Genomic DNA, 144,179 nt, shown 5'->3' on the forward strand with positions numbered 1-144,179 from the left:
TGAAGGAAAAAAATCATGTGTCAATAAATACGGCTGGAATAATACTCTTAATTCTTTATCCTCTATTATGAAGATAGAAAATAATCAGTTTCTCTTCAAATACAGACTAAACTTTGCACACACAAAAATCTTTGTAGTTTCTCATTGCACTTGTCCACTCCTGGGTCACTCAGAGCCTAAAAACAACATTCAGTTTCCTTTAATTGAAAAGTAACACTTTGTAGCTAAAAAATTGTTCAAATTTAAGCTACGTTTCTTCTAAGAAATATTTTCTTTTTTTTTCTTTAAAAAAAAAATTTTTTTTTTTAATGTTTATTTATTTTTGAGACGGAGACAGAGTGTGAACAGGGGAGGGGCAGAGAGAGAGGGAGACACAGAATCTGAAACAGGCTCCAGGCTCTGAGCTGTCAGCACAGAGCCCGATGCAGGGCTTGAACCCACAATCCATGAAATCATGACCTGAGCCGAAGTCGGACGCTTAACCGACTGAGCCACCCAAGTGCCCCTCTAACAAGTATTTTCAATCACAGTGAGAATACAGTTCTTGTAAAATGACTTGTAATTTGACTTTAGAGCCTCTTCAGAACAACAATTCTACACTGTTATTAAATTTCAGTATGGTGAAAACTGATGGCCTGACCATTTGCACTGGGTAACTGAGGATTAGGCCTCTTTTTAAATTGTATAACAGCATTTCAATCAAATAAATCTAATATTGGAATCACTTATAAAAATCACAGCTCATTTTTATAAGTTTTAAAATGTTTTCTAATAAAGAACATGATCTCCTTAAGAGAGTATCAATTTATCATAGTAACCAAGTGTTTATTAACCACATGCTAATTGAATTTTTAAAATCTTGTGTCAATGTATGTTTAACTAGAACTAACATGCTCTGTTGACTCCTTCATGAATCCACCAGGCATTTCTGATCATCTCCTATACGCAAGGAATGATGATTGGTGTTCAGAGTTTATAATAAAGTATGAAAGCAGAGACAGCTAAAATGTGCACAAGGTTCTAGGAATGGAGATACACAAGCCAGGAAATAACTATAAAGGGAATAAAACGCGAGCTGGGACTAAAAGGGTTAACAAAAATTGGTCTGTGATTTTAAAGCAGTTCAACTGCCAAGTAGTTCCGCCTCTTGTCATGGGGGAAGGAGGAAAGAGCCTGGAGGGTAAAGAGGGCACTGACTACTAGGACAAGATCCTGGAGGATGGCACACTGTGGCAGGGTGGTTGTGCAATGGGAGAGTCTTCATTATTCTCTTGTACTTGCTGATGTACCCTGGACAGTCCTTCCTGCCAGTGCAAGAGTCCAGACATTAGCCTCCCATCAACTTCTAGGGAATACCTGAAGACGTTTTCCTTTCCTCCATATTTGGATATTAAGACATGGGAGGTATGGCTTCTGTAAAGTCCTGACTTTGATCCCAGTGATCCTATAACTGGTCTGAGAAATTCTTTTCTACCATCCTATTTTGTAGGCTACTTGTGGACAAGACCTGGTTTCTTTTCTACCATAGTTTGCCAATATTTTTGTTTTCCTCAAATGAAACAATGGATTTGTGAGTAACTCTGGGTCATGTAATTACAAATGTATGCACATTAGGGAGAACATTGGATCCCAACAGTTGCCAATTGAATCCTTAGTAGGAAGGAACTGCCACCATCAAGGAAAAGACCTTGTTGAGCTATTTAGGGTAGAAAGGGATATTCAGCAGGGGCCAAGTCGACACAAAGAGAAGGCTCAATACTCTGCGTAAGAGAAAGAGAGGACATTTTTTTCCCTATGCTTGCAAGTAAAACAAAAACAAAAACAAAAACAAAAACAGAAGGAAAGGCCAAAGACTAGAACAAAAGGTGGCAATGAGAGCGTGGAAGACTGAATTCTGTGTAGTGTATACATTGATGAATAAGCAAACCTTAGTGGTATGGGTGGCTCTAGAAATGTCCAAGAACAAGTATGTCCAATTAAAGGTTCTTATTTACTATATGCACTGTCATTGTTGAGCAAAATTTCTGTTCCTTGCAAATCTTGCATTATTGGTTTAGTTGGAGAGGGAGAGAGAAATAGTGCAATTATTGGGTAAATGCCATGTGTACAGGAAGGAATGACCTGTACAAGAGCAACAACAATTCCACTCTTCCTCTAGGAATTTGCCCAGATTATATGACATTGGTTTGAATTGATATGTGCATCTCAAGGAACTGAGACACACTAACTGACCTAGAGCTTATACAGAGTTATGATGACATTTGCTTTGAAACTGAATATTCTGTGTTCCCTAAGTTAAAGAATATTTCATGCTAATTCTTACAGAATACTAACATTTAATATCTTTTTTAATATAATGTATTAAATTCATGTTTAATAAATGTTTAAAAATAAAAGGTAAATAAGTGTTAATTTTGTATTGTGCCCCTTAGATTGTTGTGAGTAATAAATTTTGGTTGTTACCTTAATTTAGTGCACATTTAGGTGTTTGAACAATGATTAGTTCTAGTGTTAGATTTAACAACATTTATTATTTAGCTTTGGGCACTAATTAACTTTTTTTCTTACATAATTTCATGTAACTCTGAAGATCTTTCTATGGTTTGTAGAGAAAAATCATATTGTAATAAAAATAATACTATAATTAAAGAGTAGTAAATATTTCATAATCTTTGCTGTGCCAGTATTTATTTCACCCCATAAATTTGATATGTAAAATACCTCATTCTTTGTTTGGGATACCTCATTCTTTATCTGTGACTAGAAGTGCTCCTGGGTCTACTATTAAATATCCAAATTGAGACAAGTTTTAAATAATTTTGAATCTGGGTGCATTCATAGAAAATGAGATCCTGTCATATTAGATATGTATCATGTATAAAAAATTATTCTGAATTTGTTATCTTTATTTGCCTTTTTCCTATTTATCTTTTACATTTATTTTATATATAGTGTACATATATATGATAACATTAAATATTTACTATGCACTACATAAGGTACATATAATATTGACTATATTTACCTTTATTAATCTGTGTTTAGTTCAATCAAGAAATTCCTTATTTCTATTCCTCAGTATAACTGTAATTCCAATGATCAAAGTAGTATATCTCTTTATTTAATTTTTTATTGAGATATAATTGACATATTAGTTTCAGAGGTACAACATAATGACTCCATATTTATATATGTTGCAAAATAATCACCACAATAAAGCAGTTTATTGATACATCAATTTAAGACTTGTGTTTATTTAAATTCTAAAAGCCCATTTTGAGATAACATAAAAGGATCTTGGAAAAGTTTTTTCTAAATTTAGTTCATTAATGTTTCTTAATCTGTGAACTTAGCTTTATACCAAATTTTTGAGATTTTTGGTATAAGCCTAAGAGTATTTTTTGACAAATTGCTTTGCCTGTTTGAGAAGTTCTTACATATTGCCTTTCAAGGAACAAGGAACATCCAGACATTAGGAGACTAAATGATACTGGAAAAGTTGCTTTTTTCTTACGATCAACATAAAAATAGGTCAAAAATATATCATGCGTGGGAGATAGAATGTTCCTTTTAGTTTTATTTTATTTTGAGGTCCTTATTAAATATATACTTTAACTACACTGATTTTGATTTAGCTTGGAATTATTTAGTGAAATTTTGATGAAAATTGCCTTTTTAAAAAATGTTAATTTATTTATTTTTGAGAGAGAGAGAGCACACACGAGCAAGCAAGGGAGGGGCAGAGAGAAAGGGAGACAGAGAATACCAAGCAGGCTATGCACTGTCAGCACAGAGCCCGAACATCAGGCTTGAACTCAGAACAGTGAAATCATGACCTGAGCCTAAATCAAGAGAAGGCCGCTTGCCAACTGAGCCACCCAGGTGCTCCTGATTAAAATTGCTTTTAATAATGATGCTGAAAGATTAGGTTTTATTTTTTCCGCCTGACTTACATGCATAATTATACATGTATATTCATCATTTACTCAGCTCACTGTGATATTTAATTCATATTTATATATGGTTTTTTGCATTTATTAATTGAATATAATCAGAAAGAAACTACTAAAACTTCCAACCATAGTAATAATCGATGGAAACAAAAAGTAAAAATAAAACTATTAACACATTTAAATTTTTTTCTTTTAATTGAGAGAGAGAGAGTAAGTGTGAGCAGGGGAGATGGGCAGAGGAGAGAGAGAGAATTAAAAAAAAATTTTTTTTTTAATGTTTTTATTTATCTTTGAGACAGAGAGAAAGAGCATGAACAGGGGAGGGTCAGAGAGAAGGGGAGACACAATCTGAAGCAGGCTCCAGGCTCCGAGCTGTCAGCACATAGCCCAACGTGGGGCTCTAACTCACAGAGTGTGAGATCATGACCTGAAGCCGGACGCTTAACTGACTGAGCCACCCAGGCGCCTCGGAGAGAAAATCTTAAGCAGGCTCCGTACTCAGCACAGAGCCCAATGTGGGGCTTGATCCTGATCCCATGACCCTAGGATCATGACCTGAACTGAAATCAAGAGTTGGACACTCAACCCTGAACCACCCAGGCGCCCTCCTATTAACACATCTTAAAGCTGAATATTCAGGTTACAGTTTTTAACATAAAGATGCTGTTTTGAAATGTAAAACTATACTGATTGATAAAATGTGATAAAACTTTCAAAGCTCAATACAACAACAAAAAAAAATGACAAAATTTCTTTTTAAATTAGAAAACAAAATGTAGAGTCAAAGAAAAAAAAGTTTCTGAAACTTATTAGGACTTTGAAACCTAACTCATCAGATAGGGCTTATAAATACAGAATTTTGATTGTGAAGTAGAAATTTTTCCTGTAAATGGAAGGAACATCTGGGCAGACTCAGATGAAAACAGAATGCCACAATCAGCTTATAATACAAGCCAATTCAAATGGAAAGAGATGATTCTCAAAAAAGAAAAACCATTTTGAGAATAAAGGAAACATATTCAAAACCTACAATTTATTCTTAATGATGCTTCTTTTTTCATTTGCTTTATGGCAGCCTTCTAACCAAAGGGCAAAGATTGGCAGACTATTCCTTAGTCCCTTAATTTTAGCTGTCCCCTTAACTATGACTTTGGGGCTGGAATGCACAAAGAGGACAATAAATCAGAAGGAACAAAGAACCTTTAAAACTATATGGCAGAGGGGAGAAGAAACGTATGCTGAATAATTCCTTTTATATGTATCCTTAATAATTGATAAACAGTACTGAGTTTGCAGAGTTCAGTTATATATTTTTCAAGACAGGTACATTTTTTCATATTTTTCCCCATCTAACTTGAAGCAACACAGAGTGCTGTTTCACATTTCTTCCTTGATGTCATTCTCTAGTCAATTTGTTTAAAATTAGAATAAATTCTAGGTTTGGCTTTAGAAATATTCATACTTGCCCTGTCCTCAGCTCTTTCAAAACACCCATTGTATGCCTTCCTTGATTTGAAGCAAATCTCCATTTAAGTGTCATATTATCAAAGGTAGTACACTGTTGCATTAGTCAATAATACTCTGCATTTAAGGTTTCTGTTTAGATAAATCTAGCGTTTCTGAAACAAGCTTAATTTGCCAACTCTAAAACAAGAATACTAGTACTTTCTAAACTTCTTTGTCATGGAGCAGATCTCAATAGATTTTTTTCTTTCCTGATTTAAATGTTTTATAATTTAATAATTGAATTGTTATTATATGTTGAACATCGTACATGTGCTGAAATATTACAGGTAATTTTCTTTATGTAAGTAATAAGACATCTTTGACCTAACAACTAAAAACATGCCTATCAAGGTCAACAGCTGTCACACTAGATTTCATTACTATGTTACTTCTGTCATTGTATGGTGGTTAAAAGCACAGGTAGGTCAAAAGGAAAGTTCAAGGATGGAGGGCTGGTTAGAGGGGCTTTGGACAAACTGAATTGGTTTTTTCTGGTCTCAAGGACTTTGGCGACATTATTACAGGTAAGGATTTGTAAGATGATCATTGGGCAGGACAGGGGAGTTGGTTAAGCTTTCCAGCTACTAACTCAAACTAGGAGTGTGGAGAGAGTAAAGAAGTTCTGGAGATGATGTACACATGCTTCAGTTTTACTGAGTTTGGAGGGAAACTAAAAATGAGCCTGGACTATGGCCATGCCTGTTCTCACACTTATTAAATTTAGATGGTCAGGGAAAGTTTGTAAAATAGATATGGGGGGATGAAGTTTTGTGCTGATGCAGCAGTTTCCTTTACAGTATATAATTAGTTTCTTCAATTTTTAAAATTCTGTTGTTTCATGGGGCACCTGGGTGGCTCAGTCGGTTGGGCATCCGACTTCGGCTCAGGTCATGATCTCACGGTCTGTGAGTTCGAGCCCCGCGTCGGGCTCTGTGCTGACAGCTCAGAGCCTGGAGCCTGTTTCAGAATCTGTGTCTCCCTCTCTCTCTGCCCCTCCCCTGTTCATGCTGTGTCTCTCTCTGTCTCAAAAATAAATAAATGTTAAAAAAATAAATAAATAAAATAAAATTCTGTTGTTTCTTAAATCTAAAAGTTAACTTACAGTCTTTCTACCTTACATGTGTCCTTAATATTGCAGTAACTGCCTGCAAATAAGTCATAGAACTATATAGAAAAGTAGCAAAGTATTTTTATCATTAGCATCTGCTTTTTATGTCAGCAAGGAAAAAAAACATTTCAGCTTAGAAATTCACTTTTCAGCAGTCTTTATTTGTTCCTTTCCTAAACCTTTTGGATCCATTATGCCAAATCTCTAAGCATTTAAATTTTTTTTTTTTTTAATCATATTCCCTGTCTTCATTCAACAATGCCTATTCTGTTACCAGATGTGCTACATCTAAAGAGAATTGCTCTGCTTCTCTAATTTGGAGTGGAAAAGGATCTGCTTATTTATCTTTAACATTGTTGAAGTAATCTCACATAAAACACCCAGTGATGATGGGCATGGCAATATTCAGGTGAAGCAAAAATGTTTTGTTTTTCCTGGTTTATTTGGGAGTCGGTCATGATTCTGAAGAATTCAATTCACTCTTGTTTGAGGAAAAACAGCCTTTGCGTTTTTGTGTCTTTCGTATATCAAAGAATAAATCCCAGCTTCAGAAAGAAGTAAAATATAAACCCCATTAAAATGTGAGTGTTATGATAACACGGGGGGCGGGGGGGGGCAGTTTGCGGAGACTGAGTACCCTGAGGTCTCTTTCCTCCTAATGTTAGACGTACTGCTTCCAACTTCCACTGTCCTGGCCCCATCAGAAGCTACAGGGCAGGGAGCCAAGGTGAGGCAATCTAAAGATCAATAACAGGGCACACAGTCAGGCAGATAATGACTAAGCACCAGAACAGATGGGTTAAAAGTCAGATTAGATAAAATTTAAAAGATAAGTAGTGATTTAGTGATAGGTTGGTAGAATTATCTGCTAGCACAGAGAGATAAGGATTTGGAAAATAAGAAATATTAGGTAATTGACATGAGGAATGTAATAGACAAATGTCTTATATTTCTAATGGGTATTCTAGAGGAAAGAATACAAATAATGGGGGGAGACAATATTAAAGGAGATGATAATAAAAGTAGTCATTTTCCAGTACTAATAGAAAACACACATATAGCATTTTCTCTGTGCTGGGCATTTGGCATTCATGTGTTAACTAATTTAATCATTGTAACAATCTTCTGAGTAGGTACAGCATGAATCCATAGACAGGGGAAACAATATTATCAATCAGTATAAATAAAAAATAAGCTGACATTCTGACACCTTGTAGTCAGACTACTGAATACCAACTAAAAAGAGAAAAAAAGGGAAAAGAGCCACAATAAAATAAAGTAACAACAATTAGATCAATAACAAATTTTAAGAACATTGGAATCCTAGTTCAATGTATAGAAAGAAAATAACTATGAACGTAGAATAAAGTATCCAGAAAAATTATTTTCAAGTATGAGGGAATCACAATAGTACTTTGAGATAAAAACAATGTTTACCATCAAGACTGTCACTAAAAGAGCTTCAAAGTGAATGTACTTCAGGAGGAAGAAAATTGATTGCAAAAAGAAGGTCACGAGGCAAGACAGAATAGCGAGTAAATTGATAAACATTTAACTAAATTTAAGCAAATAACTGTCTTTATAAAGTAACAGTAATAACTTCTAATTTAGGATATAAAAGAGGATAACATTAAAATACAACAATAACATGTAACTTGGAATAAGAAAAAGTCTCTTATGTTTTTTGAAATGAGAGTGAAGAGTGATTTTTATTTTGTTCATCAATTGAGAATTTCAAAGGCAATAATCAAAAGGATCAAAATATAACATATATTACTCCCAAGCCAGTTGAAGGGAAAAGATGAACCAAGAATCAAATAAATATAATATCTCAGTCAATTTAAAATAAAAAAAGAAAGGGGGGGAATAGTAAAAATGGGACAACTAGCAAAAAACAAAATGATAGAAATGTCAGAGTACTTCTTTCCAGTTGAAAGACTAACTGTATTTTAAAAAAGAAATCCAGCTACACATTGAATTCAATTAGGCATAAAACCTAAGGAGAAAGAAAGGTTGAAAATATAGTAGAAAAAGATTAATCAGGAGGACCCCCCCCCCACCCCCCCAGGAACATCCTTCTTTTAAAAAAATATAGAGTAGCTATCAAAATAACATATAAGTAACCTTTAATAACCATTAAGCAAAAAGCATTATTAGGAATAAAGAAGTCAGAACATTTACTGTGTGTCAACTTCTGTTATGGGCTTATAAGTATTCACTTATTTAAACCTCATTTCAATCCTGCCATGTAGGCATTATTTCTATTTCCATTTTTCAAGTGAGGAAATTAAGGGATACAGGTTAAGTCATTTGTTCAAGGTCACTCAGCTAATAAGAAGTAAGGTTAGGATTCAAATCCAGAGGGCAGTATGTCTCCAGAGTCCATGCACTTACCACCATAACATGCTGCCTGATCAAAGGCTTACTATACTAGAACCTTCTAAGCATCTAGAATATAAAGTCGAATTGATAAAGTTACAGGGAGAAAGAGACAACTACAAAAATGATAAAAAGAAATTTCAGTACTTTTCTAAATTAGAAAATTAAGCAGCTAAAAAACTTGTAAGGTGAAGACCTGAACAACACAAATTAAGAGTTTGCTTGAGCAGAAATTAATATACTTTGTGCTCTTTATTAAAACTTTATACAAGGCAAGAATAATATACGGGTTCTTTACTGCTGACTAACAAATCACTCTAAAGCATAGTATCTCAAAATAGCACACATTTATTATATTTTATTTCCTGTGGGTCAGGAATTTGAGTTTCGTTTACCTGAGTGCCTGTGTCTCTGGGTCTCTCTGAGGTTGCAATCAGGGTGATGCCTGGGGCTGTGGTCTCATCTCAAGGCTTGACTTGGGGATGATCCACTTCAAAATCACAGGTGATTGTCTGGGTTGTTGGACTGAAGGACTCCGTGCTGCCTGGCCTTTCTCATTCTTTACTACCTTTTCATAGGTAAACTGACCGCATGGCAATTGGCTTTCCTCAGAGCAAGCCACAGAACAAGGGGGGTGGGGTGGGTGAGAGGAGAGGGGGAAAGGGGAGAGAAAAGGAGGTAGGGAGAGAAGAGAAGCTATAGTTATTCTATAACCTAAGAAGTGACAGCCATTACTTCTCTCATATTGTGTTTGTAAAAAAGTGAATCATTAAGTGTAGCCCACCCTCAAAAGAAGGGGATTACATGAGGGTATGAATACGAGAAAGTGGTAGCTACTGGCAGGCATCTTACAGGCTGCCTGGTACAGATAACAAATGAAATTCAGGAGAGTAGTTTGGGGCGGGGAGGAAGCAGGGTCACAAGAGGAGCATAGAAGTAGTTGCAATCATATTGACGTTGCATATTTCTGGACTGGATGACTGAGTTGTAGGTGTCCATTTTGGAACGTTTTATAACTTTAGACATATAATACTGTTTTCTTTTGCATGCATGAAATATAACATTTTTTTCAAAAAGAAAGGTACTGGTCATCTTTTGAAACAAAACAAATCTCTGCCTAGCTTATAGACTGACCTCTGACAACTTTAGTTTCTACTGAAAAGTAACTATTGTGTTTCATTTGATTTATCAGTCTTTGGGAAGGTTGCTCCATCTCTGCCTGCCTCATACTATATATATAAAATAAAAGAGCATTTTAATTCTACCTGTAAAGCAAAATGTTCATGAATTCATTTTAAAGTATCATTAAGTCATTCCTTTGAAGGTTCTAAAATTTTTACATGATAGGCACTCTACAACTTATAGGTATAAAACATTATTTTGTGGTGTATTTGCTCCCATAAACTTAGGCAAATGGGAGCTCTTTGGTTGCATTATTCAGGTAATAAGCTCAACTCTTAGCTGTAAATGTGACCTCTAAATATTAGAACTAATGCAAACAAAAGAACTTGGTTTCATCATTTTGATATGTAGCATATTTCTCTCCTGCCTACCCCTTGCCTGATAGTATTAGAAATACAGTTTGATACATGAATCAAGCTAATAACATTAGCCTGTGACTGATTACCTGTCCAGTTTGGCCTCATATGAAAATTCTGAGCAATTAATTTTAATCTTATGATAAGACTCCTGGGACTGTAAACCATTCTCCCTAATTTAAATACAATGGTTTCCAAGTTAAATACATACACAATAATGAATTAGCAAAATCTTTTCTCTGAAAAGAGTATAAGTACTACGGCTAAAATTTTATAGAAAAAAACATTACATTTTTAATTAATTTTTATTTACCCTTTTCAATTGAAGAAAACTATATATTGGTTCTTTGATTTTCAATTCCTATTTCAAGAAAGCTGCATTGTTTGGGGCTAACTGGAGATTCTACAAAAATATAAATTACAAAAATAAGATCACTTATTTAATACGATCACAAATAAGATAAAAATTTGGAGCAGTATAAATATATATGAAATAGTAAGTAAAATCTCACCCTCAAGCTTCTAATCCTATCTAAGAGGCAGCCAATTTTAAACATTTAATATTTGTCTTTTTAGAAATTTTCTGTTATTAAAAATATACATGTGTGTTTACACAGATGCAAACATATATGCAACTTAAATAAGAATGTACTATAATCACTGCCTGGAAATTTGCCTCCTCACCTTTTTCACTTAATATAACATAGCCACAAAATACAAGACACAGTTCTTCATGAATCAGTTTCATTGGGTGTATAGAAATTGTATAGATGAGTGTGTAATAATTTAACTTTTCATATTGATAGTCACTTAAAATAATATTTATTAATTTTTATTTTTTCATATTGGGAACTGTCCCACAATAAACATTTGGCAGTAGAATTATACTAATAATTAAAATAAATTATCAGAAGAGTAAAATATCAGAGGGTATTATTTTAAACCTCCATGCAGTTTCTTAAATGGCCGTATTTCTCAAAATTTTCACTGACTGTTCCCCATTTCATAGGACTACTCTTAAAATAGATGTGATAATCCTTAAATTTGATCCTCAACGAAAAGTTCACATCTTGATTTTAATTTTCATTTGTTAATTGTTATGATACATTAGCTAAGGTATCCATGATAGCACGCCAATTTCAACTACATGCACAGCTTAACAATAATAAAGCTAGTCTTAAATATTTTATCTGCTTTCGCATAAGAACTATAATATGGTAGTATAAGACTGTTTGCTCTTTTCTGACAGTTTTATGCCTATAATAAAGAACTTACTTTGCTTTTTAAAAAAATAATGAGTAGCAATCATCTTAATTGCAATGCGGCTTTTACAAAAAGCTTGGAGCCTCATTAGTTAAAATCTCTCATGTATTATTTCCGGCATGAGTATTCTATCAGAAGTTACAAGCTGATTATTCATTTTGGTTTCAACCACTCTTGTCTTCTTAATATTCCCTAAGGGGTGGGGAGCCTACCAATTTGCTCTTTCTAGCAAGTTGTATCACTGGCGCTTAGTAATGGGGACTGACCACGCCTGTAATCTGCCTGCCTGCATGTGTTGGTAAAGGATTTGTCAGTTTTAGTGGAAACTCAATATTTATTCACTTGGAAGAATATAATGGTGTTCAAAACAATTAGAAATAGGAATTTTCTCCTAATTGCTTGGCTTAACAGTGATAGGAAGGTTAGGTCATCTAAAGAAAGCTCACAGGTAATGTTCTGTTTGGGATCTTTGTTTTCTCAATTCAGGTGGAAAAAAACACCAACGTATTCCTTGGCAGGCTCCCCCTTTTTAATGTGAATCTGACGTTGGAAGCTTTTTAGAATACATTATGCATCAGGACTTTATCATTGACTGTAAACTGCCTTCTGTCCGCTCTAGCCCGCTGCCCTTCTTTTCTTTTTTTTTTTTTTTTTTTTTTTATTTTTTTTTTTTTTTTTAAATTTTTTTTTAATGTTTATTTTTGAGACAGAGAGAGGCAGAGCATGAACGGGGGAGGGCCAGAGAGAGGGGGAGACACAGAATCCGAAGCAGGCTCCAGGCTGTGAGCTGTCAGCACAGAGCCCGACGCGGGGCTCGAACTCACGGACTATGAGATCATGACCTGAGCTGAAGTCGGACGCTTAACCGACCGAGCCACCCAGGCGCCCCCCGCTGCCCTTCTTGATTCAACCATATGGCTCTAGAAAAATCCCACTCTTGCTCGGCAGAGCCAGGCACACAGCCATATGCCAACCCTCAAAATGAGCAATTCAGGCTTTATGTTCTGGTAATGCAAATTTCCATTTCCTATAGCTATTTCTTCTTTTATGGGGAGACAGATGAAACTAAAATATTCTTTCAAAATACTTGTCTGTGACTCATGTGACACATGATGGATTTTCTCTATAAAGGTGCCCACATTTTCCACCAAGCTCTGCTGCTGTCTTGTGACTTTTTTTTCCCCTGGATTGAACCATTCTATTCTTCTATGTAGGCCACTGTGTAGGAAATGAAGTGGTCAGACTAAATATATCATCATTAATGCTTTATTCATTTCACTTGTAACGCTGCAGCAGGATACGTTTGTGACATGGCTTCACTCTGATATGGAGAGATAAGTCAACTCCAAAGAAAGAGTTGACAATTACCACAAGAAGGGATTTGAAATAAAATCCTGTCCCCTTTTACAGTGCTCAGAAATTGTCAATCAACAGTAAGAATGTATCAGCACTGAACACTGATATGACAAAAAGCAGTCAGCGTAGAGGGATGAGGCATCCTTCAGCTGCCAACTCTATTAACCAACATCAAGGCAGCCTCAAGGCCTTCTCTAGAAATGAGTGACAGGTCTTGATAGCTAAAAATACAACTTGGGGCCATAGAATATGCAAACCCTACGAATCTCCTTTGGTTTGTAATCAGAGCCCTCAACCAAAAAAGGAACATCTCAGTTTAGGTAGCACTGAGCCAAAGCAGTCAAGGAACACAGATGACGATCGCGGGAACCTAGAATGAGAATTGAAATTAGATAATAACAGTATTTCTTGGCCACATTAACAAGGATTACCACCAATTCCATGCTGAGGAAGATTGAAGTCTGATATCCGAAGCCACTCTATATATTTTGAGTATATATCTGAGGGAACTGAAAAATAAATTGGGATTATTCTCACTACAATATTTGCATACAGTAAGGCTTATTACTTTTCTCAGATTCATAGTATGTCAGCTCAAAGATTCTTCAGGTGTTGTCATGTACAAGACACATAGCTGTGGGGACCCTACTGAATTCAGGCAAAATGATGATGCCAAGTAGGAGCCTTTTCAGCAAAGCACGCTTTACAAAGATTATTTTTTTTCTCTCAGGGTGTGCTATATATTGACTTATGATTCTTTGTTAATGACAAGGGGAAAAGGGGATAATTTTTAAATACTTGAAATCTGAATTGCTAGAATTTTCCAACTTCAATGTATATATGAAAATAAAAGGTTCTCTTCTTACACTAATACTACTCACAACCATTTTAATTCTAGTATAGATTGGGTAAACCACCAAGTCTTTGGATGAATTGTTAACTGCACTCAGGCAAGGGGCTATTATTATTGATTACCCACCAGGTGTAATGAAGACTTCAAGGCTCACATGAAAGGCTGATGTTGTGTTACTAAAAAATTTCCATTTTGGAGAATGCCATGTTTACATTAAATATTTAATGTGCTCTCTTACTGAAGTGGTCCTTCTGCATGTCTGGTGTGTTTCCTGGGAACTGAGGATCTGGCACCACCTGCAGGCAAAAATCTACGAAAGTTTTACAAAAGCCTTCTAACTGAGGCTCAAAGTGTTTCTCCAATGAAGAAGGTGGTCCTTACAGTAAAAATGTAAAGTGAAAATTCCATCTAGTTTGTCTTCCTTTTCTTTTATTCGCCCAGAGCATCCGCAGTGGTTATTTTAGAAGTACTCTGGTCTCAGACTTGGTATGCCACAGGCGACCACACCGTGGCAGGCAGGGCCACATTTCTGATCAGGCACAAGAGGCACAGTGATAGCGTTCACAGTACTTTTAAAGGCTCAAGAAAATGTTTTAATTTCTTTTAAAATCAGAAGAAAAAATAAACTTCTAGGTCAAAGAAAATGTTTTAAAAAATAACATTAATATATTGGCCTTTTTAGCAACCCACCTGTAGAATATCATTTTAAATATATTTAAGTGGAGGAAGGGGCCGGGAAGACATAAGGGCTTAGGGCCCACAGAGGTTTCCCTGGAAGACTGTTGCTCAGGGCTGGAGAACTGTTGAGTGAGGAGTAACTGCTCACAGACGAGCCAGCAGGAGCAATCAACTGAACCCTTGTCCACCACTTAGAACAGAGCCTGGCTCACACATGGCTCACAAATTTTAGTCATTATGTGCCTGATTTTAAAAACTTGTTAGTCTGGTTCTTACTAATTGTATGCCAGACTTGATTTAAAAATTCACAGGCTCTTATTGTATCTTGTGTGCAACACACATACTGTTCCATCAATGCTTTTTTTTTTTTTTTTTTTTTTTATTTTTTTTTTTCAACCTTTTTTTTTTTTAAATTTATTTTGGGACAGAGAGAGACAGAGCATGAACGGGGGAGGGTCAGAGAGAGGGAGACACAGAATCGGAAACAGGCTCCAGGCTCCGAGCCATCAGCCAAGAGCCTGACGCGGGGCTCGAACTCACGGACCGCGAGATTGTGACCTGGCTGAAGTCGGAGGCTTAACCGACTGCGCCACCCAGGCGCCCCAATGCTTTTTTTTTTAAAGTAAATTCTTTAATGAGGGAACAAGAAACACTAATATACAGTAATCCCTAGAAAACCGAAAACCTAAATAACGGAGTCTACCTATCATCCTTTTCTCAGCTGGTTCCGCTGATTTATTTTTAGCAACAAAAATAATAAATAAGAAATATGAATAGAAGAAATATAAATAAAAATAATAAAACCCATATATTTGCCATTTAGTAGATGAGAGTCATTGTGAAAAATCATTTCTAAAAATTTTACTTTTGATTTAAAATCCCATGAAATAAATATTATTTACCTCTTATAAATGAAAGAATTAAATATAGAAGGAGGTGAGGCTCTCTGTGCAAGTCCATATCACTGGGGAGAGGTGGAGTGAGGATTTGGGGCTGAAGTTAAAGTCAGTCTCCCCCAATTCGAAAGTCTCAGCTCAATGTCCTGTGGCTTCTCTGCCTTTAGTCTTATCTCTGCAAAGAGCTCTTTCTTTTCAGACACCTTTCTAGATAAGGATGCATATTCCACAGCTAAAATAAAACAGGCTGCTAATTTAGAAAGTCTTCTTGAAATATGTTCCTTTCAAAAATATTTTTGCTAGATGGGGCACCTGGGTGGCTCAGTTGGTTGAGTGTACAACTTTGGCTCAGGTCATGATCTCACAGTTTGTGGGTTTGAGCCCCACATCAGGCTCCCTACTGTCAGTACAAAGCCATAGAGCCCATTTCAGATCCTCTGTCCCCTTCTCTCTCTGCCCCTCCCCCTCTCGTGCACTCTCTCTCTCAAAAATAAATAACCATTAAAAAAATATATACCTATTTTTGGTGGATAAGTGAATAAATTAAAACGTCTCATTTTAACATGCACAGTTTTCTGTTATCAGACCATACTGTGAATTGAAAAGATACAGGGAAAGAGACGCCCAAATAGACTCCTTTATTGAAATTATCAGGTGGTCTTGGGCCATTAGAAGCCATTGAAAAATCTTGTTGTTGTTGTTGTTGTTGTTTTTTAAATAAGTGGTACTATGAAGTTAAATAATAGGCCTTGGTTTCGGATAGATATGCATTCGAATAAAATCACTGCAATATGTGAGCAGCAAGATCATGGACTATTCTGGTCTTTAGGATCTTCATCTGTAAAATGGGAAGAATCTTCCTATCTCAAAAGCTTTGTGAGGTCTAAATAATTAATATGGGTTAAAATCCCGTTAAAAACACGTTAAAATTGATGTGTTCAATACATTTTAGGTTTTTTTTCTCTTCATTTGCCTGATAATTTGATAATCACATAATTGATCTACTTCAAATCAAGAAAACACTTCTAATTCTCATAGTGTGCTACTGAATAATTTACGAAAATAAAGTGGATGTTGACTGGAGATAATATCATACACAGCACTGTCCTTTAGCAGATATATTTGTTCACACGGGCTTTAGTTTATCTGCCTTAAATACATGAATTAAAAAAAAACAGAAACAAATATAAGAAATCTTCCTTGACAACAATTTTTTGCCTAGAATTACCATAACTTCTCAAGAATAGGGGCCTATTCTGTCCTATTTACCTCAATTAATTTCAGCATCACAAAGATCAAATTCTGAAAACTCTGGCATACTGGGATCTTCCTGTACTCAGAAGTTATATGTCCACCTCAGAACATGAACTTCCTCATAGCCTAAACACAGGCAGCTCCACCCACAATATGACTTTTCTGGCTGTAATCATGCCTGTTTGCCCAGGGATGGACACTGGCTCAAGCCCACCCAATCCTCTGACTGTTCATTACTTTCTGAGGTCTTTCTCACTCAAGATTTTTGAACTAAACAACGTGGTTTCTAACCAATGGGTGGCTGCTATGGGAACTGAAAGATTGTCATGTAGATTTGGTGGCCATGTTGGATCCTGAGGTGGATCAATAAAGGACAGACAGCAATGGGTAGAGAGAAGTAGAGGTTGACAAAAAAGCCAAGAGGAGATAATCTATACAGCTTCAGTAAAAGAGTGGATCTCTTTTCTTAATTGCTTTCTGGTTCCCATTAAATCCAACTTCATGTCTTGCCTCACAGAAAGCTCTGTGAGATTTCTCTATATCCTTTTACTAAGTCACCATTTTCATTGAGTTCAATCAAACTTAAACCTCAACTTGATGATTCATACCTTAGAGAGGAGAGGCAGTTTTCACCAAAGTGAGACAAGATAGAAAATGAAGGAAACTGAAAGCCGTTGTCCAATTTTCAACACCAGGGGTGGGTGGCAGTCCAGCATACTTGTCCACAGCAAACTCCAGAGCATTCCAGGCCATTGTGAACAGATGATTAGAAGACGCAGTGTCAATGATGCAGTCCATTGTTTTCAACATCAAGAAAGAGTTATATGAGGAGGTCCTTGGGAGGCAAATTGAAAGCTAGGAGAAAAAACTGACAAAGTAATCAACAGGGTCAGTTCTTGCAGCCCATTTTCAGGATTAAAGGGCTGAGTTTTATGAAAAATGGAAGGTATTTAGGAAAAGGCTTTATGTTTCTTTTCTTTTTACATTTTTTGGTAATGTTTATTTATTTTTGAGAGAAAGAGAGTGAGAGCGGGGCAGGACAGGGAGAGAGGAAGATACAGAATCTGAATCAAGTTCCAGGCTCTGAGCTGTCAGGACAGCGCCAATGAGGGGCTTGAACCCATGAACCGTGAGATCATGACCTGAGCTGAAGTCAGATGCTTAACCGATTGAGCCACCCAGGCGTCCCATGTTTCTTATTCAGTATTAAATATTAGTGGCTTTGGCACAACTCTATTTTGCTGCTGTTTACAAATATACCATTTCATCCACTTCATCAGATGAATAAAAGTGTTGAGGATTTATGCAATGTTAAGACTGTCAGGCTTTTCTTTTTCTAAAAACAAGAATTGACTTGATGTTTTCTGTATCATTGGCAAACAGCGACTGAGAAAATATCAGCTACAGGGCTATTCAAAGTCAATTACAGAAGAATTAATTAACACATTCCACGGAGATCATCTACTAAGCTTTATATGAACAAATGGCTATTCCTCTTTTTTTAAAAAATACAATCTTATAACTGCCTAGTATTTACTTCTTATAGTTTATAACATTGTAGATACAATACAGTGTTTCTTTTTTAAGTTTTTTGTATTTATTTATTTTTCCCTATTTAACATGTTTATTAATTTAGGTCACTCGATCTCATTTTAGAAATAACTGGCATACATACCCTAAGGAATGAATTATTAAAGTTGCACAAAGAAAAGCAAAATATTACATTCACTTAACTAATATAAATATACCTGGTTTAAACTCTAACACATAAATATTTTAAAAACAATTACATAGTTTCAATGATATTTGTAAAATGTGTGTAATATATATATGTTCCATTATAGGCTCCAAATATTTCCAAATAGTTTGTCCTTGAAATCTAAAATTTTATTATCTATGCTGCAATTTGGATAAATGTTATAATTTGTGAATGTGAAAAATAAGATGTATTTAAAATTCTACCAAAAAGATTATGATACTTTAATATTTTAGAATAAAGGGCTGGTAGACATATTTTAAACTTTAGACAGAGAAGTTCATATTTTAAATACTGGACCAAAGAAAGGATAAGAATACTGGACAACTCAAAAATTTCATTTAAATGTTAACATGAATAAACACAAAAAAGCCGAGCATATTAAATAAGGTCTACAATCTGAATTCTTTTTGGAGAATGATTTATAAGGCAAAAATTGAAAGGTACACATTTTAAAGTACTTTTGCTTAAATTGTCTAACAGTCATTATCTTCAAAGTATTATCCAAATGGATTTTGAATGAAACACTTTAAAGTTAATAAATGTGAAAATATCAACAAAAAGTAAGGAAAAATTAAATGTCTTCTCCATAAATTTATCAAATTACTTGCTTTTCTAAACTCAGATTATATTTCTAAAACATTACTTTCATTTGCATGAGTCATTAGCTTTCATAAGAAGTGCTCTTATATAAAATCTGTAAACCATAACATTTCTTCATTATTAGCATGTACAGGCCCATTAAATCTATTATAAATGGATAGTCTACTGATTAATATTGTAATTGTAGCATGGGGTTCTTGGTGTGGATCTAGAAAATATTTATGAAAGATTTAAAAGTGTTAGTTTAGACATTTCAGAATAGATCCTTGAGTGATTATAACTTCTAGCCTTAAAAAGTATACACTGAAATTTAATTTAATAAGGCTATTGATAAAGTTGCTATGCTGTTACAGAGCAAAGGTGACAAAGAGACAAATATTAAAATTATATCTATTTTTATTACATCTATTTTTGTAGGAATTTCAATTCTAATTATTAAATTTTAAAAAGTATTTTTATCTAGAGTGCATTTTTCTTTATATATATATGTATATATATATATATGTATATATATATTTAATGTTTCTTTTGAGAGAGAGACAGACAGACAGACAGCATGGGCAGGGGAGGGGCAGAGAGAAACAGAATCTGAAGCAGGCTCTAGGCTCTGAGCTGTCTGCACAAAGCCCGATGCCGGGCTCGAACTCACAAACTCTGAGATCACGACCTGAGTGGAAGTTAGATGCTTAACCGACTGACTGAGCCACCCAGGACCCCTTCTAGTACTTACATTTTCATAAGAGTGTAAACATATAAGTACACACTAAGTGTCAAAGGTTTATTTTGCATTTATAATCATCTGTATTTTTAGTAATGAAATAAAATATAGTGAAACATTGTTTTCTTCAATAATTCTTTAAACTACCTTTCAGCAAATATGAAATAAATTAAAATCTCTTTAATTCTGACATTGGATGCTATTACTTAAAAGGTTCTTCTCAACATTAGCATAATTTTATCCTAATAATGTCTTACTTGGTCTTATAGTTTAAACATGGCTTAGGAACACTCAGTATTTCCACTTAAAATAACAAAATGAGTTCTGTAAACTTGTATGATTTAAAATAAATATGTTCAAAGTAAAATAAAAGTATTTTTGGAAAAGATAGTATGAGGTCAAATCTGAGATAGGAAAGATTTATAACTGTAGATAACCTATAATTATTTTTATCTCAAAGACAAATGTTTCAATTATATGTATATACCTTGTTGACTTTACCCACTTCCCCAACAGTTAATGCCATTAAATTTTGCTTTCATCAAGGATTCACTTCTTTTTTTTTTAACATTTATTTATTATTGAGAGACAGAGAGAGAGACAGAGCATGAGCATGGGAGGGGCAGAGAGAGGGGGAGACAGAATCTGAACCAGGCTCCAGGCTCTGAGCTGTCAGCACAGACCCTGGCGTAGGGCTTGAACCCATGAACCGTGAGATCATGATCTGAGCTGAAGTTGGAGGCTTAATTGACTGAGCCACCCAGGGACCCCTCTTTCATTATTTATAGAAAGACTTGATTTTGTGATCTTTTGTCTCTTGCTTCTACACCCAAATAGATCATGGTACCAAAAGAATGGAAAGTGAAACAGACATCTTCATGTCCTTTTTACATCTAAACACAATGAGCAAGTAAATCTTCTAAAACCAGGATTTCATTATTCCTTTCAACTTGTCCAGAAATGGTACAGGTCAGAGAAGTAGAAAGACTGGAGGGGGAAAATAGGCAAAACTAAATACGGTGTTTTTATCACAGAAAAATGATGGCTTGATCTCTGGAATATGGTCCAAAGCCACAAGATGCAGGGTATATCTTTTGTTAGCTCACTGTGGTCTCCCTGGTACTACTGTCAGTTACTTCTAAGGCTAGGACTACATTTTCCAGAACCCCCCTCTCTGTGTGTTTCTGGGTTAGGGTTTGCCAGTGAGAAAAGCTTTCCAGAGAGAGAGAAGATGGAAGTGGGAAGTCATTTTTTTCAGAGGTGTTTGCAGCTAGATATTTGGATAGATAAAAGATTCACAGTGGCTTCCCAGCAAATTTTCTGTAATGACAGCTTGAGACAGCCAGTGGAGTTTCTGAAGATTGTCAAGTATTGCAGCAGCTCCAAGAAAGCTGAAATCTGCTTGGTGCTTTAGGCTAACATCTTCAAGAACAACCTCTCTGACCTTCAGCAGTTGCTTTCCCGACCTCTACCTCCTCCTGTCCCCACCCTTACCACCAACCCTTCCAACATTCCTGAGATTTCCTAATTCTGCTTTAAATACTTTATATCTGGGTACATCACATGGTTTCTGTTATGCTGACTGATCCCTAATGATAAAGACACCAACCATCACGGTAAGAATTGGGAGATATTCAGTTTATTAGATAATGTGAATGTCTTGAATATCAGATGCATCATCTCAATATGTAAATATCAAATCACATTTCAAAGTCAATTCAAATGACCTGGATTTCTTCTTTGCTTTTCTCTAACAATGACCAGATAACAGCATTCTACATTTGATTAGTTTCTTCAGTCTTCAAAATAATTTTAAAAATGATGTTCAAATAAACTTCAAGTAGTTATCTTCAACTTTTTCTGAATAAAATTTCCATTCTTAAGACAGGCTTGTGATATACTTGATATTAATGGCGTTTTGTCTGTAGTAAGAAGTGGGAAACCAAGTTTGAATGAATACAGGAAAACCACTTGACCCTTATTCATTGTTTGCTACCTCTTCCTCTCTGACGTGATACATAAAGCTTTTGGTTCTACATTTGCTACTAGAGACTAAATACTGCTTTCATAAAACTGAGGTCTAATCCAGATCTTACTTATTTATTTAATTCTTTTAATGTTTATTTATTTTTGAGAAAGAGAAAGAACACAAGCAGGGGAGGGGCAGAGAGGGAGACACACAATCCACAGCAGGCTCCAAGCTCTGAGCTGACAGCACAGAGCCTGACACAGAGCTCAAACCCACGAACCGTGAGATTATGACCTGAGCCGAAGTTGGACACTTAACCGACTGAGCCACCCAGGTGTGCCCAGATTATATTTAAGTATCAAAATAGTTGTGACTAAATGGAGCTTGGATATTACATGACTCCACCTTGAAGAAAAATTACATTCAAGAAACATCCCTGCTCAATAAAACCAAGCACGTTTTTTCCTGATATCCTTCAGGAAAAGACTGTTTTCAATGCGTTGCAACATTTCTCTCCAGTCTTTTTCCTCATCCTTTTCCTTCTCCATGGCTCTCTATTCCTCTATTCAATGTAATAACCAGTAACAAACTGACATAGTGTTTTCTACACACCAGGCACATATGTTAACATAGTCCTTTAACAACCCTATGATTAGGTGTTATTAGCACCATATGACAGATGAAGAAGCTGAGACTTAGAGGGGTTCAATATCTTGCTGAAGGTCACAGAGTGAACAAGTGGCAGGTCCAATGCTAAATGTAATTAGCAGCTGGGCAGCAAGTTCTGAGGCCTCTCAAAGCCACCTACCCCTCTTTAGCCCTCTTTTGCCCATTTCTCCTTTCTTTGTATTCTTTGTTTCTGGCTAGTAATTCTCTGCTGTTGTTTTCATTGAAATTCTAGCAACCCAACCTAATCACTATCTTCCATTTCTTTTTTCCCCTCACTACCTCAGGATGCTTGAAGAAGGGCCAGGAAAGTAAGCCTGAAGGGAGCTGGGAGGAGCCAGGGAGGGTTCTGAATACCCAAAACAGTAGTTGTTTTATTACTTTTTTCCTGCCTAAAAATTTGTTTTTTACCTTATGTTTTGGAGCCCAAGGAAAAATAAATAAGTAAGTAAGTAAGTAAGTAAATTAAATAAAAGCAATGACACCAATGAACAACAGAATAAAGCTCAAGTGAGAAGTGAAGTCAAGAATTTGGACGAACAGGTTATAGTATTCAGGACATGTGGTCCCTGAGCTAGTCTCATTTTGTTTTCCTATTCCTTCTCCATGACTCTCTGTTCTTTTCTTCCTTAAAATGGCTCCAGGTGCAGTCTGAGAAGCGTCCCCATTAGAGGAAATGATTATCTGAGGAAGGATTCAGGTAGTAAAGAAATAGATAAAAATATATTACAGAGAAATCACCTAATTTAGTATGTCAAAGTGGAGTTGAAAGCTTTTGAGCTCATGGAACTTTCTGTGCCATAAAAATCTCAAATAAAATGAAATAATACATGTGTAAAAGCTGCCTTTGAACCAGGGAATTCACATTTTTATTGTTTTTATTGTTCTCAACAACAGCTGATCAAACAGGCACTCAATAGCTTTCAAACCACAGTACTGTTATGAACTTGTTTTTGTTTTTGTTTGTGTTTTCAAAATGGAGGCCATATCCAACCAGGATGGATACCAGTGCAAAGAGAAACACATGTGCACGTCCACTTTGCCTCTAAGCTAGACTGATCCAGTATCACACTTCAAAAAGAAAATTCCTTATCATTTTTCAAATTACAGTACTCCAGGATACGTTGATACTCACAACCCTTGGGCTTTCTGAAGTGCTAAATAGCATATAATTGCTTTTAAAATTAAAACCAATACAGATTAGGGGCGCCTGGGTGGCTCAGTCGGTTAAGCATCTGGCTCTGGATTTTGGCCCCATGTCAGGACTGTGCTGACAGCGTGGAGTCTGCTTAGGATTCTCTCTTTCCCTCTCTCTCTCTGCCTCTCTTTTTCTCAAAATAAATAAATAAACATTAAACAAAAACCTAATACAGATTAACATTAAGAGATTTTTGAGAGCTCTGCTGCATTTGTGTGTATGTGTGTGTGTGTGTGTGTGAGAGGGAGAGAGAGAGAGAGAGATTAGCACTACCCTTGTACATGTAGGAATTAGGACTGAAAAATTCCTTGGCTGTTGATATTTAGAAATTTAAGATTGGAGACAAAATAAAATACAGTTTAATCTTAGCACAGATTTGATCACAGAAACTTTTAAAAAAGATGTTTATGTAGCACTAGCCTTCTAAGGAAGTGTGGGGCAATTTCAGGAACTCTAAGAAAGTGTCTATTTTTCCTTTGCTTTCTTGATTTCTTAAGTAAAAATAAATCCTAATCCTAATGATATGAAGAGTTTTTTTATTGCTTTCCCTGAAACAGATTTTAACAGGGAGCAAATAAAGAGCAAGAACTACTATCTAGGAAAAGAGTGAGGACAGATAAGGCTCTTGTGGCACACAACACATCCTCAAATCAGTGAAGCAGTGGATTTAAAAGTGGTGGATTTAAATAAACTAGAGGGAGGGGTGAGGGTAGTCTTTTTATCTAGTATTTGACCAAATTTGTGGTGTCAAATACTGTGGTGTCAAATATTTGTGGTGTCTTCTTTCCTAAAGAAGACATCCAGATGGCCAACAAGCACATGAAAAGATGCTCAACGTCGCTCCTCATCAGGGAAATACAAATCAAAACCACACTCAGATACCATCTCACGCCAGTCAGAGTGGCCAAAATGAACAAATCAGGAGACTATAGCTGCTGGAGAGGATGTGGAGAAACGGGAACCCTCTTGCACTGTTGGTGGGAATGCAAATTGGTGCAGCCGCTCTGGAAAGCAGTGTGGAGGTTCCTCAAAAAATTAAAAATAGACCTACCCTATGACCCAGCAATAGCACTGCTAGAAATTTACCCAAGGGATACAGGAGTACTGATGCATAGCAGCACTTTCAACAATAGCCAAGTTATGGAAAGAGCCTAAATGTCCATCAACTGACGAATGGATAAAGAAGATATGGTTTATATATACAATGGAATACTACTTGGCAATGAGAAAGAATGAAATATGGCCCTTTGTAGCAACATGGATGGAGCCGGAGAATGTTATGCTAAGTGAAATAAGTCACACAGAGAAAGACAGATACCATATGTTTTCACTCATATGTAGATCTTGAGAAACTTAACAGAAGATCAGGGGGGAAGGGAAGGGGGAAAAAAAACAAGTTACAGAGAGGGAAGGAGGCAAACCATAAGAGACTCTTAAATACTGAGAACAAACTGAGGGTTGATGGGGGTCGGGGGGAGGGGAAAGTGGGTGATGGGCATTGAGGAGGGCACCTGTTCGGATGAGCACTGGGTATTGTATGGAACCAATGTGACAATATATTATATATAAAAAAATATTTGTGGTGTCTTAAGTCCATTTTGAGGAATATTATTCTCTTTCAGTTCCAGTGCCATAAAATAGAATAGTATTACACTTGAAAGTCATATCTACACATTGAAATCCTTTAAGTGAACATCAGAATTTTGAATAATAAGGTAACTCTACAATGACACAAAAACGATACTGTTTTTAGTTTCAGAGGCAAATAGTAAATCTGTGCATGTTTTTTATTTGGAAATCAATGAAAATCAAACAATAACACATAGATGTCAATTGCTAAGCAAAATATCTGAGTAGATAGCAGATAGCAATATCTAATATTTATTTTCCATTTAAAATTTAAAATACCTGTACTTTCTTTTCACATTTGGGTCCAGAATATCCATTGCGACAAGAACACACATTAGGAAATACACATCTGCCTCCATAAAGACACTTTTGTTTGCAAATTGCTGGAATATAAAAAAAATTACAATGACCATTCTTTGACACAAATGCTTGTGACATATTCTCTTCTGGTGGTCTGAAGCATGGTCATTAAGATTTTATGAATGACCAATGGCACTCCCATTCTCGTGCAGCCAAAACACACAGACACACATACTCATACACATCAAAAAACAAAACACCCAAAACTCAACACAACAGTTTCACAATTCTATAAAGATATTATTAAAGCAAACAAAATTTTCATTGGCTACCTTTTAAACAGTGGCTATATGTTTTTGTTTTCTTTAGAGAGGAGATTCAAATCAGTAATATAAGCATTCATAATTTGCTTAATAATTTAGCAAAGATTTAAAAGACACAATGCAGTACTGGCCAGTGTATAGAAAACTGACAATTTAATATGCTATCATTGGAAGTTTAATGTGAAACAACTGTATTAGAAACTTCCTAAAGATTTTTACACCAGCAATTTCTTCCTCAGAATCTCTCATGAAATTTAAAAATACTTATCTCTATCTCAATATAATTCAGTATCAATCTAGTTATCTATCATCTACCTAATGTATCCACCTATGTCATCATCTATCTTATAGAAAGAAAATGCTTATTATAGTAATAACTTGTAAATGACTACAATGTTCAACATAAGGGAAAAAGTCAAGTGAATTATCTATCTATATATTATATATATAGAATAGATATACATACAGTGGCATAGATTACATAATATTTCGTTCAAAGTTATGTGCTGAAGGACACAGAAAATGCTTTTAAGACATATTAAGTGAAAATACGTATAATATAAAATTACATACAATACAGTTATTTTTCATGAGAGAGGTATCTGCTTCCAGAGTTCATATGGAAAGCTTGCAAAATTCAAGAACAATATTCTCTTTGGTGGAAGTGCAGCATTAAAAGATTACGTTTTTATCAGTGATGCCATGTGTAGCTGGGCAGGCTGTGCAATACACAAAGCCCCACAGCTGAGGGAGTACTTTTCACACCACAGACATCATAGATTTGCATACTTGTTACAATAGCTCTCCAGCAGACGGCAGTCAGACATCTTGGTCAAATAATGTCAATATATAGAGTTTCTGGAAGTTGGAAATTAAGTATTTTGAGGAAAAGGACTTTGAAAAATTCACACAGAAGTGCTGCAAGGTGCAAAAATAAAGTGCACATCTTCAGGCTGTACTCAGAGTACCTCAATCCACACTTACTGGAGCACGTTTCCACATTAACGTGCTTCTAATATCTCATCATTCTCTTTCATGGTCCACAAAGACCTCTCTCCAGAATAAGCAGCCCAAATTAAGGGTGATGGCTCTTTTTTCTACCATTTTATCGCATATAACTCCCAATGAGAATTAGTGATTTTTGAGAACATATGTCTTAAGTAAGTACTAGAAGTGAATTCTTTGATAATATTTTCCTAAGATGAAAAATGTATAAATTGTAATAGCACTTACTAATAAAATACACTCTAAAAGTCATGAAAATTATATGCGAAATCTGTGATATATGGAAACAAGTGTGGTTCATAAGACATCAAAAAGCAGGGCAGGTATTTTTTGTAAAAACACATGGTCATTTTGCAACTATATAATTTCAGTTTACAATACACTTGGATCACCAGTTTTAAGATGATATAATTATTGATCAATTGAAAATATTTGGAGGGGGAGACTTCCAGTTTTTCTCATGAAGCTAATCTTTGTTAATATTTTAACATGTTATTTCAAGTTTTCATAAATTTCAATATTAGATCATTGATCTTCCTCAATACCCTGAGGCCCCATGAATGTAAAATTTTTAACTAAAACAAAAGGGAAATATATTAAAATACTAAAATCACAACAGGAATTTCTTTTGGATGGTAGAATGTGGGACAATTTAGTTTTTGGAACTTTTTCATATTTTCCATGATTTTCATGAGTGGTATGTATTTTTCTCATAATCTGAAAAAATATTTAAAGTTTATGCTAAAAACCTTCTTCACACCTGAGAGAACTTCCAAGGCAGCCCAGAGACCATAATTTGGAGTTATCTGTGTCACACAAAATATTAACATATTTTACCAAATTGTCTTCTTTTAAATGGATATAACAATGAATGAAGATTTCCTTTTATTTCCAAAACGCTTTTTTTTTAATGTATAAGCATTATGGGATTTTTTTTTTTCTTTATGATTTCTCCTCACATTACACTTTGTTTAATAACTGTAACAGATTCAGGTTCAGAACATAGAGTAAAAAACAAATTTTGTAGGCTTACGTATTTGACACTGCACTCCTTCCCATGCGGTAGGACAGTGGCATATACTGGGAGCTATACATTCACCACCATTTTTACATTTCTGAAAGCAGATAGCTGCAAATAGAAATACAAACAAGTTAACAATTTAATTTGCCAGTCAAGTACTCACATAAAACACAAAACATTTCACTGAAGAAAAAAAAGAGAAACAGTTAAAAGTTAATGACTGAAAGGAATTTTTCCCTTAACATTTTATCAAGAACATTTTCCAATGTCACTGCTGATTCTTGAATAAGGTGATTTTAATGGTTGTATAATGTTCCACTGATCGAATGCATCATGATTTAACTTTTCCTCAATTTGTGGGACATTGGTGTTAGGTCTTATTTTTCACCTTGACCAGCACATTATAATAGCTGCTAATTTTATAGAGTAATTTATAAAAAGGGGAAAAAACGAAACATTTGAATGAGGAGAGCTGTTACCAACTCTAAAACTAGCCAGAGTTGAAAGTAGTGTGACCCACCTTGGAAGGTTCTGAACTGGTTGGTCTGAGATGCAGTCATGGAATCTGTAATTTTTTTTTTAACGATTTATTTTTATTTTTGAGAGAGAGCACGTGAGTGGGGGAGGGGCAGAGAGAGAGAGGGGAACAGAAGATCTGAAGTTGGCCCTGTGCTGACAGTGGAGAGCCCGAGGTAGGGCTCGAACTCACAAACCGTGAGATCATGACCTCAGTCAAAGCTGGACGCTCAACCCAGCCACCCAGGTGCCCCGGAATCAGGAATTTTTTACACCTTCCCCTGACCCTTCCTTAGAGAGGGAGACAGGACTTAAAGAACTTGTCATTTATCGTGGCAATCACAGTGGACAGACTGGAAAATACAGCATATCCTCTTTCTCTGCTAGCCTGAAGAAATGAATTCAGAGCAGTTGGCATTTCACTCCAGTTCACAAAAAAATCCCCTAAAGTAGGAACAAAGAATCAAAAATAAAAACAAAACAAAACAAAACAAAAAAAAAACAAAGAAAATGCCCTGTGTAGTAAATTCTGCTTGATGTTCTCATGTGGCTGTAGCATTTAAGAGTATTCCTCTTGGGGCTCCCGGGTGGCTCAGATGGTTAAGTGTCCGACTTCGGCTCAGGTCATGATCTCACGGGTTCGTGAAGTTTGGGTTCCGTTTTGGGCTCTGTGCTGACAGCTCAGAGCCTGGAGCCTACTTCAGATTCTATGTGTCCCTCTCTCTCTGCACCTCCCCCCACTTATACTCTGTCTCTCTCTTTAATGTTCAAAGCAAATAAACATAAAAAAATTTTTTTTAAGAGTATTCTTCTTACGTGTGTTGCATTGTTTCCCTCTCCAACCAGAAGGACAAGAGCAAATGTTTGGTCCTACACATTTTCCTCCATTCATGCACATGGGATCACAGATACCTTAAGGTAAAAGCATGAAATATCAGCCCTCAAATGGCAATAGTTTAGCTATTTAATGTGTTTGCTTTACCTGTAGTTAAAAAAACATTTAGTGGTATCTTACTTTTTTGGCATCTCCTACCAGTGTATCCTTCACGACAGGCGCACACATTATTTCTCATGCAGCGGCCACCATTCTTACAGGGAGGGTGACAGATAGCTAAAAGAACACATGGCAACAATCTGAGAATACTCCATATTCAATTATTATATATTACATATTGCATCATGTGCTTGTTATCTATGGGGCCATAAGGCAGAGAAATGTGCTATTAAAATAAAAGATCACATCTGCAAGTCATTAACACTATCCTTTCTAAATCATAAAATCCAATGCTTATAGCTTTAAGCAGCTAGTGGATTAGCACAATTTGAAAGGTATTGATGAAGTATTCATAACAAATGGCATCTTTGATATTATAGTGCTTAAATCACAAACCTTATCTTATGATTCACCTTTCTTAGAAGTAAAGAGTAAAATGATCCAGGCAGAACCAAGAAAGTGAGTCATAACCTAGCTCAAGATAAGAAATGTACCTATTCCTGCGGAAAATAGAAAAATCCCAACAATATATCATATGATTTTTAGAAAATAATTTTTAGTTGACTTTTGAATACCTAACTGAGGTCATAAAGGCAGAGTTTAGTATGTGACTTACTCCTATAAAAAGTTAGTGAAAAATCCTTTTAACAATAAATCCCTGGCTTTGTTAGGAATATTTATCAGATAACCTTGATTACATTGTACTAGTATCTTCTATGTATGTGCTTCTGCTTCATGGAATTCAGAAGTTAATATTTATCATCTTTTATGAGAAGATTTACATTGCTTCATGTTTCCTGCAGATATGACAATAAATGCCTTTATTTAAAAAAATAATACATAGGCAAACCCGCCTAAATAGAAATTTAGAATAGAAATAGAATAGAAATTTTCTCTAAATGATAATTAAATGGATTTTAGTTTGTATTTTAAAAACAAATGTCAAATTAACTGATTTTGGTAACAAGGCTATCGTAGACTAATTCCCAGTTTTGAATTAGATCCATCTTTAATAGCTACTTTATTTCCAGTCTAAGAAAAGAAATCAACTAATTTCAAATGGATTCAAAACTGAAAATAATTTAGTACTTTATGTATAAAAACAAAATAACTGAATGATTTTAGCAAATGGATAATTTCCACTCTTTTAGTTTGAACCTTTTCTGATTAATGCTTCAGTCTACTTTCTCTGGTGTTTATTTGGTACTTTTTATAAAAAGTACATTTTCTGCTTCCTACAACTTACGATCATTTCTAGTATTAGAAAAAAAATGTATTTGTTCTATTCCAAAAACACAGTAGGAAATACTTATGGTTAGAAATTTAAAACTAAAACAAAGAAAAAAGCCAATATATAATGGGTAACCTTGCTATAATCAATACTCATCCATACCACAAAACTTGAGTGTAGAGATAAATACTACATTTACACAACAAAACATATGTAAATAAAGTAATATAAAGAGATTATATATTAATATAAAGGTTTGATCTTCTCCACATCTAGTCCCATTTTAGGAAAAGGAAGTTTAGGAGAAAATCCACCTACATATATACCTATATATTCTCTAGGCCTCACACAGATATTCCATGAGACTCCAAAGGGAGCTAAGTAACCCAGCCTCACCTACCATGTGGAATGGACTCATGACATTCAAGGATTTGAAGGATATAAAATGTATTTAAACAACTCTCCAGTGACACATTATAAGCCTTGATTATGAATGGAGTAGTTTAACTCTTTCGTTATGTCTCTAGTTCAATTTTTATCTTCCTCATTTGAAATCCTATAGAACACACAATATCTTGTGTGGATAAATATTTTATCCATTTTCTGCCTATTTTTATTCAGTGACTTTGAATGTGTATACCATTTTCCCTTCCCACCATTTGGGCTCACAGAGGCTCATGAGAGGATGTGATCTGATAAGAATAAAGCTAATGTTTTTTTATTTCTTCTGCATCTCCTGTAGCATTTCTTAAAAACAATTGTACTATTATTCATGGTAGCCAGCCATGCACTTACAGTATGTACGTCTCGCTCCTTATGGCAACTGTGTGGTTCAAATCTAAAAAGTCAGGAAGGCTGATGCTGGAGACTTTGATTTCAAAATCCATGCCAGCTAGGAGGTTTTAGAGGCTAGCTAATTCCAAAACCTTTTAACATATGTTCAACAGATACTTTTTAGTTCAATACTTAATAATTTAGAGATTTCCTCCTTTCTCAGTAATAATGCTGGCACATAAGTTTTAGAGAAATTTTCTCACTATATCTTACATCTACTGCAAGGAGCATGAGAGATACCAGCTTTTATATCCCTCTTAAATTCTGAGTCAAAACTATACCTATAACTCAGAAATATGGGGTTAGACATAGTCACTTGGTTTTCAAGGTTTGCTTTAACGTGGTTTTTACATCTTCCCATTTCACAAAGTGGTTCCTTGAAGGAAATCTTAACTAGAGGAACTCATTTGCTATGCCTGTACTTCAGTGGTAGTTTGTTCTCTACCTCGTCTGCAACCTAAGAATCCCAGTCAACCTCCAAATAAAAGAAATTAAATCACTTCAAAGTATAACATGCCCAAAAAAGAATACGTTTTAGGAATTAAATTAGGACAGCCTCTGACACATTTTACTAAAAAATCTATTCTGCATTTTGCAAAAGTTCAAAGATACGAAGATGTGGAAAATACATTTTAAATTTCATTTATTGACATTAACTCATACCTACACTGTCAGCCTCAGGACATGCTCATTATTCTGAAAAAATCCATCACATTTCTATATCAGCGAAAGTATTGAAATAGCAGGCCATGAAGGGGGGAAACGATGCATCTGTATGACCTTATATCACCTTGCCCAATGCTGTGCATAGCTAACTTTTCACAAGTGTTTAATAAAACTAATGTTGAGAGATCGTGAGGTAATAGTGAGCATTAGTGGACCATAAATCAAACATTTTTGCTGTGAGGGCAGAAAAAATGACACCATTGCATGCAATAGACTCCAAGAGAATTTTGCTTATTTGGTTCACACCTTGATCCTACAAAACTGCATGGACAAGTGCCAAAATTGGGAGCCTAATGTATAGTGAATAAATGTAAGTATTTTATTTAAATATTTTTTAATGATTATTTATTTTTGAAAGAGACAGAGACAGAATGAGAGTGGGTTGGGGCAGAGGGAGAGGGAGGCACAGATTCTGAAGCAGGCTCCAGGCTCTGAGCTGTCAGCACAGAGCCTGAGGCGGGGCTCGAACTCACAAGCTGCGAGGTCATGACCTGAGCTGAAGTCGGATGCTCAACCGACTGAGACACCCAGGCACCCCAAATATAAATATTTTATATAATAACTCAAACATTTTCAGGATCTGGTCATTAAGCAGCCACAACTGTAACATCACAAGAGAGAAAAAAATAGCACTGTCCCCTTTGAGACTTGTCTTGTGTTTACTCAGAGTTCTGTTTATGCCTTTCTCTTTGTATTCATAAAGAAAGAATAATTACCATTCTGACACTGCGCACCAAAGAATCCATTTGGACAGAAGCAAGTGTTTGGCTTATCACAGGAACCACCATTTAGGCAAACAGGGTCACACAAAGCTAATGAACAGCAGGGGGAAGAGAGACCATAAAAGTTTTATTTAAAAAATGAAAGCTGCACTGAAGTACAAAATGGTGCCTAATGAAATATTTTATTTTTACTGCAAGGAAAAGCCATAACCTATAATTAATTTGACTTTGCCAAACATAAGAGGAATAAAATAAGTGGATAATAGCTTTGAAAGTGTGTTCATTAAGTTTACAAACACTACCAAGCTAAGAATATGGAGGTTATGATTAGAATTCAGAATGCCCTCTGCAAGCTGAAAACAATGATGGGAAATTAGAAGACATTTCAGCAGCACTAACTGGACAGTCTGTAATCCACTCACATACACTTCTTTAGGCCTCCATCTCAATTCAAATAGGAACACTGTGCTCAAGTCCTAGCACACTCAAAAGCATTCTGCTTAGCTTCTTTACCTTTGTTCCCCTTTGAGAGGCACCCCTAATTCCATTTTCCAACTCAGACTTTACCCATTCTCCAAAGTCTACCTCAATACTATCTTCTTCCAAACTGCACTTGCCAGAATGAATTTGTCTTCTCTGCTTCCAAGGAACTGTGCACTAATTACATTACTTACTATAATCCAACTTGTACCACAGTCATTTAAAATTATTGTATCCTGTGTCTTCTTCACTAATGACATGCTACTTGAAGTCAAAGCAAAAATCAAATTGATCTTTGTTTCCCCTTGGATCATGCTTCACACATAGTTCGCAAGCTATAAACATTAAGTTAAACTTACGTTGAGAAAAGTCATTAGATCACAATGGATTAAATTAAACACAGATAACTGCAAACATTGCTGGCAAAAAATTAAGCCTGATACTCTGATAAAGAAATGGAATAGAGTGATGGTGTCGTTTAACTCAACTGCTTGAATGTTTCTTGAAACAGAATGTCTGTGTTGTGATAAAAAAAAAAAAAACTTGAAAGAGATTGAAGATTGAGATGTAACACATATTTGTTTCTCTCCATTATAAGGCAAGTGGATGATGAGAATATAAAGGCATAAAAAACAAAAAAAGAAGTACTGGTTGCGCTAGATAACACTAAAGCTGAAATATACTCTATGGCCTGATACAGGAAGAAAAAGAATAAAAATAAAAGATACTTTTATTAAAACTTCATACTAATCTTGTCAGATTAGTTTAATGCTTTTGGGTGCTGGTTTAGGACATTGGTGCATTTAACATTTTTTTTTAACTGACTTATTCATTGAAAAAAATTCTCATTTTACCTGTACCACAAGTAGGTCCCGACCAGCCAGGCTTGCACTGGCAAATATCTGGTGTAAGACATTCACCTCCATTTTCACAGTGCCTGTTACAAATCACTAAGATCACAGAATAAAAATAAAAGCAAGCTAAATTAGGCTTGGAATTGGTCATGTTATTGGGTATTATCTAGGTAGCTCATAACTGCCAATCATATCCTCTAATAAATAAATTCAGAGAGAAAAATAAAAGTAACCTATTCTTTGGCTTTAAACGGTCTCCAATTGTCACATTCAGTTACTTTTTGGTAATAGAGTTGGGGAAAGAAGAAAATCATTGAGCTGAATGGTAAATAAGAGTTGGCTATTTAAGAAAATTATTAGTTACTAATGAAAATAGTTTTAGATATAAATAAACAAGATTAACTTATAGGCAAATCAACAAACTGGAATTCTTATTATCTCAAAGAAATGGTCATGGATAGGGTAAGGAGAGAGTTGTTTACAAGAACAAACTTCTTTATCTTAGTACTGGAATCCACTGTTCCCAGTGGCATACAGAATAACAACTGTCATAATAAATCATGAATGTATGTTTGTTTGTTTTTTTAATGTTTATTTATTTTTGAGAGAGAGACAGAACGTGAGTGGTGGAGGGGCAGAGAAAGAGGGAGACACAGAATCCAAAGCAGGCTCCAGGCTCGGAGCTGTGAGCACGGAGCCTGACACGAGGCTTGAACTCATGAACTACAAGATCATGACCTGAGCTGAAGTTGAATGCTTAATCGACTGAGCCACCCAGGTGCCCCAGGAATGTATATTTTTTAGTGTTTGGGTTTATCTTAGTATTAAAGGCATCAACTATTAAAGGGAGCAGTTTCATTACATTAGGCTGCAAGAGAGTTTTGCTTACTTGTTTCACACCTTGCTCCTACAAAACCATAAGGACAAGTGCAGAGATTTCCAGCCAAGCAGGTGCCACCATGTCGACAAGGTGGACTACAATGTTCTACAGACAAAAATTATGTTATTAAGTCAGATCCTAATTAAGAATATGTCTGTTTATATTTATGAATCATAGCCACAATAAACTGTGTTGTAAAAGCAATTTATGATAAACTCGGCTTGCTTTTACTATGAAATTTAGTTCTGTGGGATTGACTATACAAGTTGATACTCTCAAAACACCAACAAATCATCATCATGTTTTGGTTTATAAAACTGTTGGTTAGCTGAATGGAAATATACCATCTTAGGTTTCTTCTGCAAAGTGAGACACACACTCCTCCCCTAAAAACAGAATACTTCTATATTTCCATAATTATTTTCCTATGTCATCGATATTACGTGTTTCTATTAGTTCACTCTGGATTTACTTTAATTTGTTATTTTGTACCTTGCCTTGCCATGGAAGTATTTAGTGTGGATCTTAGATTATTAATAATTATTTGTACTGTCTATCAAAGTATATTCTTTAAAATATTAAAAATAACAAATGTGTTTCTTTAAAATATTTTAAAAATGTCATTTAATAAACTCCCCTCTTAAGATTTCAACCAAAGTAATAACATTATGTGCCTATAGACATGCTTTTAAAAACCACTTTTTAGGATTCTTTTTACTATCTAATATCTTCTAATTATTTGGTATTTAGCACTTTCTTGGAGTCATGTTTGACAAGTCATTAAAAAATCAGGTGTCCTTTACTTGAAGCTAAAATATATGTAGGGATATGGCACCTTAAAACCAAATATCCAAGATATTTCCGAAGACAATTTTACCAAGGACAAATAAGCTATTACTCTTTGGATTTCTAATGAAATTGAAGTTTTTAAAATCTTCAAATAAATTATTTTTAGAAAACATTAAAAATCTTAGACATCCTCCCCAACATTAATGAATATATATCAGTAAAGACACAGTAAAACGGAATTATCTTTTTAAAAAAGCTTTAAAAAAGTGTTTTATCTTGGCTCTATTATTTGATTTTTAATTTGAATTATCACCTTCATCACAGGTTGCTCCAGCACGCCCTGGGGGACATTCACAAATGTTAGGCTTAATACATTTTCCGTGGTTTTTGCAATCAGGATGACATAGAGCTGTATAAAATAAAGCTCAGGTTTTAGAAATATCAATTATCAATTAAATTCATTATGCAAACTAACGAGTTCTATACCTACCAGTTTGGCAGTTAGAGCCAGCATAACCAGGTTTACATTTGCATATGTTTGGGGCAACACACTCCCTGCTTTTCCCACATGGGTGTCTACAAATGGCTGCAAAAATCAAAGGAAAAAGGATGAATTGTTGATACATGTTGCCCATAGACTTACTTGTAAGAAAAGTAAAAATCTCTGAAATTTGAAAATTTTGATGCTGCTTATTAAAGCAATAACCATTGCATTTATCCATAAAGTTATTTTCCCCCTTATATTTGTTTTACTATTAGAATGACTGAAGAACATGATTAATATGGTCAGAAATAAGTGTCATAGGTGGTAATTACTCCCTTTGCGAGGCCTGATGTTGAAGATGGCTGCTAACCAGAAATGGGATTCCAGTCCTTTCACAGAGGTCAATAAAGTTCCAGATATTGATCAGATAAATGCTGGTAAATGTCAGAAATAATCAGAATTTCAAAGAGCAAGATACTAGGACCACATCTTAAGTTTACAGGTTTGTATTCCTTAAGCTTCTTTAAGTGCTTGATATATTCTAACTATTAGGCATTTAATGTTTTTCTGAGGTGACCAAAAAGTATGTGGTTGTTAATATGGAGTTTTATATTACGAACATATAAGTCCTGAAAGTCATTATTATCACTATTCCTACAAACAAACAAACAAACAAACATACCTCTCAGTAATACTGACAACAAGGGGATATCCCAACAGCTCTATTGCTTAAGTTGGTCTCAAACAAATCAAAACACAAGCAACACAAAACAATAATAACAAAATAACAACACAAAATAGCTTCAACAGTGTTAAAGCTAAAAATTTGAGTTGCATCTAGGAAAACAATACTGATAATTATGAAAAGAAGTAAACGCTCCTTTCAAAATTAAAGTGATGCCCAACTTGTTTTTTCCTCAAGAGCTGGAAGAAATACAGAGAAACATAGTTTATGCAAATAAGCAAATATGCCAGAATTAGTAATTTAAAGTACTAAATGCCCACTGTGAGATGAAAAGAACCCAGACAACAATGTTATTCACATCCTTATTTTATCTCTTTAGCTGCTTAATGCTAGGAAAGTCAGTTAGCCCTCTAAGGCTCTGTGTTCTCATCTGGATGATAGGAAAAATAACACTCCGTACATGGAGTCTTTATGGATTATATGACATAATTGATACAGAATGTTTCTATAGACCTTGGAACACAGTAGATACCCAAAAACATATTTATACTATATTATATAGTTTATAGTACTATATAATAGAAACTTTCTTTCTAAAAATAATGCAGGAACACCCATGTTAATTTTTTTGAAATGTGAAGAGGGGATACACAAACAATAAATAAATAAATAGAAATTGGTGAAATAAATGGAGTAAATAGAAATTAATACATAAAAAAGAATCTCTTCTTAATTACTTAAATGTGAACTAATTAGTCTTCTTTCTATCTTCTAAAGAATTTTCATACTACCTCTGCAATTGATACCATCTCCGTAATATCCAAAGGGGCATCGTCCACATCGGAAACGACCATCTGCGGTTGGCACACAGGAAACACCAAGAAAACAAGGTGATTCAGCACAAGTTGATATTTTGGTCCATCCAGGCTTTTCCGGCAAAACAGTGATGGCTCTAGTAACTGATGATGTAAACTCATCCTTAAATTGCATGTAACCTTGAGCAGACCTGTTGATTTGAGAATTATGCCCCCCTGCCTCTGTTTGGATGGTACTCTGTATAACATCCTTTGCTTTACCATGGGAACTGTTTGGGTTAATGCTTAAGGAACTTGGGTGTTTCACAGAAACTACCAGTTCCTCCAGACTGAGATTTGTAGTGATAGTATGATCCGCATGTTCAAAACCTGATATCTGATGGGAAATAACTTTCTCTGAATTATTCATCTGAGAGGTAACTGATTTTAATGAGAAGCGTGAGATGTCACTGGTTGTGTCCAAGAACTTTTTGACAGTAGGAGGACCGTGGGTAAAGTTCACACCAATCAGTGAATGATCTGTTGATGGTGGCGGAAATTTTATACCTAACAACCAAAAAAGAAAAGGAAATGTAAGTAACATTTATTAATGTTCTGCCCTTCCCACTATATTTAACGTTAAGTAATTCATTCCTTCACATAATGTCTGGTGCATGTATACCATTACACTAGGAGCAATGTGGTAATAAGAAGTCATCATACAGACCCTGCCTTCAAGGGATTTGTAATCTTTTTGGATACACAAGGAACATAGAATATTAAACATTATAAAAGTTAAAGAACAATAAATAATAATTTTATTTAAGAGTTAGAAATAGCCAACAAACATTATTGACCACTTCATACACTGAGGCTCACAGCAAAGAAAGCATAGCGTTGTCAATAACGGACATGTGAGCAACTCATAATGATAATCTGAAGAAAATTTTTATTATATTTTACTTATTTATTTTATGTTAGTAGGCTTCATGCCCAGCATGGAGTCCAATGCGGGGCTTGAACTCATGACCCTGAGATTAAGACCTGAGCTGAGATCAAGAGTTAGATGCTTAACTAACTGAGCCACTCAGGTGTCCCAGAAAAATTTAACTTACACAAACATACTATGTATAATTTTAAACTAAGAAGTCTGAGATCTTGATGAGATAAACAAATTTTTTTTTTTTTTTGCAAAATACAAATGATTAAACTGGTGGAAGAAAAAATAGAGGAGTTGATAGAACAATTACCATGAAAGGAAAAAAAATAATCCAAAGTCGCCCTCAAAAATGATGCCAGGAAGGATGATCTAATGGAAAAAAATTACCAAATAATCCAGGAAAGACTGTTTTACAAAACTCTTGCAATGCAGAGAAAGAGATGAAAGTTTTAAAAACATTTGATGAAGTGGCATAATCGCCGAGTCAATATTATTTATTAAAATACATAAGCATTTAATGAAATACTAGCAAATCAAATGCAGCAGTGTGGTTACAGATTACTACATCAGGATAAATAAACTTGTATCTCTACTAATTGAATTATATTACATAATTATATGATTACATTACATAATAAAGAATGCAGTGTAAAATAATGTTAAAAAATGATCTGATCCCATTTTCTGTTGAAAACATTCTAAAAAAGTTAGCCTAAGGAAACATTAACAGAAACTGCAGCAAGTAATAAATGCTGAAAAACTGATAAAATTTAAAAACTACTTCTAATTTAAAACTAAAGAGAATTCTGAGAAATCAACAAATAAAAGGAAAATTCTTCAACTGGATGAAGGATTTCTAGCAGAAATCTACTGTGGTATCATACTTAATGGTGAAACATGAAAAGAATTTCCATTAAAACCTTTAAGAAATAATTCCCTGCCTAAACACTCTGCACTGGAGGTCCCAGCCATTACAATGAGGACCCAAGTTTGAGAACTGAGACTCTATAGTCAGACTGCTCAGGTTCAAATCTCTCTTCTTTTACAACGTCTATCAGCCTGAACAGATAACCCATCTATGGCTCTGTACAGATTAGTAACTTCCGCAAAATGGAAATAAGAACAGTTACTGTCTATAGCTATTGAAAGGACTGAATAATATATAAATAATATTTGTCTAGAGCTGATATGTTGTAAATACAGGCTAACTTGTAAATACTATTATAATGAGAAAGTAAGAGGAAGAGACAAATTGGCAAGAAGTATTGTCTATTTATAAAACCAATAAAGAGACCCAACTATAAAAATAGCATAATATGAGTGTTTAGTAAGGCAATTGGATGTATGAATAAATTAAAATCAAGACAGCTATCCTATGTTGCAGTAATCTACAATGATATTCTGCAAAATAAACAAGGGCAATGATATCTCACAAGATGAATAGCTAATGTTACATAAGGCAAAGGCATAAAGAAAGCTAATGTAAAATCTGTAAGGCCTTTATAAAGACAATCAGAATATTAATCAAATAAAACAAGACTTATAAAGACAGCAGAATGGAAAAGGAAAGGCTGTATGAAATAATGAGCTTCTTAATATATTTAGAGTTTGAGCAGATGTTGGACGACCAGGGAGTTATAAAATGTAACTTTAAAATGGTCACTTCCAACCATAAGCTTCTCTGAGATCACCTTAAATATCATTTGTTCATTATACAACATGAATCATTTTTCTAGAATATAAACCAAAGAAGTCAATGGATTAGCAAGAAAAAGAATAATTTGTAAACCACATTATATAATCTTAGGTGACCTTTATAAAAAAAAGTTCCTGAAATAAATAATGTTAGTGTTCTGGAAAATGAATGGGAGGTATTACTTGTCATTAGCTTTTAACTAAGACCATTACTTACTAGAGGCATTTCTGCTTGTTGACTTAACACGCCTCTCTCTCTGCATGGCATTTTTATCATTCTCCTTAGTTTCACTTTCATCAGAACTTGTAAGAACCACAATATGTGTTGTAGATTTGTGTAAAAGCTGTGTTTCAACTGTAAATGTATGCGTGAAAAACAGATCAAACTATTGTAAAACCGAAACACTGTGAATGAGAACATACGATAAAAATGTCACTTGGGGGGAGCACCTGGGTAGTTCAGTTGGTTGAACATCCAACTCTTGATTTCCACTCAGGTCATTATCCGAAGTCCCGCATAAGGCTCTGTGTTGAGTGTGGGGCCTGCTTAAGATTCTCTCTCTCTCTCTCTCTCTCTCTCTTCGTCTGCCCCCTCCCCTCTTTGAGCTCTCCCTCTTTCTCTCTCTCTCAAAAAAAAAAAAAAAAAAAAAAAAGTCACCTGGATTGAACTCTTAGCAAATTAGATTACAGAACTAGCTTAAATTTCACCTCTTCAGCAAATCCTTGGGTTATAGATTGAATTGGGTACCCCCAAATTTATTTATGTTAAAGCCCTAACTCTAAATGTGACTATATTACCTTAAAGGAGGTAATTAAGCTTAAATGAAGTCATGAATGGGGCCCTAATCCACTAGGACTGGTGTCCTTTTAAGAAGAGCAGGAGCCACAAGGGGCATTGCACCTGTGAGGACACAGTGAGAAGGTGGCCATATCTCAGCCAAGGAGAAAAGTCAGAAACCAACCTGATCTTGAATTTCCAGCCTCCAGAACACTGAGGAAACAAATTTCTGTTGTTGATGTCACCCTGCCTGTGCTATTCTGTTATGGCAGCCCGATCTGACTAACAGATGTTCCTATAGTACCACACTCACCCAACCACCCAACTTCATCTATCTGTGTTCTCCCACAGAGCTTTGTCCTTCACGCTATTGATTTTTATGTGTCTCCTTCCTCTTCTCGTTAGCAACCTCAAGAATAAGAACTGTGCTGCATTTACTTTAATGGTCAGTGACTCTGTTGCCTACTTTAAAACTAAGTAAAAAATACCAACAATAAAAGAAATATTTTGCATTAACAAGCATCTTCCTAAAATACACAAATGCTTCTGACAGAGTTAAGAAACTTACTAGTCACTCATGTGTAATGGGATTTGGTTCAACTTGCTTTCCTCTTAAATTCCACTTGATACAGGTTTTATTCAGGGAATGAGTCTTTGTTTGCAAAAGGCAGATGTTAGATCACTTTAGTGTATGGAGTGAACGGTGTGATATGGTTGAGTATTTGGAACTGGATATTGAGGGGGAAATGTGAGTGGCTGAGCTACTAATGAATTCCCCTTACCATCCAGCACTATGCTCCTCAAGTCTGTTAGCTCCAGGGCTAGATAGTCCCACCTCCATCTGAAGCACAAAGTAACATTACATCACTAATATATGTTTTTCATCAAAATGGGGTCTTATTCACTGGTGCAGCCACTCTAGAAAACAGAGTGGAGGTTAGTAAAAAAGTTAAAAGTAGAACTACCCTATGATCCAGCAATTGCATTACTAGGTATTTACCCAAAGGATACAAACATACAGATTCAAAGGGGGTACATGCACCCCAAGGTTCACAGAAGCATTGTCAACAATAGCCAAACTATGGAAAGAGCCCAAATGTCCATCAACTGATGAATGGATAAAGAAGATGTGGTGTATAAACACACACACACACACACACACACCACACACACACACTGGAATATTATGCAGCCATCAAAACGAATAAAATATTGCCATTTGCAACAACATGGATGGAGCTATAGTATGTTATGCTAAGCGAAATAACTCAGAGAAAGATAAATACCATATGATTTCACTCATAAATGGAATTTAAGAAAAAAACAGATGAAAATAGGCGAGTGGGGAAGAAAAGAATAAAGAGAGAGGGAAACAAACCATAAGAGACTCTTAAAGATAGAGAACAAACTGAGGGTGGATGGAGGGATGTGGGTGGAGTATGGGCTAGATGGGTGATGGGTATAAGGAAGGCATTTGTTATGATGAGTACTGGGTGTTGTATGTTAAGTGATGAATCACTGAATTCTACTCCTGAAATGAATATTGCACTGTATGTTAACTAATTAGAATTTAAATAAAATTTTGAAAAAAAAAAGAAAATAAAGAAAAAATTATGTGGAAAAAAATGGCGTCTTCTTCACTTAATGATACCAAAATATAGTTCTTTCATACTGTCTTCTATAATTTGCTTTTCTCTTTTAAGCTTTTAAAATGTTGATATCCACCAATTTTTTGTCCTTCTTTCTCTTAGTGTTATCTTTGGGCAATTTTATCCATGACTGATGACCCTAAGACCTGTATCTTTAACTTAATCCTCCCTCCTAAACTCCACTTGGATATTCCATAGTCTTCTCAATCTCTATGTATCCATACTGAACTCATTATCTTTCCCCTTGCAAATCACTTCTTCATGTGTGTGTCTTAACTCAGCTGAGGCTGCCATTACAAAATACCATAGACTGGATGTCCTAAACAACAGGAATTTATTTTCTTACTATTCTGCAGGTAGCAAGTTCAAGATCAAGGTGAAGGGCCATTCAGTTCTTGGTGAGAGCTCTCTTCCTGGCTCCCAGACAGTCACTTTTTCCCTGTGTCCTCATAGGGCAGAGAGAGAGAGTGAGAGAGAGAGAGAGAGAGAGAGAGAGAGAGAGAGAGAGAGAGAATAAGCTCTCTGGTGTCTCCTCTTATGAGGATACTAATGCTATCGGATCCTAATCCTCCCTTATGACCTCATTATGACCTCAATTAATTCCTTACTTCAAATACAGCCACAGTGGGGGTTTGGAACACAACCTATGAATTCTGAGGCCACACAATTCAGCGCATAGCAAAGTGAATGCCAATTCTACATACTCATTCATGTAAACTGAGCTTTTGGAATTTAGTAACTCTTTACCTCGCCATGCTAATCCCAATCATTGACCGTGGACAATCAGCTTGCTTCTTTGGTGTTTCTTTCAACCATGACCTCCTCACCCAAAGTCAGAGTATCTTCCCATCTTTCCTATTTTTTTTTCTTTTTTCTTTTGGTGGGGGGGAAGAGGAGCAGAGAGAGAGAGAAAGAGAAAGAGAGAGAGAGAGAGAGAGAGAGAGAGAGAGAGACGGATAGATAGACAGAGATTAAGAATCCCAAGCAGTCTCCACACTCAGCGCAGAGCCCAATGTGGGGCATGATCCCAGGACTCTGGGATTGTGATCCAAGGCAAAATCAAGAGTCAGATGCTCAACTGACTGAGCCACCCAGGTGCCCTACATCTTTCCTATTTATTCGTAATATTCTCTTAGCTTTTCTTCCCACCTTCAGGCTTGCATAGTCTCTTACCCATAAGTGGTCCATCCACCATTATGCTTGAGTAGACTTCTCCGATATAAATCTTATTAAATTTCTCATAGTTTCTCAGTGATCTGGCCACTGGCTAGTTCTCTAGCTTCATTTCTTATAGCAGTTCCTCTTACCCTCTATATTTTAAGCACATTGAATTATTTATAGTGGCCAAGTGTGCTGTGATGTTACATATCTCTCCACCTTTGTTCATGATGTTTCTTCTGCCTAGAAAGCCTTTCTTTCTCTTGATTGGATACATCAGATTTAGCTGTAATGACACTCGCTTTTTAAAACTTTTCATTATCCCTCTAGGTAGACACGATTCTCTGTGTAGTATTCCTATTATTCTCTACAGACACTTCTCACAAAAGACACAGAACACAATATGAAACTATGTGATTACATGTCATACTGGTATTACACTCAAACCTATTAGGTCAGAGGACATGTTTTACCTATTTTTGCATCCTCTGCATCCAGCTTAATGCATGACACTTAGTGAATACATACTGAATGAACACATGAGTAAAAGAGGTAATAGAACTGAGTGATTTTGATTAAGTAAATGTAGCAACAAATATTTCATGGCAGAAAATAGGGACTTTTACCATGACATATCTTTCCATCACCATAAAATCCTTTTGGACATGAACCGCAATGATAGGAGCCAAAGGTATTGAAGCACTCTGCTCCTGGAAAGCAAGGTCTGGATTGACACTCATCAACATCTTCCTGGCAATTTTTACCTAAACAAAATACAGATTGAGAGTTCAATTTATTTTGAAAAACACTGTATATCCCATCAAGTGTTCCTTATTTTATTTCTTTTACTTAAAGTACTTTACTTCTACTTTACTTAAAGTATATTTACTTCTTTTACATAAACTCCAGAAAAACTGTCATACATTAAGAGGAATGCATGTATAAAGTCACCAATTAGAGGGGCACCTGGGTGGCTCAGTCAGTTGAGCATCCAACTTTGGCTCAGGTCATGATCTTGCCGTTTGTGAGTTCAAGCCCTACATCGGGTTCTGTGCTGACAGCTCAGAGCACAGAGCCTGCTCTGGATTCTTTGTCTCCCTCTCTCTCTGTTCCTCCCCCCTCTCACACTCTGTCTGTCTCTCTCAAACATAAAATAAAACGTTAAAAAAATTTTTTTAAGTCATTAATTAGATTCTATTTAACATTAAATAAGACCCTTCAAGTGCATAAGATTTTCCTTATAAAAAAGACGACAGAAGGCCCTTGGTACTCTGAGGCAAAAAATTACCATATCATAGCAGCAATTCTCACTTTGTTAAAAAAAACTCAATGATTTTTTTTTAAAAAAGTTAGTAGAATGATTGCTTAATTAGCTTAAGGACAGCTTATTCAGTGCGGTGACTGCATTAGCTGTGAAAACCCATGAAAATTTTACAGCATGTGAGGAAAGTCAGTATGTCCTCAATAAAGTTTTTTGAGATGAAGTGCTGCTCCCATTACAGTAAGATCCATGAAGCACTCAACACGAATTGTTTCAAATGAAGTCTGTAGCACAACAGTCCCAACTGATAAAATTTTTATTTTAAAATGCTGAAGAAAATAATAAATGTCTTGCTTAGTTCAATTATAATGTTAAAGTAGATGCCTTCAAGTAAAATATAAGCTCAGTAACTGCATATTTACTTAACATTTATATCTGTTTAAATTAGAGGAAATATTGGTATGACTCTTAAAAAGCCTTGGAAAATTATAAGTCATTCATATACTTATTTGAGGTTTCTAGAATAAAATTTTTCAGGATAATTAACAAGTTAGCAAACATGCTAATATTTCCTTTCATTTCGCTTTAACATTGTATCATGATCTTTTTAAGTTAATGAATTATCAAGTTTTCTTAAATGATAATGTTTATATTTCTCATGGCAAATTTCTTGATTTTTCCATATTATATTTCCATAGTAATACACTTAAATATATTTCTACCTAGCAAATATAGACAGAAATGTTTAAGAACCTGCAAAGTACAATACAGACATAGAATACTGCCATGAAAATTATAAAAAATTGGCAAAATTGTAAGAGTAAATATAAGCAATGTACAATAATAGAAGGATATGAGTAGCAAATGTATTTGTGATGACTTTTACTAGATTTTAATACATATATTAAAATCTTTAGGACGATACACATGCTTGAATAACCTGTATATTACTTGGAAAGCCAAGGAACTTTCCTTTCTAATTTGTTCACACACTAATTTCGTTCATGAAGAACCAAAACTTACCTTTGAGTTCAGGCGGACACACACAAGAATAACTGTGAAAACCACTAATACATCTGCCAAGGCCACAGGGGTTTGATTGGCACTCGGTGACGTCCACTTCACAAAGACTGCCCTGAAAGCCAGGCAAGCAGACACACAGGTGCACTCCATTTCCTGGAGGAAATTTAATATCTGACACACATGATCCACCATTCAAGCAATCACAAGACTTCACAGTCACCTCCAAAAGAAACAAAAAGTAAATGCTTTATTCTTCAGTAAAATAATCTTCAGTTTATGCCTTAGAAATTGTGTTAGGCATGTACATTTAGGTGGAAGTAGGACCAGATCACAAGTTTTGAAAAGAAAAAAAAAAAATATATATATATATATATATTTAATGTAAAAGAGTATTTTAAAATATAGTTTAATAAGGTAACCTTGCCAACTTTCAAGAGCATAGTCAAAATATAAATGCTATGGATAATTTTTTAAAATGTTACAAGATACAGGTGCCTGGGTGGCTCGGTCCGTTAAGTGTCCAACTTCAGCTCAGGTCATGATCTCGTGGTTCATGGGTTTGGGCCCTGTGTCGGGCTCTGTGCTGACAGCTCAGAGCCTGAAGCCTGATTCGTGGATTCTGTCTCCTTCTCTCTCTGCCCCTCCCCTGCTCACATTCTGTCTCCCTCTCTCTCAAAAATAAATAAAACATTAAAAAAAAACGTAAAATGTTACAAGATAATCAATTTCTATGATGCAAGTGGAACAACTGGAAAAAAATCCTTAAGGTGCAAAGCAGTTAGTCACATGACTTATCCCAGATTGTAGAGAGTAAACAGTCATTTGAATTATCTGGTTAGCATGACATAATACACAATTGCCCTTCATACCATTACTTCTCTGGGAGTATGTCCCAAATTTCAAGTGAATACAGGGCACAAAAACAGTATTAATAGCTCGTGACTGATAATATCAAAAGAATAGCCAATAAAAAAATGACTTCACTTGAAGGAAAGGGTATAATTCTCAATCTTAGGTTTATCATAGATATTTCAGACAGGTGGACATGAATGCATTCTTTACTTAAGTAAACTTAAGTACAGGAGCAAATGGTCTAGGAATTCGTCACATAGATCCGTGCTCTGGACTTGAGACTCTACCGAAGATTTTAAATTCTGACAAAAATAGCATTTTGGCAGTTTAATTTTCCACAAAATGTTGAATAATTTAGTTCCTCTTCAAGAAGAATTCTATTTTAAGTTTCAAATAGTTACTGATACTGTTAATTAATTCAGTGGCATTTACGTAATTATAAATATTACCATAATCGTGAGCCTCGTTTCAGCATTGCAGTCATCGGTAAAAAGTAGAGTGAATTGCTGTGGAGTTTGGGACTCTGCTTTCCACATAAGAAGTCCCGTAGAAGAAACATTTGCTCCCTCGGGACCTGAGTCCAAGGCAAAATGGATGTCAGAGCCTTCAGGATCGACAGCCGTGAACTGGAACACAAAGTTCTCCCCGAAAAATGTCTCTAATTTGTCTTGTGGCATTTGAATCAGTGGGGGTTGGTTGTCTGTCAAAGAGAAAGAGGTTATTTTGTACTTGTGTATAAAGAAAAAGGAAAAGGGAAAGTAAAGTATGATGCAAAGACCTCAGACTGAAACATTTTGATGAATTTCAAACTCCCCTAAAACTTCCATTACCTATGCTGGCTCTTTTTCTTTTTTCTTTTCCTTTTTTTCTTTTCTCTTTTCTTTTCTTTTCTTTTCTCTTTTCTTTTCTTTTCATATTCTGAATAAATTCAATTGCATTCTTAGAAAATTTAAAAGTAACTGACAGGTGCAAGACTTCAAACTTTGCTACAAGGGTGTAACAGCACTTTGAACACAGCATAAAATACATAAACATATCTGCATTTCCCAGACTGGATGCATCTCCTTTTCTGTCTGAAATTATTTCTTGGTGTTGACCAACTCATTGCTTGCTCTTTCACTCTCTCTTCTTCATCCTCTGCCCTTTTCAGCTTTTCTTTCCCCTCAACACCTCCTTTAATTTCCCCTTCACTCTCCATGACTGGATTGTTCATTTAACCCCCCCCTCCCCACCCGACCTTATTTTCCTCACTGTACCTGCCTCTCCAGTAGGAACTGGAAGCCATATAAGTCACAGCCATCCTCTGCTCCTCAGAGTCATTTCCCATTGCCAAGCTCACATAATGGAACGGTGGTTATTTCAGAGGACAGAGAAAGCTCCCTTTGCGCTCAAGTAATGCTTTAAAACACTTTTTTTATATTGTCATATTAAAAAATGTCCCCCTTCCTTGGCTTAACACATGGAAGGTATAGGCTTTTTCATCACACTGGGCACAAACACTTTCTGCTTGCATCGACAAAGCACTGATGCCAAGAGAACGTGGTTCTGGCTCCCATTCTGCCATCACATATCTTTGTACAATTTACTGGTTTTAATTTCCTCACCCTTCAATATGAGAAATTGGGATAGATGATTTTTCCAGCCTCCTTAAATCCTTGAACATTGTAAATCTATTATGAGTCAGTCATACTCAAGCCATTAAAAACATAGACACCAATTCAGAAGTTATATTGTGTTTCCCTTATCTTTTGCACTTAATTCTTTGCCAAATTTGTACTGTCTTCCCATAACACCCCATGAGTCTTGCACCTGAACCATAAATTATCTGAAAAATGGTCTAATACAGTAATGAAATTTGTATACACAATAATATATATAGTGATGTTACAAAGCACTGTATAAATACAAGGTTCTAGGATTCCTTAGCTAAAATTACATGGGGATAGGAGGAGGGAGTAATTATATCTTGTATTTTATAATGCCTGCTTGGTCTTTGGGATGAGGAAAGAGAATGAAGAAACAATTATATGGAATTATGTATAGCTGTAGTTAAGAAAGTGAAGACATTACAGGCCAGAAAGGAATGGCAGGAGATCTTCAATGTGATGGACAGAAAAAATATGCAGCCGAGAATCCTTTATCCAACAAGTCTGTCATTTAGAATAGAAGGAGAGATAAAGGTCTTCCCAAACAAACAAAAACTGAAGGAATTCGTCACCACTAAACCAGCCCTACAAGAGATCCTAAGGGGGATCCTGTGAGACAAAGTACCAGAGACATTGCTACAAGCATGAAACCTACGGACATCACAATGACTCTAAACCCATATCTTTCTATAATAACACTGAATGTAAATGGACTAAATGTGCCAACCAAACGACATAGGGTATCAGAATGGATAAAAAAACAAGACCCATCTATTTGCTGTCTACAAGAGACTCATTTTAGACCGGAGGACACCTTCAGATTGAGAGTGAGGGGATGGAGAACTATTTATCATGCCACTGGAAGTCAAAAGAAAGCTGGAGTATCCATACTTATATCAGACAAACTAGACTTTAAATTAAAGGCTGTAACAAGAGATGAAGGGCATTATAAATAATTACAGGGTCTATCCATCAGGAAGAGCTAACAATTATAAATGTCTACGCACCGAATACAGGAGCCCCCAAATATATAAAACAATTACAAACATAAGCAACCTTATTGATAAGAATGTGGTCATTGCAGGGGACTTTAACACTCCACTTACAGAAATAAATAGATCATCTAGACACATGGTCAATAAAGAAACAAGGGCCCTGAATGATACATTGGATCAGATGGACTTGACAGACCTATTTAGAACTCTGCATCCCAAAGCCACAGAATATACTTTCTTCTCGAGTGCACATGGAACATTCTCCAAGATGGATCACATACTGGGTCACAAAACAGCCCTTCATAAGTATAAAAGAATTGAGATCATACCATGCATATTTTCAGACCACAATGCTATGAAGCTTGAAATCAACCACAGGAAAACGTCTGGAAAACCTCCAAAAGCATGGAGGTTGAAGAACACCCTACTAAAGAATGAATGGGCCAACCAGGCAATTAGAGAAGAAATTAAAAAATATATGGAAACAAACGAAAATGAAAATACAACAATCCAAACGCTTTGGGACGCAGTGAAGGCAGTCCTGAGAGGAAAATACATTGCAATCCAGGCCTATCTCAAAAAATAAGAAAAATCCCAAATATAAAATCTAACATCACACCTAAAGGAAATAGAAGCAGAACAGCAAAGACAGCCTAAAACCAGCAGAAGAAGAGAAATCATAAAGATCAGAGCAGAAATAAACAATATAGAATCTAAAAAAACTGTAGAGCAGATCAAAGAAACCAAGAGTTGGTTTTTTGAAAAAATAAACAAAATTGATAAACCTCTAGCCAGGCTTCTCAAAAAGAAAAGGGAGATGACCCAAATAGATAAAATCATGAATGAAAATGGAATTATTATAACCAATCCCTCAGAGATACAAGCAATTATCAGGGAATACCATGAAAAATTATATGCCAACAAACTGGACAATCTGGAAGAAATGGACAAATTCCTAAACACCCACATGCTTCCAAAACTCAATCAGGAGGAAATAGAAAGCTTGAACAGACCCATAACCAGCGAAGAAATTGAATCAGTCATCAAAAATCTCCCAACAAATTAAGAGTCCAGGACCAGATGGCTTCCCACAGGAGTTATACCAGATGTTTAAAGCAGAGATAATACCTACTTCTCAAGCTGTCCCAAAAAATAGAAAGGGAAGGAAAACTTCCAGACTCATTTTTTGAAGCCAGTATTACTTTGATTCCTAAACCAGAGACCCAGTAAAAAAAGAGAACTACAGGCCAATATCCTTGATGAATATGGATGCAAAAATTCTTAATAAGATACTAGCAAATCGAATTCAACAGCATATAAAAAGAATTATTCACCATGATCAAGTGGGATTCATTCCTGGGATGCAGGGCTGGTTCAACATTCGCAAATCAATCAATGTGATACAGCACATTAATAAAAGAAAAGATAAGAACCATATGATCCTGTCAATCGATGCAGAAAAGGCCTTTGACAAAATTCAGCAACCTTTCTTAATAAAAACCCTAGAGAAAGTCGGGATAGAAGGAACATACTTAAACATCATAAAAGCCATTTATGAAAAGCCCACAGCTCACATCATCCTCAATGGGGAAAAACTGAGAGCTTTTTCCCTGAGATCAGGAACACGACAGGGATGTCCACTCTCACTGCTGTTGTTTAACATAGTGTTGGAAGTTCTAGCGTCACCAATCAGACAACAAAAGGAAATCAAAGGCATCAAAATTGGCAAGATGAAGTCAAGCTTTCACTTTTTGCAGATGACATGATATTATACATGGAAAATCCGATAGACTCCACCAGAAGTCTGCTAGAACTGATACATGAATTTAGCAAAGTTGCAGGATACAAAATCAATGTGCAGAAATCAGTTGCATTCTTATACACTAGCAATGAAGCAACAGAAAGACAAATAAAGAAACTGATCCCATTCACAATTGCACCAAGAAGCATAAAATACCTAGGAATAAATCTAACCAAAGATGTACAAGATCTGTATGCTGAAAACTATAGAAAGCTTATGAAGGAAATTGAAGAAGATATAAAGAAATGGAAAAACATTCCGTGCTCATGGATTGGAAGAATGAATATTGTCAAAATGTCAATACTACCCAAAGCTATCTACACATTCAATGCAATCCCAATCAAAATTGCACCAGCATTCTTCTCAAAACTAGAACAAGCAATCCTAAAATGCATATGGAACCACAAGAGTCCCCGAATAGCCAAAGTAATTTTGAAGAAGACCAAAGCAGGAGGCATCACAATCCCAGACTTTAGCCTCTACTACAAAGCTGTAATCACCAAGACAGCATGGTATTGGCACAAAAACAGACACATAGACCAATGGAATAGAATAGAAACCCCACAACTAGACCCACAAAAGTATGGCCAACTCATCTTTGACAAAGCAGGAAAGAATATCCAATGGAAAAAAAGACAGTCTCTTTAACAAATGGTGCTGGGAGAACTTGACAACAACATGCAGAAGATTGAAACTAGACCACTTTCTCACACCATTCATAAAAATAAACTCAAAATGGATAAAGGGCCTGAATGTGAGACAGGAAACCATCAAAACCCTACAGGAGAAAGCAGGAAAAGACCTCTCTGACCTCAGCTGTAGCAATTTCTTACTTGACACATCCCCAAAGGCAAGGGAATTAAAAGCAAAAATGAACTACTGGGACCTTATGAAGATAAAAAGCTTCTGTACAGCAAAGGAAACAACCAACAAAACTAAAAGGCAATCAACGGAATGGGAAAAGATATTTGCAAATGACATATCGGACAAAGGGCTAGTATCCAAAATCTATAGAGAGCTCACCAAACTCCACACCAGAAAAACAAATAACCCAGTGAAGAAATGGGCAGAAAACATGAATAGACACTTCTCTAAAGAAGACATCCGGATGGCCAACAGGCACATGAAAAGATGCTCAACATTGCTCCTCATCAGGGAAATACAAATCAAAACCACACTCAGATATCACCTCACGCCAGTCAGAGTGGCCAAAATGAACAAATCAGGAGACTATAGATGCTGGAGAGGATGTGGAGAAACGGGAACCTCTTGCACTGTTGGTGGGAATGCAAACTGGTGCAGCCACTCTGGAAAACAGTGTGGAGGTTCCTCAAAAAATTAAAAATAGACCTACCCTATGACCCAGCAATAGCACTGCTAGGAATTTACCCAAGGGATACAGGAGTACTGATGCATAGGGGCACTTGTACCCCAATGTTTATAGCAGCACTCTCAACAATAGCCAAATTATGGAAAGAGCCTAAATGTCCATCAACTGATGAATGGATAAAGAAATTGTGGTTTATATACACAATGGAGTACTATGTGGCAATGAGAAAGAATGAAATATGACCCTTTGTAGCAACATGGATGGAACTGGAGAGTGTCATGCTAAGTGAAATAAGCCATACAGAGAAAGACAGATACCATATGCTTTCACTCTTATGTGGATCCTGAGAAACTTAACAGAAACCCATGGGGGAGGGGAAGGGAGAAAAAAAAAAAAGAAAGTGAAGACGTTATACGACACATAACTATGATTTGGGGTGGTTTTGGGGGTGGAACAAAGTATCCAGACATTATCTGTACCCACTATTATACTCATGAGGTCCCAGAATGGTAGGGCTGGAAGGCACTTAATAGGTTATTGAATCCAGATAATCTCATTTAACAGGTGATGAATGCATAGCCTTTGGAATTTAAATAGCGAAATGCCTTGTCACAAAACAGAAAAGAAGGCTAAGAGCAGGATATAGAGCTTTGCTTTTGGTCTCAAAGTAATGTCTTCTTTCCACTAAACCCACCAACCTTCAGTGATGGACGTTTTATGTGTTTACATAGTGGCCATTCTGCTGGTAGCTGTATGACTTGTACAAACTGTGTGTAGCTGAATTAATCATTCTGATTTCTTCCATTAATAATTCACATTTGCTTTCAGGATCAAATACTGAAAGGAAAATCCCATACCCTATTATAGTATAATCACGGAAATTACATAAAATAACATGTCATCTTGTATTACGTTCAAGCAAAGTAAATCATGCAGTTAGGAAAGATGCTAAATAAAGCACAGTGTTCATCTTAAACACATTTATGTAACTCGTGTCTTAAAAATCACTTAAAAATTATCTTGTAGAGGAAATATTTGTATTAATAAAGAATAACTTACTTTCTAAAAATGACCAAGTAAATTTTGAAATTTTTGGTCTACAAATCAAACAAGGGCTGGTAGGATTTTTATCTCCTTCAATGTAGCAGAGCCCATCGATAATGCAAACATTTTCCTAATGGAAGTTTTAAAAAGAGGAAAGCAATTAGGATACCGTTAGAGTTAGTGTTTAGGAAAAAATGTACATAGAAAGATAGCATCATATATGTTGATCAATCCAGGGTAAGCATGTTATAAGTCTGTTTTGCTTAGGAAACATTTTTTCATGTGTCCTAATCATAAATGTATGTTAGAAAACAAATCATTTCCTTTTTGTTTAATTGCCCGTGGAACTGATCAATAGGGAAGGAATAAGAAAATACATACAGCTGTATCTCTGTGTAGAATTTTAGCTTATAAATAACATGGAAGACAATCTGTGTTTTCTTCTGGTCTTTCTTACTGCTAAGTCAGGCTGAAGTGCTCTATTTATAAAGAAATGAAACAATTTTTTCCCCTTGCTCATCTTACAGAAACACATATGTTTATAGCTATTTTCCCTTCCTCTAGGATCCCACTATGTCCTCTGAACAGAGCAAAACTGAACCAGAACCTTGGCATAATGATGCACACTTGACAATGGATATCCTTATACAAAATAGTGGAAAGAGAGGCTGATCTGCAAAAAAATAATTTTAAATGTAGCAATAATTTTCAACCTGGGAAGAAGACCAAATTTTGTTCAGCATATATAAGCTTTGCCCATTTAATGTAATCTCCTTTGATGTCACTTGGAACACTGCACAAAAATAAGAACAGAACATTCGCAACAATGTAAAACAATTTTGAATTACAAAATTTTAAAAGTACTTACTGTAAAACATGTGGAAACAGAATATTTAGGGGAAAATAAAAATCAAACAACTTTGTAAAAACAGAAACTTCTAGGGCACTTGGGTGGCTCAGTCTGTTGAGCATCTGAATTCAGCTCAGGTCATCTTGTGGTTTGAGTTCGAATCCCGCTTTGGGCTTTGTGCTAGCAGCTCAGATCCTGGAGCCTGCTTCAGATTCTGTGTCTCCATCTCTTTCTGTCCCTCCCCTGCTTGTGCTCTGTCTCTCTCTCTCTCTCTCTCTCTCTCTCAAAAACTAAATAAAACATTAAAAAAATTTAAAAAGTAATTTAAAAACCCCAGAAACTTTTTACTGACATGATCTAATTGCTAATCTCAAGGGAAAAAAAAAGATTTAAAATTCAAAATAATGATACTTTTCATTTTTATCTACATAAATATTATTTGATATGCTTCTCAATTTTGAATAGCCAAGTAATATTACTTCCATGGTATGTATTAAATCAGCAACTGGCATATGAGAAAGATATGGTGATAAACCCAACAGACTGCACATAGATTAAGAGGGTGTGGCTGTGAGGATTCAGCTCAGGCTGGGGTGTTCTGTAATCTCGTAAGTAGATAATTGCATGGTTCAATGAATTTATTTGCCACACACACACACACACACACACACACACACACTCCCTATAAAAGTGGTAGCCTTACACATTTTACAAGCTCCATCAAAATGCATGTCATTTGCCACAAAGAAGATTAGGCACGAGCAGAGAGACATCTAACTGGAAAATCTTTATTACTTTTTAAAAGGAATGTAGTAGGAGTTAAAATTCAATCTGAACCTCCCCTTTTAATTTTTTTTAAGAAATAAATAACCAGCCACTTGAAAACATTAGAGGCAGAAATCTCCTTGCCATTTCACCAAGAGTTACTGGCAGAGTAACAATTTCAGTTAACCTCATATAAACTTGAGGAAGGCTTTTCTCTATTAGTATTTCTGATATGAAGGTGAAAACAACTAATATGCCTTTAATATGCCAATAGCATGGGAAATGAAAATACTTACCATGTAAATGTGAAAATAAGTGAAAAACTGCTTACCTTTATAGTACATGAGTCTTTTCCATAGAGACCACAAAGTTGACAAGCCCCATCATAGATGATCATTATTTTGGGATTACTGAACCTGTAACCATCATTAGATACCTGTAAGATGCAGTTTTATAATAAGATAATTTGTTCTAAATGTGGCTTCATAAATTCATTATGAAATTTTAATACATAAATATTTACTTTATTAATAAATATGAGACTGTCTTTTCTTTTTTACCTTTAACTGCCACTTCGCAATTGGCTTCTCACCCATCAGATCTAAGGTATCAGACTGCTGAACATCAGGGGGCAGCTGACAATCAATAGTTCTGCTATTTTGAAAAACAATATGCGTGTAGACAGCTTTTCCAAGGACCCAATTACTGCTATTATACTAAAGGCATAATAAGAAAGCAATTAACTTCTGTTTAATTATGGAAATTCCTTGCTAATAAACTACATATAATCAAAATATAAATCTTAAAAAATGCATGGCTGGTATAATGGAATATATAATGAATGAAGTAATAAAACTGACATCAATAGTGAATTTTATCCAGAATAATATAAACCATATATACCTTAATTAGACGTAAACTGGTTCTAATGCCTCATGCATTTCTTACAGGTGTAAATCAAAGAAGTTATCAATATTGGTCATGTATAATGAATCGCCAAGTAATGAGTTTTGTAGCAAGAGGAAACACATTTGACTATGTAGCTGACACACAGTGGTTTGATTTTCTGCCCAGAAACTCTCTCATTTCTTCTGCAAAAGCTCTTAAACTTCTACTTTTACTTGAAATTGCTCTGTCGGTCCTCCATCCATATGGTTCTCAGGACCTTCTCATGTTTTTACATGACCCATCTTCCTGGCTATGCTTGATTGCTCTGGGGGTGTATCTAAGCTGAGTCAATGCTTTGATTATTTGGAATGTTTCAACTTTATACCAGAGGGGATACTGGGCCAGTATGCTTCTGGTAGCTTCACGTGCAAGATAAAAAGTAATGGAGATGTGGGTGGCTGTATTTTTCACTATGTGTAGGAGGCTAGTATACAGTAAAAGGGAAAAATGAAGCCCACAGAGAAAAGCAGAACTGAGACAGACAGATACATACACACACACACATACATACACACACACACACACACACACACACACACACACAAATTCAGATATACTGAGTCTTCGTGGTGTTCAAGTCCCAAATTCAAGTTGTTCCTGAGAATTCAGCAATTACATTCTTACCCTGATTTTGTGAAAAGCACACTACCTTAATAATAAATCCTATTTTTGATTAAGGTAATTCAAATGAATCTATATAACTTGAAACTAAATTCTAACTGGTTTACTCTATTTAATAACTCAGTGGCATATCATATTTAATCTACACTTAAAGTATAATTTTTTAGTATTAAAATGTATTGGTATTAAATGTATTAAATTACTAAATGTACTAAATACATTTAGTATTAAAATGTATTTAGTATTAAAATGATCTAAAGAGGAAAAGCCGGAAGAATTTTCTAGGTACTGGTAACTACATAGAAAGCTAAAAGGATATATTTTATTGCCAATATTTTGACTTAGATTTTTCTTTTAAGTTTATAACTGTATAATGTTTTCAATTGCTCAGAAATGGTCAAGGACCATGTTGATGCTTCAGTATTGTGAGTCTGCAGGAGAAGGAAAGGAAGGTAAGAACATGCTCATCTGTGGCTAGCAGGAAGTATCTTAAGATCTGAGGATTGAAGGAGTAGGCCACAGTACAAATCTCCATGTTTGAGGGGGGTATGTACAGTCTGGCCAAACAGATCAGTGGTTTCTCTCTAGCGGAGGGGGACTGCAGAGGGGGACTGACAACAGTGTTTCAGAGTAGTCATGATAAGGACACTTAGATGGATACAGCGTTTTGTGTATTGAAACAAGATTCCAGCCAAGTCCAGAAATCATTTCCCCTCCTGTTTGGAGAAGCCAACCCCAAATAAGGAATAAATGGAGTTATATTTATTTTCCATTCATCAATATTTTGAGAGTACCTACATGTGCTGAGAATTTCCTGATGAAGAAAGATCACAGAGGAAAGGACAGACAAAACAATTTTAATACTGCTATAACCAAGATTCAAGTTAAGTTCAGTGAGAGAGAAAGCATCCATTGTGTCTATCACGGTCAAGGGAGGCTTTTCTCCCTGAAAGTAGAAGAGGAGACTGCCGTTTGGACACCTGGAGCAGAATTGGAGAGACTACACTTCAGTGAGGCTGGAGGGAGGAGCAAGTGAAAAGGGAGGGATGCATGAGACAGCATGAGATTTTAGTATAGTGTATGCAGGCGGTTCAAGGTTACAAAAATAGACAGGAGCTGGATCACAAAGGACCATTCATTTCTGGGAAAGCTACTTGAATTTAATCTTACAAGTATTTAAAAACTGGATTCTGTAAAGTTCTGGCTGCTTTTCGTAGAGGCAGAAAGTGAAAGAAAGGATTGGGTGCTTGGATCTCCAGATAAAAACGTGTAAAATTACTATTGCAAAAGTAGAAAAGAGCAGCCATAATATGCTACCTTTCATGTAATAAAAGAAGGGATTCATCTGTTCCTTTGTGCAAGAGAAATGCAGTAAGGACAAACCAGAAAATAATGAGAGTGGATACCTCCAGGGATAGATGGGAATGGAATGGAAAGAAAGGGTAATGGACAGAGCAGTATAGATGAAAAGACAGTGATATTTTTCTGTGTGAATCTTCCGTACGGCACCAACTCCCAGAACCATGATTTTTTTGCTTACTTTCCAAATAAATAACTAAAATCAAGTAAACTGTGGAGGAAATTTAAAGCAGAATACAAATACTCAAAAATAAACTGAATGGTATTACAAATGAAATAAACATCCTGAACAGGGTGCAAAAATATAAGTAAGTTTGGCACTGGCTAGTGAACATATATATTTTCTTTCTCTAGTTCTGTATAGCGTGTTAGAGAATTTCATAGTGTGCTCTTTATTTGTCAGATATTTAGAAAAAAGTCGTATGAGAATAATATCACAGCAAATAATACATCTGAAAGTAAGTACAAAATGTACTTTCCAAGAGAATACAGACCTATAAAACTTTTTGGCAAATAACTTAATTGTCATTTGATTTATTCTGCCACAAACAGTATAATGTCTAGTCTCTTGAGGAATACTGAAGTGAATAAAATTATGCATACATTCCATTTTCCATTGTGTGTCTTATTTTTTCATTGGGATTAAAATATTTCATGGCTCATTATTAGAAAAGCTCTACTCAAAAAATCCTGAAATAAGAATATTTTTCTTGTATAATTCTTTGAAAAAGACAGACACAAAAGTTATTTCCTCCTTAAATTCTCAATCCCAGGATCACATTTAGCTTTAGCAATTTAGAGAAAAAGTATAAAGAATGCTAAAATGTGATTTTCTGTTTTAAGTTTTCAGCTTACCCCAGTATTTTCAAAGGGCTTTCCTTAAAATAAAAATCCACTTGAATAAAGAAAAGGAAGACCAATGATTGATGATAAATAATCATCAAAATAAGATATAGCTTGATATACCAATGTTCAAACTGAGTCATTATGTCTGTCGTTTGTAGCCCCAAGAAAGAAAAACACTATTTTTATTTTGAAATCCATAGTAAGGGAAATATAAAGGATGAGTGCAATTAATCTTCACTTTTTGTTTGGTAAAAGGGAATTGTTCATATCTCTACATCCCCTAAGTCATACAGATTTGTCTTGGGCAAAAATGATCTCTATTTGTTGTGGTTTTACATTTTAATAAATGCAGAAGCTTACATATCAAGCTTAATATTACTTTAATTTCTTATTATGACTGGAATAGTGAGCCAATACTGTAATAAAAATTATAGAAAATATTTTAATATGGTTAATGAATAGGAAAGAAACTTTAAGGTTAAGCAATGTAACCATATTCTTATTGAGCTCTCTGTGGATTTGACATCCTTTGGGATTATGTTGTTAACTGATAGACCAAATTAATCCAAGAAAAAATTAATCTGAATAACTCATAAACTTAGTTGTTTTTCAACACTATAATTAACATACCTGCAGTTTAGTAACTTCACATTTAGTTGAAGGTAATTCTTTGAAGCCTTGACCAAACACTCTCACTGTCATACAATTATATTTTCGAATATTACAGAATCCAGCATTCCCAAGTCCTATAATTTCAGGAGCCTTGTCTTTGGACAAAAGTGATAAAACAAAATGGACAAAAATCCATAAAAATAAACTAATTATTTGCAAGGTCCAAATTAAAAGCATATGGAAAATAATATTTTGAAGTCTAACCAAATATAAGTACCTTAATTAAACTATTAAATATTAAGAGTAACCTGGTATTTAAAAAAGTGTCACTTACCATCAAGCCAATAACAACAGCATTAAAGATACTACCAGTGCCCAAATACACAGATTTAATTGATGTTTTAATAATGTTTAATACCAATTATTTACAAGTATTAGCAAATTACTACTACAATGGCCTGTGTTTTGTTTTTGCCATTTTGGTTTGTGCCATAGAGGTGGGTTATAGAAAAATACTTCTGCAATAAAATAGTGTAATTAGCAATGTAATACATTAATATTTAAAAAAAAAATCTTAATTTAAACAGAAGAATTACCAAAATTTTATGAAAATGTTATTAATGTTTTTATGTATTATTGCTATCTTACATGCCACCATAATCTTAAGTGTACTTTCAATCAGAGGAGAAAAAAATTCTCCTAGTAGTCAGAGTTAACTGATTTTCATACAGTTATATCTTTGGTTCTGGTCTTGGTAAGATCACACATCATGTGTACCAGCAAGATCTGGTTGTCAAAATAGATAAATGCAGCATATGAAAGTAACTGAGTCCTCTAAGTACTGGCAAAATGTAAGTGAATATAACTTTACTAGCAGGAGAATATAAAATCATAAATTGTATACTCAGAACACTAAAAATGCTTATGGAAATTAAAAAAAAACATTTGTTTATTCTTTCATATTCAACAAATGTTTACTGAAGAATTTCTACTTTTCCATATGTTATTCTAGGTACTGAATACTAGGTTTCTCTATGTAAAGAGAACAAGTTCCTGCCTTCATATAATTTACATTCTAATATGGGAGGACAAAAAAAAATGAAAAATAAATATAAAGTGTATCACACAAATGTTTTCAAGACTATGGAGAAAACATATGTACTAACTATATTAAGTGAGATAAAGACTATGTGATTGTGTGAAGAAAACTACTTTATTTTGAAAGACTTTGGAAGAAGTCTGAAATAATATGATATTTGAACAGAGAAGAGAAGGAAGTTGATCAGGAATCTATGAATTGGAAGAATGCTCCTGTGAAAGGGAAAGTAATTCAAAGATCCTGAGGTGGGAGCAGGCTTGGCCTCTTTGACAAACAGCAAAGCAACCACTTAAGAACACTGGGGAGCAGTGAACTATGGAGAGAATGGTAGATGAGTTCAGTGAGAGAGGAGGTTCAGACTGCATAGGGTCTTCTAGACCATGGTAGGGAATGTGGATTTTACTCAGAAGGAGAGAGAGAGAGCCATTAGAGGCATTTAAGCAAGAGTTCTGTGATCTCACTATCATTTCAAAGGGATCTCTTTAGCTGTTATATGCAAAATAAACTTTGAGAGAATCTATAATAACCCAGGTGAGATATAATAGTAGCTTGGACTAAGTTATTGCAGGGAAAGAGATGAAATTCTTCAAATCTAGAGCTGGATTTGCTACTAAAACACGAGGCATGAAAAAAAAAATGAGAAGCCAAAATGACTACAAGTTTTTAACATGAACAATCAGAGGAGTGAAGTTTACATTTAGTGAGATGGAAAAGGGCAGGATGGTGGGGGTAGAAGGAAAATCAGGAGTTACTGGTTTAATAGCTAATGAAATCCAATTGACTTTTAGAAATTTCTTTCTCTTATATACTGAGATACAAAATAGTTTGTGCCACGTAGATGGGTTAGAGAAAATATTAAGCAAATTGGTATAATTAGTAAAATATTATAAACACAGTACTCAAAATACACTGAATGTGAGTTCTAGAGAAATAATGATTCTCTACCAGTAGAGGGATGAACTGTATGCAAAGGCCCTGAGGTCAAGAGAACCTAGTGTTACAGAAACCAAAGTGGGTGGAGTAAAATAAGTGAGGGTTTTAGTTGTAGGGGATGAGTTTGAAGATATATGGTATGCCTGAACATATTGTGCTTTATAGGCTATTATCAGTACCCCAGCTTTCACTATAAGTAAGATGAGACACTTTGGAAGAATTATTACTAATAGTATTGCTTAATATAATTTACATTCTTTTCCCAACATAATCTGAAGGAACCCTGTCAAAATACAGAAGGTAAGAGAGAACAAATAAGTTTTCATAATCAAATGACATACACAATATCAAAGTTGGAGGGTACTTACTCACCATGGGAATCACTGCAATCATAGGAACTAAAGCCTGGGGAACATACACATCCCCATTCCATACACTGCCCATTGCCACTGCATAAATTGGGGCATTTTAGTACTGAGAGAACGTCTTCAATTGACTTGCCATATTCTTCTGTGTTGTATTTCCCCTCTTCCAAAATTCTCCTTTCACATTCATTTTCTAAAAGAGCCACAGCTGCTTCTGTCCAGCTAAGATCATCTTTTAGGAGAACATCCTTAATGCACATATCTATAGCAATGTCTAGGCTCTTGCCCAGAAAGGCAAGACAGTGTCTTCCTATGCTGGAGTTACCAAGAGTCTGCTGGCACAGTGCCAAGGTGCTGTATTCAGTGAGACCAGAGGGTGTGGGCCACGTAGGGACAAACTCTTGGTGGACATCCTCAGAATGGTCCTCAGGGAAGAAATAAGTGAATTCTTCTAGGTCACTTTGGCTGAGACTTCGTAAAGCAAACATAGGAAGAAACTCATAATTTATGTTTTGCCGTTTCCATCTGTTTTGTGGATCCCACCTCATCTCTTGGCTGCGGCTACCCTGGTCCTGGGTCTGTTTCCCATTGTCCGAAGTGTTTGGTGTGTGTTGTTTTTCATTTCCAGGATGTGTTTGTAAATCTAAGTCCAGTTTGGTTAGGTTCACGTGCTTTTTTTCTTGAGGAAAGAAATTCAAATTATTTTCTTCAAATGCATACTCATTTATCCCTCTGGTAAGAGCTTCTGAATTAATATATTCAGAAGTGACATCTAGTTCTGGTATCAGGAAAGAGAATTTGACATGTTTGAGATCTCTGCAACCTGAAACAATCTCTGGTTGAGAAACACTGTCCAGGTGATCAGAAGGATATAATGAATTAGCCAGAGAGCAGCTACAATAGGATTGTTTTCCAGATGATGGCGGAGAAATTGGCATTGTGTCAAACATGCTTTTCCCTGGCAAAATCCTTCCAAGTGCAAAAGAGAAAAGAATAGTAATTTGGACAAGAACATTTTTTTCTCAGTAATGTGTTGAAAAACAAACAAACAAACAAAACAAAAACAAAAACAAAAACCCGCAGAATACTGTGTCACCATTCATTTATTTATTTTTTAATTTTTTTTTAATGTTTATTTCTTATTGAGAGACAGAGAGAAACAGAGCATGAGCATGGGAGGGGCACAGAGAGGGGGAGACACAGAATCCAAAGCAGGCCAGGCTCTGACCTGTCAGCACAGAGCCCAATGAGGGGCTAGAACTCACAAAACGCGAGATCATGACCTGAGATGAAATCAGATGCTTTAGTGACTGAGCCACCCAGGCGCCCCCATGTCACCCTCACTTAAACTCTAACATGAATACAATAACAAATGAAAATAATTTACTTTCTTACCTCCATTCATTAATAAAAGCAACACAATCATTAAAAGTTGAACTAATTTTGGTTCCATTTTTATTATGGAAATCATTTTCTGGGTTTTCATCAAAGGTGCCACAAAGTCCCAAAGTGTTTCTATAGTCTAAGCTAGGGGCTCGGATTGTTAAACTCATGCCCCATTCACTAAGATCAGCACGGATAAATGCTCCAGAAGAAAACCAGATCTGCAATACAGAAATAAATCAACTGCATTAAGAGTTGGTATAAAATAACACATTAAATACATTAAATAAAAACAGTGTGTTGAATTTATTTATATATGTTCAATATATCTTGATGCAAGAATGAAAACTCTATATTTCTAACTATTCCTGAATATTTATTCTTAACTATATATTTAATCCCTAATATATGATTTATTAGGCACTGTGAAAAATATTTTTTAGGAATAACTTACCAAGTTAGCATATTGAAATCTTAAAATAAGGCTGCTTAGATTTGACAAAGACTTAACTATGTTGTGTCTAAATGTGTACAGAAAATTGAAAAAAGGTATTATTCCTTCTTAGATCCTTCCCCTAAAGCTTTATTTAGGGGGAAAAAAACCCTAATGCAAAAACAAAAACAAAAAAAAGATAACTCTTAATTTAACAGAGATGAAAACAAGTTCAGAAATCAATCCAAAATCTGTAGGAAAAAAAAGGAAAAATACTTTCAACCGTGAAGAATCATACATACTGTGACTTTTCTTCCTAAGTAAGATTCACTTATCTTGATATTGCTGGTTGCATCTTGGCTCTTTACAGATAAATATGGCTGTGATTCATGTAGCTGGCCACTGCACATATCAAAAGTAACTATATCACCTTCTTCTTTGGCAACAAACCCGCAGTTACAGGACACAGGATAGTGAAGGCTTCCACAGTCCCACTGGCGTACATGGACTTCAAAATCACGTGACATACTCTTATAAAGCACAAATGTTCCAGTCTTGAAATTATCATATACCCTGGCATTAATAAAAATCAACTGCATTAAGAATTGGTATAAAATACCACAATAATACATTAAGCACAAACAATGTGTGTTAAACTTATTTATAAGTTTACTTACTTATTATAAGTTTACTCAGATACACTATGTATTTTACTTATTAATCATGCATATCTCTCTTTTGCTTTATAGAAGTAAGCTGCATGAGAGAGGGCACGTTTGTTCTATGCCCCGCCACACCCCCAGCATTTAGAACAGGGATTGTCACTCCTTGCACAATTAATCTTGTTGAATTATAGCTGATTAAATCAATCCCACTATTCTTGGAGGTTTTTCCACTAAAAGTTTTAAGTTTTCATCATAACCATAAAGGATTCTTGAAGGTGGGATCAATTTCTACTTTTTAATACTTGTTCAAACTTTCAGAGTATCACTTGCTATGGAGGATTTCTATCTCTATTTGTTCAATATTGAATAATTTTACGGACAATGATGACATTAAAAATATCTTAAAAAGAAGGGTGCCTCGGTGGCTCAGTCATTTAAGCGTCTGACTGCAGCTTAGGTCTGAATGCACCGTTTATGAGTTCGAGGCCCACGTTGGGCTCTGTGCTGACAGGTCAGAGCCTGGAAACCGCTTCAGATTCTGTGTCTTCCACTCTCTCTGCCCCTCCACATTCGCACTGTGTGTCTCTCTCTCTCAAAAATAAATAACCTCCCCCAAAAAAATAAAAAAAAAAAAAGATCTTAAAAAGAATAAATTACCTTATGTCATGAAGAAAATTTTGACTCACCAAAGAGGTGTTCTTAAAATTTTCTTAGGGACATCTTAAAATCACATATTCCCCAGAAGAGTATAAACTGAGTTTAAATCCTTATAGGCAGATATTAATAGCAAGATAGCTTAGATTACTTTTTGGCCATTTAGCCCATTTCATTTGCATTCTAGAAGCAGATATTTAGGTATTTATGATAGCCACAATAGTTTCCCCCCTGAGTATCATTGTCATGAATTAGAAGTGTTTAGTTTTTTAGAAGTGTTTAGCTTTTTAAATAATTTTGTGTTAGTTTAATCATCTTGCCTAAACCAAAAAGATTATTTCAGTATCTTGCAGAAATGCAATATAGTAAATATCTCTAGAGCAAATATTTTAATCATTATTAAAAATAACTGAATGATCAAATTAAAATGACTATTCATATTTGTAAGAATCTTCATTTTTACAAATACAGACTCACTACAAATCTGTATATTTACCAAAAGCTAAAGTTTAAGGCAAAAACATTTCACACAAATAAATCAGTATTTTGAAACAAGCCAGTGTTATCTATACATGCCTTCCTTTCTAATCTTTGTGAATAGGACTAGAAACAAAACAACAGCAAATTCCAAAAGAAGCAAAAACTATTAAAAGAAAAAAACTTTCAGGAAATTACCTGCCATCAAATGTAATTATATGTGGGTCAGTAAATGAATAGCAGTAAGCAGTTGGGACATCCTTTACTTTGATCTTAAAAGCAAAGATATTTTTGGTAAATATTATCATTAATTGTATTTAGTGACATACAATAAATAGCTTAGCAATCTCAATGAATTTTCAAATAATTGCTTTTATCATAGTTATAGAAAACTGAATCATTTAAAATGGAAAAAACTTATTAAGTAATTTTGAAATGAAACGTTTATGAGATGTATAGCTCAAATAAATATATCTTTTTTAAAGCTTCAATTGTGAAGATATTTTTGTAATTTGTCAACCTGGATGCTGTCTGGAATGTAGCTGTTCCACAGGAAATCCTCATTAACTATAGGTTCCACTACAATGTTTGTGATTCTATCTCCGTCTCGAGAAAAATCTGTTACAGCAGTGAAGGACACAAAAGCATGGTTACAGGATCCATTAGCACAGGATGATGTCTGGTGAAGGTCCACGTGACAGGAAGACAGTGCCAAGTTTAAACCTAGCTGTTCTGTACCTATTTTGTGAAAAAATACATTGAGAATTTTTGTAAGGAAATATACCAACAAAAGCATGTAATAACTTGATTAACATGGAAAATTGAATCGAGATATTATTCTCATTTTCTCTTATTTAAAAAATATGGTTGTAATTTTGTCTGAATGTGTAAATTTTGTCTAAAGGTATTGAACTCTATTTGATTTTTATAAGTAATTAATCAACTTCAATATATATGTATACATAGTACTATTTTCAATAAGGTTATAAATCCATATGCACCTTCATAAAATTCAAAGCAATATATAAAATTTATTGTTTGTGCAAAAAAATCATAATTTCACCACCAAAAAGCAAAGTTTGATGTCTTTCTGCATCAATTGTGCCTTGGGTCCAGATATATCTGTAATATTTCATAGGGTTTGTACTCATGTTCTATCCATCGTTGAGTGATAGCAATGGTTATTAGTACAGATGATTATTGGATCATCAACTTAAAAATAGAAAAATTAAAATAAATTAAGTAATTCCACACAAGTAATAAACTCTCTATTGCTTTTTATCTCCCAAATGTCTCAATATATTCAGAACCTTGAGAAGCTTCCTTTCCTATGGAAAAAAGGACAGAAAACAATAATTTAGAAAAAAAAATAGTAACAGAAGAGAGAAAGGAACTTCAGGAATTTGTGTAAGTAAACAAAAAGGATAGATTATTTCAAAAACCGGTAACAAGGGAAGTCTGCTATCATATCTTATTAGTAATTACAAAATCCTTCTGAGATCTAGAAAAAAGTGGCTGTTGTTGAAAACTTTTCTATCGTCTTTTCTTCCACACATGATTTTCAGGTGTAAAATTATATTGGTCTGATGTAGGACACTGCACTAGATTCAAAATTACTGAAAAAAAAAAAGTTCCTCTTTATGCATTTTTTTCCATGGAAATGCATACTGTTATTATGCACATAAAAAATAACAGAAACATCCAAATTTTTAGCTGGCTCCCTAAAGTCACTGTGGAATATATCTGGCTTGGATATAACCCCTGACATCATTTCCCCTGGTCCACGGTATGAGGGACAAGTATTGCTCTCTATAAGCCTGTGAAAAAGCAGCATAGTAGTTGTGGAAATACACTAAGAGATACCCATTTGAGCTCTGTGGAAGTAGATATGTAATGAAAATACACTTAAAAAAAGATAAGATGAAGCAAATCCAGAATGAAATCCAGAAATTCTCCTCCAGAAAAAAAGGGAAATTATTTTTAACTGACAAATAGCAGGGACATGCAAACTCCTAAAATGTAGATATATATTGCTTTTGTATTATTATAATAATGCCTTTCTTGCTGCAAGAATTGAGAGCACACAAATATAGTTTAAAGTATACTTGCAGCTGAAGAAAATCTTTGCCTGACACAAGTTTGAAAAGGGTCATATTAACATCATCCTTTTCCTATTCTCCCCCATAAGCTGTAGTAAAATTTACCAAATATACTTTTCACACGTAGTTTGAAGTAAAATTATGTCAAACAGTCTGAGAGAGAGGGTTTAATTGCATATTTCTGTGCTGAATTTCAAAACACAGTGTTGCTCACAATGCTCCTGAAATCTGAATGAGTGGCTGGGCATTTATTACCTAAGCCTGTTTATTGTCACCTGTCTTGAGACAGCATCTCCCAATGCTTCTCTCTATTTGTATGTCCATCTCTTTTCTGGGTGTATCATTCCCATGGGACTCTCTCTTCAAACATTTTTATCCTTTGCTTCTCTGATTTAATTAGGTATAATAGAGACCTGAAGACCTAGACACATCGTATTTGGTGTATTTATTACATAAAATTTTATGTCCTATGGTGAAAAGGTATGTAAACAGAATCTCTCTTAAAAGTCATATTCTAATTTATATATCTCTTATGTGCTTTGGTTTCTACCTCAAAGTCTTAGAGGGAGAAACAGAATTCAACTAAACCCAATCACCGCCATCCATGCTTTGTCCTCTCATAATCTATCGTGTCCTTTGGGAGAATTTCATCTCTCCCTATATGGCTGTGACAGTGACATATGTGCAGCCATGCATCACACAATCTATGTAATTTGTAATTTAAATAGAATTTTATAACAAAAGGTCTCAAACACAAGCTTACATTAAGGAGAGAAGTATAAAGACTGTATTAGGAGACCCATGTTGCATAAGCTTGAATTTATGTTAATATAACATATCATACCTCCCTAGTTAGGGGTATTTGGAAAATCTTAAAGAGCAGTTTGTCTCTCCATCTCTGAAAACAAAGCAAAGAAAAAAGTAAGTGGGAGGATGAGAATGAAAAGGAGGAAGAAAAAGATGATGATGAGGAGTTGTTCATCACTGTTTTTTTTTTTTTTTAATACATGCTATGAGCCCAGGAGGGATAAATGTGAATTGCAACATAGACTGTTTTGACAGTCAATAATATGGACCCATATCATTAATATGGCTGAGCTATAATTTGATGTAAACACACAACATAATTCATTATATGCATACTCTCCAGTGACTTTTTCTAGAAGAAAAAAAAAGCATTAATTATTATTTGAAATCCAGTAATAAAATTAAGTGAATTTAGTGTATTACCTTGATCAACAGTTTTCAGTTTTAATGAGATTTTGCATTCCTGGTCAAGCTCACTGAATTCAGAACAAATGACAGGTACTGTGCTCTCTATCTTCAGGCGATATTCTTTCCCATCTTCTGATATAGTGCTTAATTCAGGGTGTAACTGGTATAAGAAAATATGTGGTCATATCAAAATAGAATTTATTCCTAAGATAAAATTTTACAAGAGCATTTTTCTTAACAGCTCCTATTTTTCTAAATAAGCTGGGAGTAATAACTTAAGCCCTGAAATTTTCAATTTAATAAGATTAAAACCAAATCTTTAAAAACATTAGCACATAGCAGAGTACACGGAATCACTGTACTGCCCTGAACTGAGGGATAACTTGGTTCCCCAACATGGTAGGCAGTCTGGTAGGAGTCTGCCTTGATGATTCTGGTTCTGGGATGGGCACTGGGGAATGGGCACAGACAGAGAGAAGCCTATATTCTTTCATTTGTTTGTTAACATTTACTGACTCACAAATGAGTGTGTTTATTCTGAGAGATTAATATCACCCTTAACATAAGTTAGAAATCTAAGTATTTTTGCATATATAAATCAAAATATCATTGTCACCTCAAATATCTCAAGCTTATGTTGCAGCCTCTGTCTTCCTTAGTTGGATTACTAACTACTGAAGTCTAGGACTGGTCCCATCCCAGTTCATGGGCCAATCCTTTTTTTTTTAATTTTTTTTTTCAACATTTTTTATTTATTTTTGGGACAGAGAGAGACAGAGCATGAACGGGGGAGGGGCAGAGAGAGAGGGAGACACAGAATCGGAAACAGGCTCCAGGCTCTGAGCCATCAGCCCAGAGCCTGACGCGGGGCTCGAACTCACGGACCGCGAGATCGTGACCTGGCTGAAGTCGGATGCTTAACCGACTGCGCCACCCAGGCGCCCCGGGCCAATCCTTTTTTGAGGCAGGAAGTTTTTACTCCGTCTGAATTCTTGGCTAGCTCCCTACTAGCCTAATTAGAAACATCTCCTGGGGGCTGACCAATGACCCGGATGTTTTTTGCTGAGTGTTCACCAATGGAGATCCAAAGGTTCTGCCTCCCTGAGGTATGAGCTCTTCTCTCCTCCTACTGTGATTATACTCTTCTGACAACATGGTTACTCTTCTCACTCCTTCCTTGGTCCCTACTGTGTATAAATGGACTTTCTCCAGACCAGTTTTTGTCTAGGCTCTCACAATCTATTATGAGTCCTATTCACACAATCTATTGATTGTCTCATCTTGTCCTTGAACTAGAGATGAGTCCAGGTCAAACTCCAGTCCTGTGGCTGAGACCACAGGGGGTGTACAGTGCCTGTCTGTCTAGACCTCATGATATTGCCCCATTCATTCCACCACTTCTGGATTCCCTGGATGACTGCTCATCTGCTGTAATAGCAGCAGATCCTGTTCTTGGACCTCCCATGATACCAGCAGTGACCACAGACATTGCCTTGTGTAGTTACCTCCATCTTCACAGTTCATAGAGCCCAGATTTCTGGGTCAATTTTACTCTAGTCAGAGGCTTCAGTACCTGACCTGGTACTCGTCTTCCGACCTGCATGCTAACTAAATATCAATAATCTAACTTTTAGACATGTGATAGAATGAATTATGGGAACAAAGCTTTCATTTTTAATTTTTTTAAGTTAATTATTTTGACAGAGAGAGAGAAAGAGAGAGAGAGCACAAATTCGGGAGGGACAGAGAGAAAGAGAGGGAGAGAGAATTCTAAGCAGGCTCCACAATGTCAGTGGAGAGCCTGATGCGGGGCTCCAGTTCATGAAGTGTAAGATCATGACCTGAGCCAAAGTCAGACATTTAACTGACGAGCTACCCAAGTGCCCCACTTTTATTCTACTTTGAGCTATTTCTCAAAAAATATGCAAGTATATTCCAATTTTAGTTCATTAACAGGGGCCCTCGAACAGTGCTGTGCATTAGAATTATTTGGGTAATTTTTCAAAAATATAGACTCTCGGATCTCAGTGTTCAGTCTGTGATGAGGTCTTGGAACCAGCATCCACAGATCACAGTATAGAAAACACAGTGATAGAGAAGTAATCTGTCTGATCCATCCCCGTGGCTACATACCTTAATGCCTGCAAAAAATTCTTGGCTTTCGATGGCTAAGCTTTGTACATGTGGATTCTCCAACAAAAAGATGGAAGCACTACAGAATATCTATGAACACAGTTATGAATAATCATTTAGCAATACAATTATGGGGAAAATATGTGTAAACTATTGTAATTAAGTACTTATAGTAGATTGTGCATAAAAGATAATAAGAAACTAAACAATTTGAAAACTTGCTTGAAAATCGAGAAAAATTCCACAATTTAAAAATATTACCTATTCAAACCTCAACATAAATCAAAGTGTTGTAGACTTTGTATTTAAGATATATTTAAAAGTGGATAAGTGACATCATCATTAAAAAAATGAAAATATTTTTCAAGAATAAAAACATATCATTTTAAAACCAGAAAGAGGCATCAAGTTATAAGGGTTCATTGATAATTCAGCAAATGGTAACAGCAGCTATTCATATGTAGTCATTAAGATACTGACTCATCCAATATCATTTGAGTTGGCACAATTGCCAAGGAAAAAAGAAAAAGAAAAACATTAGTGCTTGGTATTGTGGGGATGAAGGTATTTTTAGGATATGTTAAAAAACTCATTTTTTAAAATCAATACATTCACGAAAAGAAAAAAAAATGTGAACATACCCTATCTCCGAGTCTGAGATTTATTCCATCCAGCTCTAAAAGAGAGAATGCCTGAACTGTGGTCTCTTGCTTCAGCTCCTCTTTGATTTCTTGAGAAGAAAGCCTAGACCAAGTTATGAGAAATCCCACCGAAGTGCTTGTAGGGGAAACATCAAAAGCACACCTACAGAAAAGCCTGGATTCAATCAGCTCCACCACAACTTCTGGCCTTCCTGGGGGCGGTGGTGGCACTGAGACAAACCGCTGACCTGAGGGGAAAAAAATGCATAATCTGTCATCAATCAGGCATCTTAAAGAATGGATAATGACAAGCAGAAAGCTCATGGAGACTGCGGCTCGGGGATTTATATTAAGAAAAGTAAAATACATTCAGAAAGATAACTATTATCTAGCAATCAGCAAAGCAGCACATTTTTATTTTTGACCCAATAATCACAGAAATATTGATAGCAGAGAAACTTATCAGCTCATCAAGCTTATATTAATGTACTTTGGATGTGTCTACCCTTGAAAGAAGTCTAGCTCTTGAGCATAAAAGTAATTCACCTCCTTCGAAGTGATTTATGAAAGATTTCCCTTTCTAAAAGATTGAACAAAGAAATAAAATTAAGGTTTTTTTCACGTTATAATTTCTTGCTTAAAAAGTAGTCATTTATAGGGGTGTCTGGGTGGCTCAGTCGGTTGAATGTCCAGCTTCGTTCTGCTCAGGTCATGATCTTGCGGTTTGTGAGTTCCAGCCCCGCATCGGGCTCTGTGCTGACAGCTTGGAGCCTGGAGCCTGCTTCGGATTCTGTCTTCCTCTCTCTCTGCCCCTCCCCTGCTTCCTCTCTCTCTCTCTCTCAAAAATAAACATTTAAAAAAAAAAAAAAAAGTCATTATAATGTAAACTCAAAAGGCTTACTATTTTCCTCTTATAACTCAACCCATCATTACTTTGGGTTGAAAGAGCAGCTCATTACGGGACTGATTAAACTGTTGAGTGAAATACATCAGGTGTTAAACAACAGTCTTACTCTTTTCATTTTTCTGATGTTAAAAATGTTTGAAATTTTCTCTAGGAACTTGGGAAGATTTTGCAATTTTCATCTCTGGTCATTTGTAAGATTAAATTTAGGGATCTAAAATGTTTCTAAATGAGTTTTTTAAATTTCCTTTGTTTTAGAAAAGAGAAAAATATCCAAGTGATAAATTTTACAACATTTAAAACATGTGTTAAAATGTACAAATTTTTTTTAGGATATACATGGTCATTTTACAATAGTTGCAAAAGTAATTTTTTTAGTGCTCTCATAAATTTTTGAAAACTCTGAGGGATTCTAACCTAAATATAAGGGAAAAAATAACCTTGTGTATTTGAAGATATTTTAACTTGCTATTTTGTTAGATATTCAATTACAAAATCCGAGTAGCAAATGAATTTTTTTCAAATTAATCTGAGTAATAAATATTGTTGTTGTTTTTTTATTTTGAGAGAGAGAGAGAGAGAGAGAGAGAGAAAGAGAAAGAGAGAGAGAGAGAACACACAAGCAGGGAAGGGGCAGAGAGAGTACCAAGCAGGGTCCGTGTTGTTAGCACAGAGCCTAACTCGGGGCTCAATTTCACAAACTATGAGGCCATGACCTGAGCCAAAATCAAGAGTTGGATGATTAACCGAGCCATCCAGGCACTCCTAATCTAAGTAACAAATACCTTGCCAAACATCTTAAACATGAGGTCAAATCATTATGTTCACATTTGAAAGAAATAATAGACTACTCTTTAGTACATTGGTTTTTAAAAAAAATTATATATGAGGGAAAATTTCCTCTTACATAAATTAGGAAAAAGAAGTTCAACTTATTTCCAAACAGGGAAGAACTATCTATGTAAATGATTATTTAAAGTAAGAGATGACCAATAACTGAAAAGAAAATAATTCATGAAAATTAAAATTTTGAATCACTATTTTAAATGGCATCAACTATCTGGGTGAAAAAACAGATCATTGCTCACAACAACGTAGAGGAAAGAAACTTTGTCAATATATATTTAAAAGAAAAGTTTGCAAAAACAAGAGATAAATTATTTCTGCTTGTACCTTTTTGTCAATTCTGATATTAACAGTTGCTGGATATGTTAACATATTCTCTACTTTATCCTGAAGCTGTTGACTTTTGATTCAATATTTCCATTCAAGGGTTATCTCCCCAGATTGTGTATGATTTTGTATAGCATTTTTTTCCAATAATTGCATAAGCCTTCTGTACAACATACATACATAGCTTAAATTTATTGCTTATTCAGAAAAGAAAAGCGATTTCACTATAATATATGTATATGAGAAAGATAATCCAAACCTATTATGCAGGTTATATATAAAGTATAACAAATATACTTTATGTTTAATATTACTATTTTTAGGGATATTGTTTTGTTCTCTTAAGAACTTAAATCACAGTGTTTAATTAAACTGAGACTTTCAGATAAAATAATAACTTGTTTAAAGAACAGTAGAAAAAGGAGCTGGAAAATCCATTTACAATTGGAATAGAACATAGAACAACAATTCAGAGGGATTTACTTTGAGTGCTATTATTTTGTTTTTTGAGAGAGAGTGCAAGCGAGGAAGGGGCAGAGAGCAAGGGGGAAGAAGACTATTAAGCAGCTTCCACGCCCAGCATAGAGCCCATGTTGGGGTTTGACCTCCCAACTGTGAGATCATGATCTGAGCCAAAATCAAGAGTCAAATCCTTAACTGACAGAGCCACCCAGGCACCCCTTATTTTGAGCATTATTATAAGGGTAGTTTTCAAAGGCAAAACACATTAATTTTTAGAACTGGTATCTAAATATTATATAATCTATCCTGATTTGTTTTTTGTCATTATGGTTTATTTTATCAAGCACCTTAGTTAATTATATGTCAACAATCCCATATTCATTTATTATATTCTCATATCATCATCAATATACTTGACCAATATATCCCGCAAAAACGCTAAGGTTTCAATAATAATTTTAATCTCTTCTCATCCTTAAAGTAGATATCATAAATTTATTAGACGATCTATTTAGAGTTATTTTAAGAAATACTGACATGGGATTTTTTTAGTTTGTAAACAACTTCTAAAAATTTAATTTAGAAAATAAAAAAAATACAGATTTGAAGGAGGAGAAAAATTACGAGTACCATTAACATTTTTGGTGTTTATCTTTCAAGAGTTATTTGGTATAAATGCAATCGCTTTCAGAAAATAAAAATGAGATTGTGCTACATATTTTGATTTCTTAACTACAGTATGCTATTAATATTTACTAATATCAAAGAATGTATTCCTGAATTTCAATATTGTTTATAGAATATTTTATCATGGGTACACCAAAAATATTGAATCATCAGCAGTTATTGTATATTTGCAGTTTAGTTTTTCATATTATTAGAAAAATGCTGTTTTAAAGAGAGTACTTACATGCTTCTTTAAATATTTCTATAAGCTAGACTTTTGAAAATGGAATTGTTGAGGACAAATATATGTGCATTTTTAATATTGTTGCGATATACTGCCAAATATTTCCCCATAAAAGAATTCTACCAATATCTGTAGGGTATGACACGCCCAACTCCATATATTTGCTAATTCCAGGACTATTCCTTACAGGCAGGATAAAGTGATTTTTATTTTTGATAGTCACGAGACTGAGGTGAAGTCAAATAGCATAACTAACATCTAAGTAAGTTACAGAACATAAAAACCCATTGAAATGGGGGCACCTGGGTGGCTCAGTCAGTTAAGTGTCCAACTCTTGATTTCAGCTCAGGTCATGATCTCACAGTTTGTGAGACTGAGCCCTGAATCAGGTTCTCGGCTGACAGCACGGAGCTTGCTTGGGATTCTCTCTCTCCCTCTTTCTCTCTGCCCCTCCCCCTGCTCATGCTCGCTCTCTCTCTCTCAAGAGAAATGAACAAAACAACTTTGAAATTGTAAGTTTATAAATTGTTAAAAAAAATAAAATTTGATACTTACGAACACAGTCACCACTAATTTCAATTTCATCAGGGTCACATGGGTGTAATTTTGCATCAGAAATAGCTGCAAAAGGTTAAGGTTTGTATATTTATTCAATTGAGCATAAAGATATAAATACATACATAAATATCTGAAATTAAAATTCCTCAGAGAAGTATGTTTCAATAGACTAAGACTTACTTATTCTCATTTTTATTTATAATAAAATTTTCCCTTTTCAGAATGAGATCAAATAGAGATAATTTGGAATCATATTTTAAAACAACTACAGCTTTCATGTCTTGTTTCGTAAATTTTAGTCTACACTATTAAGTAATGAAACTAAAATTTACATAAATTTATACAACAATTGGTTTGAACCACTTCTGTGGAACTTGTTTCCCCTATAATCATGTGCAGGGTTACAGAAATGAGTTGACAGCTGTCATGGTAATAACTATAACCCAATGCCAAACTAGGTTCATTGGAACAAAGGTAACTACTCGAACAAAGACAGGCTCATCAGATTGCTTCTTGGAAGAATTTAGAATCTAAACTGAGAGACAAGGACTTGAGAGCAGAGTCAAGTCAATGATGAAGTTCTACAGGAATGTGTATAAACTCTTGTTGCTAACCTCATGGGAGGTGCTCTAATGCTCGTATCTTCTGAGGCCTTCTTATTTAACTCTTTCTCAGATTCAATGACACATCCTAAAATCCTTAGAGTTCATGATTTTTAAACATTATTTCAACTTGTTTTCTGTTATTTGTAACTCAAACTAATGATTCATTGTGAGTTATACCTTTTTTAAATTTTTTTTTAACGTTTATTTATTATTGAGAGACAGAGACAGAGCATGAGCATGGGAGGGACAGGGAGAGAGGAGGAGACACAGAATCAGAAGCAGGCTCCAGGCTCTGAGCTGTTAGCAAAGAGCCCGACACAGGGCTTGAACTCACAAACTGTGAGATCCTGACCTGAGCTGAAGTCCGACACTTAACCGACTGAGCCACACAGGCACCCTTTTTGTGAGTTATATTTTTATACGCATTTTGATCACAGTTCATTTTTTAAAATTTGTGTATAAACGATTTGTTGAAACTACTGTCCTTTTTCTAAAGAATTGACTATATTTAGTGTTGAAAATCAGTTGATTATACGTGTGTTGATTTATTTCTGGGCTCTGTTCTTATCCACTGATCTATCTTGATGCAAACATAACACTTTACAGATTAACTTTAGGATAAATCTGAAAGTCATTATAAATTGTCCAACTCTTTTCCTGATCAAGGTAGTTTGGGGTATTGTAGATATTTTGAATTTCCATATAAATTTTAGGAAAATTTGTCAATCTCCAAAAAAAAAAAAAAAAAAAACAACAACTTGCTGAGATATTGATTAGGACTGTTTTAGAGCTATAAATTACCTTGAGAATTGGTTTCTTAACATTGATCTTTGTTCCATAAACATGGTTTATCTCTCCATTATTTTAAGTTTTCCAATTTTTCTCAGCAAAGTTTTACTGTTTTCACTTTATAGGTCTTGTGCATCTTTTTCCAAATTTATTCCTAAGTATTTCATATAGTTGGTACTATAATTAGTATTTTTAGATAAAATTCCTGCTAGTACATATATAAAGAAATACAAATGATTTTTATATGTTGATCTTTTTTCTTTCAGTATTACTTCTTACTAGCTCCAATAGCTATTTTGTAGATTCCACTGGATTTTCTAAATAGATGATCATACCATCTGCATTTATATGTATGAGGGATATAGTTTTCTTGAATGTCTGTGTCTTGCTTTTACTTTGAGAGTATTGTCGGCTCTACAGAAGTTTTTTGGTCCCTACTATTCATTTTTCTGGAAAAGTTATGTAAAATTGGTATTATTTCCTCCTTTATTATTTGGAAGAATTCCCAAACCATCTGGGCCAGGGTTCTTGTTTGTTTGTTTTATTTTATCTGTGGAATGGATTTTAACTAAAAATACAATTTGTTTAACAATTATAGGGGCATTGAAATTATTTTTTCTTTTGAATGAGCTCTAGTATCCTTGTATTTCAAGAAATTTGTCTACTTCATTTAAGTTGTCAAATGTATTGGCAGTTATTCATAATAATTCTTTATTCTTATAATTCTTTTAATATCTGGAGAGTCTGTATTTTATCACCTCTCTTATTCCTGATATTGGAAACTTCTGCCTTTACTTTTTTCATTTTGTGTATTATTCCATTGATTTTCACTCTGATCGTTATTTCCTTTCTGCTTACTTTGGGTCTCATTTGTGCTGCTTCTAGTTTCTTAACATATAAACTGAGTTTGTTTTTTTTTTTTTTTACAGATCCCACAGATCTGTAAACTCTCTTGTTTTCACAGTATATTTAGGGGTTGTTGTTGTTTTTTTACTAACATCAAACTTTTTCTTATATTCTAATTTCCTTACTCTAGGGCCTAGCATGTAATCTATCTTGGTAAATGTTTCTGGTGCACTTGTAAAGAATGTGGGTTGTTCTGTCATCTGTGGAATCGTCTCTAAATGTCATTTAGATCAAGTTGATTGATAGAATCTTTCCACTCTCCTCCACTTTTTTTATTTTTGTTTCTATGTGCTCAATTATTGACTGATGAGTGTTAATCTCCAACATGAACCATAAATTTGTCTATTTCTTCTTAAAGATCTATAAGTTTTGCTTCCTGTATTTTGAATTCTGTTATTAGGTACATAAGTATTTAGAATCATTTTATCCTGTTGTTCAATTGATCCTTTTATCTTTAGGAAATGACCCTTGTTCTTCTAGGTGATATTCTTTGCTCAATAATTTACTTTGTCTGATATGTACAATGCCACTCTAGATTTCTTGTCATTTGTGGTACCTAAGTCAATCCTTTTCTTTCCTCATATTTATAACCTCATTTTTCTTTATGTTTAACATGGACTTCTCTGCGCAGCCTATAGTTATAGTTGGGTGTTGCTTTTATTATCCAATCTGAAAATTTCTGACTTTCAATTGGGGTGTTTAGATCACATATATTTAATATAATTATTGATATTCTAGGGTTTAAATCTATCAGGTTGCTATTTTCTATTTGTCCTTTTGGCACTTTCCACCTGTTTCTTTATCTCTAAAAGGTGTATTTTGTGTATTTTATCTATTTTATTGGCTATTAGATACACACACATATTTTAGTGGGTGCTGTAGGGTATATAGTATATGTCCTCAACTTCTCATGGCCTACTTCCAATTGATATAATGCCTCTTTGTATAGCATAAGGACCTAATAACCACCTTGCTAAGTACAAACATGGAAAATATGAAAAAAAATTTTCCAATGAGCTTTTCGCAGTAACATATATAAATCTTTTTGCTTGAATGGCATTGATTCTAAGTATAATCTTGAATTAACGTTTCTTGTCTTCTTTGCCTTATAGAAATTGTAGATAAATTGTATGAAAATTATATGTAAGTTATAAAAAACAAAAGTCATAAGAATATATTAAAATGGTGACAATTTTCTTTAATTTGTGCTGTTTTGATAATGTTCAAAAATTTTTTTTAATATTTGTTTATTTTTGACAGAGAGAGAGACACACACAGAGCATTAGCAGGGGGAGGGGCAGTGAGAAAGACATACACACAGAATCTGATGTAGGATCCAGGCTCCGAGCTGTCAGCACAGAGCCCAAAACAGGGCTGTAAGAATTCATGAACTGTGAGATCATGACCTGAGCCAAAGGTGGACGCTTAACCAACTGAGCCACCCAGGCACCCCTGTTTTGATGATTTTTAAGCTAAATATACCTGATGGATTGTTGCCTATCCAATAGCCTATTAGCTGGTGACAGAAATATGTCCAAGTAAAAAAGGAGATTTCACAGATTGCCTCTGAAGACAGAGATAAGCCAAAGAATTCTTCTGAAGTAGTCGTGATAAGACTTCTTCCAAATAAGCTCCTTAAGGAGAGGTAAGTTCCAGTTAGCACAAGCTCTCTTTTTATCCTTTGGGCTTCCCCTTTTATCCTGTCTAAAATGCACATTAAGAGCAAAAACTGGACCTTCATCTTGTCACTGTGAAGAAAAAGCCTAGAGACTCACAGAGACCTCAGCCTGACATTGTAAATGGCCAAGTCATCATCAGCCGGGAACATCTGCTTCAGATTCTTGGTAAGCAAGAGAAAAAGACACTTAAGAGGATTATGTGATTCATTTCTGTTTGCTATCCAGGAATTCTAATTCAAGTTTAAATAGTATTTCAAGGTAAGCTTTTATTGGCACATCAGAGAAGATAATTCATGTGTATATCGATTAATAACTTATATACAAAGAGTAAAAAATAACAATCTTCTCCCAGAAATTCTCTTTACTTAAAACCAGTAGGAGGACATGAATATGAAGAATAAAAGAAATACTTTTGAATATTCAAACTTGAGAAAATGAATGGGCGGGAATGACATTAACAAGACATATTTTTTTAAGTATTAACAGCATGTCAAAAAATGCAAATTATATGTATTGAGTTTTTAAATTCAATGTAAACAATATTTTTGTCTAAGTGATTGCTTTTATGATATTCCGTGGTATAAAAGTTCTGTTTTCATTTTTAATAGTAATCAGTATTTCTTAAAAAATAATGTAGATATGTTGTTGGGTTTTTTCCCATTGAAATACCTATGCAATTTTCCACAAATACTTGGTAATATTATTAGAAATTTTGTAAAAATTAACTATTTTGATGACAAGAATATTGAAAAATACTAAAAAGACATTTTTCAAATCTCTCACCTTGGCCACTCAAGATGCATCTCTCTGGATTCTCTCCTTCCTAATGGATAACATTAGTTCTATTAACTGAGCAGTTGCTGTCCTTCCTGAACATACTGCTTTCAACCAGGTTTAGCTGGCTAGCAGCTGTGTAAGAAATGTGAAGACTTACTGGCTAAAGCTCTCAGGATAATTCTCTTAAGACTTCTCAAAGCACAGAATAAAACGAAGAGTTCCCTAACTAGCAGACCCTGCTGCCTTACCAACCCATGTCTTGTAATACTCTGCTCACTCTTTGCGATCCAACATCTCTGTGCTACTTTCACTCTTGGGAGCAACACCACACTTATTGCCTTAAGGCCTTTTACATGCTGCTGTTGTTGTTGTCTGGGATGTTGTCTCCCACACTTTTTATCTGACCCAGGACTGTTTACCCTCAAACTCTCAATGTCAATGCCCTTTTCTCAGAAGAGGCTTTCTTCTGTGGTTCCTCATTAGAAATTTCACCCTCCTTCACCTTTGGTATTCTCATCTACAGCAACTTTTTTTTTCTAATTTTCATTTTAGAGAGAGAAAACATGAGTGGGGGAGAGGGGCAGAAGGGGAGAGAGGGAGGGAGGGAGGGAGAGAAAGAGAGAGAGAGAGAGAGAGAGAGAGAGAGAGAATCCCAAGCAGGATCCACACTCAGCACAGAGCCCATTGTGGGGCTTGATCCCATGATCGTGGGACCACGATCTGGGTCAAGACCAAGAATTGGACACTCAACCCACTGAGCCTCCCAGGCACACCTACAGCAACTTTTAATCTTCTCATTCACACCACCCATTGCAATTTGTGGTTCCATGTATATTCCTAGCCATTGTTTTGCCATATCTATTATTTGTAGGTTTTTTTGTTTTTTGTTTTTGGACAATCTAACAACCTCAAGATGAAAATATTCATAGGTATTACTAACACGATTGTCATTGTTCGCTAAATCAAGTGTTTGGCCTAGTTTAAGAGCACTAATCCAGAACAGTATCTCCTAGCATCTTCAGTCTCCTACATATGGAGGAGTCCAGATAACATAGTAGAGAGATATTGGTTTCCTCCCATAATTTGGTCACATATCAGCAAACTTTCTCCATCCCCAACCAAGAATAAATCCCTCAATTATCAGCTTCATTCCTGTCTAAGCAGTCCAAGTAAAAAAATCACCATTATGTAGCTTCTTTACATTTTGAGCTCCTTGTATCTGAGGAGTTGGGTCACTAGTTCTATTAAACACTTCTATTAATGTGCATTTGTTGTGTCCTTACTTGGTACTGGGCACAAGGTCATGAGACCTTGATATAAAGGGTACATTGTCTTCAAAGAGTTCACAGTCATAATTGAGCACAGAGAAAAAAAAACCCAAAAAACTTATTAAGTTCAATTATCTATTGTGAGCTCCATGAAGGTGTATTATGGGAACTACCCTCTTCTCCAACATCCTTAGTCAACAACATGGTCAGTGGCAGGCTCACGAATCCGCTGTGCATTTTATGTCTGTATATCTCATGTCCTCTCTTAGATAACAAACCAAAACAGAACTGTCCATTCTTTTCTCTCCCCAACTAATGTGTTGCTTTCCTATCTCAGCTGCTCAAGCAAAAAACCTAGGCCTTGTCCTTGGTTCCTTTCTTTCCACCTTCTCTCATATCTAATGCATGAGCTCTGCCTCCAAAAGACATTCCAACTCAATAACCTCTTCTCTTTGCCACTAGTCTAAACCATTTCCTCCTTCCCCAACCTTTGAGCCACCACTGTCTTTCCACAGCCTCTTCAATGGAGTCTTTTAAATACAATCCATAGATCATATTCACCTATTTTAAATCCCATTAAGGCTTTATACTGCATTTATGACTAACTCTAAGTTCTTACCACAGTCAACATACCCTACAGATTCTGTCCCCTTCCTACTTCTCTGATCTCATCTCTGAAGTCTCATCCATTCAGTCTTCCTGCCATGTTGTTCCTCCTTCAGTTCACTGAACAGCCATCTTCATACCTGTCTAAGGACACTGGCATTTGTTGTTCTTTCTTCCTAGAATGCTCTTTCCCCATATGTCTTCATGGATGGTTCATTCTCCTCATTCAGAGCTCAGCTCAAGTTCATCAACTGTCAGAGAGACCTTCTTCAGGTACTCTGGGTGAGACAGCATCCTTGTGCCAGTCAATCACTATTGCACTGACCAGTTTTCTCTAATTTATAACACATTTTGCTTCCAAAAACAATTTTATTTTTTATTTTCAGTTTGTGATAAAAATTTTATTTAAAAGTAATTTTAAATGCACATAAAAGTTGCAAAAATAATATGGAGCTTTCCTGGTAATAATACCCTTTCACTAATGTTAACATATTACAAAACCATGATACATTTGTTAAAACTAAGAAATTGATCTTAGGACTCTATTATTATTATTATTATTATTTTTTTTATTTTGGCGGGGCAAGGGGAGGGAGGGAGAGACAGAGAGAGAGAGAGAGAGAGAGAGAGGTAGAGACAGAGAGAAAGATAACCCTAAGTAGGCCCTGTGCTGTCAGCACAGAGCCCAATGTGGGGCTCAAACTCACAACCGTGTGATCATGACCTGAGCTGAGATCAAGAGTCGGATGCTTAACCGACTGAGCCACCTAGGTGTCCCAGTTAGGACTCTATTCTTAAATAAACTGAAAAGTCTATTTGGATTTTACCAGTTTCTGCTAACATTCTTTTCTGTTCCAGTATTCAATCCAGGATATCATCATATTGCATTATTCATCATGTTTCCCTAATCTTTTCCAATCTGTGACAGTTTTTTCACTCTCTCATGACTCTCCATGATTCTGACACTTTTGAAGAGTATTTTTCACAGGTGTTTTGTATAATATTTCTCACTTTGGATTTGTATGAATTTTCTCATGATTATACTGGGGTTATGGCTTTTAGGGAAGAATACCACAAAGGAGAAGTACATCTTATTGCATGTTATCAGCAGGTAACTGATATCAACATACATTATCACTCATGATATTAACCTTGATCACTTGGTTAATACAGTGTCTACTACGTTTCTCCCTTATAAAATCACTTTATTTTCCTTTCTATACACTATTATTTGGGAACAAGTCACTAAATACTGCTCACAATCAAAATGAAAGGAATTAGGCCCCATATTCTATATGGGATACTAACTACAAATATTTGCAATTCTTCTTTAAGGAAGGTTTGTCTCCTTTCTTCCATCAATTTATTTCTCTAATCATGTCTTGATGTAGTAGGGACTCGTGGATATTTATTTTATTCTTTGAGTCATATCCAGTTTATTTTTCTATGTCTGAGGCACTCCACTAGAATGTGAGTTCCATGAGGGAAGATATCTCATTTGTCTTGTTCATTACCATAACCCTAAGGCCTAAAATAATTTCTGGCAAAGGATAAACATTCAATCAATATTAATGAATGAAAGATGAAATAACTTAAAACACATTTGCATGATATCTTTTTGTGTGGAATAAGCTTAGGAATTCCCTGAGCTTGCACCCATGGGTTAACAAGGCATAAAGAAATAGGAAGCCACAGAATGAAAGCATCAAAGATTAGGTAAACAGGGAAAAGGCCCCCAGTATAGGACAAAGGTATAGGAATAAGAAATTTCAGGATGAAAACATCCAAGATGAGGTAAACAAGATTAGGTATTCAGGGTGGAAGCAGCCCCCAACATAGTACAATAGCAGAAAGCTGCTTTCACAGGAAGGAAGGACCAAAATAGGTAAACAGGTAAAGAGGGCTATGGATGGCAGCAGGGCAAAGTTGCCCAGAGCGGAGCTAATTAGCAAAAGAAAGGTGCCTTATTGACCCTGACGGTAGCATGCTCTTTCTGTCTTATTCCCTAGGCTAGCTAAGATAAACAGACTCATGCCTGCCGTAAACAACCATCTGCTTGGCACCAGGACTTTGTTTTGTATTGACCCAAACCCCTAACGCCAAATATATTCAAAAGCCCCTTTCCCTCACACCCATGAGTTAATGTTCACGGTTTCATAGTCTCTTTGTGCATGTCCATCATGCTTGTAAGCCTTCTGATCCTAATAAAAATGAGCAAGGACCCTTACTCGTGTCTCGTCTCTTCCTTGACATTAGCCTCTCTCGCATTTCAATCCTGCGTCCGCTCTCTTGCTGGACAAGACAGAACTCCAGACCCACAGTCTATGACATCTTTCACTCACCATCCTCATCCTTTAATTAAAAAGGGTGAAAGGGCATGAGGAAACCAAAGAAGTTTTCACAAACTCAATCGTTATGTTCAATGGGAGGAATGGCAAGAAATCTGCTTTGATACTTTCACATCAGCAAATATTTCTGAGGATCTTAAGATCTTGGTAAAGAATCCTAAACAGATTTGGCCAATTTAAACCAGAAATTTAGCTTCACTCTAGCAATAGTGGCAGACCAAGACTCAGTGAGATTTGTATTATCTCAACACAACCTATCCAGAGAATGGCCCAAACAGAGCAACACACACAGTTCTGTGACAAGTAGTTCATGGATATTACTCATGTATTCTTACCTTCTGCACAATATCCCATACATCCTTGAGTGGGCTGTAGTAAGTACACAAAAAATTTTCCACAGTTTCTTACAGACACTGGGATTTGAAAAAGACAGCAGTCTTTTGTAGCGTTAAACAGAAAATGCCATGTGGCACAAGCTGTCAGTTGCTTGATCTCTCCAGGTGAAGGCAGTGTCTCTGAATCTCTCAGGGATAGCCAGATGGGGGCCTGTGTTCCACAGTGATTCATCTTTTGCAATAGAGAAAACAAAAGTTGAAAATCCAAGTTATTTTCACGTGTGATAGATAAATCAACTTTGCATTTTTTCTGAACCACCTTTAAAATATTAAGTTATCATTTAAAAAAACCTAATAACTTGTACCTGTACTATAAAAGTAACTTTATGGAATATTAAATTTAAGGTAGATTGCTCATAATTAATATAACCTTACTCAATTTAAATTTATTCTGTGTTACTTTTGTATTATGAACAAGAGAAATTCAGTATCAGATAACTTACTATCATAGCAATATATTTTAAGGTAAGATAGGTGAATCTGAAGTTATCTTAATACAGAGCAAAAAGATAAACTCACCTTGGAGATTTCTTCTGAAATTACTAAATATAGTATATGTAAGAAGTTAATGCATGGTTCAAGAGGTATCAAAAATCAGGGGAGAAGGAAAGGACTGTTCAGAATTTGGTGATGAAACAACTGGTTGGCGATTTGGGGAAAGAAAGGAAGTTAAAGCGTCACTTGAAGCCAATTAGCAAAATCACTTCCAGATGGAAAATGGAATTAAACAGAAAACTAATCCAGGAAAAATAAGAAGAAACTATATATGACTTGGGAAGGACCCAGACACTTGCTAAATGCATGACCTTGGGACAGGAACTCAACATCCATCTTTTCCTTTTGTTCTAGGTGGATTGCAGAATGTACCACACTGTACTATGGTGAGCTATAAACATAATTATGTACACAACATAATTTCTACATAGCAATGACTCAGTAATTACTAGCCAGATTATAGCACTCAGTATTATTATTATCCCCATGCTTAATAGCAAAGGAAATCATAAAGGAAAAGACTAATAGTTGTGTTTAAATAATAATTTTAAAAATATAAGACAAATAAGAATTTAATAGGAAATATTATTTAATAGGATTATATTGTCACATTATTATACTTGTTTTATTTTAATGATATATTATTATCCACTTAAAAACTAAGATCACAAGGGCACCGGGGTGGCTCAGTAGGTCAAGCATTTGACTCTTGGTTTTGGCTCAGTTCATGATCTTGCAGTTCATGAAACTGAGCCCCGTGTCGGGCTTTGCACTGACAGCACTGAGCCTGCTTGGGATTCTCTCCCTCTCTCTCTCCCCCTCCTCTGTGGTCTCCTTCTCTCTCCTCTCTCTCAAAACAAATAAATATTATTAGAAAAGGTACTTTTATCTACTGCTACTGAAATGAAATATTAGCATTATATTTTCTAAAAACAATTATATGTATCAAAAAGATACTAACCTTCACTAATTTTACTTATAAAAATAATCTTACTAAATACACTAGTGATAGAATATTATGTTCAAAATTAATTTTAAAGAATATTCAACAGCATAGGAAAATGTTAATGCTTTAATGGTACCTGAAAAAAGCATGTTATGCAATTTAACATGTAGCATGAACCTTAAAGAACAATATGAAAAGAGGGAATGACAGAAAAATGTGAATGGAGGTATGACTATGTGGGTGGATGATGAATGAATGAATGTTATTCTATTAAATGTCTCTTATTTTCTAAGTTTTCTGTAGTGCACATAAATTACTTTAAACATTATAATAGACATTTATTTACACAGACATGTATTATCCTGTAGAGTTAAAAAAAAAATCACTTCTCCAGTTCGATGCTGCAAAGCCTTGGTTCAAGTAGGAGATGAAAGAGTGGGGGCAGAGAACACTTCCTCATGGGGGCACAGACCCAGCGGAATCATCTCACCTTTACATTTGTGTCAGGTTCTAGATTCAATTATAGTTAGTTCAGGCAAGGAAAAAGAACGCAAATATTTAAGGATGTAGTAAATTTCCTGTAATTTCTTCAAATTTTACTTTTAAATTCTGATTTTTTTTGTTTATCACAAACAAAATGCCACAAAAGTGACAAGCAAATAAACAAAAAGGAAAAAATAAGATAGCCACATGTCACCAATTAAAATTAAATATTGTTAAAATTTGGATATTTTTACTGAGTTTTTTTACATTGCATGTTTAAAAGGGAAAATAATTCCTGCTTCCGCATAATTCACAAAAGGTGAGTAACAATAAGGGGAATGAACCTTCTATTTAAGACTGACCAGAAATGAAGTACTTGGAATACACATTATTTTACTGTTAGCAGGTTACTTGTGTGTGGTTCAGGACATGAGCTCCGGAGACTGGTGGTCTGTGATCAAAACTTGGGTGTTTGGGTAGCTGGGTAACTCTAGTAGGAGTGTTTCGCCTAAGAACCTATGTTTCCTGTGCTATATGATGGAAATAATGATGACAGGTTACATTGTAGAGCCATTATAAAAACTACATAAGATATTGTAGGTAAAAACCCTTGGTGGACTGCATGAGCATAACATTAACCATTGTTATTACTATTACCATGAGAACAGGGAACATGGAGATACCTCTTTGGATTAACTCAATCTTGATACACAAGCAAAAAAATATTTTAGAGTGAGAAATAAACTGGTTGTAACAAGATTCGACCCTCATGAAAACATACATAAGGAAAAGCACATGTAGTTCTTAGTGAGTCGAAATACCTCAACACATTTGGTTGGCATCTCAGCAGGTCTGTCAAAGATGAGAAACCGATACCATCCGGGAGACAGGGACCGGTCACACACCAGGTTTTGAAAGGGAGAATGCTGGAGTTGCAAAGAGTCAAAATGCACACTTCGGTACGGGCTCTGAAGAATCTGGTGTCCCCCAGGAGAGCACTCCTGAGCTAGGAGGGAAAGACAGTATCTTAAGTACGCGTTTCCTTCATTAACATGGGTTAGTCCTCAATTAAAATTGATTCTTTCCCCAAATTAAACAAATAATCCACAACTGCACATAAGGACCATCAGAAATGTCAGGGTCTCTTAGTAAGTCAAAGATGTATTCCACTTTTCATAAAGGCAATTATCCAGTCAGCAAACTGTAGGATGTGCTTTTGAGGTACTTGAGCTTCAAGAATTTTATTTTCATTTAATTTGGACAGTCAATGTTGTTATCACTGTTGACATAGGTTTTTGTTGTTGTTGTTGTTTTTTTTCATTCTTTCCGTCTGAAGTTACAGCCCCTATAAGCCTCCTCTTGAGGATGGCCTTCCAGGTTTGAATGCCATTTCTGACCCTCCATGACCTGCTTTCCTTCCCAGTAACTATATGTCCCCCAATATCCATCTCTACCAAGTCCTGAAAGGCAACAAAGTAAATTAAGCTTTTAATGCTAATCTAATTTTTGCAAAATGCCCTCCTACTGAAGCTTCCTGCATTCTTCAGTACAGGAAAGAATATAAAGTTGTCAAGCTTTTTTCTTTCTTTTCTTTTTTTTTTTTTTTTAAGATAAAGTATTGGAATCCCTTTTTACTACCAAACACAGGAAAAGGAATGGGGTTCAGGGGTACAGTTTTGAAGGAGAAAAAGAAGAGTTCCGTAGTTTTTTGGGGAAGTTGTCTTAGCAGCACTTGGCCTGGGAGATACTTCTGTGAAACCCACAGAGGCAGAACATCAGGCTCCTCTTCCCATGAAGAAGAGAGAATCAGGGGCGCCTGGGTGGCTCAGTCGGTTAAGCGGCCGACTTTGGCTCAGGTCATGATCTCGCGGTCTGTGAGTTCGAGCACAGAGCGTTGGGTTCTGTGCTGACTGCTCAGAGCCTGGAGCCTGTTTCAGATTCTGTGTCTCCCTCTCTCTCTGAACCTCCCCCGTTCATGCTCTGTCTCTCTCTGTCTCAAAAATAAATAAATGTTAAAAAAAATTTTTTTTTTAAATAAAAAAAAGGGAGAAGCAGATGTCAGAAGAAGATACGTCCTAGAAATATGGCTCTTGTTTGAGCTTCCTGTACTCTCGAATGATAGGGAGCAGAGAACTGCCCTTATTTGGGTACCAGAGTTTCTTGTTGACACAGTAGGTAGAAAATCTCCAAATATTAGCTATTACATACACTGAAGGAAAGCACTATTATAAAGATAATATCCATGAAATTGAAACGGGAAAGGAAAATCCAATCATTACTAAGGTACCTCACTGTGGGACAAATTTATCTAACTGAACAAAACTCTCAAACATATATACATAATTTTAGGTTACAGAGGTGTTTTTCAATCAAAATCAATTTCTGAACTTAAGGGCATAAACTAGAAATACTAATTTGCAAGTAGATATCATAAATGTAGCTTATACAATTTTTATTATGATTTTTTGCTGTTCATTTTGTCGTTTGTAGATATTACAATTAAATTGCACAAAATGTAGTGTTCTTAAAGAATTTTTAGAGTAAAAAAATTTAGGAATAAGCACAAAAGTTTCCTCTTCCTTTTATCTCTTGCTATACAAGTTTTAAATTTCCCAAGAAAAATGTAATCCAAAAAGCTCTATTGACTTTAATGATCTCAATCTGTCAACACTGGATAAATATTTCATAAAATGTGTATGGATGGAACTCAGGAGATGTGCTATCATTTCATCTAATTTTGAAATAACTCTAAGGTCCTATCAATACCAGAACACTGTACCTGGTTAGAAACTAAGGAAATATTTAAAAAGAGATTCCTAGTGAGGTTTGCATGAATTATTGAGATGTTTTCTCTGTTCTCTTCCCTGCAGTAGAATTTTGTGTTCGGAAAAAAGTCACTAAGTCCATCTTTATTCTGTGTGGTATTTCTTCTTCCTAAGTGCTTCTGTAGCTCTCACATTTTCTCTAATTTTACACTCTCAATAACTGTTTTCTAGTCCAAAGCTGAAGATGTAATAAATATAGTAGCAATCACAGTGTAACATCAGCAATACCAAAGAACTATATAATATCTACACAGAAATTGTTAGACCTGTATTTATTTTTATTTAATATTTATTTTAGAGGAAAATTCTTAAATCATATAAATAATAACAGCCCATATTTTTTATATTGATCATTTCAGTTTTTTCTAAAAAATCTACTTGTCTTTTTAAAAATGTTCAAGGTCTCTGTAGAAAATTTTTAAATCTTATTAGTAATGAACAAGCCACACTCTTAAAAATCTCATGACAGCCTTAACTTTAGAATGCAGTACACAATTAACAAAGTGAGAATTATAAGGATAGTTTTGGTTTCCATTTGGAAATGTGGGGACTCAGCTCCCCAAATACTAATAGTTCTACAAGCCCATCTCACTTATTCATGACGTGAATGATGTGCTAAGCTTTCTAGCAAACTTCCAACATAAGTTTTCCCTCATAAAAAAGTACATATAAAATATTCACTTATATTTACATATCCATTTATTTGAATCACAATGGGATTCAAATAAGTGAGACAGCATATAATAGGATTTAATAGGATATAATACCTGGATTTCAAATACTGTAGGAGAATGTGTCAAGTTATAAAGGATACATAATGATACAGTATAAAAAAACTTTTCTAGTTTTATTTGTACATAAAAGGTAACCTGTACTAGATTGTTTTCTAGTTTAACACAATGGCCAGGATTCTTTAAGATTCATAATTGGTAGACAAAAAATTTGTTAAGAAACTAGATAAATCACTGTATTTTTAAGAGATGAATAGGCTTAATGCCTGAAAACAGGGACTTCATAATATTTGAGTTTATAATTAAAAAACCTTTGGTATATTGCCCTATGGGAATTTCAAATATTTGTAAATTTTTGAAAATCTGCTAGCTTCCCTAAAGCTTCTGATATTCACAATAAAACTGAGTTCTGCAACAACACAAAAGGCTGAAAAACAAGGTCAGAGAGTGTCTAGTTTGCTAAATCTCTTTACCTTGCCCTGCTTTGTACGTCAACAGGCAAACTGAATGCTTCTTGTAAAGAATACAAATAGATTGAAAGTAAAAGTATGGGCAATATCATGCAAACAGAAACCACAAGAAAACTAGACTGTCTGTATTAATATCAGACAAAAAAATCTTTAAAAATATTACCAGAAATAAGGAGGGGCATTTTGTAATGATGAAAGGTTCAATCCATGTGGAAGATATTCAATTACGAATACACACACACACACACACACACCCCTAATAAGAGAGCATGAAAATATATCAAGTTAAACCTGATAGAAATGGGAAAAAATACATACTTCAACAGTAGTAGTTGGGGACTTCAATATTCCACTTTCAATATGAATACAAAACTGGGCAGAAGATAACAAAGAAATAGAGCTAGAGCAGTACTATAAACCAACTTGACCTAAAAGACATCTATAGGACATACCTGTCAAAACCAGCAAATATAAGTTCTTCTGAAGTGCATATGGAACATTGTCCTGGATGGACAATAAACTACACCACAAGATAAACCTCAATAAATTAAAAAAAAAACACACACAAGTCATGCAAAATATGTTCTCTGACCATAATGGAATGAAATTGTGAAACAGCAAAAATAAATTAAATTAGCTTACAAATATGTGTAAATTAAACAACCCAGATAATTGATGACTCAAAAAAGAAATTAAGAAGGAAATGACAAAATACACTGAAAAGATTAAAACAGATACAGTATATTTATGAGATGCTGTCAAAGTAGTACTTAGAGGGAAATTTATAGACATATATCCTTACATTAGATAAGAATAAGATCTCAATGTAATAAACTAGCCATGTACCTTAAGACACTGGAAAAAGAAGAGCATACTACATCTAAAGAAAGCAGAATAAAGGAAATGTTAAAGATTAGAGAGGTAATTAATGAAATTGAGAATAGAAAAACAATGGAGAAAGTCAATGAAATCAAAAGCTGGTTCTCTGAAAAAAAATCAACACAACTGGCATATCTCTAACTAGACTGAGAACAAAAAGACTCAGTTACCAGAATCTGAAATGAAATAAGAGACAGCACTACAGATCTTATTAAGGAATATTATTATAGACAGGTATATGTCAATAAATTAGGTAACTTAGATGAGATTGGAAAGTTCCTAAAAAGACACAAACACCAAAACTTACTCAAGAGAAATAAGCAATCCAAATAGATTTGTATCATGTAAAATACCGAGTAAAAAAAAAAAAAAAAAAAAAAAAAACACAACACACACAATAAAGACCAGATTCAGATGGCATCAATGCTGCATTCTACCAAACATTTAAGGAATAAACCATTTCTTCAGAAACACTTCTAAATAATATATAAGGATGGAATACTAGGGGCACCTGGGTGGCTCAGTCAGTTGAGCATCCAAGTCTTGATTTCGGCTCAAGTCATGATCACAGGGTCTTGGGACCGAGCCCTGAATCCTGTTCCATGCTGAGTGCGGAGCCTGCTTAGGATTCTCTCTCTCTCTCTCTTTCCCTCTCACCCTCTGCCTCTCTCCCCTGCTTGCAGTCTCTCTATATATAATAAATAAAATTTTAAAAAATTAAAAAAAATTAAAAGGATGGAACACTTCCAGACTCATTCTAGAGCCCAGTATTACTGACACCAAAACCAGAAAAAAGGTATCACAAGAAAAGAAGACTACAGATCTATGTATCTTTTGAATATGGATGCAAATGTCCCCAGCAAAATATTGGCAACATGAATCTAGAAATTAGACAAAGAATTATAAACCATGACCAAGTGGAATTTCAACCAGGTGTGCAAGGTTGATTTAACATCCAAAAACTAATCAACATAATATTCCATATTGATATAATAAAAAAATAAAAATCCATAAGTGATTTTCAATATCCAGAAAAACTCATTTTAGAAAAATCTAACACTCTTTATATATGTGTGTGTGTGTGTGTGTGTGTGTGTGTGTGTACACACATACATAAAAAGACTAGGAGTAGAATGCAACTTCTCCACCTGATAAAGAGAATCTACAAAAAACCCTACAGGTTACATCATACTTGAAGAAATACTGGATGCTTTCTCATAAGATCAGGAATGCCTGCTCTCACTGCTTCTATTCAACATGGTATTTCAGGTTCTAACTCTGACAACTAGGAAAGGTAAATAAATAAAAGGTATCCAGATTGAAAAAGAAGAAGTAAAACTATCTCTATTCACATGACATGATTTTTTATGTAAAAGTTCCTAACAAACCCACACATACAAAAATTATAATGAACACATTTAGAAAGATTTCAGGATACAAAATCAAGATACAAAATTTAATTATACTTCTACACATGTGCAAAGAATAGACTGAAAATGCAATTTAAAAAATGATTTGAGGGTGCCTGGGTGGCTCAGTCAGTTAAGCATCTGACTCCTGATTTTGGCTCAGGTCATGATCTCACAGTTTGCGAGATTGAGCCCTACATTGAGCCCCACTTTGGGCTCTGTGCTGACAGTGTGGAGCCTGCTTGGGATTCTCTCTCTCCCTCTCTATCTGTCCCTTCCCCTCTCACGTGCATGCATGTTCTCATTCTCTCAAAATAAATAAACTTTAAAATAATGATTCCACTTACATAGCTTCAAAAGAACAAATTACTTAGGGATAAATTTAATAAAAAAGTGTAAATTTAAATATCACAAAACATTGTTGAAATAAATTAGAAATCTATGTAAATGGAAATACATCCACATTCCTAGATCATAAGATTTAATGTTGTTTAAGATTGCAATCTGCCCCAAATTAACAAGAAGGTTCATCCTATCAGAATCCCTATCAGAATGCCATGTGACTCCTTTGTAGAAATTGGCAAACTAATTCAAAATTCATTTGGAATTCCAAGGGACCCAGAATAGCTAAACCAATCTTAAAAAAGAAAGACAAAATAGGAGGAATTATATTTTCCTATTTTATAATTTACTACAAAACATCAGCAATCAAAATAGCATCATGGTGAATAAGGGTAAGTATAGATCAGGCGCCTGGGTGGCCCAGTCCATTGAGCATCTGACCTCAGCTCAGGTCATGACCTCATGTTCTGTGGGTTCAAGCCCCGTGTCAGGCTCTGTGCTGACAGCTCAGAACCTGGAGCCTGCACCGGATTCTGTGTCTCCCTCTCTCTCTGCTCCTCCCCTGCTCATGCTCTGACTCTCTCTCTCAAAAATAAATAAACATTAAAAAAAAAAAAAAAGGATAAGCACAGATCAGTGAATAATATGGAGAGTCCAGAAATAAACCCATGTATGTATCTATGGTTTTCAACTGATTTTCAGCCTAGGTGCTAAGGTCATTTCATGGGAAAGAACAGTCTTTTTCAACAAATGGTGCTGGGAAAATTGGATATTCACATGTAAAATAATAAACTTGGACCCTTATGTTGTGCCATATATAAAAATCAACTCAAAATGTATAATCGAAGACCAAAATACAAGATATATACCTATAAAACTCTTAGAAAAAACATTGGGGTAAATCTCCATGACTTTAGATTTGGCAATAGATTCCAAGAAATAACAACAAAAAACAAGCAACAGAAGAAACGATAGATAAATTGGATTTCATTAAAATTAAAAACTCCCATGCTTCAAAAGACATTATCAAGAAAGTGAAAAGACAAGTCAGAGAATGGGAAAAAATTGCAAATCACATATCTAGTAAGATAATTGTATTTATAATACATAAATAACTCATACAACTCACCAGCAAAGCATCTGAGTAGTATTTCTTCAAAGAAGATATACTGGTACCAATAAACACATGAAAAAATGCTTGCCATCATTAGCCACCAGGAAAACACAAATCAAACCACAAATAAATGTCACTTCATACGAAATAAGATGGCTAAAATCAAAATCTCAATGTCGACCGGGATGTGGATGCATTAGAACCCTCACACACATCTATGAGACTATAAAACATGCAGCCACTTTGGAACTAGCTGTTCCTCAACAGGTTAAACAGAATTACTCCATGATCCAGTAATTCCAGTAATAAATATGCTTCTAGGTATATCCATGCCTAAGAGAAATGAAAACAGGTGTTCACCCAAAAGCTTGTACCAGGATGTTCACAGTAGCATTACATATAATGGCCCAAAGGTGGGGGTGCCCAGGTGGCTCAGTCAGTTAAGCCACCGACTCTCGATTTTGGCTCAGGTCACAATCTCACAGTTCGAGAGTTTGAGTCCTCCTAGTCAGGCTCTATGCTGATGATGCAGAGCCTGCTTGGGATTCTCTCTCTCCCTCTCTCTCTCTCTGCTCCCCCCCACAAAATAAATAAATAAAAACTTAAAAACGTGGCCCAAAGGTGTAAACACCCCAAATGTTCATCAACTGATGAATGTATAATGTAAATACTTAGAGTGGAAAATTACTCCACCATAAAAAGAGATGAAGTACTAAATACAGTACAATATGAATGAACCTTGAAAACATAATGCTAGGTGAAAAAAGTCAATCACAAAAGGCAGGCTGCTATATGATTCCACTTATTAAAATGTCCAGAATAGGCAAATCCATAGAACAGAAAGTAGATCGGAGATTGCCTATGGTTGCAAAGGTGAGACGGTAATGGAGGGAAGAGGGGACAGAAAGCTGGAGTACAGTATTTCTTTTTCAGATGATAAAAATGTTCTATACCTGACAGTAGTGGTTGCACCTATCTGTGAATATACTAAAAAACAGACCACTGCATACTTCAGTAACTACTGCACACTGTAAATGAGTGACTTATATGGTACAATAAACTGTATTTCAATAAAGCTGTTTGAAAAAAATAATATTTTCTATTCCTCTCTCCTTCCATCTTTATTAGATATAAAAAACTTATCAACTTTACCAACATATGAACTTAGAACTTGGTAAGGGTTAATATTTGCCCTCAGTAGGGAAATTATAAAGCTATTTATATAAAGGCAACAAGGGGTTTTGTGCTGTACGGCAAACATTGAAGCAGATACTCTCTATATATATTAGTCATTTTTCTGGAAATATTTTATCTAACTATAATAAATGCATATTTAATGCTTTTTATGTTTAACAGTTCTTCATGAAAATCTAGTGAATCTGTAAGCAAACAAAAGAAGGTACAGACTAATGATACCTTGTTAAAGTATCATTTCAGGAAATAATATATTGGGTTTTAATATTCTTTTTAAAATTTTACATGGGAAAATGCTTTCTCTCCCCCCTCCTCTTTTTACAAAGCAAATTCACCTTAGTAACATACATTGAGATCAACAAGATGATAAGACTAAATTATACCCTAAGCAATTATAAATGTATTTTTTTCAAGGGGCAGATATACACAGATCAGATTTATTTCTGAAAAAATATAAGGAAATTTACAATATAATAAGTCACTTTCATTTAATATTCCCATCTATCCGCCCACAAAAAGCAATCAGGAAGAGCTAACTAATGTTTTAACTTCCCTGTATTCTAAACTGTCCTCTTTTTAATGGATTAAAGATGCAGGAGTGGTGCTATTTTCTTCGTAGAGATCTCTTCTACAGCAGCAAGAGGGATTCTAACAGATATACTAAAATATCATACACAGAACTTAACGTATTGATTTATTGTAGAGATAAAATGTTCATCAATTACTTATTTCCTGCGGTGGGGTGGGAGTGCAGTAGATGTCCAGCAGTTTGGAAGTTAACTCTTTGCGGGTAATTCGGCACCACTTGCCACTAGGATGCTGGCAAATCCAGCAAAAGTTTCTTACAGTAAATCAGAGACCTTAAAGAGCAGGATATCAGCAGGAAACAGAACCGAGGAACACTAACAGGACTGAGGGTCCTAGAGCGGGAGAAGAGGAGGCTACAAACTCCTAAGCACGAAGAAATCAGACGGAGCCGAAGGGCTGCAAACTGACCAAAGAGGGCAGAAGGGCAGGGCAGATGTCGGTGAGGGTCAGGTATCAGATGCGGCCATAGGATGCACAAGGACGCTCCAGTGTCACCCAGGAAGTCAGCCCCCTTCTCCCTAAGGTCCGAGTGGCGCCCCAGCGCTCCCTTCCGCCTGAACCCTACCTCGCCAACCTTGTCCCGGGGCCAGGAGCATAAGCGCCAGCGCCAGAGCCCAGACTCGGCCAAGCATCGCTGCCGCCGCACTTGGGGTCCCAGGCGTCGCAGGGCCCGGGCCGTGGGTGTAAGCAGGCTGCGGACACCTCAGCCCTCCTATCACAGGACTTTCTCAATCCGTTCCTGCTCAGTCTTCAGGGACGCTGCATGTCCCCGCTCGGGGGAATCAGCTGTCCTTTCCTGGGACACAAGCGAGAATCTTCCGCGCAGCCCCTTGGCGGCGACTCTCCTCCCACAGAAGCCCCGCCCGTCCATCGGAAAGCCACGCCCACCTTTTCCCGGGAGACCAGGTCCTGCAGGGTCCAGGCTGTAGCACACCCACCACCTTGGATCTCAAAGGCAGTCGTACATCCAGGGCAAGCTCACGGGATATAGCTTGGCACCTCGAGTCTCACTGTCTTAACAACGCTTTAAGAAAAACTGATAATCCTAGAAATTGTTCAGATGGATCTCCAATAAAAGCAGCTTTGTGAGGTTCTGTTGGAAGGGGCAGTGCCTGCGGTTATCCCTGTAGATGGATTCTTAACTTCGCAATTGCGGGTGCTGGTTTGCCCCCCAGAGGAGCGTATGCTTCTCAGAAATTGCTCCTGTCACCTCAGGCCTCATTGATGAAGGATGGGAGGAGGGAGTGGAGATTAATGGCGCAACACTGGTAGCTCTCTTCCTCTGCTTTTAAGACAGTTTTGAGAAGTGGAGACTTTCAAACACGTGGAGTTAGCCATTGTAATTGCTGGTGATCCCCAAATTTTTTTTCAGGTGCTCAGTGGTGACCCAGTGACTCAGGATATGGTCAACATATGGTCCCATGATTCCCAAGGTTGCCTTGTGGATGGTGTCCAATGTGAAGTTATCTTCACATGCCTGGTTGGTTCTGCAGAGGGAGCAGGCCCCCACCTTTAAAAAAAGGAACAACTGATATTTTTAGGAAGGCTCCACACGCAGTACTCACAATGCTGAGCTCAAGACCCAGCTGAGATCAACTGGACACTTAAATGACTGAGACACTCAGGCACCCTGATTCTGCATCCTTCTATGTCATTAAATGAAACCTCACTTTCCTAGGTTTTCTTTGGAAGTCTCCATTCTCTCAAGAACCTTACCTATCACCTGGCACTTTGTCTTCAGAGCTGGTATTTGAGAGGAAAGAAGACACTGGACAACAGAAGGTAGTTCCAAGGTCCTGACGGGCTCCAGGATTCAGGCCACAGTTCCACCTATAGATCTGGAGGACTGAGGCTTGGATGAGGCATGGTGGTAAAGGCAGAAGATGTCCAAATGCATAAAGAAGTTATTTTAAAAATAGTTTATACATTTTTTTTTATTTGAAAGAGAAATTACAATTAAAAATTTTTAACTTTGTTTCCAAAAGTGTAAGTATTAACCCATTTTGGGAGAAAAAACATCTTTGTTGTGCAACATGTAGCCCCCTTTTACATGCAATGAAGGCATCCAATGTGAAACAAAAATGAAATACAACTTTTTGGTGGGGTTGGACAGATGATTTTCATCTTTGGGCCTAATTATGGAAGAATAATTTAAGGTGAGCAGAATGAAAACCCTGAGATATTTTTAACGTATGTCTTTTTGCTTCAGCTTATAAAGCCCTAATAAAACTGAAACAGAAAAGTAAACATCAACTGTCTCAGACTATTTGTGAAATAACCAGGAATAAAGTAAAGGCTATAATCAAGATTTAATTACAATAGGCTTTTTATAATTTATTTTTGTCCAGCAATATGTGTAGAAATACAATCAACTTTTATACTTTCTTGGAGGACATTACTTACCTAATTTCCAACAAACCCTGATTATACAATTTAAAGTACAGTGGGTCCTATTTTTCCCCTCAGGTTTTGACTTATGAATACTATTTGATGAGTTTACAATAGACTTGTTAACAAAGAACCAATTTTCCTTGATGTATTTGAGTTAAAATGGGAAGAAAAGTGCTCTTAAATTGTTTTTCAAATCTCAATGGAACATTTACTTGAACTGGTGTGGTTCTGGAAAAATATACCAAATAAAAATTAGTTATAAGATTGTGGAAAAAACTAAAAAGTAATAAAAATAATGTTTTCATATGTATCTGGCGAAGTACATCAAAATTGGTATAAGATTCAAATATTTTTAACTTTATTTTTGAAAAGGAGAAAAAAAGATGGATATATGGTACCCTTACTGTAAATATCGATGGCGCTAGTAAAATGCAATAGATATCACCAAGAGACAGAAATAATACAGAATGTCTGAGGAAAGATGAAATGAAGCCAAGGGTTAATAAGTACAATATAACCTGAATGAAGAAAAAAGCCCACCAACAGAAACTTTCAAATGATGATTTTTTTTTTAAAGAAAATAACTCTGCTCTTGTCAGGTTCTTCTGCAAAATGATGATGGGCTTGTCTGGGTAAAACCCCCCAAATTCAGGGGGCAGAAAGACACAGCTATTAAGTGCACAAACCTTAGGGTCAGGACACCTGGATTGTAATCCTAGATCTGCTACCTATTTACTGGCTGTGTAACTTGGACATCACACTTAACCTCTTTTAACCTCATTTTTCTGTACAATGGGAATGATGATAATAATACCTACTCCACAGAGTTTAAGAAACTAAAGTGTATATATGTGTGAGGAATGGTCTGGAGGATGAGTCTGAAGAGAAAGCACTTAGGTTCTGGCACAGAGTAACTAAAATGAATGTACATTATAATTTATGGTTAATAAAACAAAGGTGCAATACCACATGATTATACTTTTTCTTATATCTTGTTATTATATAAAGGTGCATAGTTTCTCAGTGTTACCTTTTAACAGTGTACAGGATAATTTGGAGTAAACTTACTGAAAATACACATTTATAGCTCGTATGAATTCCTTGGCCAGTATGTATTCTATTTTACTAAATAAAAGAGTCTGGCTCTTTCCCAGATACATCTATCTATCTATCTATCTATCTATCTATCTATCTATCTATTTAGCCAGGGAGAGGGTTAACAGGAAATAGCATCAGGGGGAGATAATGGCATCCCCAAATCAATACTTGAGCTTCATAAATTAATATCTTGGCTTTGGCTCTCAGTTTATATTCAGGAAGTTATTGCTCCCAAACAGACACACCAAATGGAATAGACATTTTGCTCCCAGCAACAGCAAATCCTTTCTTAATGAGGAATGAACTAGAGACTTGAAACAGTAAAGAAAATTTATTGAGAACATCCATTAACTGTGAATTTTATAATGTTTATTATGGCATGCCTCTAGGGAATAAGGTGGAAAGGCTGGGAGAGGGGAGCTGACTGCCTGGCATGAATGCTGGTTATAAGAATCAATCTTTTCACGTCTATGTTTGAAGCAGCATTACTCATAATAGCTAAAACACGGATGAAATCCAAGTATCCACTGATGGATGAATGGTAAGCAATGTATGGAATATGAATACAATGGAATATTATTCACTTTTAAAAAGGAAAGAAATTCTGATACAATATAAACATGGATGAACTTTGAAGACATTATGCTAAGAGAAATAAACCAGTTAAAAGGATAAATACTGTATGATTCCACATATGTGAAGAACCCAGAGCAGTGAAGTTCATAGAGACAGAAAATAGAATGGTGGTTCCCAAGAGCTGGGGGTGGGGGCAGGGGCAATGGGGAGTTATTATTTAATGATTACAGAGTATCAATTTGGAAAGATAAACTTCTAGAGATGGACGGTTATACCTGTTGCACAATACTGTGAATGTACTTATGCTACTGAACTGTATATTTAAAAATAGTTAAAATGACAACTTTATGTTATATATATTTTGCCACAATAGGGAATATTAAATAAAATGAATGAATCTTTCACCCATCAGCCAGAAAGCAAGCCCTTTATTTAAACAGATCTCAACATTACCAGCTCCAAGGACATTTCTTGAAATGTTCCGTAGAGTAGAAATGGCTTAACCTGTGATTAAGTTTACGGAACATAAACTCACAGAGGTTAACAAATTGATTACACATCAATCAGTCATGCAAAACCACATAAATTGAGACATGGTAGCATAAGATTTACCAGCTAAGCAGTTTTCCTATCTTGTAGATCAGAAAACAGAATTCAGAGAAATTACTTTTCAAAGATTTTTCATTTTTATAAAATGAAAGCAACTTTTATGAATAGCTATTTTAATAAAGAAATTAACTTGTTTCAACATAATATGTTCCATAATGTGATTTACAAAATGAAATTGGAATACTAAAGTTCCTTTGAAGGGAGTTGGAAAAGGTGTATATTATCCCTTTCAATAGCCATTCATATACATAAGTAATAGTTTGGATCAGAAGTATATATTATAAAATGCCTTTATAACCGAAATGTCTGCCTAGTAAACGTCATGATTATACTTGAATGTTATTTAGATTCTTCTATAAGACTTAAATAAAACGTTGTAGCAGGTGGGCAAGCTATGTAACATTTCTATTTTTGTTTATATGATTTATGATTACCATCCCTTTCTAAATCATGAAGCATTCTGGGCCTCACAATTATAACTTGTAACATGTAATTAAATTCTGTAACTACAGAGGAAACATTTGATAATATTGGAGAAGGAATTTCATTATTTAGGAAATGGATAGTTTGATTTATGAACAAAATCTAATAAATGTCAGTAAATTTAGTTTTTGCCCAACCGTCCCACTGACCCTAATCCAATCTGAAATAAGCCAGGATTTTATAAAATACAAAATGATTTTTTTTACCATAGCTCTATTGAGATGTACTTTACATAATATTCACCTGTTTTTACTGTATAAAACATAACCGCACAACATCACCGCAGTCTAATTTCTGAACATTTCCATAGCTCTAAAGATAGACCTCATCTCAACTTGTGGTTGTTCTCCAATCAAACCTCAAATTTTAAGCAATAACAAATCTCCTTTCTGTTTCTATACATTTGCCTTTTTTTGGGACATTCTATAAAAATGGAGCATATGTGTACTTTTGTAACTGGGTTCTTTCACTTTTTGAGATTATCTATGTTGTAGTTTTATCAGCACTTTATTCCTTTTTATTGACAAATGATATTCCATTGTATGGATATAGTCTATTTTGGGTAGCCATCAATTGGCATTTTGGGTTGTTTCCACTTTTTGGTCATTGCAAATAATGCTGCCATGAACATCTGAGTGTAAGTCTGTGTGGGTACCTATATGCTCACTATTTTAGGTGGAGTTGTAGGAATGGAATTGCTGGGTCATATGATGAATCGATGTTTTATTTTAAAGAAATTTCCATATTGTTCTCCAGACAAGCTTGTTTTAAGAGCGAAAGCAAATTTGTAATCACATGTGTGTTCTCAGCTTATATTTGTTTTTCTCCAAAATAAAAATCCCTCAGAGATGGATCAAAAAATTAAGTCTCTTGGCTTTTTACATAACTTAATTTTCAAACTTTACTGGTAAAATTGTTATAATACCTTAAGTCATGATTTAAAAAACAAAACCAATTACTTAAAAAATGTCAAAGCATTTTATTTGATATTAGATGGGGTAAAGTAAAACCTCGTAAAGATTTATTCATATAAAATTGGGATGACAAGTTTTGAAGTCAACCTCCGAAAGGTTCTCAGGTTCTTATATTGCCAATATTTCTAAAATTTTTAGCAGTTTTTCTCATGAGTGATTTGTTTATCAGCAACCCTTTGAGATTTCAATTAGACTGAAATTTAGATTTCAATTTCAATTAGAATGCTGAAAATGTTAGAAGAAAAAAATTAAGTTTCTGGATTTCCTGACATTTTAGGTATTGGGAAATTAAATTTTATGCATACATATGAATTCTCATGACATGGGAAAAAAGAACAAATGTTATTATATTAGACCAAATTTGATTCAAAATTGGGATCTGATACTTTCTTTTTTTAATTTTTCTAAAATTTATTTATTGAGAGAGAGAGAGAGAGAGAGAGAGAGAGAGAGAAAGCATAAGAGAGGGGCAGAAAGAGAGGGAGAGAGAAAAATCTGAAGCAGGCTCTGCACTGTGAGCGTGGAGCCTGACATGGGGCTCAAACCCACAAACAGTGAGATCATGACATGAGCTGAAACCAAAAGTCAGATACTTAACCGACTGAGCCACCCATGTGCCCCAAGATCTGATACTTTAAAAGCTGTAGGGCTTTGGACAAGTTTTTTGATAGCTCATAAAATGTATTTCTTGATTTGTGAAGTGAGGCTCATAACCCCAAGACTTCCTAGACAGAGAGGGCTCCGATAATTTCTAATTGACAGCTACATTCGCCCCACAACTTCCTAATGTTTTGCATTTGGTGACTTGGTTGCAGCTGATTGGACCAGCGATCCCTGCTTAAGGGACCTGGCATCACAAGTCTGTCTAGTGAAAATCTCCATGTCACTGCCAATTCTCTGAACCCATCATGTCCACACCTTTAGAGAACTGAAATTCTCGACATTACCAGGACTCCATTGCTCAGAGAGCTAGTGCATCGTACTGAGAAGGCAGAACAAGGTGAGGCATGGTGAAGACCTCAGATTCTGGGATGAGAATGCCTTATTTGGAAAACTGTCTTGCCAATTCCCATCTAGGCAAGTCTGGATAAGATACTTCTCTTTTCCTCTGTTTCTTTATCTATAAAATGGACTTAATAATAAGAGTATTTGCCAAATGAAGTTATTCTGTGGATTAAACCAAGCAATATACGAGGAATGTTAGCACATAAGGGGTATTGAACATGCTCTACAAATGGCTGAGGCTCTTGTTATTGTTAATATTGTAATTTCTCATGTAGTCTATCAATGCAACCCCATTACCTTAGCACATCTAGTCACTGCAGCCTGAAGAAGATAAAATTACAGGAAATTGTCAGGGAACTTAGAGACTGCCTATGGCCTTCATAAATCCTCACTCTCTCCATCCTATTTTGCTCCTATGCTACATTTTTATAATTTAGTCGAGACAAAACCTCTAGTAAATTTTTCTGAGCTTGAAGGCTGGGCAAGAGTCCCTTTCCTACCATATGCTCCTGTGACTACTTTGTTACAGTGATGCCTGGATTTAAATGTGACGTTAAGCGTGTTACTTAAACTATCTGGAAAATGGAAATAATATTGTTGTGTTTATCACTGTGATGGTATAAATATTAAATAAATTGTAAGTATATATTTACATATAATATTTAGCATAATTCCTGTCAAATACTAAATAATTGACAGAGCTACTCTGTGTATATTTCTAGGTTATTTATAAGCATGATTACTGAAACATCCTATCAGTATTTTGTGATGGAGTAAATGTACCAATCGGAATATGAAATCTAAGTGGAGAGGGACAATGTCTTGGCCATCACTTAATGTTAGCAAACTTTTGTAATGACTTAGTCCCAACTGACCTGGAACCACTCTGCTCTACGGGTGCTGCCCAGATTTTGCCTAGATCTGGCACACTTTTTCTGTAAAGGGACAGATAGTAAATATTTTCAGACAATATGGTCTCTGTTGACACTACTTTCCCATCACTGTAGAGTGAAAACAGTCATAGATGATACATAAATTGTCGGGTATGGCTGTGTAACAGTAAAACTTTATCCCCCAAAACACACTGCAATCAGATTTGAGCTGATTGCAGATAGTTCGCAGATCGCTCACAGTTGGAAGATTATATGTATTGTTATCTACTCGCCTTGCACACAGTGAATTTCTTTCTTCCTTAATTTTTAAATATATGATCTTGCTTTTTGTTTTCTTGGAGCATTTTAAGCCTACCTTAGAATTTCTATATTTTCTTACTTTATACTAATAAAAATAGTTAAAAAGAAAGATATTCTAGTTATATCTGAATAAAAGTTACCTATTTTAGAACTGGAAAAGTCATCAAGATCAATGATTTTTAAGCTTATTTTAAGACGATTTGTCAAAAAAAAAAAAGTATGTATCAAAGGCTTTGATTAAAGATGGAATGGAAGTCTTGAAGCCCTACCCAGAAGCTCTCCAAGGATAGTTTGGGAAACATGGATTGAAGTCAGGGTACACACCCAGAATTCCACAGAGGCAGAGCAGGAGAGATAAATATGTGACAGTGGTTCAGTGCAAGACAAGTGGGGGAGGCAGGAGTAGGGCATGAAGTATGCATTGATTATAGAAGCAACAGCTGCTAACACCAGCTAATTGTTGTACTAACAGAATTTGGATCTGTTTTGCTGGATAAACTCTTTTTTCTAAAAAGTCAAATATTTTTTTGCTCAGGATCAAGGTTCTCATTTTATGGGTAAGAATATGGAAGATCTGAAATCATGACTCGGGTAAAGCTGGCATATATTCTTTGACTTCAGTGTCCAAATGCATTTTTCACTAACACTTTGTGATTTGGGAAGAGAACTGGGCTGATCATGTAGTAGGTAAGAGCAGACTTTGCAGCTGGGCAGATTTGTTCTAGAAAGCCCAGCTCTGGATCCTTTGATATCTCATTCTTCATTTGTAACATAAAGGGATAAGTGCATATTTCCCAGGGTCATAGTGAGGGTTAAATGGGATAGTGAGTACAAAGCACTGAGTCCCATTTCTGGCATACAGGAAGCACTTGATTAACGGTGCTAGTATTAAAATTCAGAAGGTAGTGAAATTTTTGATGAGTTAGTGTGAAAATATAGGTCTAATTCATTGGTTAAGTGTAACTATGCCCATATATGCATTTTTATCTTTCTGAGTCAATAGAATAAATGTCTCTAAAAATTATTACACAATCAGAATTGCTTAGTTATGTTAATTTTCTTTTTTTTTTTAAGGCTTCTCGCATTAAAATTTTTTAATGTTATTTTTATTTTTGAGAAAGAAAGAGACAGAGCATGAGCGGGTGAGGGGCAGAGAGAGAGGGAGACACAGATTCTGAAACAGGTTCCAGTCTCTGAGCTGTCAGCACAGAGCTGGATGCAGGGCTTGACCCTACGAACCACGAGATCATGACCTGAACCGAATTTGGACACTTAACTGACTGAGCCACCCAGGCTCCCCTAGCTACATTAGTTTTTAATAAAGAAAGCAACTGCAACAAGGTGAGTGCTTTTGGAAGTTCCCAAAGGGGGATGGAAAGAGACTCCAGGCCTCCACATATGTAACATTGACAATTCACGTGCAACCAAAGTGGTTCAGGGGAACTTATCTGTCAAGTGTCAGTGAAAAATGAAGTATCTCAGTTTCATGTTTAATGTTGTAATGTTTAATCTAGATGAGAAAGGGACTACACCTCAAAATAAGCAGACACATGACTATATTTCACCACAAAAGGAGACTGAAAAAAACTGTCATGTTGAGGGAACATATGGTTTCTTGTAAATTATGTCATGTTGAACAATGGTTTTAATGAGAGACTTCCAATAAAACAAATGCCTTTGAAAAGACCTCTTTCTTCCCCTTTAAGTACCAAAGAAAATCCCCAGTCTTGCTTCAGGGAACTGAATTTCCTGTTTGTTATTTCTTAGAGCTACAAGCTGTTTTTATTGAATGGCAATTCCAACTTCAGGCAGTAATGAAAAAGGCATATACCACCAAAGCACTGTAATAAAAGGATTTTGTAGATGATAGAGGACATTATCTGAATTAAATAAAGGTTTCAAAAAACAAATCACCATGTTCATGTTTCATTTCCTAAAATCAAGTATATAGCTCACCATTAGAAGCAGGATATAAAACAAGAAGACCCCCAGGAGTCCTTGGCAGAACACTCTCTTTTTATGGTACTCTTTAAACCTAATTATTTAAACAGTGATCAGCTCGCTTAAATAAATTATCATGACCTATTCGTAATGATAATCACTCGAAACAATACAATAAAGTATCAAACCAACAGCACAGTTGTGTTTTATAATCTAGTTGTATGAAAAATTCCTAAGAAATCAAAATAGTAATATTTATCACATTTTTCATTTAAATAAATTCTTACATTGGCTGTGATTTCTTGGGTACTGTAGCAGAAATGGGTATGAATAACACCTCGGCCACTTAAAAAGAGTGATAAAGCTGTGTCCATCAAGTAGCAGGGCTGGGAACAAATGACACTGTGATGTTGTCAGGTAAGGAAGGATTTAATGGAGGAACTGGATGCTCCTGAAATCATTTCAAAGGCTAAGAAAAAGACTCCAGTCTGGGTCCCAGGAATCTGGCAGCACAAAGATCTGCCCTGATAAGGTGGCTTGTACCTCTGCCATTGTCAGAAATGTGAGTAATCACGAGGATACCTTGGAAATACCAACTTTAAGGACCCACTGCCTTCTAAACAAAGGAGCACAAACACTCCTCCAAATAGCCAAAATGTTGACAAATGGAAAATGGAACTCTGACCGCCAGGCTCACTATAATGCGCCTAAACACTCAAGAAACTGAAGATGGGGCACCAGAATTAAGCACTGGTACAGAAAAGCTGTATGGAAGGTCCTTTGAAGGTAAAACTGTTTTTGAGACATGATGTTTTCCCCAGGGTTGGCTCAGCGCCTGAGACATCACAGGCAATACAAACACGCCTAATTAAATTAGTTCTAGCAAAACTATTAATTGTATTGATGTGGAATGGAAGGTCAAGATTCTTAGTGGACAAAATTATACAGCAGGCTTATGAGGAAAATTCGGAATAAAGCTCAAACCTGGGCTCCAGTGCTCAGAGCAGCCTATTGAGAGGTTGAGAGGTCTGGCTTCAGATGTGTGACTACCTACCTACATACACACTAAACTTGGTTTGTCTTCTCAGTTAAGTTGTCCCCTTCAAATACTTAATAGAAAATCTACATTTATGTATGTGATCTTTGCAAACTGGCATTGTCTCTAGGCCCTGTTAGGCCTAGAAAATATTCAATAATTGAATATATTTTTAAGAATCTGTTATTTTTTTTAAGTTACAGTATAGTCACTTCCAAACCACACTTTCTGAGCATAAGACCATTCAGAATACAGATTTTTTTTTTTACTGACTACCTAGTCATGTAAAATTTCAATTATAGTTTAAGTAAGTGGCAAATCAATAAATTAAATTAAAATACAATACTTGGAATGTCTATTTCTAGAGAGTTTAATTAGAGCTAGACTGCACATGAATATATGAAAAATGATTTAAGTGTATATAAAACTATGATCTTCTTTGTGGATATGAAGCAACATTTTTTAAAGTCAGCCCTCTAAAATAACCTAAAAATGTGTTCTGGATAGTTAAATATACTAAAATTATAAGGGAAATTCTTCAAAAGAATGGAGAGTGACTCTACTCATGAACTTGTGTTATGTAATTATACAGAATTACTTATAAATATATTATGAAGTAATAATTTTGAAAACAAAGGAGAAATAATATTAAACACATAAGAGAATTTGAGAAGCAAGAAGTAGGACATTTCAAATATTTGGGGAAATAGTTTTTAAGCTTATTTAAGATGAAGAGTAATTTATTCAAGGTTAATTGCTTGTGACAATGACTATGGTTGAAGGAGGTGTGGGAGTTCTGGAGTCCTACCCACTACCTATGCAGAGAGCAGTTTGGAAAACATGACATAAGGGCAGGATAGATACTCAGATGTCGACACAGGCAGTGAATGAAATGTAAATGGGTGACTTCTGTTCAGTGCAAGGTAATGAAAAGTGGTAGGAATTAGGAAGTCAAAAGTGCATTGCCAATTTAAAGGGAGCAGCGCATACCAACTGGCTGTTGCACTGAGGGAATGTGGCCCTATTTTGCAAGATGGCTTGTTTTTTTAAGAAAAACTAAAAATATTTTCTTTTTACTCTTTTCTTTTTGTAATTTATAGTATTTTAATTTTTGACCTGCAATTAATTTTAAAAATTAGACACAACAAAGAACAGCTTTTGAGTCAGCTGCCAGTTAGCAATTTGTACTCAAGAGGGTATAGATAACAGAATGGAGAGTCAGAAATCTTCATGACTTGGGGCCCCTGGGTGGCTCAGTTGGTTGAGTGTCTGACTCTTGATCTCAGATCAGGTCATGATCTCACGGTTCATGACATTGAGCTCTGCATCAGGCTCTGTGCTGACAGCATGGAGCCTGCTTGGGATTTTTTTTCTGTCTCCCTCTCTCTCTCTCTCTCCTCCCCCCTCTCTGCCTCTTCCCAATTCACTCACTCTCAGTCTCTAAATAAATAAACAAACAAACATTAAAAAAAGATAAATCTTCTTGACTTGAGTAAGTCTGGCATATAGTCCTATGACCTCAGGATCCAAATGATAGTTCAAGAACACATTATTTTTTATGAGAAGAGGTTTGAACTAATCCTGCAGTAGTTAAGAGCATGGATTTTGTAACTGGACAGAACTTTCCACAATTCCAGCTCTGGATTCTATTGTGCCTCAGTTTGCCTATTTCTAACATAATGTTTATAAATGCGTACTTCACAGGGCTGTGGTGACGACGAAATGGGATAGTAAGTGGAGAGCATTATCCCCACCCCTGTATACAGTAGTCACTTGATAAACTGAGCTATTACTAAATTCTAGATAGAAATAAAAAATTGAGTGTGATTCAGTGAGAAAAGAGAAACTACAGATCTAATCAGCTCCACTGGGTAAGCATGAACAGAAACATACCTGTTTTTCCCTTGGGTCTAAAGGATAAATTTCTCCAGAACTTACTGCATAGATCAGAAATATATGATCATGTATTCTTTTGCAATAAAACAAACACCTACCCATAGGTTTATGTGGATCTTTCTAAAAAGAGATGGGATGAGACTACAGTTCACCACACAGATAACATTGAACATGCAAGTACACCAAAGTCATACGTGAGAACCCATCTAGCAGGTAACAAATGACATATTGAATGGCTCAGCTTCACTCTTCCTATTCAACACCTGCTTAATGCAGAACAAGAGGAAACTGCAGTTGAGCAAGCAAATGAATGCAATACTCTACAAGAGTATTAAAAAATATTGAGGAAACATGGTACTTATTATAAATAATGTCATTGAACTGGGCTTTAATTATAGATTTTCAATGAAATGAAGCATTTGAATAGACCTCTTTCTTCCCCTTTAACTACCAAAGAAAATTCCCAAAACTCCATAAAGGCACTAATACATAGGCTGACTATATGTCTTATATTAACTAGTATTAGTTTTTATTTATTATATTATATTAAGTACTATTAGTTCATATTAGTTGAATGTTCCATGTTCCATTATAGTACATTATTTCATATTAATTTTTGAAAATTATCATCAAATAAATAAAAAATAAAATGTGTGATCTATTCTGTATGCTGAATTTTACAGGAAGACTTTCTGGAAAAGAACCTTGTGTTTTGGGGGGTTTTATTTTAGATTTTATTTTTAAGTAATTTCTACACCCAATGTGGGGCTTGAACTCACAACCCTGAGATCAAGAGTCACAAGCTCTTCCAACTGAGCCAGCCAGGCGCCCCAGGAACCTTATATTTTATCAAACTTTTTTTACAAGAGTCTAAAACAGAGTACAGCAAGAAAGTCTCAAAGTGCCCTCCTGTTCTTTAACTCTTTCCTGAAAGGTATCTTGCTATGCTGATTCTTATTTGATGATGTTGTTAACTTCCTTCCTTGGCCCATTGTTCTTACTTTCTGTGTGTTGGTAATATTTTTGCATTATCCATCAATTCTCATGGTTTATCTATTTTTCTTGTGCACTGAATTACAAATGTGTTTCTCTAGTCCTGACTTTTTGCCTGAGCTTCGGTTTCATATAATCAGAATCTGCCTCCAACATGACCAAGACTTAGCTCATTTATAATGTATGCATTCGTCATGGTCTGGGCTGTGTGTAACTAACTCCTCAGCCTCAGCTCCTCATACTTCTTGCTTCTCACTTCGACACCTGGTTCAGTAAAACTGAACTCTGTTCTAATCTGAAGTACATTTGTTTTTATCTAGTGGCATTGAGACTTTACCCGTTTCGAGTTTCACCACCCACTAAGCTCTACGCTCCTTGAGGAGCAAAGCCTTATTATTCACCTTTGAAATCCCAATGCCTAACTTAGTATTTAATACTTATGATAAAAACATTGTCGAATTGAATAAGACCAACTAAAATTTATCTATTTCAAACCTACATCTGACATTCACAGCTCTATTGCCTACTGGAAGTTTACTGGGGTATCCTAAAGGAAAAGTGTAATACTCTATTCTATCCATAGGTGGTATAATACTCTACTCATAAAACTAAGGAAACAAAAGGTGTAAATGGGCTTTAGGTACAATTGAGCACAAAGATTAAATTTATAATTTTTAAACTGAAAATTAAGTCTACCCTAAGACTTAATTATATAAAGACTTTTAAATTATATTTATATCTATTACATACATATAACTATAATTATATTTAAGACTTTATATATATAATTTAAGTCTATTTTATATGTAAAATAGTAACTGTATAAACTTTCATTTGCTGCAAATTGTAAGCAAGGAGAAAAGAAGACAGTCTATTAAAGTGGGAGCTCTTTGAAGTGAAGTTTTTCTGTCTTAAATAGTCAAGATACCTAGGGTTACCTACAACATTTCATTGTCTTACATTTTCCAGCCTTTTCATTTTCATATAAACTTTGTGCTAGTTTTACCCAGACCATGTGATGGGAAGAGCTTTCCCCACAACTGTTAAGGAAAAATAAAAGTTCAGTACAGGCAGCTCAAATCCCTCTTTTTTAAAAAAAATCACATTCTGTGGGTAATGTTTAATAAGGATACACAGCATTAGATGTGAAAAGTTGACTTTTTTTCATGCTGATATAATTATTTTAATGTAAACACAATTTCTCCCTAGATCTAATTTATAGGAATAAACTTTATTTATTTAGCTATGACCTTAAAGTAGCAAGTGGCTTATTAAATGAAATGTTATAGTACGAAATCATTAAAAACCAAAATTGTTTATTACTAAAGTTATCAAATAATATGGCATTCACATTTTATCTGGGTTTTCCAGTTTATCAAGGCTTACTGAAAATACCTGTTTTTTGTAAAAATCTTCCTACATGGTTAAAAGAAATTTTTTCTAGTCCTCAAAATTATTATTTCCCAAATAAGAAAATTTTTTGTCACAGCCTGGAGCCTGCTTCGGATTCTCTGTCTCCCTTTCTCTCTGGCCCTTTCCCCTTGTGCTGTCTTTCCCTCTGTCTCAAAAATAATAAACATTAAAAATTTAAAAAAAATCACAACCAAAAGTTCCACAAGATTTCACCTTTGCTTTCTTTCTTAGGTAAACCAATTTTACCATGTTTTATATGTCATTCTATATACTCACATACACTTAAAATCACACAGACACACACACACACACACACACACACACACACATTTATAGGCACAAGGGAGGCTTGGGGGTTACTGGTTTTGTTTTTACAAACTGAGGTTATGCTGTTTCAGCTATGCAACTTGTGTTCTTCCTGAAAACATATGCTGTGCATTCCTCCATGTCCATATGTATAGATCTAACTTTAATTTTAATAGCCACATGGTGAACACATCACAGTATATTCAACATTCCTCTTTCCATGAATAATCAAGTTGATTTCAGCATTTTGATGCTCCCTACCCAAAATGCTGCCATAAAAATCTCTTCCAGATACACTTAATGTGGACTTTTTATATCTCTGGAATTTATATTTAAATGAGGAAGTGCTCACTCAAGGGTATATTTACAATTTTTGTCTCATTTTGTCAATGAATTCCTCAGAAAGCAATAATAATTTGTACTTCAAACAATGCATGAGAGTTGCCCTTCTTCATATTCATGGCAGCATCAGATAGTATACTTTTTAACTTTTGTCAACTTTTTAACTTTTACATTATCAATTAATGATAATATCCCATTGTTGCTTAAATTTGTACATTCTCAATCACTGGAGAGGATGAGCATCTTTTCATATTTATGCATCATTTAGATTTATTAATCTATTACTTCTTTAATGTTAACTCTTTTTTATAATGGGTTGTCTTTTCTTATCAATTTTAATACCTATAGGAATATTACTGATATTCAATTTTTTTGTATTGTCCTTCTATTTTCCACATATGAGGCAATTTTTTTCCTTCCTTCTCTCATTTGTTCTTTGAATACTAAAACTTTAAATATCAGGGGACACAAAGACTGACACAATTCAGGCTATTATGGTGGAAAATATTACTACCTTTCTGAGTATACTTCATTTACACCTTGTAGGTAGTTCATTTAGTCCAGGATATGCAGTCAACTCCATTTATACTCTATGAGGGAAAAGGAGGTTTAGGAGAGAAAATAGACAAAGTGGGTATAACAACTCACCAAGAATACCCTAGACTACTAATTTATATTTCCATATTTTTGTTGATTTATACATATATTAAAGTGTATAAATCTTAAATGTACAGTTTGATAAACTTTTACAAATAAAACATGCCTGTGGAACTGCCACTAAGTTTCAAATGTAGAACATTATCACATCCCAGGAGCCTCCCTCATGCCTCCTCTCAATCACTACCCTGCCAAAATAAAGTACTATTCTGATTTCTCTAAATATAGATTAGTTTTGGCCTGTTTTGAATTTTATTCAAATGGAATCATTCAGTATGTACTTCAGTACATCTTCAGTCTTGCTACTCTCATTTAACATCATATTGGTGAGATTTACCAATGTATTGACAGAAGTTCATTAGATTAGAAATCCATGTGTGAATAAACCACAACTTAATTAGAATTCTTCCGATGACTGGAATTTGGGTTGTTTCTCACAATCTTTGCTTAATTAAAGTATTATGTCATTTACACTGAATGAAATTTCTTATCTTTTTTTTAAATCTCCCAAATTACTATTTGTTTTATGGTTTTCCTCATCTCTTTGTTGTCCCTTTTTTCCCTCCTTTTCTTTCTTTTGGAATAATGAAGTTATTTTTCAATACGACATCTCCTTTGTTTATAGTTATATATTCTTTTACTATTACTTTATAGGTTATCCTAGAGATAAAACGTTCTCTTTTCTTTTTTTTCTTTCCTTCCCTTCCTTCCTTCCTTGTTTCCTGTCTCTCTCTCTCTCTCTCTCTCTCTCTCTCTCTCTCTTTTTCTGACAAAATAAAGAATACATTGTTATTTTTTAATGTGGCTTAAATACAGATTTTCCTCTCTCCTGGGTAAAAGATTAGCTGTGTGCTAAAATAACAGAACTACCACATACGTGACTATGACAAATAAAACCAGCTACAAAAATTAGAAAGACAGACATCTGCTTTCCTTAAAATGTCTAAAATGATATGATAGTTTAAATAACAAACAACTTTGAAAAAGATAAAATATTTTCAAGTCCACTGATACAGATGAAATACACTTTACTTGCAATCCACCATTTTCAATGATGGCAGAATAGGACATTATTTGTTCCACTCTATTATTACAATAGGGCATCTTTTTAAATAATAGCTTGTATTTGTAACTTATCAGCAATAATACAGTCAATATTTTTGGCTATATGCCAATGGAAGGAAGAAGAAGTAAAAAAAAATCCTCTACGACAGTAACCTAGAAATCACAAATAACTCCTGTGGAATGCACTGTATTATTCTGACTTTACAATTTAGCAGAAAATGTACCTACCTAAAAAAAAAAAAAATCTGCAACTGATGAAATCATAGAAATATGTGTCCTCTAATACAACATGGCAGAAAGCTCCCTAACTTTATATGGGATGTACTATCCCTTAATCAGAACTGGAAAAGTTAAGTGTCCTTTACCTGGTCAACTTAAAGGAGAGGGGTCCTCACTTTAAACTATGCTGACACAGTGCTCTCCCCAGCAGCCATGTCTACTCTGTTCAAAAATATTATCAAGTTTGTGATTTCTGGTCTCCAGGAAAGACAAGGATGATTGTGAAAATCAATTACCATTATAGGAGACGCCTGGCATAGCAATAAAAACCAAGTCACAAACTGTCTCTGCCAAAAACCACTTGCAGAAACGTGGTTAAAATCACTAAGTGGATCACCTTTATTCAAAAGCAAAACTATTATACCTTTAAAAAACATACAGTTGGATTAAGCCTGAACTTCCAGCCTGTGAAAAGAGGCTATCAAGCTAGTGTGAAATGCAGAGAATGCCACTGACCTCAACAGAGGACCCTGAGGAAAAGAAACATTGTTAAACAAGTGGGAAGCCTCTCAGGCTCTCAAGGCTTCTGAAGCCCAGCACAAGAGGGTTACACGTGAAATTCTAATACAACAATGGTGCTGGTGGACATGGGTTCTCTTAAAGAATAATATGAAACTAGATGAAAGTAGATACCAGAATTGCATCTATTCTTATGCTTTCATGTAGCAGATAAGACAAGGAAAAGGTCACAGTCTAAGTGGAGCCTAGTTCTAGCAATTTTAACATGGTGTACAGTATTAACATACCCTCACACTTACTTTAAAAGAATATCTGCACTGAAATAAGAAAGCAGATGTAAAAGAAGTAACAAAGCACCAGGAATTCTGGTGCTACAGAGAAGAGGATGGGAGAACAGGAAGCTTCATGACTTGAGTAAGACACAGTTGGGTAGCATAAGTTCTGTGACTTCTTGTCCTGGAGTCACAGTTTTGGGTTCTGTTTGGGTCTCAGCTTCCTTATTCATAAGAGAAGGAAGTAAACTGTGTTTCATAGTCTTGTGATGAGAATTAGGTGAGGTGACTAATGGGATGCACTGAGCCCCATTTCTTACATACATTAATCACAATAAATAAAGGTATTAATACATTTTAGATCCAATGAAAATTGGATGTAAGTTAGTGAATACAGAGAAAATACAGGCCACACTACCTCACTGGGTAAGTATGACTGTGGACATGTATTTTTTTTTTTTTTTACCAGCACTTAAAAGGCAATATTACTTAATTATATAAACCATATTAACTAATATTAATTATATTTGCTATATTAACTACTATTAGTCAATATTGAATGCACATCCTATTAAAATACATTATTATATATTAATTTTGCATTCTGAAGTTATCTTCAAATAAATAAAAGTATAATCCACGATTTATTTTTTATGCAGCTTTTTGCATAAAGATTTTCTGGAAAGAAACCTTACATTTTTTTTCTATCTTCTTAAAAGGATTCTGTAACACAAGATCCTCTGGAAATGCCCTTGGTATATTCTATTTTTTCCTTACCAAAACTATTTCCCAAAAGATTTCTTGCTTCTCTCCTGACTATTAATCAGTGGTGTGGTTAACTTCCTCCCTTGGCCCATTTTTCTTCTCACTTCGCCTGTTTGCCATTCTTTTTTTAAATGTTTATTTATTTTTGAGAGAGAGTGGGGCGGGGGAGGGGCAGAGAGGGAGAGGATCCCAAGGAGGCTCCACGCTGTCAGCATGTTGGTCTCTATCCCATCAACCATGAGATCATGACCTGAGCTAAAATCAAGAGTCGGATGCTCAACCAACTGATCCCCCCAAGGTGCCCTGACTGTTTACTGTTCTTACATGACCCATATACAGTCCTAGCTTATCTACTGTTCTCATCCACTGACTCACAAATGTGTTTCTCTAATCCTGACATTTTGCCTGAGCTTCAGATTGATATAATTGACATCTCCTCCCAAAATGACCAAGACAAAACTCAGCTATAACACACATTTCTTAGCGTCCATCACTCACACTTCCTGCTTCACACACATTATGAAAACTGATCTCTGCTCTTGTCACAAGCACATTTGCTTTTGTCTCATGGAGTTGAAATTTTCTCTCTCGAGATTTATCTTACACACTAGGCTACAAGCTCCTGGTGATCAGAGCCTTTTTAAATTAATCTTTGAAAGTCCAGTACTTAACTCAGTATTTAATATCAATAACAGAATCATTGTTGACCTGAATTACAATATCCTGGTAAAAACTGTAATTCTTTATTCTTATCAATCTAAGGAAGCAAGCTGCTAAAATGAGGGAGGAATGGTTTAAATGTGCCTTAGATATAACTTACCACACAGGTTAAAATAATTTTTTATATAAAACTTAGTCTTTATGTGAACAGAAGCTGAATAAGCTTTTATTTACCACAAGTATTAAGCAAAAAGAAGAGCTCAAAGTCGGAGCTCTCTAAAGTGTGTTTCTCTTATTACTCAGGATCCCAAAATCACCTACAAAACCTCATTATCTCGCTCTTTCCAAGGCTGCCTTTTAGTATAAACTCAGAGCCAGTATCAGTGCCCATACCAAGTGATCAGAAGAGGTTTCCCAAACTTTTAGTTCATTGGAGAGTTAAAATCCCTGCTTTTACCACACTATCTAGATAATCTATAATAAGAATACACAGCATTTGGATAGGTAAAAAGCTGACTTTTTTCCCTGACGTTGAGCAAATATAATTAATATAACTATTAATTATATTTATAATTATATTATATTTAATATAAATATTAATTATAATTCTACTATAATTAAATATAAATATAATATAAATATATAATCAAATATAATACTCATTATATTTAATATAAATACTGCATTTACATTAAATTTATTTGAATAGTTAACTTATTATTAATAAATAGTTAATTAATTTAATAATTTATATTAAATATAATTAATATAAATGTAATATTTTTGGCCTAAGAATCCATTTTAACACAATGAATCAGTGTCTACATAGATATGATCATAAAGTAGTAAAGTGATTCATGAAATGAAATGTCATATCACCAACTTCTTAAAGACCACAGTTGTTCTTCACTAAAGTTATCAAAGACAATATTGCATCCACATTACATCTGGGTTTCCTAATTTACCGACTTCCTGAAAACACCATTTGTTTTGTGAAACAAAACAAAACCAATTCTTACATCATTTAAAATGATCTGGTCTTTAAAATGATTGCTTACCAAATAAGAAATTTCTGTTACCCTGCAAACAGTTAAGCTCAGGGGATTGGTGTGTCATGGGCAGTGGATATTTCCTTATAAAAAAAAACCTATGTGTAGGCTTTCTTCTTTGATGGTACCTGAGCAAAACTGTGAATCTGGTTAAATTTATTTTGGTAACTGATCTCTATCCCCTGACAGACGAAACAAAACGGAAAACCTTCTCTTTGGCCAGCCCTGAAGGCTTTATCTTCATTGCAAATAGCTTTTTCTTGAGTATTCATAAATTAATTTCTAACAAAATATACAAATACAGATGATGTACTCTGAAATATTTGTATCATAAGATGTCTCTATAAAAACAAAAATACCACAAGATTTTATCTTTCTTTTATTTCTTAGGTAATCCATTAGTACCATGTCTTCTACATATTCATACACTCTCATAGAAACCACACACACACACAGGCACATGAGAAAAACTTTTGGGAGTTTCTATTTTTGTTTCTCCAAAATTGACATTACACTATAGTTATCTATGCAAACTGTTTTCTCCACTAAAACATATAATATCCATTCCTCCATGTGCTTACACAATATTCCACATTGTGGACCTATCACAGCCTATTCAATATTCCTTTCTCAATGGATAATGAAATTGATTTCAGTTTTTAGATGCTCCCTCACGCAAAATGCTGCCATATAGATCTCTCACAAATACCATTTTATGGTCATTTTAGTCTGTGCTACTATATATACACACACATGCAGAAAAATTAGAAAGAGATTCATACGAAGGATTGGCTCACTCAATTATGAGTCTGGGAAGTTGCACAATCTGTAGGCTACAAGATGAAGGCCTAGAAAAGCTGGTGGTATAGTTTCAGTCCATAGTCAAGGGTGGGAGAACCAGGAGGACCCATGTCCCAAGGCAGAAGATACAGTGGTATCATTAGGTATATATTACTCATTTTACAGATGCAGATACTGAAACTCTGGGAGGGTATGACATACCCAAGGAATAACATTTTGGAAGTGCCAGACCTAACAACAGAACACAGAACTTCTGGCTCCTAACTCAGCACTTTCCACAATACCACATTGTGCTACCATTTAAAATAAAACCAAACCAACTTTCTTGTTGGCCTACACTAATAATTTATATTTTTATCAACATTTCTATTAAGTATACATAAAGAATACAAATTTTAAATGTACAGCTGGATGATTTTTTTCAAGGTAAACATACCTGTATTACCACCACCTGGTTCAAATTTATAACATGATCACCTCCCAGAAGCCTCCCTTATGATTCTGCCAAAGCTAAATCGCTCTTCTGATTTCTTTCCCTGTTTGTTATTTATTTTGTGATTTTGAACACTATACACATGAAATAGTTCATTATGTACGTACTTATGCATTGTTTCTCTCAACATTATATTGGTAAACTTTATCCATTATAATGCATTACAGCATAGAATTTCATCATGTGAACTGACCATAATTTAAGTGTATATTATTTTATTGACAGGTAAGTAGGCGGCTGTCTGACAATCTTTTTCTCATAATTGTAATATTTATACCACTTACATATAATGAAACTACTGACACTTTTTTATTTAAATCTATCAAATTGGTATTTGTTTGCTAATTTTTCATCTTGTATTTTTTCCTAATTTTTCTTTCCACCATCAGAACCAGGAAGCTATCCTTCAAGACATTTTCCCCTGAGTTACTATTCTAAAGTAAGTTCTCACTTCTCATTGATTTATTAACACCTCAGTTATATGTAATATGAGCCTAATTGTTATTGTCAAATCTAATTTATATTCAAAGTAATGTTTGGAAGTAGATTCTTGTATTAACCAAGTCACAAATAACCATATTCTTACTTTTGATTTATTTTCATTACAATTGTAGGCCATAAAGAATCTTGATGCTTATTCTTTTCGTTAAACCCACAAACCAACGTTTAAAGAAAACTCACTATAAGAAATCCACACAACCTAGAGAGTAAGACAGCTAAGTAGAAAAACAACACTTACTAAAGGTGAAGATCAAGGATAATGGTGGAGTTTTAGAATAACAGTAATAAGATGGTGATAAGCATTCTTTTTGTCTAAAGGTAGACTGGCTAACCTAATTTAGCCTGCAAAAACTCCATATATATCATTTGTTTTGCTCAAATTGGATTGGGCACATCCTGGATAGTTACAAGATTTGGTAAATTAACCATTTTAATCATTTAATCAGTCAACAACCATTTACTGAAACTACTGGGTTCCTATGATTCTAGCCCCTCCCCATCATCAACACACTATATGAATTTGAGATGTTTCTTATATCTAAAATTGTCCCAGTTTCTTTCCAGTTCCTATTCCATTTAAATCTCTAAATAGGCTCTATCATGATATAATGCTAGCAGCAGCAACAACAGCAACACAAATTAAAACTCCAAAACCATCAATATCAAAAGTTTCAATAGTCACATGTATCATTTTGCTTTCTTCACTTAGATATACACTGGCCTGAAAACAGAGTACTTGGAGAATTTGCATTGCTTTGCTTTTTCCCAATTCATGTAAAATTTCCTCCGGAACTAACATACAACAGGTGCTTATACACAGGTTGAATTAATAAATGCATTTTGTTGATTCAGTTATTCATGAAGACATGAATGCAAACTCTGAATGTAAAAAACAGAATACCATGAAGAATCATAAAGAAAAAAGTGTATCAAACATAGCGCTACCTACAAAAACAAGTTAGTTCAAAACCAAAACCACTGTCACTTTGTTCTGATAAGACCAGTTAAGATTCTTCAGTTAAGTTTGACAAAAACTTACATATCAAAAACTTCATGATATATAATGTAAATTTAAAAAGTTCAAAGTCTGCTTTAAGTTTTAGGAAACTCTATTTAAAATGATATAAATAAATGAATGCCAAAGTAAAATTCCTTTGCAGCATTAAATATACTCCACTTTTCATCATATAATACAGTACAAAGTACAACTCTTTTTGATAACTGTAGTTATCAAAAAAAAAAACCCAATATGGAATACAACAAAAATAGCTCTTTAAATGTATATTCTATTACCAATGGCACCCAAGTGTAAACATAAGAGATTGGAAATGAAAGAAAACGCTTTTGTTGTTGATAGTACAAAATCATCTAGAATATTTTTTTTTTTAATTTTTTTTTGTTTATTTATTTTTGAGACAGAGAGAGACAGAGCATGAATGAGGGAGGGTCAGAGAGAGAGGGAGACACAGAATCTGAAGCAGGCCCCAGTCTCTGAGCTGTCAGCACAGAGCCTGACGCGGGGCTCAAACTCACGGACTGTGAGATCGTGACCTGAGCCGAAGTCGGCCGCTTAACCGACTGAGCCACCCAGGCGCCCCTAGAATATTTTTTTTAAGATGAACAAAAAGACTCATTTGCCACATAATATTTTGTGCTAATTCCACTCATTTTCTGATGTAAAGCATCAGATCTTGGATATTTTCACTTCACCTTTGCTGTGGTGGGTGTGTATAAGAGAGGAGAAAAACAGATGAAGATTACTTTCAAATCTCTGTTAGTTCTGCCTATGTTTGAATAAATTCCAAAGTAGTATTGGTTCGTAAACTAAGAGACTGTGATGATTGCAAATACTTAATAATGTCATATATTCTTGTTGGGCTATCTGTTCAAAAACCCCATAAGAAACACACAATAAGGAAAGGACACTATTACCCCCTTACATGTGGACAAACAAAATCTTAAGTGAAAATACATAAGAGAATGTTCCCCAGTGCTTCCTGTATGTCTAAAGAATATGTCTCACAATTGGAAATATGTTAACTATTTTAACAAACTCCTCATCTTTTGACTTATAGTTAATTCCTCTCTACAGCTTCTCCTGCAGAACAGATGTAACATAGCTTAGTCCCCATACAAATGTTTCCGTATGGCCTGAGTTTGGATTTCAATGAAAACGGACTCTATTTTCTTATTTTATTTTGATATTAAAATGCAATATCAGCTGTAATTCTATGATAATATTCTAGTAAAGAAACTATGACAATATGAAAAGGCATTGACTCCATTATTGCTTGCATATACCATGCAACTAAGGTGTTCTCTAATGTCATGTCTCAAAGATAAATCTTCTATATTTCTGATGCTAGTGACTTGGGTTTTTTTAATTTTATTTATTTACTTTTGAAAGAGAGAGAGAGAGCTCTCATGTATGTCGGGGAAGGGCAGAGACAGAGGGCGAGAGAGAGGATCCCAAGCAGGCTCCACATTATCAGTGTGCAGCCCAACGCAGAGCTTGAACTCACGATCTGTGAGATCATGACTTGAGCTGAAATCAAGAGATGGAAGCTTAATTGACTGAACCACCCAGGCGCCCCTGGTGCTAGCGACTTGTAAATGACTCAACCATGCTTCAACTGAAACTATATTCCAGTTTAATAAAGATTAATTATTTTAATGCCCTTATAGTGCTTACTAAATATGAAAGATATTCCATAAACATTCCTTTCCTCTCACTTCCCCTTATGTCTCTACTCGATTAAACAAAAAGTATTATCCACTTCACTTTTATAGGAGCTTAGAACCTGGTAAGTGATAACATTTGTCCTAGAGAGATGTCGTTACTATTTATGTGAAGGCTGATAACAAGATGTAGTTAGAGTAAAAATTGAAATACCTTTCCTTATTAAATTTTGGTCAAGTTTTTAAAAAAATATTTCATCTAAACAAAATTAATGCACAATTTACTATATTATATGCATGTATTTTTAAAAGATGTGCATGAACACATGGTAAATCCCTGGTACATTTGCAAAAAGGAGGCGTCAACCAATGATACCTGGAACACTGAACCCTGTGACAATGCTTGCCTGAAGTAGAGAGACGACAAGGCTACTGAAGGCTCAAAAAAGGATATGTGGTCTACAGTAAAAATATTATAAATTTTGAAGTCTCTTGCCTTTTTAAAGGTCGGTCAAGCATTTCCTTACAAAATATTTTGTGTATTTACAGTAAATACATATTTTACGTATGACATAAATCCACTTGTAAACATTCTTTTTGAAGACATGGTATTTCTGCTGGAGAAAAATGGAAAGCACTTACACTCAGGTGTGTTATTTTTGGACATACCTAATAAATTGAGTCTAATGTTCATTTTTAAATCGTGTGGTGGGTGAGATAATAGCTTCCCATTTCTACAAACCAAACCAGCCAAAATAAAACGGACTAAAATCAGTACGACATAGAAAGACAAAATCCTAAACGGCTATTAAGTCTTCCACGTGACCTTTTTAAAGTTGTAGAGAGTTGTACGTCCCATATATGACAGATGTGGTTTTTGTGAAACATAAGGGTATTTGGAAGATAAGAAAAAAAGTACGTTTCCTTTAATATTCCTGTTTGTATAAGTATTGAACAGTACCCGGGATGGCTAATGAATACTGTTGCTGTTTTAACAGCACTGTGTATTAAGCTACGCTTTCTTTGCCTAAATTAAAGCAGTTGGGGGCCTAGAGTCTTCCCTCAATGGAGATCTAATTTACAGCAGTAGCAAAAGGGATCCTAACAGACTCAGCGTCTGATTCTCCTGTTTGCTAAGCACAATTTCCTGCCGCTAGGATGCCTTCAGAACCGAGTTGAAGTTTCTCAAAGATGCTTAAAGAGAGCGAGGGTATCAGCGGGTAGAATGCAGGCCCGCGAACAGGACACAACTGCGGCCAGTACGCACAGGGAAACTAAAACCACCGGGAGCAAAGTGACCACGGCAAAGGCAGGGGAGGGGCCGGGCGACGGCCGGTCACGACAAACCACAACACCCCGCCGTACATTAAGATGCCCCGTGACACTCGTCCTGTCACCTGACAGGCCCCCACGTCCACACCACCCGACGGCGTGCGCCCCACTCAGCCCCCTACCTCTCCGACCTTGCTCATGACCTGGCCCAGGTTCAGCCACTCGCTGCTGCGGCGGCAGGCGGACTTCCCAGCTGTTCCTGCTACGTTTTGGGTGGGATGCGGGTCCCGGCTCGCGCCTCTGCCACCCCTGGGCGCGGACAGCTACGTCCGCCTGCGCGGGGTCCTGCGTGGTTCCTGCCCAGGAGGTCACGCAGGTGGGGGAGCTGCGCAGCCCGCAGCGCGCGCGCCAATCCCTCCTGCTGTTTCCCGCCCTCGCATCCCCCTGGGCGCGCGCAACCCGAGGGAAGGCTCGCCCGTGGGGCGGCACGCGCACCTCGCCAAGCGCAGTTGTTTGAGGAGGGCGTAGTAGTTCCAGAAACTGCAGAGAGGAACTTCCAATTGATGTGGCCCTGGATGGTTCCGTTGGAAGGGGCAGTGCCCCTGACTGTCCCAGCAGACAGATCCTCCAATCAATCCTCTGTGCCGGATTGCTTACGAAAACCAAGCTTCTCAGAAGAAGCTTCTGCCACCTTCCTTCTCAGTGAGGCAGTGAAGGCTCAGGTTGCAATAGCAGCATTCCCTCCTTTCCCTGCAGCTTTCACAGGATTTAAGAAATGAAAGGAACAGCCTAACTCATGCTTCAAACACGCGGCACTAGTAACCACGGTACGACGCTGAGTCCAGAGTTCTTTCAGCATATCCTCTCTGCTGGCTCCGTACCAGGAAAACCAAACGCCGATTGAACAGCTGCCCCACGGTCCCCAGATCCAGTAGGCCCATCCCTCCCTTGATTCACAGACCTGCTTCAAAATTCTCTTTTCCATGATTTCCTGTTTTAGGAATGATTCCCTCGCTTCCTCTCAACTGGAAGCCTGGTCCTATTCATTTTGTTCTACAGCCCGCAATCCCCGAAACCTATCTATCTGCTCCTTTAACAAAACTCATTTCCATCCATCTTCTTCCTTTATTCCTGACACTTCTTGTGCAGACAGCCATCACCTCTTTCCTGTGTTATGGACAGTATGTCTTCTTGCTTTCTCGTTTGCCTGTATTTCTACTTAAATCTGTCAATTAACCCAATGTCCTTTGCATAAGTTCCCATTGTTCAAAAGATAAGCTGCAAGAGTCTTCACGATGGACTCCCCTCCATCCTTATTTGTTCTTTTTCTCTTATCAGCATGTACCCCCCCCCACACCTCATTCAACAGCTTACAATTTCCTGATACGACCAGCCTCATTTCTTTCATATAATAGGTCCCTGACCTGAAGGTTTTTCTATTTCTTCTTCTTCTTCTTCTTCTTCTTCTTCTTCGTCGTCGTCGTTGTTGTTGTTGTTGTTGTTTTTTTTTGTAACCTGGCTATCACCTACTCAGCCTTAACTTTCACCTGAGGCATCGCTTTTTCCAGTGTTTCCTTAAACCACCAAGAAAGACTCCCATAGTTCCATGTACTAAATATTCTATGTTCTTCTCTGCTTGAAAATTTCCCATTTCCTCATCTGCCTATCCTACCAAATTGGAAGATCCTTGAAGTTAAGGATTGTCTGGGTCAACATGTTATCTTCAGAGGATTGCTGAGTAAATGAGACATCGATGACACTCAAAAATTACTTGCCTGATTAAATTGAACCTGGTAACACTGTGAATTGCACTGATGAGGGAAGGTAGGTCCAGGGTCTGAGAGAACACAGTTATTAAGTAGGTTCATGGGAGAGTTAGGAATAGGCCCATTGTTGGTGTCAGAAGATGGTTTCTTCTGCAACATCAGCTGCGAGACTCAGCTTTGATATATGAAGTTGTTAAATAACCTGTTTAAAAACTCAGCTGCTTTGTCCTCTCACTTTTTTCACCTACATATATTTAAAACCCAAGCTGATACATAATCACTGCCAATTGGCTCTACCTGCCCCACCAAGTTGTTGGAGGAGAGCATCAAGAGGACCGGACCTCTGCTTGACTTGAGAGCTGCACCTGTCTCCTCATCTCTTCCTCTGTCCGTGGAATGTGTGATCTACCCACCATTCCCATAGCTGGGGCTGTTTCAAGGACACAACCTGGAGAGCGTAGTGTGTTATTGATACCATAGGGATGTTATATGTGACTGAATCCAATGAAGGCCTCTGCATAAACTTTTAAGATTCTAGCAGGTACATGCAGAGATCTACTTGTCTTGCAGCTGCCCAAGACAAGTCTTGTTCCCTTGCTAATTAAACCTCCCAATCTGGAGTGGTCTGCCTCTGTCTTTATTCCCTCTTTGCCCTCATTGCACAAGGGCCAATTTATGATCCAACACTCAGTAATTAATCATATACAAAATCCACTATTGTTTTTCAAGTCGCTGTATAATTCCAGTTATATACTTGCTTAGCATGATATAACTCAGTGGTATTATATTTAGACTACAGAATATCAGATGATGGCAAGGTCTTGTGTTTGGATTAGGAAACTGAGATTGATGTACATCATTTTCTATAATTACACTGTATTAGATTGTGACACCAAAATGTGCTACATGTCCTCACATGGCCATACCCTTGTTCACACTGTTTTCTTTGCCTAAACTGACTTGCCCACTATTTATTACTGACAAGATCCTCTTCATGATTCAGCTGAAATAAATCCAGTGATAAAGGCATTGTAAATTCCATGCCAGGAAAAGTAAGTCATCTCCAGAGTGTCACATTCATTGCTCTCTATGCCCCTTCATTGTTGCACCCATTAATCTTCATCCATACTTGCATAGTAATTGTCAGGCTGTATTTTAATAAACTTTATATGTCTCTCTCCAACATTAAAAATGATTTATTTCTTGCAAATAAGCGACACTGGCAGGCTGTGTTTGGAAAGAATGTTGCCGAACAGGTAGCACTAGAGCCATAAAGCAAATATGGCATTTTTATAAGGATTAATCTCAGTTCCACTGTGCTGTGTGAAAGTAGACAGATTCAAATGGCTACACACTGTTAGATTTCATTTACGTGTCAGTACTGCAATGACAGTACTATCTGGTCAGAGAGCAGATTAGCAGTTGCCAGGGGCAGGAGCGGGGAGATCTGTTGAATTTCAATGAACAAGAGGTACATTTTAGGGTGAGATACCTGCTTTATATCTTGCGAGAGAGGTAGGTACACACAGAACATGTTATGAAAATACTCAGAGCTCTACACAAAGAGGGTACATTAAGTATATGGAGGTTGTTATTTTAGAAGGAAAAATATAGAAGTGTTGGGCAGCAGTCACATTGGTGATTCATGCCCATAAACCAAAATCTTATTTGTAGTCCAGCTTCCCAGCACTGCAAGGGGTGAGGAGGTTAAGGAAGATTTGATCCCAATTGGCTTTCTCTTGGTTAAGGTGCTGTAACAGGGAGAGGACTTTGTGCTCACACAGTCACTGTGTACTTTGGATTTACTTACAATTATGTGTGTCGTATGTGGCATTTACAAACCTCATACAATTTTAAAAATCTAAGCCCCAAATAATTTCTTTCTTAAATATCAAACCATAAAAAACTACATCCCAAGTTCAGTGTAATGTGGAACAAATCAAGAGCAAATTGTGAGATAACATGTGTAACTGTAAATTTTGAGTAGCTCACAGAATTCAGTAAACATAGCAGCAACTGATGTATCAATGTATTCTCGCCTGAAATGGCTAAGTGAGAGATGGGATAGCATGCCCTAATTCCTAACAAGTCTAGAAAATGATGGGAGGCTGGTGTGGGAGGGCTAAATAAGAAAAAGTACCATCAGTACAACAAAGTCATTTGTGTGTGTGTGTGTGTGTGACAGAGGAGTTTTTTGGAAAACAGGGGAGGTCTTGTTTGTTTGTTTGTTTGTTTGTTTGTTTTTGTGGGTACAATGCCATGGTGTCATCAGGGAGCCCTAGAGTGTTGGAAAGTTTCACCAGGGAGGGATTTTCAGCTCTGCTGCGCACATCCTGCAACAGACATTGGCTTAGCCATGATGGATCCTTAGGTCCTCCCAGCTTGTTACTGCTTCACAGCCATTTTTGGGGCACTGGAAACTTTCTTCAAGGTGATCTTAGTCTTTATGCCTAGACCTGCCCTACAATCATCCCCTAAAAGTCTCTGCCCTTACCTATCTTTCTTCTCCCTTTTCTAAATCAAGAGGAGCCTGGTTAGGGTATGCACACGTCTTTGTGTTTGTACAGAGTGATAACTGAAGGAGAATATACTGTTCTCACCTTCTTTTTCCCCAAGATTCTTTATTCACTCTCCAAATTCCCTCCTCCAAGATTTAAGCTTTTCAAAATAAAAAGCTAGAACATACTAGACAAATTTCTGTTATCTTCCTGTTGTATCTAGTCGCTCAGAGATTATACAAAGAGCCTAGTTCAAGGAAAGAAAATTTCCTCCAAATGAAGGAAACAAAGATTAACATCTTAAAATATTATATTTTCATAATTATTGACAAGTTAAAATATCTAAAAACAAGTCTAAAAATAAACAGGCAGCACATGGATAAAAAAATTCTAAAGAATATATAAAAAGAGTCTTTTTTCTTTTAATGTTTATTTATCTTTGAGGGAGAGAGAGAGAGAGAGACAGGGTGTGAATGGGGGAGGGGCAGAGAAGGAGGGAGGCAGAGAATCTGAAGCAGGCTCCAGGCTCTGAGCCATCAGCACAGAGCTTGATGCGGGGCTTGAACTCACAGACTGGGAGGTCAAGACCTGAACCAAGGTTGGATGCTTAACCTACTGAGCCACCCAGGTGTTCCTGTAAGGGAGGTCTTACTTTAATATATATGTATGCTCTCCTGTGGATGTGAGCCAACTTCTCTAAACTGGTCTATAAAATTATTACTAAAGCAATAAACAACTTAATATATTTTTCTGGGACTCAGGGGGGAAAACTCAACCAAATGACAATGGATGCATCTGCAAAAGATAAGCATATCTTAAAAATGAAGAAAATTCTTAAAGAGAATGAAAAAACAAAACCCTAACAAGTTTTTCTAGGATTTTGTTGTTGTTTTGTGGGTGTTTTTTTTGAGGGGGAAGGGAGAGGAGGTTCTGTTACCTTTAAACCAATCATTAAAGTAAATATTAAGTAACTTTTACAGATCTTGATCTTATATAGAAACAGACTTTAATGTTTCAAATATCTCCAGCTGGTCATGTCAAACCTCAATTATCGTTAAAGTAATTGTCGACCAATTTATTCCTTTAAAAATACAGTACTTATACAATAGAATTCTAGAAGGTCCAATGGAATACAAATAATATATTAATAAGAATTATATTTCAACCATTTATATTTGGAAATCACTCTCTTAGGAATTATATAAAATTTTGAAAGATAACATGCATCATCAGCTACACTCAAAGGAACTCAACCCTGGGGAACCTGGATGGCTTAATTGGTTAAGCATCCGACTTCAACTCAGATCATAATCTCAGAGTTCGTGAGTTCAAGCCCTGCATCGGACTCTGTGCTAACAGCTCAGAGCCCGGAGCCTGCTTCAGATTCTGTGTCTCCCTCTCTCTCTGCCTATTCCCTACTCGTACTGTGTCTCTGTGTCTCTCTCAAAAATAAATAAACTTAAAAAAAAGAAGAGCCGGACCAACTGAGTCACCCAGGTGCCCCCACCTAATCATATTATCAAGAGCTGAGGCTCTTGACATTGATTGCGTTTGTTTAAATGTGATCTTAAGTATGTTACAAAAAAAAACTAAGCCTCATTTTATCCTCTTAAAAATGGAAATAATATATAATCACTTATCATTAAGTTAGTATAAAATTTAAATAAAAAGATGCATATACAATGTTGAGCATAATACCTAGTTAATACTAATTAACAGTGATTCCTACCGTATTGTTGTTGTTGGGTCATTATTACATACATGGTGAATGGAATATCTTTTTCTATTGTTGGTGACAGAGTAAACATGCTAATTAGAATATAAGATCTAAGAGGACGCAGAATCTGTGTTAGTCAACACTTAGCCGAGGATTTCTAAGTACTCCCTAAGTGAGATAGAATCTTTCCACTTGATAGGTAATGTCCAGCTTTTGCTCTAGGTTTGGCAAACTTTTTCTGTAAAGGATAAGGTAGTAAACATTTTTGGTTTTCCTTACCAGTCTTTTGCAGAAACTACTTATCTCTGCTGTTGTGAGGCAAAAGCAGTCATACACAATCTGTAAACAAATGGGTATAGCTGTGTTACAGTAAAATTTTACTTACAAGTACAGAACACAGCTTTATTGGGCATACTAGCCACAGTTTGCTAACACATTCCTTGCAGATTACTCTGATAATTGTCCACATGTCTTCCGTAGACTGCCTGGCTGTCTCCTTAATTTTACCTATATGGTCTTATTTTTTATTATATTGAAATTCATATCAAATCTATTGGAGAAATCATCTAGGTCAGTGTGTGTCTACAGCTTTTGTTGAAGATGAAGTGGGAGTCCTGAGTTACCTTCCCTAGTTCTGAGACAGCTGCCAACTGGCAAGGACATGTCCTTAGTAGAGTAGACTTTGAAATGAATCCTCCGTCAGGTCTTAGAAAAATCTGGTGTCGTATTACACTTGTTTGCACTTTTCTGGCAAATTAGGCTACATAGTCTGTTTCCTATATGTGGCTATGTCGTTTTATGAGACAGCATTTTTAGTTCTTAAAAGCAAATATTAATGTAAAATATTAATTTAATATAAAATATAATATTTATCTTGCACACAGAAGTCTACTTTGCAAACTGAGACTCAAAATATAACATCCTTTACTAAACTATGCTTTTTCTTTGTTTCCAAGTTTCATTTCTGTACTTGAAAATATAAAACTACAGTAACGAGGATGGAACTATTTGTTGATATTGCTTTATGTTCCATAACTGATTGTATGAATGATATTAAATTCCACAAGTTGATAGCGATTATATTAGTTATACTGTACTATTTGTTAACATTATATATTCTATTTAAAATTATTTTATATTGATTTTACATTTTAAATTAATTTAAAGGAAGTAAAATAAGCACAATACCTATTTTATTCTTTATTCTTTATGCAAGTTTTTTGTATTCTTCTGGGAAAGCATCCATACATTTTTATCAAACATTTTTAAAGAATCCTGTGACACAGAAAAAAAAATAAAAATCCCTTTTCAGTGCCCTAGGAGTCTTCTGGTTATACCCTTATAAATTATCTCCTGGTAGGTTTTTTTTTGCCCTTCTCTCTCTTTTTTTTTAACATTAATTTATTATTTATTTATTTATTATTTTAAAGAGAGTGAGTGCACTCATGCGTAGGGGAGACAGCAGAGGGAGAGAGAGAGAGAGGGGTGGAGAGACAGAGAAAGAGAATCTTAGGCAGCCTCCCTGCTCAGCAAGGATTTGGATGTAGGGTTTGATGCCACGACTCCAGGATCATGACCTGAGCTGAAATCAAGAATTGGACACTCAACTGACTGAGCCACCCAGGCGCCCAACTCTTCTGACTCTTAATAAATGTGCTCCTGACTCTTCTCTTTGCCTCTTTGTTTGTCTCACTTTGTCCATAGTATTATTTCATGATTCATTCTCTGTCATGGTTTATCTATTATTCATGTCCACTGGCTCATAAATGTGAATATCCACTCCTGAACTTTTGTCTGAGCTTCAGATTCATATGATCAGCATCTCCATCCAACATCTCTAGGATGTAACTATTTTATATCACTCAACATACACACACGTTGTATTAATTTACATGAAATATTTTTCTACCTTAAAACACAGTTTTCCATGATCTGGACTTTGTCATTAGGCAAAGACGTAAGTCTCACCCTTTACTCCTCACAATTTCTGCTTCATCTTACACATTATCAAAATTGAACTCTGCTATTTTCCCATAATACATTTTCTTCTATCTCATGGTATTGAAATTATGTCTTTTTCTAGGTTTATCTGTCAAGTAGCTACTATAAGCTCCTTGACAATCAAAGCCTTATTTACATATGAATGTCCAGTGCATAATTTGATGTTTAATATTGATATTAAATATTATTTTAACTGAATTGAACTTAACTAAAATGTACGAAACTCAAATGTGCATTTGATATTCACTATTGGACATTGGGAAGTCTTCATGCAGACTGTCATACTCTACTCTTATCCATAGGTGGCAGCAAGCCTCTAAACTTAGGGGGAAATGGTCTGTGCATAGATTCAGTTGATCACAAGATAAAATGGCATACTCTACTTTATATTTTGGCCTTTACATGAATAACAACTATGTAAACTTTAATTTTACAGAAGCACTAAGAAGAGAACACAATCTATTAAACTCCTTGAAGTGAGTGTTTTCCTGTCTTAATTACTCATTATCTCCAGAGTCATTTACAAAACCTCATTGTCTCACTCCTTCCAGCTTATTCTATGTAGTCTGTCATGCTGGCCTCTACATTTTTGTTCGTTAGGCATTGAGCAAAACTATGAAGTGGATTAATTTCTTTTTGTAACAATATTTTTCCTTGACTTAAGAACCTCTTTTTCTGACTATTCCTCAAGTATTTATTATTCATTCCCTAATGAATCTTCCTGAAGTACTCATCAATTAATTTGTAATTAAATATTACTTACATATTCTGAAAAATTTATACCATTGTGCAAGACAATCTTTAAAAGATTAATAACGAAAATTAGCAAAGTTTTTCCATCCTTCTATTTTCTAGGTAAACAATTTTAACTACATGGTATGTATCCTTCTCCATACTTAATACTTACAGAAATACACATACATACATGCATACACACATAATATTTAGGGTAGTTCTGGTCTTGTTTTTATAAAAGTGAGCTTATGTTGTTAATATATATATATATATATATATATATATAATATTTTTTTTAACCTGGAAACAGATCATGTACATTTGATCAGGTCCATATGTACATATTGAATTATTTTTAATAAATTCAAAGTATTCCACAATGCATACATATCAAAATATAGAAAATATTTATGGATAACTAAGTTGATGCCAGCTTTTAATAATGCCTCCCCTCAAAATACTCCTCTATAGATATTTTATAATTTACTCTTAGAAATGGTCCTTTTGTCTCTGTGCAAACCATATATGAACAGGAACTCAAAAGTACTCATATATTTAATGTTACCGATATTACCAAAAAATGCCTGAAAAGCAAAAGTAATTAATAATCCCAACAGCATTATAAAAGCCATTTATGAAAAACTCATAGCTAACATCATACTCATTGGTGAAAGACTGAAAGCTTTCTCCCTAAGATCAGGAGCAAGACAAGACGCCTGCTTTCACCGCTGTGATGTACTGGTAGCTTTATCAGGAGCAATTAGACAACAAAAGGAAATAAAAGACATCCAAATTGGAAAGGAAAAAGTAAAACTATCTCAATTTGCAGGTGATATTATCCTGTATATAGAAATTCTCAATGGGGCGCCTGGGTGGCTCAGTCGTTAAGCGTCCGGCTTCGGCTTAGGTCATGATCTCACCGTTTGTGAGTTTGAGCCTTGCATCGGGCTCTGGACTGACAGCTCAGAGCCTGGAGCCTGCTTCAGATTCTGTGTCTCCCTCTCTCTCTGCCCCTCTCCTGCTCATGCTCTGTCTCTCTCTCTCTCAAAAATAAATAAGCATTAAAAAAAAATTAAAAAAAAAGAAATTCTCAAAGAATTCACGAGAAAGCTACTAAAGCTAATAAATGAATTCAGCAACATTGCAGGGTGCAAGACTAACACACACACACACACACACACACACACACATGAACAATTGTTTCTAAATACTTGCAGTGAACAATCCAAAAAGGAAACTAATGAAGCAAATCTATGTACAACAACATCTAAAAGAATTAAATACCTAGGAATAAATTTATCAAGAGAGTGTAAGACTAGTACACTGAAAACTAAAAAATATTACTGACAGAAATTAAAGAAACTCTAAATAAATGGAATACATCTCATGAATAGGGAGACTTAATATCATTAAGATGTCAGTATTAGCCAAAGTAATTTATAGATTCAAAGCCATCCCTATCAAAATTTCAGCAAGCTTTTTGCATAAATGGAGACGTTGATTCTTAGATTGATATGAGTAATCAAAATATTTTAAAATAAAGAGCAAACTTGGAGGACTCACAACTCAATTTCAAAACTTACTGCAAAGCTACAGGATATCAAAATAGTATGTAGTGGCATTAGAATAGACAGAGAACAATGGAATTGAATTGAGAGTTCAGCAATATACCGACACACAGCCAATTAATTTTTGACAAAGTGGCAAAGTCCATTCAATAGGGAAAGAACAGTCTTGTCAACCAATGATGCTGAGACAACTGGACATGCAAAGAAATTAGATTGGGCCTCTACTTCACACCGTCTACCAAAATTAATTCAAAGTGGATCAACAACCTAACTATAAGAGCTAAAACTATAAAACTCTTAGAGGAACACAGAGAGGTAGATCTTCAAGATCTTGAATTGAGCAATAAATTCTTAGGTACGACACCAAAAGCATGAGCAACAAAAGTGAAGAAGAGATTAATTGGACTTCGTGAAAATTAAAAACCTTCATGTCTCAAAAAACATTATCAAGGAAGTGAAAATACAACCTACAGAATGGGAGGAAATATTTGGATATCATATATCTGATAAAGGTTTGATATTCAAATTATAAAATGACCCTTACAACTTAACAACAAAAAGATGGCCCAGTTAAAAGGCAAAGAATTTGAATAAACATTGCTCCAAAGAAGATATGCAAATATGAAGTAAGTCAATAATTGAAAAGATGTTCAACAATATCAGTTGTGAGGAAAATACAATAAAGAGCACAATGAGATATCACTTCATACCTACTAAGATACCTATAGTAATCATTTGTAAAAACCTGAAAAGCAACAGAGAACAACTGTTTCTGAGAACATGGAGAAATTTGAAATCCTTGTTCATTGCTAATGGGTGTGTAAATGGTGGAGCCATTGTGAAAAGCAGTCTGGTGATTCATCAAAAAGCTAAAAAGAGAATTGCCACATGACCTAGCAATTCTCCTCCTAAGCGTACACTCCAAAGAATTGAAAACAGGAACTGAGCACATACGTGTATGTCAATGTTCATTGCAGCATGTTTACAAGAGCGAAAAGGTGGAAATGATCCAAGTGTCCATTGACAAATGAATGTGGTATGTGCATAAAATGGAATGTTTTTCAGTCATAAAAAATGAAGTTTTGATCAACGCTACAACATGAATGAACTTTGACGGCGTTATGTTAAGTGTAATAAGCCAGACCCCAAAAAACAATTACATAATTCCACTTATATGTAATATCTAATATAGGCATGTTCATAGATTTAGAAAGTAGGGGCTAGATGGAAGGGGTTATAACAGTTAGTGCTTAATGATTGTAGAGTTTCTGTTTAGGGTGATAAAAGTTTTAGAAATCAAGAGTGGTGATGGTTGCACAACACTATGAATGTAATTAATGTCATGAATTGTACACTTAAAAATGGCAAAAAAAATGCATGAGCCTTTCCCTTTCTTCACATTAATGACAACACTGAATAGAAAAACTTATTAACTATCAACAATCTGATGGGTGAATAATGATATTGCTTCAATTTGCACTTCTCCAACCAGTGGTGAGAGAAAATATTTTTTCATATTTACTGACCACATGTGTTTCCTCATCTATGATTTTTCCTTCATATGTTTTCTTTATATTTTTTGCCCATCTTTTTTATTTATTTATTTTTGTGGGGGGAAGGACAGAGAGAGAGAGGAAGAGTCGGAGAATCCCCAGGCTTTGCCCTGTCATAGCAGAGCCCAACATGGGGCTCAAAACCACGGACTGTGAAATCATGAGCCAAAATCAAGAAATCAAGGGTCGGATGCTCAACTGACTGAGCCACCCAGGTGCCCCTGTTTTGCCCTCTTTTTATATTTGTTTTCTTATCAGTTTGTAAGAACTCTTGTAATATTATGAGTGTCAAGATAATCTCCCCTATGTATCACAATATTGTTTTCTCTTCATTTATTTTTCCTTTGAAACACAAACCTTTAAAAGTCAATGAACATACTCCATATAGCTATGGATAGAAGTTGAGAGCGTTCTTAATACTAGTTTCCCAAAAAGATAACATTAATAGATGATAGATAGAGTATATAGATATAGTTTATATATATATATATAAGTATGGGTACAGGTATATGTAGGTATAGGTATGGGTATGGGTATAGCTATAGAAAAAGATATATTTTGGGTGCAATGAAGAAAGGAGCATGGTGTCAGCAGCCTATTTCCCTAATCTTATGCTCTTTTCATGGAAGTCGTTGAAGGCTGTCTTTTGGATTTGACTGATTACAAAAAAGGCATAATTGATCTCTTCGTGGCCACGTCTTCTAGTACTTCAGGGCACCCTGCTTTCGTTTATAGTTCAAATGGAGAGCCAAAATTTTCGGTCCTTATGTGGAACTACAATAATTGTCATGTTCAATGCAAGTGTCCCAGTCAGTCCCTGAGGATCAGTCTTCTCCCTCTGTTCCCAAAATCTGTTCCCACCACCCAAAGCAGGAAGCTCCTCTTCATGGAAGGATATTGTACAGAATTTTTGTACCAAAATCTAGACTGTTTCTAACTAATTGAATAGTATTGTTGTTGGCAAAGGTACTTGTTAGTAATTTGTAGAATTAAATTTTTGTATAACAAGTCAGGTCATAAGTAACCTGATTGTTACTTTTGATTTGTTTTCATTATAGATGCCATCTATAAAGAAACTTGATGTTTTTACCCTTTTTTATAAGTCTCCAAAGAAATCACAAACAAAAAAACTTTCCCATAATAAATAATCTACACTGGCTAGAAAGTGAAGATGCCACCAAGAAAAACAGATAGCTTATTAAAGGTGAAGATCAAGGATGATGAAGAAGCTTGGGAACAACAGCAATCTGATGGTGATGAGCCTTCTCTTCTCCTAAAAGAGGAGAGTGGCACAGAATATTTTATGCTGTTAAAGTTCCATAGATAGTATTTGTTTGATTCCAATAGAAACTTCATATTTGTGATAGTGTCTTTGCTAATAGTGAGTACATACTGGATAATCATACTTGTCAAATAATCAATTTTCATCTTTTATTTAGTCAATAAACATTTACTGAGATTGTGGAATCCTAGGATTCTACTCTTTCTCCAATATCAGCATAGTGTATGAATTGGGAAATTTTATATCCACAAAATTGATAAATTTCTTCTGCCTCCTTTGATACTTGACGAGGTAGTGAGGCTCTGTAATAACCAACATTGTAAACAACAGCAGCGCTGTAGCAATAACAACAACATAATTCTCACTCAGCACTTTTTTTTCCTTTCTTAACACCATTTGAAAGAACAACATATTAACATTATTTATTTGAATAAATCAGCATTAAACTTTTCCTTCTGACATATGAGTTAACATTGCCAATCATTTTACTAAGAAATACCTAATGCAGTGATATCACCTCTCACTGGTTTGTATATACAATTTGAATAGTTATAGGTTTATGGTCATTATTTAATAACATGATTGTATTCGTATTGCTTAAATCATAAAATAAAAATGAAGTTTTTCTGAAGAAAAAAATGAAGTGAAGTCTGAGAATGTTTCAACTGGAACAGGGTAAGAAGAAAACAGCTTCACATCTTTGTGTACATTTGTGTGTGTGCAGGTGTCAATTGACTCCTGTAAATACTTTTGGTTTTAAATGCAGCATGTTAACCTACAGACCTGGTATTTGACTTTCGTATGACATACTCTAATTTATTTTATACCATTTATTTTTGAGACAGAGAGAGACAGAGCATGAATGGGGGAGGGTCAGAGAGAGAGAGGGAGACACAGAATCGGAAACAGGCTCCAGGCTCTGAGCTGTCAGCACAGAGCCCAACGGGGGGCTTGAACTCACGGACCGCGAGATCATGACCTGAGCCGAAGTGGGCCGCTTAACCGACTGAGCCACCCAGGCACCCCAATCACTCATTCATTTAAAAACATTTCATTCAGTCAATAGTTTCCACAAAGAGGTTTCAATGAGTAAGTTTAATCTGTCTATTCTTTAGATAGAAATAATAAATGTAATTAGTTAACCTATCCTCAGTTTTTTAAATTTTGCTTTATTTTTAGTTAATACCTATCTATTTTGAGAACAGCAAAGGGAAGCTTGCGTATGTATGTATGTATGTATGTATTTTTTAATTTATTTTGAGGGAGAGAGAGAGAGACAGAGGGAGAGAGAGAGAGCAGAGGAGGGGCAGAGAGAGAAGGAGAGAGAGAGAATCCCAAGCAGGCTCCTCACTGTCAGCACAGAGCTCTACTGGGGGCTTGAACTTATGAACGATGAGATTATGACCTGAGCCTAAATCAAGAGTTGGATGTTTAACCAACTGAGTTACCCAGGTGCTCTGCCCGACCATAAGTAACAACATTATATTAAGGTTTACACTTATGTAGAATAACATAATTTATTTTCCCTTTTCTTATTGGCTTACTTTGATTTTAACAATAATAGAAATACAAATTTTAAATAAATATTTTGGAAAGTCCAATATAATTTTAAGGGCTAGAAAATATGATTTATAACGTCGACGGCCAGAGGCAACCACTGTTGCCATATTGTCTTTATTCACTTCCTTTTTTATACCCCCCTTTCTACATCATGCTTTGTCCCTCAGCATATAACAATTGTCTGTAATGTTCTTTTGTTCCAAATTGGTAGAGTTGGAGTAGGCAGCCTTCTTATGTGGTGGCTGGATTATCTCAGAGCAAGCATCCCAAGAGAAGCAGGTGAAAGCTGAATGGCTTTTTCTGACCTAGCTCAGAAGTCACATAGTGTTATTTTTACTGTTAACGATAGAAGCCACCATAAACTTCCGTACATTCAAGGCAAGAGCTGAGACCCCCACCTATCAGTTGTAAGAGAATCAAAAATTTTGGTTTGATTTAAAACTACCACAATACAATAAGACACAACTGTAAAGCAAAACCATAACTGGCATTATTTTAATACAAGAAAATATAAACACTTCTACAATGGAAAAGCCTAAGCTGTTTGTCATCTCATTTCACTAAGAGCTCATTTCACTAAGAGCTCATATATTTAGTATGTGAGGATTTTTATAAACTTTCCTAATAAAATTGGAGGTCATGGTAGCAATGCCGAAAAGGGAACAGATTTTAGAGATACTTTAAGGGTAAAAATTTGAAATGTTGCTCCTTATATTGTTCTGAATGACAGCTAAAATTACTGAGAATTTGCTTTGTGCCAGGTAATTTCAAATATAATGATATGTGTTACCTCATATAGGTTTCCTGAGATACTTGAAAACATTGTGAGACTGTGGAATATTCCGTAATAGAATGAATTGGATCTGACACGCTTATTTTCTAGAGGTGTCCATTATATATCAAGAGAAAAAGGAAACTCAACAGTTATATATACACTACGTGTATGCGTATATAATATATATAATAGAAACATGTCTAAGGATACTTATCAAATTGTTATACTTGGTATCTTAAGGAGTTGAGATTGGAGTAAAGAAAAGCACTTAATTTTTTTATAGAATTGTCAGATCAAATTGTTAGAACACACATACATTGCTTCTGTAATAATAAAACAAATTAATGTATTTTTTTTTTTGAGGGAAAGAATTGAGACAAAGGAAAATTGAAAGTAAGAAATGTAAAAGGAAGCCAGGAGTCTAACCAGGGAGACATGCAAGACTTTCAAGCCAGAGTACAAGGTGCTTTAAGAACCTGATGGAAGGAATGTTAGATCCTGTGTTTCTTTCTTTTCTTTCTTTCTTTCTTTCTTTCTTTCTTTCTTTCTTTCTTTTTAAATGTTTTATTTATATTTGAGAGAGATAGAGAGATAGAGCATGAACAGGGGAGGGGCAGAGAGATGGAGACAATCTGAAGCAGGTTCCAGTCTCACAGAGCCTGATGCAGGAGGCGAACCCACGAACCGTGAGATCATGACCTGAGCCGAAGTCAGACACTTAACCGACTGAGCCACCCAGGCACTCTGATTCTGCTGTGTTCTCAAGAAATTCTGGACAAAAGCATGGTGAAGGAGCCCACTTGCGCAAAGACATGGAGAAAAAACCCTGAGAACTAAGAAAGCTGGCCAGGTTCAGTTTTGTAGAGGCAAAATGTCACTGAGCAAGAGAATGGCAAGTAAAGACACTGGATAAGCTGGAATGAACCCAGTTGTGAAGGCTTTGCATTTGGGCAGAAATTTTTTTTTGAAATATTATGCTAACTTCTCTCTCCTCCCTCCGATATTTTTGCCTTTTATCTCTTTAGACTTTAAGTACATTGTTTTCTCTATGTTCATTGCTTTAAGGAGAATTCTGAGACACAAAGCTAGAATATACTGAGAATCTCAGCTTTTGCTTTAATTTTACAAATTCACAGGAGAATTTAGCAAATTACAATTCAGAATGAAAAATCTGTACTTCATGGATAGAATGATACCCTTGTACCTATGTACTTCATGCAAAAAATATTCCATGTGGCCGGAAAGGAAAAAAAGGTGGGTAATGACACATGCACAGAGAACGTGGGTTAGAGAGCTGGTCATGTTCTCTGTAATTAATATGCACTCTCCATTTCATTCTCAAAAATGCCATGGTTGGAGCAATAACTTATACAGTCACTCTAATTATAACCAACACATATCAAAGCCACTCTCTACTTCGTGTGCTGCCATTCTTCCTTCTCCAATTTTCTCATTTTCAAAAGCGTTTGAAGCATCTTTGTTAATAAAGATACAATAATACAAAAAGGTGAATATGTTGAGTGTGAACACCCGAAGATATGAAGTACAATGAACCCAAGAAACAAGTCAACACACAAGTGAATAACACACAGTTCTGTGTGGTTTGTGCGTGTAAATCATGAACATGTTTTTGTGTCAAAATCAGCAACAGGATTCATAGTATGGGTAAGATAAGAAAGCAATAGCTCAGTGCAGGACATCAACAGAAAACATGTGGGGGACTGAAGTAAGCTAATGGAAGTGAAAAAGTTTGACAGTTAGATTTTATCAAATTTTTGCTGGACGCATACTTTAAACCATGCATGTCACCATGGTGAAAAAAGCCAAGTTCTAGACCTCATGAAACTTAGGTTCTATGAGCAGAAACAAAGTCATTCCATTTTATTTAACAAGAAAGGTAATGAAACGGGTGCTAGTTTTAGGTTGAGGTGGCAGGAGGCACAATTTGTCAGATTCAAGAATAAAATATAAAATATGGGGAGGATAAGGTGGTTGAATATCCTTTAGACAAACTAATACTCTCTGGAAATGAAAGACTCAATTAAGCATTGAGCAATCTGTAACTTAAAACAGTATTTTAGACATACACATTTACAATGAACCTGCAAGTGATTATGATTCTCCACTTTGATTTTATATATTTATTAACTTTTACATTTAACTTTAACTCAAAAGAGCTATATTTTTATTAAGATCTAAGTATACCTGTTTAAACTAGAAAACTGAAAGTATGAGGAAAGAAATTACCAAGTAATTACCAATAAAAATATTTAATGTAAGAAAGTTTAATGTACATCTTTTCAGTTTTTGTGTGTGTGTGACTACATACCTTTAACACCACTAGGTTACTATTCATGTGCTTTGTAGGCCACTTTTTTATTTTGTGATTTATTTTTATTTTAATAGAGAGAACTATATACCATGCCCTTATTGGATTGCATACTCCTGTATCATTGTGTGGATTGTATGGATGTATTCGTTGATTTTTTTAATCATCTTTTAGGATAAGAGGTATTTCAAATTTTTGTCATTTAATAGCTGTACTTTAGCATTTAGCATGAAGAATTTTAGAACCTGGTTGTATTGTGTTTGAAATGACATAAAATATTGTTACAAGCAGAAACCCTACTAAGTCAATGGCCAGGATATTTGGAAATAAAATTTCTACTTTTAAAGAAGGAAATTAAGCATTAGAATTTTGGGGAGCTGAAAATGTTTGACTCGTCCAGCTTTGGCTCAGGTTGTGATCTTGTGGTTTGTGAGTTTGAGCCCCACATCGGGCTCTGTGTTGACAGCTCAGAGCCTGGAGCCTGCTTGGGATTCAGTCTTCCTCTCTCTCTGCTCTTTCCCCACTCATGCTCTGTCTCTCTCTCTCTCTCTCTCTCTCTCTCTCTCAAAAATAAACATTAAAAATTTTTTTAATGTACACTAAGCTAATAAAAACAAATTTTAGTATACATTGCTTACTGCATAGTCACAAACTGTCAACAGATTTGACTTTTTTGATGTTTGTTGAGAATGTAACAGTTCATTTAATTCTAGAGGTTATAAACAGACACAATTATTCCAATTCTAAGATACATGTTAAGTTGAATCATATATCTGTTATATGTACTAAATGCATTTTATGTCATTTCAACTCTTTTTCTTTTCAAATTTTAACAGCTAATGGTTATATGAAATATAAAGTGAGCAGAGACAATGGCACCTAAACTTTTTTTTTTTTTTTTGGTAGCTTGAAAACTGTGTTTTGGGAAATTACAAACAGATCCTGTCACCTGGGATAGAGGCAGTGTTTTGTCTTTTACATAAGTACTTTATTCTAAGAAGGATCCCTTTGTTAGGGCCTTTTAGTAGCTGCTATTACTTCCTCATTGTTCTGGGGGAGTCATAGTGTGGTACCAAGTATTAAATCAGTGCAAGGACAGCTCATATCCTGAAATGATCAGTTTTCTTCTGGGAGAGAATCTTAGCCATGTATTTTCCCACAGCGTATCAGGGATCATCTTCAGTCCAGACTGGAGCAAAGAGTGCTCTTGGAGGAATAGGATTGAATTTGGAATGGAGCATCATACCATGTGGAAGAGACTGTCTGTGCTGCATTAATGTTACATTTTATCTTCACATTCTACCCAGGTCTCTGTAGACTTCTTTGAAGTTTGACTAAAATAGGCTATGTATTTCTTAGATTTTGTCATTCATTCATTCGCCAGAATTAACTGCACATGGCCTGGATGCCAGCTGTCCTGCCGTCCTCTGGCTCCTGCATCCGTACACTCCCCGGAACGCAAATCTTAGCTTCTGTTCAATACCTCCCCAGAGGAATGCAGAGGCATCAAGCCTGTACATCAAGCCAGAGACTTTTCTTAACATTGTCACACCGGAGCAAAAAGAAGGAGGTTATCATGGGCATTTTATAATAAAATAACTGAGATTTTATTTGTCCTTCTGGGTCCTCCATCCATCCTGTAACCCCCTCTAGAGTTTTCCTTGAGAAAGTAAGTTCCTGAACCTATAATAAAATCCTTCCTGCTAAATGCTTGAAATCCAGGCGGAGCAGGCTTCTGAAGGCTCAATTTGAATCCCAAAGGAGGCTTACTGAATCATCTCCTCCACCAAGAACAAAGAGAAGCTGTCCCTTCAAGGGATCTTGCCACCAACAGTTAAGAATGTTCTCCCGACATGTGAGTAGGATTTAAACCCCACTGTGAAAATAACCATAATGTTTGATGAAGGCAGAAAACAAGGGAAAGAAGAGCCGTGAAGAGATAGTTCTATTGTATCTGGAAGATGGTCTGTCTTTTGTGGAGACGTGGAGGAATGTAAGTTTAGCAGCACCTCCCCAGAGATGGACCTTTGTCTCACTCTGCTCAAGCTGCTATAACAAAATACCATATGCTGGGTGGTTTAAACAATAAACATTTGTTTC

The 144,179-nt window shown here is 35.4% G+C and overlaps 1 protein-coding gene across 1 annotated transcript; it reads right to left on the reverse strand.

Moving 5' to 3' along the window:
• Positions 1–21,478: 21,478 nt before the first annotated feature.
• Positions 21,479–98,591, reverse strand: VWDE (von Willebrand factor D and EGF domains). The gene is made up of 31 exons (XM_049641555.1): positions 97,653–98,591; positions 88,357–88,541; positions 85,552–85,783; positions 76,236–76,301; positions 72,232–72,479; positions 71,591–71,680; positions 69,473–69,617; positions 66,664–66,881; positions 66,342–66,415; positions 64,650–64,920; positions 63,927–64,135; positions 62,539–63,500; positions 60,153–60,289; positions 56,309–56,464; positions 56,080–56,184; positions 54,149–54,263; positions 47,767–48,017; positions 46,466–46,685; positions 44,808–44,945; positions 40,814–40,951; positions 37,959–38,528; positions 36,489–36,584; positions 36,312–36,407; positions 35,219–35,314; positions 34,330–34,425; positions 32,990–33,085; positions 29,504–29,599; positions 29,305–29,400; positions 27,985–28,080; positions 25,603–25,706; positions 21,479–21,783 (listed from the first exon to the last, which is right to left on the reverse strand). Exons 1-31 carry the CDS (start codon positions 97,717–97,719, stop codon positions 21,769–21,771), a joined length of 5,484 nt encoding a protein of 1,827 aa, XP_049497512.1. The 5' UTR covers positions 97,720–98,591; the 3' UTR covers positions 21,479–21,768.
• Between the last annotated feature and the right edge of the window lie 45,588 nt (positions 98,592–144,179).

This window comes from Panthera uncia, chromosome A2 (genome assembly GCF_023721935.1).
Source record: "Panthera uncia isolate 11264 chromosome A2, Puncia_PCG_1.0, whole genome shotgun sequence".
Taxonomy (NCBI): domain Eukaryota; kingdom Metazoa; phylum Chordata; class Mammalia; order Carnivora; family Felidae; genus Panthera; species Panthera uncia.

What these genes read in the sequence shown, in the direction of transcription:
- VWDE (XM_049641555.1), bottom strand. Translation starts at nt 97,719, where the DNA reads ATGCTTGGCCGAGTCTGGGCTCTGGCGCTGGCGCTTATGCTCCTGGCC. An exon ending in TGCCAACCAAATGTGTTGAG is followed by an intron (nt 85,784 to 88,356) that starts GTATTTCGACTC and finishes CTATTGCAAAAG; the next exon opens with ATGAATCACTGTGGAACACA. An exon ending in TACTTGGTCATTTTTAGAAA is followed by an intron (nt 48,018 to 54,148) that starts GTAAGTTATTCT and finishes TCTCTTTGACAG; the next exon opens with ACAACCAACCCCCACTGATT.